Source organism: Ambystoma mexicanum, chromosome 11 (assembly GCF_040938575.1).
Source record: "Ambystoma mexicanum isolate Mex_15411 chromosome 11, UKY_AmexF1_1, whole genome shotgun sequence".
In the NCBI taxonomy this organism is placed as follows: Eukaryota; Metazoa; Chordata; class Amphibia; order Caudata; family Ambystomatidae; genus Ambystoma; species Ambystoma mexicanum.
The window spans coordinates 435,724,885-435,869,063 of record NC_090934.1 but is presented as its reverse complement, the minus strand read 5'-3'; positions in this window follow the sequence as shown (position 1 = coordinate 435,869,063).

The following is a 144,179-nucleotide window of genomic DNA, read 5'->3' as shown; positions in this document are numbered from 1 at the left end:
TTTTCAGGAGCCAGATCTAGTAGTAAACTCCTGGGACCTGGGGAATAGCCAAATCCTGGCTGCACACTGCCTGAGATTTACTGGACTCGCTAATGTTGGACAGGCTGTGTATCTTGCATTGCATCTGTTCCCCCTTTTGAAATACACAAGGGCTCTCAACAAACACCTGTTCCCCTATTTATTTCCATAGTCACTCTGTTCCTGGCAAAAGTCAACCTGACCTGGCCCCCAGCAGATGACAACTCACTTAGTGTTGGCAGGCCCCATAGGTATGAAACTACCCATCCCTCGATCTCAGGAACTAGTTCTATGCCAATAGGCAACCTTAAGATCACTGAATTCCATGTTACATCTGTAGATACTACAGAGGTTGTTGGGTTCTCTCCCGCAGGAGCAGTCACCTCAGGCATCTTCAAAACTGGACTATGAGCTTCTGGTGAGAACAATCTCTGGTGTGTTCTAGTTGGAAGAACCTCAGAGCCTAGAGTCTTTAACGCTTCTTCCCCTACTGCTCTCTGAGATCTTGCCTTAAGGTCTGTAGTGACTATGTCAGGGTCAGGAAGGTCAATAACCAACAGACATCTGACTGGAATAGAGAGTTTGACATCAAAATGATGCATCAATGTTTTCCCCTTCCAATAAGCTTTAATATTGCCAAGCAACAGTAGCTAAAACCATTAAACCCTTCTGCTACTCTTCTTGCACACATTGTCACTTAACAGCCGTAACACCAACAGCTATGTCATGCATGGCCGGATATTTTTCCCCATTTGTGAAGACATGCCCCAAAAATATCTAAGTTTTGGTGGGAAGTGGGTCTCCCTCTAGAGGACAGGTACTGTTCCCACTCAGATTAAAGAGGGAAAATTCACCCACTCCCGGCATCATCTGTTTAGATGCACACACTGGCTATGGCTTGTTTCATGACACATTCAACCACAAAGGCCTTTATGGGCTTGCTTTTCCAGGCTGGATTTCCCTTCATGTGTTTGGGGAGTGTTTCTTGGATGAAGGGTCAGAACATCTGTCCTTTCCCTCATTGTTTTTACATTTACCGCATGACTCTGCTTCTTCTTTACATGTGTTTGCCTGAGTCTTCCTCTGGACGGCGTTACTCACTGACGATCAGCAGCCCTTTGTGAGAAACCTGAAGTTGTCTCACTTACTAGTCCACGGGGATCTGTCATACAGGTGGCCAGCAAACAGCCATCACTATTGGATCCAGTTCCCGGGGGTAGACCAGTGCAGTAGGATCACCTGGATGAGGGGTCTTCGGGGAGTGGAAGTGGCACACCGAAGGGAGCGGCACGGCATCCCCTTCTTTATGACACCTTTTCCCCATCCTGTCCAGTGGGATACTCAGAAACTCTACTACCGCCCCACCCTTTTCCAACACGAACACTTTCTTACCCTGTGAACGACAACAGACTAATATGAGAGCCGTTTACCTGACATGTCCCAACACAAGGGTCAGGTAGAGTCCGGCAATTGCTGACAACTACACACACGTGACTGCCCTTTCTGCACCCTACTGTGACAAATGACAGAGCACAAGATCACACTCCGAGCAAGGCCGAGTGCATGAGAAAAAATCTATTCCAAAACGACAGTTCAAATGGAGGAGAAAGGCGGCGAGACATGAAAGGATGTCAAGGAGGGAATTGCCCCTGCCCTTTTCAACCAAGACCTGTGAAGCTTCCGACAAAAGAAACATTAGACCGGGAATCACAGCTGGCAAATGGTGTGACAGATAGCAGCTGTACATGGAACCCTCCCACACTGATAGCCAGGGCGGGTAGACACGGTTGCCATTGTGGTACTGTCCCTGACTCTAGTGGCAAAAGAAATGCCACCGAGTTCAGAACAGCCTGTGAGTCGGAAAAAACTAATAGTGCGCCGGACTATGGTGGACTAAAGGTTGCAGTGGAAACATTAAGAGATTAAGAGACAGAGGTCCTTTGTGAGCGAACTTGATACCAAAGATAGAGTGGTTCGGCGCCACATGAGTGCTTGTTCAGAGGTCTCTAACTGGTTCTCCTCTCCTGAACAAAGTGACTATATTGTACTAAAACGGTAAAGAGAATACCAGTACGAAGAGGCCATAGGGAAGGCCGACGTGCAGTGTCAAGGGGGTCATAGACGGGTGTGATGCCGGAAATGCATCTGAGGGACAGGGCCTCTGAATCCTTGTCCTTTTTCTGTTTTTACCGTGTGTTCTGTCATGTTTTCTGCCCAGGAGTCCATGAGGGACTCCTGGCAGTGCAGCTCTCTTTTGGTTTGGTGAACAGACCCATGGGATACCCTTATGGCACCCATGGGTAGGGGTACAACCCTGTGCCCCTAGTGTATGTTTTTGGGCACCTGTGGGTGGCCCACAGAGCAGGGTATGGGCTGGTGGCAGCTCCATGCTGAATTTGACAGGTGCTCTGGGTGTCCTCCATTTTGGGATACCCAGGCCCTGCCATTGGAATCAGTTGATTCCTGATAGGAAACAAGATGGCCCCTGTGGCCTCTTGCTTTCTATTGCCTGTTATCTTGTTTTTCCCAAAGTCCTGGGAAGCCCTGACTCTGTCCCTTCCCCCTGACTGGCTGTTGGGTGGAAGTTCCATATATGGTGTTGTTGTAAAGGCCCAGCTAGACTGACTGGAGCCTTCCCAGTGACTGTATGTTATGGGTACCTCCTGTGGGTGGGACCTGGGTGAATGGAGTGTGTGACCAATATACACTCCTTGTTGTGGTTGTCTGGTTTCTGGCATGAGAGACAAAGACTGAGACAGCCCTGCCCGAAACTGGCCTGAATGCAGTGTGTAGTGTTGAATGGCTGGGTACTTGTCCCAATCCACATTCCTTGTTGTGAGTGTCTGAAAGGGAGGAGTGTGGCCTGAATGCACTGTGTGCCTGATTGGCTGACTGACTGCATGAATGCCCTTCTGTGTGATTGGCTGCTGTGTGTGTGCCAGCAGTGTGGATGAGAGACAGAATAGTATATCTGGGGACCTCTCACCACTGGAAATTGTTCAGAAGCATTCAGAAGCTGAGTCTCCACTCAAGAGTAACTGGATTTGCTGATCCTCGACGTCCAGCTGGAAGAAGAAGACTTGCTGTGGCATTTGCTTCGACGGAACTGAAGGTTGTCGAAATCGTCGAGGACTGACCCGAGAGAGGACCTGGTAAGGCGCCCTCTTCCCGTGCTCCGAGGGACCATCGAGCACCGCTGAATCTTCGCCGAAGCGCCCTGGAAGTCAGACCCTCGAAAGGCTGCCGACCCGAGACGGGACCGCCGAGGAGATCGAAGTGAAGCACCCGGACATCGACGCTGTCGAAGTCCATTGCCGTCGACCAGGGTTCGCAGGTCTGTGTAACCGCTGGAGGCCCGTCGAAGTTGTGTTGCCCAGCCGTGGGAACCACTTGACGCCGTGCCGCCGACGACCGGAGCCGTCCGCTCCTTGCCTAAGAACGTTTCAATCGAAGGACTCCCTCGACCGCATCGTCGACCGCTTATCCTGCCAGAGAAAGTCGAGGACGACCAACGCGCCGAGGAGAAACCTGCCGGTGGGTTTCCCGCCACCCAACGACCTCAAAGACTCGGACGACCCGACGCCCTTGCTGGGCTTCCGTCTCTACAATCTTTGCGGTCCAGAACTATTGTCATCGAGGTGCCCCGCACACCTCCGCCTTGCAGGACGCCGACGCCACGACGCCGACGAGCACCGCTCGGACGAAGCTGCCGCCTCTTCGACATCGTTCTACCTCGTTCGTCGACGGACGTTCGACGCCCCGTGCCTCCCGCTTGAAAGGGAAGGCATTCAAGAAGGGCCGTCGATTCCCCGTCGCCGAACCCCGAGGTCTTCGACGTTTCTCGACGCCTCTCGACGATCCGTGACTCCTGCTTAAAAGGGGGTCATTCAAGAAGGATCTGTCGACGCCTCTTCGAAGAACTCGACTCCACCAGGTACATTGGGGGGGTAAAAACATTGTAGGAGAGAATAAGACTGTTGAACAATATATGGACTGGGCTTGTGTCATATCCCTTTATTTTACAGGTTGCCCAGGTGGGGGGATCTCCACACAGAACTGTGTCCAGTGGTAGGGGCCAGTATTCTGCCTATTGTTTCAACCCTCTGTTATCTCTCCTCTCTCTATTGCTGGTTTCCTTCTTATTGATCTGTGTGCCATTTTAACAGTATTGTGAATGCACTTTAATGAGGTCTAATATTAGTGGTACCACTTTAGAATTGTAGATATTTACCATTGCTGATTTTCCTGAGCACAAAGTGCGTTATTGTGATAAGTGTACATAACCCTTGAATATTAATTATATAAAGACTGTGTTTTCAGTAATACAGTGTGTGGACATTCCTTTGAGGGGGGCTTGGGGATACACTGTACTTAAGAACCAGCCTGCATCACCTCCTGAGAAGCTAGGCCTTGATTGCTCGTCCATTGCTACCGTAATAGAGAATCTTGGCTGGGGTCTTCTGTGCCTCTCCTCTACCATATAGAGAGCAGAAGTACAGACCCCCCCACCAGTCTTGACAAGCTGGTGGCAGCGGTGGGATGCTTATGGTTTTAAGACTCAGTGTATAACCGTGCCACTTACAAAATATCCGCACTTTATTAGATTAAGGTTTGGGTGTGTACCAAATAACTGCATTACAGGCAATGGAGCCCATTGCAAATGGTAAATTGACTCGGATGAGCTTAGAGGCTCTCCAGAGTGCTTGTGAAGCCAGGGAGTTGGACTTTGTGGATAAGTCTAGGGCTGAGCTGATAGCTGCCCTGGTGGACTACCAGACTGATGGTGAAACCCTTGATGAAGGGGGGGATGCAACCAGTGAGGACTCTGCCCCTGGGGTTGTCGCTGAATCTGTTTCTGGGAATGCCACCATTCCTGCTGCCTCTGTTCCAAACCCCAGCAATTCCATGGAACTTGAGTTATTAAGGATGAAATTGGCCTTTGAATATCGCAAGTTGGAAATAGAAGCTGAGCTTAAGAAAGAGGAGCTGGCACAGCAAGTGGAACTCAAGAATAGGGATCTTGCGCTCAAAGACAAGGACACTGAATGTCAGAGAATCCAGCTAGAGAGAGCTAGAGTGGAGACTTCAGCTAGACCAATTGAGAGTGGCAGGTCCCCAGCCACCAAGTTTATGAAAGATTTGGTTGGTGTGTTTGTGGAGGGTTCAGATATCCTCCAATGGATTGAAGCGTTTGAAATGGCTTGTGCAATTCATGATGTAGATAAAAGAGATTGGGCTAAGTGTTTGTTAAGCAGAGTGCCTCAAACTGGATATGACTGTATTCTGAAGCTGAGTGTGGAAGAAAGGGGTCAGTATGAGTGTATGAAGTCTGCTTTGATTGCCAAGTTTGGCAAGACACCTGCCCAATACCTTAAAAGGTTCAGGGAATTTAAGAAAAGAGAGAATGTGTCTTGGGTTGACTGGGTGAGTACTGCGCACATGAACATGATGGGGTGGATTGATGGATACAAGGTGAAAACTTTTGTTGAGTTGTCCCACCTCTTGTTTTTTGAGCATTTTTCTGAAGCCTGTTCACCAGAGCTGCGTCAGTATGTGGCTGACCAGAACATTTTGGACCCCTTTAAGCTGGCTAGGTTGGCTGACAAGTGGGTCTCCCACCGGGTGTCCCCTAAGGACTCCAGTGGGAAGGACAAGGACAAAGAAAAGGGGGCCTCTCAGAAAGCTGAGGAGTCCCAAAAGCAGTCACAGTCGGGTAAACCAAAACCTTCCTCTCCTAAGACCCAAAAATCTAGTGGGGATAAGTCCTCTGTGGGTGGGAATAAGAGTAGTGGTCCACCTGCTGCAAAGCAGGCTCCCAGTGGTTCCAGTACCGTACCCCGCACTCCTGGCACTTGTTGGGATTGTGGGGCTCTGGATCACAAAAGGGGTGACCCCAAGTGTAAAGGTAAGGCACTTGGAGTACAGGCTGTCAGCCTGACCTACCCTTACCCCGTGTCTGAGGTGGAGGCCACTGTCCTCCCCTCCTCTACAGGAATCACATTTGGTGCTCCAGTAGAGATTTCCTTAGTGTCCCTTGGGGCCTGGGACCAGTACGCAGAAGTACTGGCGACTATCCCACAGAACACCCGTAGATTTTTGAGAAGTGTCCTCTTGAATGGCCAGCCTTCTACTGGTTTGAGAGACACTGGGGCAAGCATGACAGTGGTGGACAGGACCCTGCTCAAGCCAGAGGACTATGAAGGTGCTCCTCTGCAAACCACCAGGTTAGCTGGTGGGCCTCCCAAATTATCGCCTGTAGCCCTAGTCACACTCATGATTGGAGACAAGACAGCAAAGCTTCCTGTCCTGGTTCAGGACAATGTCCCTGCTAACATTCTGTTAGGAAATGATCTAGTAGAGTTGGGGTTGATCTCGGATGGTCTTCCCATGACTGCTGCTGCAGTCACTAGGTCACAGGTGACACCGGGTCTGGCTGTGAGTCAGGTATCCGAGCCAAAGGCGAGGCCTAAGGCAAGAAGAAGGAAGACCAAGAAGGCCACCTCTGTGGAGGGAACACCTTCTCTTCCTGCTGTTCCGACAGCACCCAATGGGATCCATGCTCCGGACGGGCTGGGTCCAGCGGAAAACCCAAACTCAACTCCTGTGGGAGAAGAGACAGAAGACTCTCCTGTGGGAGAGGTTCTCAACCCGGAGGATCATCCCGACCTTCAATGCTTGTTAGCTGAAGGGGGACCCTCCCGGGCAGACTTCTGTAAGGGACAGAGAGAGTGCCACTCTCTCGAGGGCCTGAGGAAACAGGCCCTGTCCCCGGCACAAGGTGAAGTGCCTAGGACATTCAAGATTTATTGGGAGGGTGAGCTCCTTGTTAGTGAGCCCACTAAGCCCGAACCTGGTGCCCGCAAGAGGTTGGTGGTACCCCAGGTTTACAGGCCCTTCCTACTGCAGTTGGCGCATGAGGTGCCCTTGGCTGGTCATCTTGGGACCAAGAAGACTAAGCAGAGGCTCTCTGCCCATTTCTACTGGCCACGGATGGGAGTAGAGGTGGAGTCCCACTGCAGGACCTGCCCAACTTGTCAGTTGTCTGGCAAGACTGGAGGCAGGGTCATTGCCCCACTGCAGCCATTACCAGTGGTTGGCACACCATTTGAGAGGGTGGGCATCGACATCGTCGGTCCCCTTGACCCTCCCACTTCAGGTGGACATCGGTTCATCCTGGTCTTGGTAGATCATGCCACCAGGTACCCTGAGGCAATACCCCTTCGGACTGTTACTGCCAAGGTGGTTGCCAGGGCTCTCCTGGGCATTTTCACCCGTGTTGGATTCCCCAAGGAGGTTGTCTCTGACCGAGGATCCAACTTCATGTCTAGTTACATGAAAACCATGTGGAAAGAGTGCGGGGTAACCTACAAGTTCTCCACCTCTTACCACCCCCAGACCAATGGTCTGGTTGAGAGATTTAACAAAACTCTCAAGGGCATGCTAGGTGCTTTGGAAGAGCCCCTAAGGAGGAAATGGGATCTCCTCCTGCCATGCCTGCTGTTTGCTTACAGAGAGGTACCTCAAGAGGGTGTTGGTTTCAGCCCCTTTGAGTTACTCTTTGGACATCCCGTGAGGGGGCCCCTCGCCTTGATCCGAGAAGGCTTGGAAGCCACCCCTCCAGGTCCCGCCAAGCGAGTGGGGGACTATGTGTTAGGCCTCAGGCGGAGGATGACACAAATGATGGGTCAGGCAACAGCAAATCTCAAGGCCAGCCAGGAATTGAATAAGTACTGGCATGACCTGAAAGCTTCGCAAGTGGATTGGACTCCGGGACAGGAAATCCTTGTGATGGAGCCTACCAAGCCTAGAGCTTTGGCAGACAAGTGGACTGGACCCTTCAGGATCATCTCCAAGATGGGCGAAGTCAATTATCTGGTGGACATGGGAGCCTCTGGGGTAGCCCCCCAGGTATTCCATGTCAACAGGCTCAAGCCTTTCCACAGGCGAGCAGAGGTCTCATGTCTCTTGCTAGCTTCAGGGCAAGAAGAGGATGAGAGTGAGCCCCTTCCTGATTTGCTGCATAGCAACCCTCAGGATGGCTCAGTGGAGGGAGTACAACTCTCTCCCGATTTGACAACAGAGCAGCAGAGGGCCTGCCGGGCTTTGCTCCAGCAGTATGCCCCTCTGTTTTCACTGACACCGGGCCTTACACCGTGGTGTAAGCACGAAATTGACACTGGTGACAGTGTGCCTGTCAAAAGCAGGAGCTATCGTATGTCAGATACCGTCAAAAACCACATCCAGGCTGAGGTCGCCAAGATGTTGGATCTGGGTGTTATTGAACCCTCCACCAGTCCCTGGTCCAGTCCAGTGGTCCTTGTCCCCAAGGCAAGTTCCCCGGCGGGTACCAAGGATTGGAGGTTCTGTGTGGACTACCGAGGAGTCAATGCCGTCACCAAAACTGACGCGCACCCATTGCCCAGGGCTGATGAGCTCGTGGACACTATAGGTGCTGCCAAATTTGTGAGCACCTTTGACCTTACCTCAGGCTATTGGCAAATAGCTCTGACGGACCATGCCAAGGAAAAGACGGCATTCTCCACACCTGAGGGACTCTACCAGTTCAGGGTCATGCCCTTTGGGTTGAAGAATGCCCCTGCCACCTTCCAGAGATTGGTCAACCATGCGCTCAGTGGGCTGGAAGCCTTTTGTGTGGCTTACTTAGACGACATTGCCGTCTACAGTTCCACCTGGGAAGAGCATTTGACACATCTGGATAAGGTGTTGCAGGCCTTGAAAAGGGCTAACCTCACTATCAAGGCCACCAAGTGCCAGATAGCTCAGGGGAAAGTTACCTATCTTGGTCATGAGGTAGGAGGGGGTCAAATCCAACCTCTCCCCAGTAAAGTACAGGACGTACAGAACTGGGAGACTCCCACTACTCAAACCCAGGTGAGAGCCTTTTTGGGCCTCACTGGGTACTATCGCAATTTCATGGCAGACTATGGAACCATAGCTGCACCCCTGACAGCTCTAACTTCACCCAAACAGCCTAGGAAGGTTAATTGGACTGAAGACTGTCAGAGGGCCTTTGATGGCTTGAAAGAAAGTCTGTGTAGGGCACCTGTGTTGAGTGCGCCTGACTACAGCCGACCCTTTATCGTCCAGACGGATGCCTGCGACACCGGAATTGGAGCTGTCTTGTCCCAGTTAGATGACAAAGGGAGAGAACATCCTATCATATTCATCAGTAGACAACTCAAGGGTAGAGAACTTAGGTGGGCTACTGTTGAAAAGGAATGTTTTAGTATAGTTTGGAGCCTTAGGCGTTTTAGGCCCTACCTTACGGGGTCCACCTTCAAGGTCCAAACAGATCATAAGCCCCTGAAGTGGCTTATGCAGATGAAGGGTGAGAATCCGAAATTGCTCAGGTGGTCGATTAGCCTACAAGGGCTAGACTTCACCATAGAGCACAGACCAGGGAAGAGTCACGATAATGCAGATGGCCTTTCCAGAAGGTATGTTGACCGTCTGGATGAGGGTGTCTATCCCGTGGGAGATTAGGCACCCTCCACCTCAGTCTGGGGGGGGCGACTGTGATGCCGGAAATGCATCTGAGGGACAGGGCCTCTGAATCCTTGTCCTTTTTCTGTTTTTACCGTGTGTTCTGTCATGTTTTCTGCCCAGGAGTCCATGAGGGACTCCTGGCAGTGCAGCTCTCTTTTGGTTTGGTGAACAGACCCATGGGATACCCTTATGGCACCCATGGGTAGGGGTACAACCCTGTGCCCCTAGTGTATGTTTTTGGGCACCTGTGGGTGGCCCACAGAGCAGGGTATGGGCTGGTGGCAGCTCCATGCTGAATTTGACAGGTGCTCTGGGTGTCCTCCATTTTGGGATACCCAGGCCCTGCCATTGGAATCAGTTGATTCCTGATAGGAAACAAGATGGCCCCTGTGGCCTCTTGCTTTCTATTGCCTGTTATCTTGTTTTTCCCAAAGTCCTGGGAAGCCCTGACTCTGTCCCTTCCCCCTGACTGGCTGTTGGGTGGAAGTTCCATATATGGTGTTGTTGTAAAGGCCCAGCTAGACTGACTGGAGCCTTCCCAGTGACTGTATGTTATGGGTACCTCCTGTGGGTGGGACCTGGGTGAATGGAGTGTGTGACCAATATACACTCCTTGTTGTGGTTGTCTGGTTTCTGGCATGAGAGACAAAGACTGAGACAGCCCTGCCCGAAACTGGCCTGAATGCAGTGTGTAGTGTTGAATGGCTGGGTACTTGTCCCAATCCACATTCCTTGTTGTGAGTGTCTGAAAGGGAGGAGTGTGGCCTGAATGCACTGTGTGCCTGATTGGCTGACTGACTGCATGAATGCCCTTCTGTGTGATTGGCTGCTGTGTGTGTGCCAGCAGTGTGGATGAGAGACAGAATAGTATATCTGGGGACCTCTCACCACTGGAAATTGTTCAGAAGCATTCAGAAGCTGAGTCTCCACTCAAGAGTAACTGGATTTGCTGATCCTCGACGTCCAGCTGGAAGAAGAAGACTTGCTGTGGCATTTGCTTCGACGGAACTGAAGGTTGTCGAAATCGTCGAGGACTGACCCGAGAGAGGACCTGGTAAGGCGCCCTCTTCCCGTGCTCCGAGGGACCATCGAGCACCGCTGAATCTTCGCCGAAGCGCCCTGGAAGTCAGACCCTCGAAAGGCTGCCGACCCGAGACGGGACCGCCGAGGAGATCGAAGTGAAGCACCCGGACATCGACGCTGTCGAAGTCCATTGCCGTCGACCAGGGTTCGCAGGTCTGTGTAACCGCTGGAGGCCCGTCGAAGTTGTGTTGCCCAGCCGTGGGAACCACTTGACGCCGTGCCGCCGACGACCGGAGCCGTCCGCTCCTTGCCTAAGAACGTTTCAATCGAAGGACTCCCTCGACCGCATCGTCGACCGCTTATCCTGCCAGAGAAAGTCGAGGACGACCAACGCGCCGAGGAGAAACCTGCCGGTGGGTTTCCCGCCACCCAACGACCTCAAAGACTCGGACGACCCGACGCCCTTGCTGGGCTTCCGTCTCTACAATCTTTGCGGTCCAGAACTATTGTCATCGAGGTGCCCCGCACACCTCCGCCTTGCAGGACGCCGACGCCACGACGCCGACGAGCACCGCTCGGACGAAGCTGCCGCCTCTTCGACATCGTTCTACCTCGTTCGTCGACGGACGTTCGACGCCCCGTGCCTCCCGCTTGAAAGGGAAGGCATTCAAGAAGGGCCGTCGATTCCCCGTCGCCGAACCCCGAGGTCTTCGACGTTTCTCGACGCCTCTCGACGATCCGTGACTCCTGCTTAAAAGGGGGTCATTCAAGAAGGATCTGTCGACGCCTCTTCGAAGAACTCGACTCCACCAGGTACATTGGGGGGGTAAAAACATTGTAGGAGAGAATAAGACTGTTGAACAATATATGGACTGGGCTTGTGTCATATCCCTTTATTTTACAGGTTGCCCAGGTGGGGGGATCTCCACACAGAACTGTGTCCAGTGGTAGGGGCCAGTATTCTGCCTATTGTTTCAACCCTCTGTTATCTCTCCTCTCTCTATTGCTGGTTTCCTTCTTATTGATCTGTGTGCCATTTTAACAGTATTGTGAATGCACTTTAATGAGGTCTAATATTAGTGGTACCACTTTAGAATTGTAGATATTTACCATTGCTGATTTTCCTGAGCACAAAGTGCGTTATTGTGATAAGTGTACATAACCCTTGAATATTAATTATATAAAGACTGTGTTTTCAGTAATACAGTGTGTGGACATTCCTTTGAGGGGGGCTTGGGGATACACTGTACTTAAGAACCAGCCTGCATCACCTCCTGAGAAGCTAGGCCTTGATTGCTCGTCCATTGCTACCGTAATAGAGAATCTTGGCTGGGGTCTTCTGTGCCTCTCCTCTACCATATAGAGAGCAGAAGTACAGACCCCCCCACCAGTCTTTACAACGGGTCAAGAAAAACCCCTTGTACAATTTAAAATCCTTGACACGTTGTAAAGGTTTTGATGATTGTAGGATCGTGAACCCAACTGAGGGCATCGTGAGACAGGCTTTTGTGCCAGACGGAGGGAAACACTGTGTGAACTGGTTATTGTGAATAAACACGCCCTTGCCATAGGCTAATAAAGTGACACAGTGAGACGTGGATGCCCTTCTGAAGTCTTTGTTTAAAGTTGGCAAGTGCTGTGGAAGGACTGAGCCCGGATGAGGGGGACCAAACTAAAAGGTGGTTGTTTGAAAAGAAATTGGGACTTTTGAATATTACAAATAAGGAACAAATAAGGAACTGAGGGACGTCAAGAGAAAAGTGTGAAGAAGCTAACTGAACAACATTGTGACATGTATGAACCAGACTGAGGGATGTCCACAATGAATGGTTGGTCTGAGACCAGCTGCGGGAGGCTATGCAAGGGGAGGGTGATCCAAGGGTGAAGAGTAACCATCTGACGTGAAGATTATAAGAAGAAACTGTTTGTTTTGGTATATCAGGACCTCTAAAACAAGAGACTTTGCATGCAAAGAGACTTGAACGCAAAAGACCCTGATATAGAAAAGAGAAACTTTGAGCATGTGCCGGAGAGGCCCAGGAGTGTGCTGTGCTCAAGTGTCCCACCTTGTTCTGTGCTGAAAATGTGGGCAATGGAGACCCCGGTCATAACATCCTGACTTATCATTTTGGTGGACAAGTCTTTCTTTTTTTGTGGGAGACATTATCCCACACTATTTTGTAGCATAGTATTAAGGATTGGCAATAGTCTTTTTAGTATAAGCCCCTTTTATTTGACTAGACACTACTAGGACTGTATTATTATTATTTGATGGTCGTAGCTTGCTCTCATCTTAGATTTAGGTTTAGATTAGGCGTTTATCTCACCCATTTCAGAGTTTAATAAACACTCTTGAACTGTGATCACTTGTGTCTGTCTTGCTTTGATACCATGCCTTCCTTTCATACGGCGTTAAAGTGGGATCTGATTCAACTGATAAAATTGAAACCCAAGCTGATAAATATTGTACCACCAGAAAGGTAAAATAGAATCATTGAACTCGTTGACTCTGAGAGTGATCCACCCTAAAAGAGGTGTTGTTCTCCCAACTTTGGGTCCCGACTGGTCAACAAGTTCTGTTCTTTAAGACTCAAGTATTATTGCACACCCTTCCTCTCTCACATTATAATATACAAAGGTGGGATCGATTGATACTGAACATTCGACCCATCTTTACTTTTATTAGACCTAGTGCTCTTAACCCCACCCCCCCACCTCTACCCCTCCTTCAAAACATGTTTTTTTGGTACCCAATTGTCATCCATCGCGGGGCCATCAGTGGTAGAGATTAACTTACCAAGACCCATACCTTTGGCGGATTCAAAATCAGAGAAATCAGAGGACTTCGAGAACTCATCAAGGGAGTCGAGAGTTCTTTCTTTTCTGATTTGGAACCCTCTACTGAGGGATCCCTTACATCCCTGGAAGAAATGGCTGAGTTAGCCAATGTCATTGCCCAGTTAGAGGCTCATCAGATACAGGCCGAAGCTAGACTCCAAGAAAATGTAACAAAATTAATTGAATTACAAGCGAGACCCCTACTATCACAAGGGCTACTTCGGCCATATCTTAAAGGTGAAGATTTAGGGATTTGTTTCTTGAACTTCGGACGCATAGCTGACCAACTAGCATGTTAAAAGAACCTGAAACAATGCTATTTGGGCCCTTTGTTGAAAGGTTAACTACAAACTTCCTATCAACTACTTAATCTTGCACAGGTTGCCACATTTCTATCCATTAAAGAAGGGTTGTTAAAAAGAGTGGGGCAAACCTGCAATTTTTATCGGCAGAAGTTAAGAGCCATTAGAATAAACCCAAGAGAAACCCCCTTAGAAATGTGTGAACGTGTCAAAAGCACTGCAGCCCTGTGAATCAATAACAAATCCTTAGAAGAACTGACAGAGATGTTAACCCTAGAACAATTCACTAATTTGTTTACCCCTTTTTTGCAGAAAGCCGTTCTACAGTTAGATCCACTGACCTTAGCCACGGCCGTTGAGACTGCACAAAACCACTCAGATGCAGCTAAACAATTCCACTCAGACAATCTTTGGGAGGAATGGAAGGATTATAAACATATCTGCTGACCTCCACCCTCAGGGATTAAATAAACAAGGGGGTTGTATAGAACTAAAGAAGGGATGCAACGAGACAATGTAGAAATCAGAAGAACTGACCCTACGACCGAAGATGAAAGCAAAGGGATGAAAGAAAAGGAAGCAGACCACCTCCTCCTGTCTGTTTTTGTTGTAGAGAAATGGAACATGTAGCTAGACACTGTCCAAAGAATCTAAGGGACAAACTCATGGAAACAGGCTGTCTAAAGGACGAAGAAAGGGAAGAACCCAAAGAAGAGCTAGAGACCTTTAGTATCTATTTATGTCAATCTTCTACTGACTTTACATACAAAAAGGCCTGGCATAATTGAAGGCAAGTAATGGCCTTGATTGAATCAGGTAGTAAGCAAACTGCTATATGGGCTGATTTAGTTACAACAAATGACCTGGAAAATGCGGTCGTAGTTAGAGTTAGCAGTCTACACAGGGACAAGGACATGTACCCCACAATACCTGTACACATTAATATCCAGGGCGAATCCTATGAAATATTGTCAACCATAATTCCTGGACTCCCCGAAGAAGTTATTCTGGGGTGGGATTTCCCTACCTTCTCTACTCTCTTACAGGAAATTCCACCTCAATTTGGAGATTTTCTACACAAGAGTTGTTGGCAAGCAGACTACTAGTGTAGAGAGACCACCAAAATCACTTCACCTCCACCAACACCAGGCACGACAATCCAATGGACAATGGAGTTCTTGGACATCTCTCGCAGTGGTTCTCTTTCCGGTCCTAACAAAATAGAACATGGACAGAAAACAGGCATATCCACCTCGCATAGGGTAAGGGTATGTGAGAAAGCTGAAGGTGTATCACTTACTAGTCCTTGGGGATCTCTCATCCAGGTCTCCAGGACACGGCCATCGCTATTGAATCCAGTTCCTGGGGGTGGACCACCGTGGGAGGATCACCTGAATGAGGGGTCTTCAGGGAGTGGAAGTGGGACACCGAAGGGAGAGACGTGGTATCTCCTTCCTTATGACACCTTTTTCCCATCCTGTCCAGTAGGATATTCAGAAACTCTATCCCCTCCCCTTTTCCCACAAGAGTCAGGCAATTGCCTACAATTACACAGAGCTGACTGCCCTTTCCCTTCCCCACTGGGATAAAAGGTGGATCACAAGAGCACACTCGAGCAAGTCCGAATGCACAAGGAAACAGCTATTCCATGACGACAGTTCAAACAAAGGAGAAAGGCGACAACACCTGAAAGGACGTCAAGGAGGGAATTGCCCTTGCCCCTTTCAACCTAGACCTGCGAAGCTTCTGACAAAAGAAACATAGAACTGGGAATTGAAGCTGGCGAATGGTGTGACGGTGTCAGCCGTACATGGAACCCGCCTGCACTGATAGCCAGGGCAGGGTGATGCGGTTGCAATCGTGGTACCATCCTTGACTCCAGTGGCAAAAGAAACATCATCAAGTTCAACACAGCTGGTGAGTGGGAAGAACCTGATAGTGGGCCGGACTGTGGTGAACTCAAGGTTGCAGTGGCAACATTAAGAAGATTAAGAGACAGATGTGCTTTGTGTGCAAACTTGGTACCAGAGATAGAGTGGGCCTGCGCTATGTGGGCGCTTGTTCAGAGGTCTCTAACTGGTACCCCTCTCCTGAACAAAGAACTATATTGAACTAAAAGGGTAACGAATATACCAGTACGAAGAGGCCATAGAGAAGTCCGACGTGAGGTGTCAAGGTTGTCATACACGGGTCAAGTAAAACCCTTGTACAATCAAAAGTCCATGCAACGTTGCAAAGGTTTTGATGATTGTATCAACCCTAAGAGGAGGATGGGAGCCGGCTGAGGGGTATCCAAGGGTGAAGAGTAATCATCCGACGTAAAGGTTATAAGAATAATCTGTTTGTTTTGTTGTTTTGGCAGATCCTCTAAAGAAAGAGACTTTCCATGAGAAGAGACTTGAACGCAGAAGGACCTGATATAGCGAAAAGGAACTCTGAGCTTGTGCCAGAGAGGCCCAGGAGTGTGCTGTGCCGGAGAGTCCAGCCTTGTCATGTTCTGAAAACCTGGGGAAGGAAGACCCTGGCCATAACATCCTGACGTATCATTTTGGTGAACTGCTTCTTTCTCTTTTTTTGTGAACATCATCCCATGCTATTTTGTAGCATAGCAGTAAGGATTGTCAATATGTTTTTAGTATAGGCCATTTTTATTTGACTAGACACTACTAGGACTCTATTATTATTATTTGATGGTTGTAGCTTGCTCCCATCTTAGATTTAGGTTTGGATTAGGCATTTATCTCACCCATTTTACAGTTTAATAAACACTCTTGAACTGTGATCACTTGTGCCTGTCTTGATATGATACGATGCCTTCCTAACACCTTCCAATCTCTGTAGGGTCTGCAATGGGTATTGTCCACCAGATACTGTAGTAAACCTGCCTCACAAACATTAAGTATGTGCTCCGATACAGTTCCCTTGCCTTGTCAGGAGGGGGTGAGAGCCCCGCTCAAATGAGGGTGGGACATATGCAGAGAACCACTGAGCCCATTCTAACTTTAATAGAAAGGTAGACTCAGCTACCTGATTCCCCCATCTTGTGCCAGTATGTTTGTTTGAAGTCCTTTATCTCCAGCCTTGCTTGTTCTTAAATGCTGCCAGTTTGTCTCTGTTTCTTTCAGAGCCAGTTAATCAGAAAGCTGATAGAACACAAGAACCAAGCCAGCGTCCCACAAGCACTTCAGAGAAATGAGAGAGACTGAGATCCCTGTGAGCAATAGCAAACATCCAGGACATCAGAACACTGACATCCTGCAACAGCTAGGGAGAGAGAACATGGAGTAGCATGACTCAAGCGACCGCTTAACAGGCAGTGAGTCAATCCACCATGTTGGTGTTTGTGCCATTAATAACACATAACCATTGCTAGAACAGCGGAGACATGGAAAAGGGGCAAGGACCCCATTAAGAACTATAATTACTGGGGGAGAACACTGCCACAGAACCCCTAATACAGACTGGAATGTTGTACATTCCAAGCTGCCATTGTGGAACAACTGCAGCCCCATACAGAGAAAGGGGTCAGGGCCTAACCCACTCTATATGCCTTTAACACATTGTAACACATCCCGGGTGTGGAAAGGACAGCAGCATTGATTAGGGCCAGCGGACCAATCAATGAGGAAGGGGGAATATAAGAAAGAGGAAAGTAAACAGGAAGAGATAGGTTTTTCGGGTGAGATCAGAAGTGGAAAATCACCCAGAGACCAGCAGAAGGAAGGAAGGAGCAGTGGCTTGTGGAAAAGATTTGTGGACCAGATGAGGTATTGGCTTAGGAGTGGTAGTGGTTCTGCAGTGTGAGTGGGTGCATTTGTGCAACAAATGAACAGAGAGAGTAGTGTAACAGTAAATGTGAAGGAAATAGCCAGGAGTGGCAGGTGGATGCTTGAGAAGTAGTGGGAGCAGAATACTAGTAGTGGGGTGAGCAGTGGTGAGATGAGAGTAGAAGTGGTAGGAGGAGAGTAGCATTGGGTGGAGGAGAACAGTAGTGGGAGGAGAGTAGTAGGGGGAAGGAGGAGTGACAAAGTGGTGCAGTAGTAGAAGTAAGAGCAAAGGGTGGAGGTGAGCTAGGTGGAATGAAACAGTGGAGGGACAGCAGAGTGGTGGGAGAAGTGAGAGGAGAGGTGTAGTATTGAGGATAGAAATGAAGAGCCATGTGTGAGAATGAGTTAAAGTGACTGCATCTAACCCAGTAAGTGCAAGGCACTATCCCAATCCCCATTAAAATACTAACTCACGGATAGAGTAGTGAGAGTTAGGAAGACCCTAAGATAGTTTAGATAGTCAACAATTAGGGAAACCATCAGCAGGGAATGCTTGTATTTAGACACTATGGTTCAACATTTTGGTAGAACTAACCAAGGTTTACAGATGCATGGGTTAGGAAGAGCGTTGTTTCAAAACAATAGGGAATGTGATGGCCCCAGGTCCTGAAATTAAAACAATAAAGACCCTTGAAATGTCTCTAATGACTCAGCAATATTTCTCTGACTTCTGTGATACCACCCATTCAGATAATTTAGATACAAATGTGTATATTTGGGTAATATTTTATTCATCTTTTGTGAGCTCTCATTAGTGCCTTAGGTATTGTTTGGCTTCATTGCAGAACTTCCTGAGAATGATAATCCTTATTTTTGGAATAAATTAGGTTTTCCTTAGGAGCCAACTACATTATTTTATCAGTCCCAACCATCGATAAATGGCTCATAAGGGCTGCTACACACACTTCCTAATCCACCTCCTAGAGTTAGAAGGCTAGATTCAGTGCTTCTAATCATTGAAGATGTCATTCCCCATCTCATATGGTTTGACCCTTAGGGATGTGCTCACTACACCTTCCTTGCATGGCACCACTGAAAGTACTTCCCTCCTCACTTGAGGTCTGTTTACATGCTTCCCTATGTTCGTCAAGTTCTAACTGGGTCTCTCTGCTTCGTCTAAGCTAGGGCCACTTTCATTTCCTCTAAAAGGTGTTTAATCTTAGCAAGCTCTGCACCAAGGAGACTACCCTGGGAAGTGGCTGCAACCGGGGACCTAACCGAAGATAGTAATTTGACTGAGACTCAGAACCTTTGGGAAACCATACTATCCACTCTCTGGAATGAATGGCAGGAACAACTGTCACTATCACTGCCCCCTTTAATTCCTAAGTCCCCAAGTGGAATGGGTACATGGATGGGTGCTCCAGATCACTACTGGCCTCTTGGGTCCCCTCCTCCACCCTAGCCTCCTTAACAGTTTGGAGGCTCTGATGTATTTCCTGCTTCCTAACCTTACTGCCGTGTGGCATTGAACTTTATTCCCCTCGCTGTGCTAATGTCTTGCTCCATTGTGCAGAATCAAAAATATGCCTGTCAGTGTTTCTAACATTAAACACACAGGCCCTGATTTGTAGAATTAGGTGCATGTATAACAGAGGTTTGCGTGCCATTCTGCCCGCAAATCTCCATTCGTCATAATCTTTTCATTTTGGATGACTAAGCAATAGGCAATGTATGTTTCATATCCAACCACTGCCCATCAGTGTGACACAATTACTACTGCTCCACAGGAGTACAGGGATGATTAGTGGCTGAAGAGCCTTCTCAGACCCACACTACTACTGAACCAGCAGTGATCTCAATCATAAAGGTGAATGAGGCACAGCCTGACAGGTGTACCTCCTTCACCTCTTTTGGTAAGGCATGCTGAGGTTTTTTACATGTTCAATTGGGGTGTGAGTTGATAACAATAGCAACCCAATCAAATTAAGTACAACAGTCCAAAATAAAAGAATGTCAATCAAGTTTTGATGACAAATATAGTCATTTTTAATTAAACAATAAAATGTAAACACTCAACTTGAAAAAACTGGCTAAAGACAACCCTGTAAAGAAAACACAGCAAATGCAGACATTTGTAGAAGGGACTCTGGGCAAATATGCTGGAGTGTTTAGGCACTTAATTGTCTTAATGGCAATGTTCAGAAATGTGTCTTTAAAGGAAAAGGTAGAGAAGTGGAGCCTAGAAATCACTATGGTCCCGAAGATGGACCTGGTGGACATGTACTCTTCCCAGTATCATCACTCTTTGTTATGGGTGCTCAACAGCATTGAGCCAGACTTTGGACCTGGAGTCTGATTTCAAGATCTTGAACCGCATTGATCGTGACCAACTGTCTCTGAGGCAACGCACACATTCAGTCAGTGCAGAGATCACCTCCTTACTTCTGCGGTTGATGACATCTTAGTATGGGGCTACAAGACAAGGTAAGTCTTCTATTCTGCACTACCACTCCAGGGAATTGGCTGGCAACTACAGGTGGTGTTTTTTCTCCAGTGAACAATGTCCTGGTTCCAGTGCAGCCAGCAATATGGCTTTGGTCCAGCTTCATGGGAATGGTTAGATGAGAGCCTGTCTCTACCTTGGTTGTCTTCTGTCTTCATCTCCCTTTCATGAGACTTTGGGATAGACTGTGTTCCCATTAGAGATGCAGAGGAATTTGCTGTGTTCTTTTTAGAGTCCAGCGATGAATCTTAGACTGAGGGGGTGCCACATGTCACTTAAGAGAACATGCCACATGGGATTTGCCAAATCAAGCCTAATAAAGGAGTCCAATGTCTTTTGTTGCAAGAAGTGCCCTTTGCCTTATGGCATCAGACCCAGTATACTTTGACTGTAGTAACTAGAGGGATGGAAAACGGAAGAGCACCCTTTGCTACTATAACTCTGACCTGTTCCCATGCCTGCTGATATCAAAGGGACTGTGGTTCACAGTCTTGTGTGAGAGTGGCTTTGTTACGTCGGTGTTGCCTTTCAATCACCAGTTCAAAGGGTGACATAGGGGTGAGGAGCCTAGGGAAGGTTTTATCCTTCCTGCAGAAAAATCAAACACCCAATATATTTGCTATTGTGCCACATAGCAACTGTGAGGACAGTCAGAACAGAAACCAATTTACATTAGTTCTGTCATAGCTGGTTCCTGCTCACAGAGCTGACACTAGTGTGATATAAAATAGATGTGTCTTTATAAATGTGTGCTCTTAATAGTCACATGTCACAGCCAGGCATTGCTTATGTTTGATCTTGTATGTGCCACCAGACTGACAAAGGCATAGTTATTATAATTTACATAAGAAGTGCAGAAGATCAAAAAGTCAGACAGGCGCCTACAGAATTCTATCAGCGGTCAGAATATTTGACATTTGAACTAACTCAGTGCCTCTACTCTGTTGGGGCTGTAATTGTCAGGAGACTTTTTACAACAGAAGCCCATTTGATACTATCATTTTGCCATGGGGCATTTATGAAAGTGGGGCCTGATTTGCAGACCTCACTTTCAGAAACAGAATTACTGGTATATTTTTTTTTTGTTAAATTCAAAAACGCCTGCGCTATTTCAGTCTCACGAGATGGCAATCTGACATGCCTCCTACCTCCCCCCTCTCTCTCTCTCTCTCTCTCTCTCTCTCTCTCTCTCTCTCTCTCTCTCTGTCTGCTTTGCTTCAAAGAGGCTCAGGTGATTACACTAGTGGTGTTGTCTACTTATTGTGCCTCTGAAGCAATGGTTCAAATCTGGCCCCCTCTTGGCACATCATGTTCTTCTGGGAGGTGCGCATTCCTTCCCAAGAGAGACCAAAGGAAGTCTCTAGGATACGGCGTAATATCTAGTTGTTAAGGGAACCCATATCAATACAGTGATCTACAAATCTCTGACAGTTGCAGAGGTCTCTGGAGAAATAGTTGAACAAGAGACATAAATGGGACGACATACAGTGTTTCTCCCAAAAGCCTTGATTTTCGAACTAGATATATCTTATGTTTACATTTAATGAAACTGCCACCAGGCCTTGGGGATACACAGTTAAACATGTAAACATGCTTGTTTACTCTCAAAGGGATTCTGTTGGGTTCATCTCCTCTCCCTGTCCTCATTCATGCCTGTGACGCCATACCTATCCTCTTCTCCCTGTTCTCTCCTACATTTGTTATTCCATGTCGTGTCCCTCAACTCTCCCTGCCCTTCTTGTACTCTTGCAACATTTTCCTCCCTTCCTCTCTGTTCTTGGTTCATTTTCTCTGTGTTCATATGTTTTCCAGTGACCCTGGTAACAATCCCCTGAGACACCTTGTCATGTTATGTTATAGGTGCTCTGATGGCAGGTTATTTCTAAAGATAAGTGTGTGATCCAATGAGGCAGCTGGTGACATCCATCCTGATGTCTGGCAGCAGTAGGTATGCAGGGGGGGGGGGGCTCATATATGGTTGTTGGTGAGTTTAGTTATACCCCCACTGACTGATGGGCCCATCTGGGATCAAGCCCACCAAGGCCAGTTTGAAAAACACAGAATACTGTCTGAAAAGTAAGACTGTTCAACAGGTTTGACATTCATGGTAGACTCCATTTTCTAGACCTTTTAAATAAAAAATAAAATCAGTGAGATTCCTCCTATCAGATAGCAATCTGCCACGATCAGTGTTGGTGTCTGCGGTCCTCCCTGTTCAATGTCCAGCTCACTTAAAATGATTTCCTATGTATTTGTGGAGATTGAGGTCCGGGAACTGTGGCTGGGCAGAAGAAGGAGACTCACGTTGGACATTATTAACTAATTTATTTAAATAATAAGAAAAATGCCTACCTCACCCTATTACTATGGGATTGTTCCCTAACCAAATTAATTAAAGGTGTTTGTCTGTCATCATAACATCCAAAGAAAAATATCTTCAGTCCAAAACCTACTTCTATCTGAACCTACCACTAAATCTAATAACTAAAGATTGCCAGAATCTACATCTTCTGGCACCTTCCTTTTAGCCATATGTCTTGGAGCTTTACTTCAAGGTTTTTCAATGTTTTGCCACTAATTGGAAACAAGTTAGTAGAAACTATTGATCCTGGTGCACAGTGTCTCTTTCATGAGCTTTTGTAGTTTGTGCTGTATCTCAACCGACGAATGGTTGGCTTCCAAACCTTGCACTTTTTTATCTAAACCATCAAGCCTCTTCCTGCACGTATTCCCATGACCTCTTCTAGGAATGCTTCCAGGAACACTGCTTTATCATTCTTAGTAGCCATCTGCTCACCCATTTCCTTCGTTACCTCCAACTCTGCTGCACCAAACAATAGTTCCGAAACTTTCGTATTTTTGAATTTTTGTAGAGACTCCATCCAACCCATATGGGCGCTATAACCTTGTGGGAGACTATCCTATCTGTTACACCTTATGTCTCACTGGGAGTTTGGTGGCACCCCCCGGCCGGCCCCTATTAATAACTGTGGGGACCAGTGTCTCCTCACCTATGTAAATTCCTTCACTGGATCGGAAGGCCCAATGTCCCACTTCAGTGTTCACAACTTCAGATGGTATATATTACGTCTTCCTTTGCTTGTGTGGAGTATGACCCAAGTCTAGACTCCTCTTGCTCTGCTGGCCAGGACTCTGCCCAGTACCAGACTTCATTCAGGCTCCTTCCAACAGGTCTCACCTCTCAAGTTTCTACCTGAGTTTGCAGCCCTTCCGATCCCCGGTGCCCTGTGCCCCCTTCCTGGGGATAATTCTCCTCCTGTAGGTTGATTTCTCCACAATCTCAGGATAGTCTCCCCATACGCCTTCTCCTCCGGAAGTCTTTGTCTCAACTCATCTTCAGGGCCTGTTGCCCCTGGAGCACCTTGCACACCCTTGTACACTACAGCTCCATAGATCTGTGTTGTGGGAGCAATTCTGGCCCCCACCTCAAAGCAAAGGGCAGCCCCTCAGCAGGGTATGGTGGAGGATCCAGCAACACTATATTACTGCTTCCCGAATGATTTCCACTTCAAATGGGATGGCCCCTCGAGGTCCATCTACCCTGTGGTATGGGTGCTGTGCCAGCCCAGTTCTGAGGAGGAAACCATCCCACCTTTCCTTTTTGTACTGTAACACCTTTCCAAGTCGATTGTTGGTGGGCTGACGGGCCCGGGTATATCCAGACCAGGCCGTTCACAGCAGATGCCTCAACCAACCTAAGTCACCAGGATTTAGGAGCAAGCATTTCTTAGGCCCCTCCTGATTCCTTCATCGTTAGGGGCTCCTTCCCACTGTGCAGCCCATCTCCTGGGCCGATCCAGCTCTGCAAGGCAAAGTCTCACTGTATGCCCCCCTCCATCTCTATACCGCTCCTACTGAGTGATGGAGCCCATCACCGGTGAGCCGAGGTGGACCCCACTTAATACTCAGGATGACTGACTGTCCAGGGGATCCAGCCGGATAGCCTTCAAAGCTCGGTTCACCCCTCCACAGGGGAACAAGGCTCAGCATGATGGTCGACCCCCTGCGATTGACCCCCGTTACATCCTGTGGCAGCCAGAAGACTCCACATTTGAGGAGCGCATCAATTAAGCTGCCATCTTTCACGTGCCCCCCTAGTGGCCTCATTCGGCTTTGTTAAGAAAAGTAACTGCCATTGTGTGACAAATGTGAGATACGTTTGTGGGTCCCCCATGTACCACACTGGAGGGGCCAGTGTCACCAGGGACTCAGGCATAACCTGCACCCGCACAGGGGCCGGTGGTGGCGGTAAGAGAAAGGAAGTTAATGGGGTAGTGTGAGCTGCCAATGTCTGGACCTGCACCGCCAGTGCAGCATAATCATGTCACGTGGCCATGAGCTACACGCATAAGCCCTGCAATGCCTTAACCATATCCTCCATGATGGCGGGTCGTGGTACATGGACGCCCTAAATCCTTGGCCTTGCGCTGCTGACACGAACCGGCAGGCCGCCGTAATCTCCAGATTCGGAGATAGCACAAATAACAATATCTCCTGAAAGGTTTGGGCGTATATGTCTTTAATGCACAAAGAACGCTGCAACCCCAGCAGGGAAAGAGGATTAGAGTACGTTGTTTAGATAGGTAGTTTTTTCAGGCTAACCGGGTGAAGGGTATGGACAAGTTTTTGAATAGGTAAGGCAATGTAGGGAAGAATGCTCCTTCGCTTTATATCATGGCCATCACAACAGACCACATCTACATACCAACACCCACATTTCCTACATATACATATGCATCATTCATGCATGCAAAATAGTCTGTTTAACGTTTGCCACATTCACTCGAGTAGTATACTCATGTGTTGACAGCACACGCGGCATCAGCTAGTTTGAACAAAGAAAGTGCACGTAGTTTATGGTCCTGGGTGTGGCACTTGGTTGGTTGCTGCTTAGGTAACCTTGGGAGGCATGACTGGAGTTGTTATTCTGGTAACTGGAAAGAAACACACAGTCAGTGTAATGTTCTTGTATTCTAATAGGATACAGGGGCACTGAACCGCCTCAATCGCGTAATGCAACAGTGTGGGTCGGGCTACTTATCAACACGAACTCGGCAGTCCTCAGTCCCACCTTGTAGTCCTTATAAATGCATTGAATTTGCCTTCCCATATATGCTCTCCCCACTCTGAGGGACTTATCTGTGTGCTGCAGTGCTGGGCCCCTAGTGGATCTGGCAGGGCAAGGCCCCGCTAGCAAGCCCGTTCGGTAAGGAGCTCTGCTGACGTGCGACTAGAAAATATTGAACGCAAGCAAAATTCTTATGCCGGCACACCTGTGCACCCAATATGGCCGCCGTTCTGTAGTTTTCTGGCATGGCATGCCTGGGGATTGTAGTCCATTTTGGGGTTATCTTAAGTCCTTTGATTGCCCACCCTGGACTCCTGCACATGGCGCACATTAAACTCCTGGTGTATGGGAGGCGTGTTTTTGGGGGGCCTCCTTTTGGGTGGCCACTGTTCTCTGCCTTGACATGGCAACAGTTGCTGTGTGTTTCTTATGCCCCTTGGTGGCCTCCTTTTGGGTGGCCACTGTTCTCTGCTTTGACCATGGCAACAGTCTTTCCAGTGTGTTTCTTCTGTCCCTGGCCCCTGCAGTTCCGCCCCACATTCTGCCCCTATCCCCTGACACCTGTACCCTTTACAGCAGGACGTCCTTACACAGTCCTATCAAAGTTCTGGGTTCCAGACTCAAGGAGTTTGACTCTATTGTCTATCATCCCGAAACCAGGTAGGAATCACTTGGACTGATCGAATTTCAGTCCAATTCCCTAGTTGAAATCTGATGTGAAACTCCTTTTCCCGTCTCATGGATAGCGTGATGCCTACTCTTGTTCAAAATAAGGTGTATTTCATGAAAAATAAAAAGGGTAGCGACAAATTAAGAGAGCTCAAATGGATGACTCCTTGAACAGAAATGATGTCACATCATGCAAAATGTTTTAAATTTAAAATTTAAACAGAGAAAGCCTTTGATCGGGTGGGTTGGGGATATCTGTCCTATGTTTTGGTTAGATTTGGTTTCGACCCAAACTTCTTAAACTTGATCAAGGCTCTCTACATAAATCCCACGAGAGACATTGCAGTGAATGGGCTGGTATCAAATGAGTTCTGATTGAGCCTGGCACCAGGCAAGGATGCCCTCTGTCACCCTACTCAATATCGGCATTCATACACTTGTGATTGCCATGCAGGCAGATTAAGGTATTGATGGCATGGGATCCTCAACCAGTTCCTTTTTTGACCTTTTACAAACATTCTGTTATCTCCCAAATTTTAAAGTATATAGAATTAAGACAGAACTATTTCGACTTAACACAACTTGTCATAGACGTAAGTTTTCCAATCTGGAACCAAAATGGCAAAGGACTATTTTATCGACGTGGGGATTAAGATAAGTGAATCTACTGCACATGTGATGAGGTTAAAATGTGAGTCCATAAATGTGTCGCAGAGTGTAAACTCTGGTGTAAACTGAATATAATATTGTGGAGTAGATGGGCCTTCTACCCACATTCTTGTACGTCTTTAGTATGTTGCTTTTCCTCATCCACCTTAAGGACTCTAAAATGTATTTTTTTTTAAAGGGCTTCACTTTCCGTTTTGTGGAGTGAGCAGGGGCAAGCAAAAATACCTCTCTCTATGCTGAAAGAAAATGTTGGCTTGGGGGTTTTGGTCCCCTGGTGTCTGCAGGTATCATTGCTCCCTCAAACTGTGCTATCTCTGTGTACGGCTTGGCTCCAGTTCTGATGCAGATGTCACCTAAACTGGTTTAGTATTGGCAATAAAGCTACAATCGTGTTTTCTTTCTCGTGCCTTCTTTTGTCAGGCAGCAACGTGTCACCCGAAATATACCTTCCCAAGGTGTTTCATGGTCTGAGAGAAAGAGCCAGTCTGCGAGTTTATAAATGGGGGAAAAAAAAAACTGCAACACTCAAGGATCCCCCATCCCGATTGGACAACACAGCTTTTAAAGTTATTATAAGAAAAATGTGTTGGAGACTCTGGTCAATTTGGGCATAATGCACGTGAATAATGTCTGGGCAGTTGACATGTGTTGGCCTTCGAATTCCTGAAATGTAAGTATATGCTTCTTGTCAGGGATAAGCAGCATTATAACATCTTGGCCACATCATTGGGAATCTACTTTCCATTCACAGCCTTGCTTTGGGTGTGTCTCCCTTCCTCCTTGTCCTGTCCAGCAGTGTGTGCTCACTTTCTGCATCGATATTGTACAAAGTCTTAGGTAGGGAAAGGGATGGGCGTAAACTAGACAATGCATGAAAACAATTGTCCATGGAATTAGGTATTCATATGTATGTGATATTCTGGAACTGGAAATGCTCAGCTTCTCAGGAGATGAAAGTGAGCATAGTCCTTAGTCCTATTCAACAGAAGATCGTGGTCTGCCTTTACTGGTCTCCAGTTAAATTTTACCCGTGGCAGGTATCAACCTCAAATTAGTGCTGCAATGGTATACAAAGGGAGGGTGCCTCATTCGTATGTTCTAGTCCTCAAGACTTAAGTAGAGCCAGAAAAAACAAAGATGCCATATTCTACTAGTCTCTAAATACCCAGGGCACAAAGGTGCACAGCTTGATGTTGGTTTTGAATATAAACAGGGAATCTTGTTAATCTCAGTTATCATCCACATATAAATATCTATCTACTGTAGACCTGTGCCTGGTGAGGGTGAAGGCAGATGACCCTGTCCCTAGGACAGCCACCCAGGGATTCCTTATTCTGCCCTTTACCTTGCAGGGAGACTTAAGTGGACTAATGTCCCAGAAAGTCTGATTGTATACCCATTGATATATTCAGAACTGAAACATCCATATTGATGCCAGCCATATTTTCAAATTTTAATTCAGTCATTAGATGATAGCAATATCACAAAGTCATGGAAAACAGTTGAAATTGTTCCCATCTATAGGAAAATGGGTTGGAGTCTCCCTGCAAAGTGCTGCCCACTTTAAAGCCGTGTGGCATTGGTAAGATTGTATGCAAAGTGTCTGGCATTCAAGAATAGGACAGAAGGATCACATCTTCTGGATCATCCAGGAAGGATTTCGACAGGTGTGTGGAACGCTCAAGTAAGGCCTATGTTTCCTGTTACTGGCCATGAAGTATGCACATTTGGAAAAAGGTATTATTGTACATCTGGGTGTTATGGATCGCAAGACCATGCCCCATTCTTTTGACTGGTCTCAATTTTAAGAATCCTTAAAGGGGGAAGGATTATATCACTCTCTTTTGGATCGACACATGAGCATTTTAGATGCACAGTCTGATTCAAAACCTGTGGGGAAGTCACTGAGGATGCTCCCATTAAGGAAGGTGTAAGGCAATGGTGGATATTGTTGCCCACCCTCTTCAACCTCTTCATCAGTGATGTCTGGAGATTGATTGCAGAGGGTGGGGCTGATGCATCCAAGATGGTGGACATTTATGCACGATTGTTCACTTTGCTAACTAAGTAACAATGTTGGCACACATAGAACATGAGACTTGTACACTTTCTGAAGAATTTTGAAAGCCATTGCCATTTGAATGACATGTAGATAAATTGCCTCAAAGGAAAGATCATGAACTTGGGCAGCCGAAGGGCTGCACAAATCAGATTGCATTAGCGGAACCAGCTCGAAGCTGTGCCCAGAACGATTAACTGGGGATTCAACTTTCATCTACTGGTTCATGGCCCCCCAGGTTGATAAGAATAATCCTCTCCTCAAACAGTTTGCAGGGGGAATAGAAACATGTAATCATAGATTTGGTGGCCAATTAGAATCATCCACATTAGAGGGATACATGCCAGTGCTATTTCAGGAGGTTTGTAAGCTGGGAAGGTATGGCATAGGACCATGTCAATTTTGCAATTGTTGTGATCTTTCAGAATATATTTTTGCAATCTCCCTTAGGCATACCCTCGGGCACTTCCCATATGTTGGTGAAGGAGGCATTGAAATCAGGAACTCTAGTACCTAGGCTGCTATGAAACCTTTATATTTCTGTCTAGAATTTGGGCAGCCCATGAGACACAATAATATGTTTGTCTAGAAACTGTGCAGCTTCATGTTTTATACAATCCATCACATAGAGATTGTGTCTCTGACTGTAGATAGGGCCTGTCTTGGTTATGCCACTTAAATAAAGGGTTTGAAATACTCTGGCTGGATCATGTGGGGGATGACCTTGACTCCTTCGTGTCAATGAATTTCAGAGTCAATTATGTATTGTAACATGCATACTTGTTTGGGGCTATAGACTTTTATGTAAAAAAGAAAGCAAGAGTAAACCTATACGTCTGTATTCCTAAGAGGGGGTTCCCTGACTAAGGAGACTGACAGGATGTCGGTCAATGCAAATGTGTCCACGGTCTGTGTCAAGAAAACATTACTTCTGTCCATACACTGGAAACCAAAGATTACAGCAGTTCTGTTCTGGTCCCAAGAGAATGAGTCCCTTTTTCTGGGTTCTGGTTCCTGTTCTTTTGAAACAGTTCCAAATCTTAATATATTCTCATCTCACATGTGTTAAGGGGGATTGGCTCCCTTCCCCTGATAGTAAAGCACCACACAATACTCTCTTGGTGGGCCAGGAGAATGCCTCCATTCTCCTGGCGTCCAGTCTCAGACAGCCCCGGGAATAACTTCCTTCCTCAGGCCAATAAAGGTTTCACACAATACATCTAGATGGGCCAGGAAAATATCTACCTTCTCCTAATGTCCAGTCTCAGATAGTCTGGGGGAATGACTCCCTACCCCATGCCAGGAAAAGTTCCACACAACACTTACTTGGCAGGCCAGAAGAATGTTTCCCTTCTGCTAATGTCTATTCTCAGATAGCCCGGGTGAATGACTCCCTTCCCCAGGTCAGTTGGACATTTCTGCAAGTCCATGTTACCAGGTCCACATCCAGCTAACCAGGAGAAGGGTTCCTGGTATGTCTTTTCCTTAGGTTGCACAGCTTCCAATTATTTGTGTTAGGAGGGTCTGCAACACTGGCCTCTCTTCTTCCTTCATCTGGCCCACTTGGTTCACTTCTCTGCCAAGCACTGCCACAAGGAAGATAACTCATATCACTTTCTTAGACTTCACAACACCCACCTCTGAGAGTTAAGAGGGACTGTGACCCTGGCTTCTCTTCTTCTTTGAGTTGGCCCACCTGGTTAACATACCTGCCCAGTATTGCCACGAGGAAGATGACTCGTATCACTTTCTTAGACTTCATAACACCCACCTCTGAGTGTTAAGAGGGTCTGCAACCCTGACTTCTCTTCTTCTTTGACCTAGCCGAATTGGTTCACTTTTCTGCCAAATACATCCACGGAGAGGATGAATCAAACCTTGTTTAGGGTCCCTTACCATCCTTTGACTGTTATTGGGTTTATCCCCACCACTGTTGAGAACTCTCCCTCTTGAGTTCTCATTAAGGTACATAGGGTCTTCGAATCTTCACTGGTGATCAACATGCTTCGTTTCACCACCGCAATGAGGAGGAAAGGGTTTGAAGGCTGTCTGCCACCGCCGTGCCACCTAAGCATTACAGTTGCAAAGGGGCCTATGTACAATTGCATGCACCCTCTAAGTAAGCCTCACCTCATTGCCTATGGATCTCCCCTGCCATCCTTTACCTTGTAGAGGGTTTCTGCATGTCGCTGTGGCTTCCTGGGATGGCAGGCATTCTGTTTGACTTCTCTGGCATCTTGCCTTCTCCGACTATATGGCTGCATTCCCGCTGCCTTCTGCTTTCCTTCCTCCTCTTCTTGACACTGCTGAGCTTCATCAGATGCTTCAGACTACCGACATCCTTGGAGTACTCTCACTCCGGATCAGCAACACAGGTTTGTATCTCCCACATTGGGTGCATTGCAAACCTGCCATCTTCTGCGGCTGCTGTAAGGATATTTGGCGTGTTACAGCACAGAGTACAGCACTACTGCACAGGTAGCATTTTTATGCAGCACCACTGCATGGGTGTGGTGCATTGCTATATGTGTTGCCAGAGTAACATGGACATATAAGTAAAGACAGGCTATTCAGTCAAAAACGATTTTTACATATAAGATGCAAATCCATTTTACAGTTAAAAGCACACATCTGCACATTCAAAATGCACACTATTTTTCACCTGAAATGCCTATGTTGCAAGAGACACATTTGAAAATTAATAACTAACCTTATTAACAACTAACCTGACTAATAAAACTTCATTTAACATAACACACTAATAAAAATGTGTCTCCACTGCAGAATTAGGCCTACTCTGAAAGTGAACTTTAAAACGCATATTCATTTTTTTCTCTGCTGCTCTGTCCACGTAACTACAGGAAGCAAAGAGATCGAAGGTACAGGAAATCAGTTTGTTACAATTGCCACTGTAGAAGTGAGCCATTGTGTAGTGAGGGAGGAGATGACATGATTGATTCTGATTGGAGCAGCGTCATAGCAAGTATCATGCTAGAGGCTGTGATTAGAACTTTGCTGGAGAAGCTTGAGGGGAGGGGGAGTACAATCGACATCTGGCAGAGCTGGGAGAAGGATCTCTTTCTGGCTGGGGCATTCCTGCTGCAAAAGCTGAGAGTTCCAGGCAATAACCCCGGTTTGAGAACGGCAGACGCTTGTTCTCACTGGGGTTGATCTTCAAGGGAGCCAAATTCAGAAAGAGAATAGCCGGAGAAAACTCATGCTGAACAGATAAGGTAATTACAGAAGCGAGTGGGAGCTGTGCGAAAGTGCGCGAAGCTGTTCAGTCAGTGTATAAGAGGGAGTCTCAGTCTCTTATCAGCATATTTAATGTTACCAATTGAATATATTCTCGCAGCTCTCTGTTCATTTTATCACAATTAATGTTGTACCATTTCATTTATTTCTGTAAAAAAAGTTAAACTGTGTTTAAAAGAAATTTCTATAATACAAAAACATTTGAAAACAGATAGCTAGTGTGTATTATTTCTCTCTTTCATTTTGCATGGGGAAAGGTTTAAACGTGGGTAGATTTTTAAACAGTGTAATTGTCATTTTAAAGCAGATGTGTGCATGATTCTATTCAGTATGGACAGTTGTGAGTGACTGTAGCATAGCCTGCTGGAGGTACATGAGTCAACGGGAAGAGAGACTCTCTGGACATAGTTCCCTACCGTATATAAGGTAGTGGAAATTACCACAAAAATACCACAATAGCCCATGGTGGCACACAACACTAACACTGAAAATGTGGTATCCCTAAAATGTAGGCCTGAGGTCTCTCTAGTGATCAAGAACAATCTAGATAAAAAACAAGGGATGTTGGATATTGGGGCCACAAATAAACCAACCACTATACCAACCAACCACGCAAACTACCGCGCATACCATCTAAATAGGTCTGAATTCTGAAATAATGCAATGTATTATTGTCATGTGTGACCCAATATGAATACAGTGAGTGATTATTGCTAAAGGTATTTTGGCGGTAAGAAAATACTGCAAAGCCCCAAATATCCACAAAATACCCAACATATTTATGGTGCGTTGCAGGCCGGGAAAGTGATCATAGAGTACCTACTGGGCGTGGCAAGCGTGTCTCACATTGCCATTTGCACATTAAAGGGAACCCATTTTATAATAGCAGTGTGCCACTAAAAACGAATTTCAGAATGTCACAAAGGGAAACCACATTTTCAGACCTAGTGCAATATTTAGAGGCAAAGTTGTTTGCACTTGGGACGTGGTCGTCGAACAGCACCTTAGAATGGCGTGACCGCATTCAGGGTGAGGTGCAGAAAGAAAAACTAGACAATATTTTTGCAGAAGGCGGCATAATTCAGGTCTGCCTTACAAGATTATTGAATGCAGCCGATAAAAGTGCAGAGAAAGACTGTTTAATACGGTTATGCTGCAAAATATGGTTTATTTTGAATAAGTCCCTGCGAATGCAGGAAAATGATACCCAGCTAATTAACAGGTTAAAGACTGAATTAGATGGGGCAAGTAAAAATCAGGAAATGTTAAGAGCAGAATTGGATGTATGGCAAAAAGACATGCAATTAAAATGCAGAGACTTTGATGCTCAGCTATCCAAAAGCAAGAAACATTTTGAGGATAGTGAGCAAGAATTGGTACACTTAAAAGCCTTAGTGGACCACATTAGACAGGATAAAGATGAGGTTGTTTTAGAAATGCAGATTTTACAAAAAGAACATTGTGAAAAAGAATGTGATCTCCAGAGTGCAGAACAAGAAATGATTAAAGTGACTCAAGAAAGAGACAAGAGAAATAAAGAGTTCAATGAATGCCAAATGGAAATGTGCGACATGCAGGAGGTGATTAATAAGATGAGTGATGAAAACAACTATTTGCAAAATGAAGCAAACAGACTCCTTAAAAAGTGTAAAGACTTAGAACAGCAAATGTGCATTCCCAGGTCCCAGGAGAGGCGGCAGGGTACCACATTCAATGGAGTGGAGGTGAATTCTAGTTCTGACCAAAGAGCTAGTGCTCCAGTTACTGGGCCGGTGACTGAACTTGGTTGCAGCGCCCTTGGGGGATTTGATACTCCCATTGGGGGCAGCCACCAATCTCATACACCTGAAAACAGGATTGAATCACAAAATAGTGCAATTCCATGCATTGCAACAAGTAGCCCCATAAAAATAATGAAATCCATTAAAGCCCTGATCAAACCATTTAAAAAGGGAGGTGAATGCTGCATTGAAGATCACTTAGAAGCGGTGCATGACATTTTTAAAGCACTCCAGATACCTAAGGAACAGTACAGACAATATTTTCATTTAACTTTAGATGCCCCGACGGCCAGCATCATAAGGGGATTAAATGAACAGCAGAATATGACCTGGGTGGAGTTTGAAAAAGAAATTAGGCGTCATTTTTCTCCTTTTCAGTCATTGCAGGAGGCAAAGAAAGTCGCTTACACAATCACTGCTGGACCTAATACATCCCTTCGCCAATTTTTACAAGACTTAAAAAGAGCATTTTCTCGCTTTGATGTATCTTTTGACCCAAATTCCAATGAGTTTAAAACTGCATACTTCTATGGGCTACAGAAAGACATCATATCACAATTGGTATGTGAATTTGACCGTGACAAGTCCCTTGAATGGATTGTACATCAAAGCACAAAACTATATGAGGTACTCTATTGTCAGGGTAGAGAAAGTGATAAAATGAAAGATACTAGACCTAAATCTAAAGAACCCTCAGCCACAGTAATGGAAATCAGGTCAGCCAAAATGTCCCTTGAGTCTGCTCAAAGCCAAGGTAAAAATAATGTGACACCTGAACAAAGGGGTAATCAACAAAGATCGCCATTTCCTGTACCAATGTTCCAATCACATGATCCTAGTAATAGGGAGAGCTACATCAGCCCTAGGTATTTAGGGGACAGACCCCGGGTAGGATATCGGCCTGATATGGCAGGTATGAACAATAACCAGAGACAAAATCAAGATCAAAGAAATGATGGTCCCTACCAGTCATTGGGGACACAGAGCAGATTTGATCCCAACACCATGATATATGGTAATCAGTATAGACCCCGATATGTGGATCGATTTACTGATAATGGAAATCAACATAGGGGCCAGTACCCACAATCTGAGAGATAGGACATGAGGCAAAACATGAACTACAATCCACGTCAGTACAATGATTCCCCACCAGGGGACTATAATCAAAGGATGGGTGCACCCCGCTCCCCTCCACAAATGAATCAAGAGTTCAGAAACCATCCCAACCGACATCAATCACCTGAGAGGTATCAGAATAGATCCAATCAGGGGGAAAACAACCCATATCGACCTAGGCCACAGAAAGAGGATTCTAGAGAGATGGAAAGGTTCCAGTGCCTTGAGGCCCAAGTGAAAATGTTAGCTGAGCAAATAGGAAAGCTCTATACAGCGCAAAAACAACCTTCCAAAGAGGGGGCTGATGGCCATAGCAATGACCGGGGGGCTTCCGAAAAGTGACTAAGTACTCATGATAACTGCAGTGCCAAAATGACAGATTGCTCTGATATAATTTTGCATAACGACTCTGAGATGCCTAATGAATTAAAAATGAAAGTGCCAGTAAATGAACATGTGACAGAAAGTGCAAATACTTCTAAAAAAGAGGTACGGTTTAACCTAGAGCTAAATAAAACAGTAAAGATTTGCACAAATGAAAAAGAAACATTAGGAATTCCAAAAGAACAAAGGGACAGATTTAAGAAAAATGACTCATGCATGGGGAATACCAGTGAACAGGGAGTAAGTGGGGATGCTATAGCTCCTTCCCTGAGCAAGCAAAACAATGACCAAACACAGGCAGAAAAAGGAAATACTCAAAAGGAGGGTACAAGTCAATCACCTGAAGAATTCTTTGAGCCACATATTTTTGAAGAGGCTGAAAGGGCTTGTATCACACTAAATGATCACAAATGCACAGAATTAAAAAATGACAAATTGCTGAATGATGTTGTTACACATGTTCAGTTGGAAGGTTGTAATGTGGTCTCTGATGTTACCCAGATGGATGGGCGAACAGTGGCCACACTCCAAAAAACCTCTGATCATGGAGAAATGAATAAAGTCTCTCGCGCAGAAATGGGTAAAAAGGAGGGAAAAATGTTTTTCCATTTACCAATGTGCTTAGCCAAAAGTGAAAAAGGCCTGAGAAAGTTGAGCCCTGAAATCAGTAAGAATTCACACTTCTTATGTGTATTAGAGGAAGTTGAGGACAGATATTATGCACCCATCACTGTAGAATAAAAATGCCACGCCTTTGCTATGATTGACACTGGCGCACAGGCCACAATTATGTCCAAGGAGCTGGTAAAGAGTATCAATGAAGAGAGACCCCCACAGAGTCAGATCACAGTGAAGGAAAATCAAGGTCCAGTGCATAACTTTAATGGGGAGGAGGTGCCCATCATAGGTGTAAATGAGGTTGACATAAAAATAGGAAAGCACAGAATGAAACAAGAGGTATTGATCACATCTATTTGTGAAATTCCATTTCTGATGGGGACAGATTGCCTGAAAAGATTGTCTCCTCTCATAGATGGGGTGAATAGAGTGCTGTGGTCCTTAACCAAAAAACCATTGAGGCCTAAGAAACTAACATCACAAAACAGGAACATAAAGGAATGTCACACCGTTGCCAAAACAAATGATGCTGTGGAGGTATATCTCCAGAATAGTTGCATACCTAGTGTCACTGTTATATTAATGTGTCAAGACAAAATGCAGAGCGACAATGAAAAACTACCTGTACAAATATACTTGGACCCAAGGAAAAATTGGCAGACTGCCATAGATGAGCACACATTACGTTTTTATTTAAAAGAGAAAACATGCAAAAAGAATATTGCTCCTAAAACAGATTCAGAAAAACACATTACCACTCTGGCAGAAATACACATGGAAGATGAGCAACCATGGGTTCATGTTGGTATAAATGACTATTTTAAAACAATAAAAGCCAGTTTAGCGCTTGGACATGAAAGGAGTTTCATTAATGAGAAATTGTTGCAAAAAATAATGGAGAGGGTAGAAATCCCGAAATTTAGGATTAAAAACCAATATGTTTCTGGGTTGGACAGTCCAGACTTTGAAAACCGAATTGCAGGCAGATGCATGCTTAAAATTAGCATTGGGCAGAAAACAATTTACCATAATGTATGGATAGTGAGTGGAGCACAAAATGAATTTTACATGGGCAATGACATCATGCACAGAATGTTTACGGTGTTAGATTTCCTTAATCAAAAAATATGGTCACGCCTAGGTGGTCCGGCACCTGAATTTGAAGACAAAAGAAGGGCTTATCATTGTGCACAACTGGTTCCTTATGCAATCGAATTACAAATGAGGAAAGATACTATTATTCTTGCATTTACAAAACAGTTTGCAATAACACTGAAATGCAAAAATGGACAGCAGATGAAAGACTCTGATGCATTTGTATGCCTGAATGAATCCATAAAACAGCAAGGCCTGTATTATGAATACATTCCATTGGTAGATATTGGTGAAGGATCTGTAAAAATTACGGTAAATAATAAAGGTTGTCAGGATATTCATTTAGAGGAAAACTCCCCATTAGGAATGGCCATACAAAAATCACATTATACGGCAGATTTAAATAACATGGTGATTGGAAATATCCTTGAAAAGTATGTAGATGCCATGGGTGAGTTGCCAGAACACCTGGACTCTCAGCCCAAAGGAATATTTAAAATTAATTCTGTGTATCCTTATGATCAAATGAGACAGTGTGCTGCCATCAAGAGGATTGCATAATATTTAATTTATATGAAAATGAAACAGAAAATCAGCCCATTGAAGTGGAAGCTGATATGCCAAAATATTTAAAAGTGGCAGCTTTACAAAAAGACACAGCCACACAGTTAGAGGAAAGCGCCGAGATTCCCTTACCAGAAGATTTTCCAGAATTTTCCAAAATGGTAGAAGAGCAGATCTCCTTAGCGGATGCGTGTGACAGCAATGAGGATAGGAACAATCTGAGGGAGATATTTATGGAGTTTAAGGATGTATTTGCAAAAGATGCTTATGATTGTGGTTTAACTGATTTACATGTGGCCACACTACCAGAAGGGTGTAGCAGAAGTCCAGTGTTTGTACGCCAGTATAGACTACCGCTGGCATGTTTAGAATCATTGGCAGAGATTATTAAAAATTTGGAATTGCGGGGAATCATCAGGCCCATTCATAGCACATCCAATACACCTATTTTAGGTGTGTTAAAACCAAATGGTCAATGGCGGCTATGTGCAGACTTGAGAGAGTTAAATAAAAGAGTACCAGTATCTAGATGGCCACTGCCATTCATTGATCAGGGCCTAGCTCAGGTACATGGTTCAAAAGTATTTACCACATTAGATCTCACCTCTGGATATTGGTGCGTGCCATTGGCAGAGGAGATACAGAATTTATTTTCATTTACATTTGACAGGACTCAATATGCCTGGCTTAGAGCTCCATTCGGGTACATCAATAGTGGGAGTGAATTTGGCATATTTTTGAGAAAGGCCATGCCGGATGCAGCGGAAAGAGGAACAATAGTTTACGTGGACGATGTCCTGATAAAAAGTGAGGGCCTGAAAAGCCATTTTGATGAAATAAGACATGTGCTAGGCCAATTGCAGAAAGCAGGCGCCAAAGTATCTTTACAAAAAGCACAATGGTGCAAGAAAAAAGTGAACTTTCTAGGGCATGAAGTGACTGAACATGGGCTAAATCCACAAAAGAAGAAAATAGAGGCCATGCAAAGATTAAAAGATCCTAAAAATGTGAAAGGAGTAAAAAGTTTATTAGGGATGACAGGCTATAACAGAAAGTTCATTGAAAATTATGCAGAAATCACTCAACCATTGACTAAACTGCTTAAACTGAATACTCCCTGGAAATGGGAAAAAGAGCAGTCTGATGCAGTGGCTAAATTAAAGGAATGTCTTGTAAAGGCACCATGCTTAGCATATCCCATAAAGGACAGGGATTTCTTTATAGAAATTGTTTTTTCTGAACATTGTATGTCAGCAGTGTTATCACAAAAACACTGTTTGAATCACAAAACCATTGCCTATGCAAGTAAGGCATTTTCACAAGTTGAAATGAAATTTAATGAATGTGAAAAGGCCCTATTAACCACTGTGTGGGCACTACAACATTTCCGCACCATTGTTCAGGGAGAAAAGATGATTATTGAAACAAATCATCAACCTTTGCAATTTTTAGAGAGTAAAAGAATTAGATCAGGTAATCTAGCGCAGTCCAGAATCACTTCATGGATTTTGGCATTACAAGGTTTTCCTGTAGAAGTGAGATATGGACAAAATAAAAAGAACCCAATTGCTCAAGGGTTAGCTGACTTACATGACTGCGCAGCTGAACAAATACCAAATGAAATGGAAGTGGAAACTAGTTTGCAGGAATTTGAACAATCACCACACAAAGCTTTTGATGAAAAAACATGCAAGGATTTGCCAACTGTATATGTGGATGGTTGTGCTTTTCACATTGAAAATGACAGTAATAAACAATTAGTGGCAGGAATAGGAAATGTCTGGTTGAAATGTGAAGGCGTCCCCAGTATAGGGATGAGGATCGGAGCTAGGAGCAGTCAGGTGGCGGAATAGGCAGCCATTTATAAAGCAATTGCTACTGCAGTTGATAAAAAGTTCAGTGAAATTGTCCTGGTGACTGATTCTGACTATGCACGGAATAGCTTTGTGGAGTATGTGCCTGGTTGGAAAGCAAGAGGCATGGTTACATACAACAAAAAGCCACTTAAACATGGAAAAATGATACAAGCCATAGACAAATTGGTGTCAGAGAATAATTTAACAATATACTGGAGAAAGATTTGTGGGCATTTAAAAACACCAGGAGAGGATAAGGAGGGAAATGATAAGGCAGACCACTTGGCTAAGATTGGGGCTGTGATGGGAGAATTGCTACCTATTGATTATTTATTGGGTGAAATACAAATTGATGCAGTAACACGTTCTAAAGCACCAAAGGAGGTAGATCAACCAGTGGTACAGTGGAGTCATGACACGCCAGACCAAGATTTGATTGAGGCACAAAAGAATGATCGAATTTTGGGAATCTATTATAATCATTGATTAGAGAGTCCATAACAGGACAAATACAGTGGGTGGTACCCCTTTCATTCAGAGGGCTAATGCTACACCATGCACATGATGCCATAACTGCAGGCCATAGAGGTTCACAAAAAACATTGGAAATACTAAAAGATTATGCTTACTGGCCACATATGTCCCAAGATGTGGAATTATATACTAGAGGATGTCTAGTATGCGCCCAATTTAAACCTGCTTCACCAATGCATAGAGCACCATTGATGAAAAGAGGCCTAACTCTTCCATGGTCAGATTTGCAAATAGACTATGTAGGGCCTTTAAAAAGGTCGAGCAGAGGAAACCGTTATATTTTAAGTGTGGTATGTTTGATGTCAAAGTGTTTTGAATGCATTCCAAGTTTTGGGTTGCCACAAGGAATTGAGTCAGACAGAGGAAGTCATTTCACAAGTACTCTAATGAGTAAGGTATGGCAAATACTGGGTGTGAAAAGAAAACTACATATTGCATATCGGGCGGCCTCTTCAGGTGGAGTTGAACGGAGCAATAGGTCTGTTGTGGATATTTTAAAGAAATTCGTGGCAGAAGCAGGTTCCAGCTGGGATTTACGTTTACCGTTGGTTTTGATGGCAATCAGATCAACTCCTGCCAAAGCAACAGGTGTTAGCCCCCATGAGGTCTTGACAGGTAGGAAAATGGTGTTACCACAACACCTGCTATACAGAACACATGAGCAAACACTTGTGAGTGCATCCACAGTTCATGAATATATTGATGAACTGAGGAGGCATTTGCAACATGCATTTGCTTTTGTGCAGAGAAATCTGGAAAGAGCTGCTGACAGTGCAAAGTCTTACTATGATAACAAGACATTAGTAAAGGAATACAGTGTAGGGGATCAGGTGTATAAATTTCATTTTGGAAAAAGTAAACAGAAAAATTCTAAATTTCTAGCAGCATGGCAGGGGCCATTTCGAATTATAGATAAGGTCTCTCCTGTGGTTTATAAAATTTTGAAAAATGAAGGTGAAACGGCGATAGAGCAGTTTGTCCATGTAAATCAGATCAAGCCATGCCATCCCAGACACGAGGTCAGACGGCTTGAGCATGTAGAAACAGAAAGCCCTGGGGCTACTACCCACTGATGCACACAATACAACAGAAAGTCCATTGAACACGAAAAGATAAAATAATTGGGTACAGTCAGGAGGCAGTGACAGAGAAGTTAAAAAGTTGATTGTTATAATGGCACATAAACACTGTAATATATGTAAATATATATAATATACAATAAGTAAATAAATAAATGAATAAAAATATATAATGGAAGCTCATGGTTGGTGTGCAGAGAGAAAATGTATTAAATATTGAATGCTGTTTTATATATGTTTGTTTTCTTCTTAACTTGTGATTAATTTCAGAAAAAAAAAAACGAAATGTTTTTACCAAGCATCTTTTATTTTTGGCAAAAGGGTGAAGTTAGTATTGTGCTATGTACTTAATTTGTTTCTTTTCTATTTGATTTAGAACATTAACTATTTATACCGGAGGTCACGGGAGACAATGGAGTCCTGGAGTCCCCTGGATGAAGACCAAAAGATGCCTGCCTCCAGGTGGAGGTGAAGACAAGATAACCAGAATGCCAAAAAAGATGACTCCTATGGATCCAAGATTGCCAAGATGAAAGAGTACTCGAATGAACCAAATGATGTGACATCGCTGGTCGGGACATATCAGAGGCAGACAAGAGTCCTGACATATGGAGTTCCACGTATTTATTATTTTAATTATTTATTTTAATCTGTTATGTTAATTATTTGTTTTAGTTAGTTGTTTTATTTTATTGTTTTTAATTGACTTGTAAAATCGAAACGTTGGATCACTTCCATTGGGAAGGCAAATGTAGAACATTTTGTAAACTAATGAACTCAGATGAATACTGTGTTGATTGCAACTTTTTCATTGATGCACATGAATATTCATTTTGTTGGATTGCTACATTGTGAAAAGAAGAAAAAGAACAAGTTGTTTTTAGGAATTGGCTTGGATTGTAGCCAAGTTCTAAAAACAAAAGGAGGGTATGTAAGGATATTTGGCGTGTTACAGCACCGAGTACAGCACTACTGCACAGGTAGCATTTTTATGCAGCACCACTACATGGGTGTGGTGCATTGCTATATGTGTTGCCAGAGTAACATGGACATATAAGTAAAGACAGGCTATTCAGTCAAAAACGATTTTTACATATAAGATGCAAATCCATTTTACAGTTAAAAGCACACATCTGCACATTCAAAATGCACAATATTTTTCACCTGAAATGCCTATGTTGCAAGAGACACATTTGAAAATTAATAACTAACCTTATTAACAACTAACCTGACTAATAAAACTTCATTTAACAAAACCCACTAATAAAAATGTGTCTCCACTGCAGAATTAGGCCTACTCTGAAAGTGAACTTTTAAACGCACATTCATTTTTTTCTCTGCTGCTCTGTCCACATAACTACAGGAAGCAAAGAGCTCGAAGGAACAGGAAATCAGTTTGTTACAATTGCCACTGTAGAAGTGAGCCATTGTGTAGTGAGGGAGGAGATGACATGATTGATTCTGATTGGAGCAGCCTCATAGCAAGTATCATGCTAGAGGCTGTGATTAGAACTTTGCTGGAGAAGCTTGAGGGGAGGGGGAGGACAATCAACATCTGGCAGAGCTGGGAGAAGGATCTCTTTCCTGGCTGGGGCATTCCTGCTGCAAAAGCTGAGAGTTCCAGGCAATAACCCCGGTTTGAGAACGGCAGACGCTTGTTCTCACTGGGGTTGATCTTCAAGGGAGCCAAATTCAGAAAAAAGAATAGCCGGAGAAAACTCATGCTGAACCGATAAGGTAATTACAGAAGCGAGTGGGAGCTGTGCGAAAGTGCGCGAAGCTGTTCAGTCAGTGTATAAGAGGGAGTCTCAGTCTCTTATCAGCATATTTAATGTTACCAATTGAATATATTCTCACAGCTCTCTGTTCATTTTATCACAAATAATGTTGTACCATTTCATTTATTTCTGTAAAAAAAAGTTAAACTGTGTTTAAAAGAAATTTCTATAATACAAAAACATTTGAAAACAGATAGCTAGTGTGTATTATTTCTCTCTTTCATTTTGCATGGGGAAAGGTTTAAACGTGGGTAGATTTTTAAACAGTGTAATTGTCATTTTAAAGCAGATGTGTGCATGATTCTATTCAGTATGGACAGTTGTGAGTGACTGTTTGTAGCATAGCCTGTTGGAGGTACATGAGTCAACGGGAAGAGAGACTCTCTGGACATAGTTCCCTACTGTATATAAGGTAGTGGAAATTACCACAAAAATACCACAATAGCCCATGGTGGCACACAACACTAACACTGAACATGTGGTATCCCTAAAATGTAGGCCTGAGGTCTCTCTAGTGATCAAGAACAATCTATATAAAAAACAAGGGATGTTGGATATTGGGTCCACAAATAAACCAACCACTATACCAACCAACCACACAAACTTCCGCGCATACCATCTAAATAGGTCTGATGTATTATTGTCATGTGTGACCCAATATGAATACAGAGAGTGATTATTGCTAAAGGTATTTTGGCGGTAAGAAAATACTGCAAAGCCCCAAATATCCACAAAATACCCAACACTGCCCGAGACCAGGTGTTTAGGCCATTGTCGATTTGTATAAAATATTTCCAGCAATGTCTGGGCCCAATGTATAAGTCCTTCATCTCTTTCACAGGTTTCATCTTAATTGCTCTGCATGGCCAACTCGTTTTAGCACTTGGATCCTGCTAGGTTCCTGATGTTCTTCTTTGACACAGTACTTTCCAGAACCTTGAGGTATACTGTCTACAAAGAGGATACCAGAGGAAAGAAAAGTCAGAGTAGGTGGAGGTGTGATGTTCTCATAAGGGCCATACCCTAGATGATTGTCATTATCTCTAGAGGGGGAATCCCTCCCCATGAGATCCTCCCACATTATACCACCCCAGAGAGACTATCGGGTAGCGTTCTCAACTCCCAGGCATCAAGGGAAGTGATCCCCTACTGGGAGAAGTGATGACATCTAGTGATTCATCACATTACCACTTTCATGCACAATTCTTTGGTATGAATACTACCTAGCATAGACTGGCCTCTTTGGATGGGATCTTTATCCCAGATATGTATTAAATGTGTTATAATTTCCGAACAAGTGTCCTCCTCCCCGGCCCCCCTGACGGTCAAGTTGGCCTGTAGAAGCAAACTTCATTGTGGCCAGGATCAAGAAAGATATGTTCATTTGTTGTCCTTTAGTTCACCTAAAAAATTGAATCATGCTAAGTCTCCTGCAGGAGGGAGGAAATCTTGCATCTATTGTATGCACTAATCTGTGGCAAAAGTAAAGCATTTCCCTTGGTGGTGTTTGGTCTAGTCAACTACCTGAGAGCTACTTGGAAAACCAGTGGAAGATTGAGCATTCGATTACCGACCCCCGTGAAACTGCAGGACTGAAAGGCTTTGAGTGTGTCACCACTGCATTCTCTTCCAGTCGAGTTAATAATGTTCCCATAGGGTTTATTGTATCAACCTTTAAGTTTTTGGTTGTGCATTTACCACAAGAGTGCTTATTTTATTTTTTGTCGTATGAATTTAGATTACATTATTTAATGATTTTGTTCTATTTTATTTTGAATTGTTTTACTGTATTGTTGAAATAGCTGATGAATATCATAAAATGGCTAATTGATTGATCGACTTATTGATTGATTAACTGATTAAATGGAAGTGGTTCGAGGAAATCTAGAGGATACATTACTATGAGACAGAAAAAGCTACTTACTACTGACAACTTCAGATCTACATGGCAGAGGTGCTAAAGGACACAATGTCCCACCATAACAGTGCCCGGAATATGCACATTGCCCTGTGTAGCAAAAGCTCAATATCATCAAAGTGTTCTAGAGCCCATCAGCATGACACATTCACAACAATTTTGTGACTCGGTATTTGACCACTTCTCAGACAAAATCTTACAAATTCAAGAACATCCTAACGAAAAGGACAACAAATCAATGCTAAATTGTGAGACAGGACTAGCATTTAATAAAACACAAAAGCGATGCTGGGACCCCTCCACCATTCTCCATGTAGGAATTATGGAGCACAGTCAACCCTATTAACTCACCACAAGTCCCTAAAGATCTTTGCTTGCCCAACATTTGTAAAGCTCTAATCCAAGAAATAGGTCTTGCCCACCTCTTCAATAATTTGTCAATTCATCAATAGCGCAATATACCATTCGGCAATCCATCAAACTGCTATTGAAGAATGTGTTTGGCAAACCTTGGTACTACCACAAGCTTCTGCTCCATCGCCAACATTCCAAGAGTAAAAATCCTAGAGAAGTTAATCTACTGACAACTTCAGGCAGCAAGGAGATCACCAGCATCATGCACCAGTCACACCAATGATGCAGAATAATGAGGTGTACTGAATCAACTCTCTCACCCATCTAGTCAACCGAATATCTTACAATGTCGACTTTTAGGCACAACTCTGGACTGTAAGTTCACCACATCTTGGCATGATACCAAGTCAGAACCCTGTGCTAGTACTTCAGACTGAACCTAGACTGCTATCAAGTTTCTAAGTCTCCAGCTCCACTAAAGCCTTTCGCAGACCATCAAAGTTTTCTTGTGATGACATGTTTAATGGCTATTGCTTGAGAAATGCTGGATTGAGATACCCTTGTAAACATTGTTGTAGTATTGTTCCGAGAACGAATATATCTTAACTATTCAATTTTCTTTAATGGCTTATTGTTTTGCTAAAGTATAGCTGTGTGATATGCTTCTGTTACAGAGTGGTTACAGTTATGTGAATGCCTACCTTAAACTCAATTCAATTATTGAGATTGCCTCTGAGTGCTATGCTTGAATCTGAGCCTAAACATCTGACTTGTGCTGAGTATAGATTGAGCATTCAGCCTTACTACCTAAATTATAACCAGGTGTTATATAAACCCATGTATTTGACCTTAGGCTAAGGATTGGTGTGCTCATACAACAGCATCTTGAGGGGGCTAAGAGGTGAACATCTCCACATCGCCCAGGGCTTTCAGAGCCACTCACAATCTCTTCTTATCTGCTCTCTTTCACACCAGCTCCGTCCTTCAACCAGAGAGAATATGCTTCTCCTTCTCAACGTGTTCAACCATGTCCTTAAAGTCTTCCTCTTTTTTTTGTAATCTCTCACTCTTAATTCACCACATGTTCTTTGTCTCTCCTTCTCTACCTTCTCCTTCATTCAACACAGGCTCATTGTTGTTCCTTCTCACTGTGCTCTTCCTTTCATCACATTCTTCCTTTTTTTTTTCCTTGTATCTCCATTCATCATAGGGAAGCTGTCTCTACATCTCACCCTGCAGCTCCATTCATTGCAGCCTGTTCCTATTTCTTTCATGCTTATTGTTACATGCTATCTATTTCCCCCTACTTTCTCTTCACTCCATTTGTGACATCACCTCCGACACCACCAGCTTCCTTACCCACTGTCTCCTTTCAGCATATAAACTGTTTCTCACCTTCTCACCCTGCCTCCCATTCAATAGATATTATTTTTCAATACACTTTGCCACTCCTTCTTTCAGAAGATTTCCGTCTTTACTCTCATGTCCCATCATTTATCAGGGGCTCTGTTAACTTTTAAACCTGGTCTCTGCAGTGATCACAGGCTGCCTGTCTTCCCTTCTCACCCTGTGACATGCTCGCTATCTTTTCTTTCCACTATGTCACTCCATTTCTTACATGTTCTCTCTCCTCTCTTCGACCTTCTATTTTTTGGAGGATCTATGTGTCTCCACTGCGCTCTCTGTGTTGAATGTTAAGGGGTATATATCTATTTTCTTCATCTCCCAGTCGGCCCGCTCATCATGTTCTCTGTCTCTCCTTAGCTCAATCCCTCCATCTTTTCAGGGGTCTTCCTCTTACTATTGTATGTTGCTGCATTTTTCAAAGTCTCTCCTTTACTTCTTCTCACTCTTCCCCTTGATGTATCACCGGTTGTGTAAATCTCGTTCTCAAGCTGTCCGTCCATTCTTCACATTTTCTCTAATCCCAAAATTCCACATCAGAAAAGAACAAAGTTGTTGTCTTCATTTTTGCAAAAATGTTGCTGCGGTAATTAAAATAAGGAACGCATTAATACAGATATTTCTAATCATAAGGGGTGAAAATAAAGTATTATTAAATGAAAAAAAGTAAAAGCGCACATAAACTGAACCTATGGATTACTTCAGAATACTTCTGCTTTCCGAGATCACACACAATATCGCGTGAGTTCTGGTTTTCAGGAAGTTGAAAGCTCTGAGTAAGAAAAAGACTGTTCAACAGTCGTTTTAGTGGAAGAGAGTGACTGTTACTGGCTTTGGGCTGAAATACGAAGGTGAGTGTGGCTATTCGTGCCTGTGGTCATGAAACGGAAGAGAATTAAATGCGGCAAGTGGTTAAAAGTAATATATAGCAATGCTGCAAACCGAAATCGAGCGCTAAGGCACAATAAAAAAAATCATGCAGCATACACAGGGAAAGTGATATTAAATGCATGAACAATCAAAATAAAAATAAGGACTGTTAAACGCAAATGTGACCGTAACATCCCTCAGGGTCAGTCGTTTCTCAAAGAAACGAGCTGGGGGTAGATCTCTCTCCTCAGCTGAGGCCTTCCTCTGGAACAGTCTCCTTCCACTCTAAAACTTGAGGAGAACCATCTCTGGTTCCGGAAGCACCTCAAGACCTTCCTCTTTGCCTCTGCCTGTGCCCCCCTCCCCTGCTGATTCTCTTCTCCCTTGGCACCATGCACCCGGCCACCCTCTGACCTCCGAACCCAGGTACCTGCTCACCCTGCCACCCTCATGCACTGCCTCCGGGCCACCCCTTGCACTAGGGTCTATATCTGTACCCATACAGTCCCCCCACTTTTTTCTTGCTGCACTTATCAGACCTAACCAGCTTGCTGCCTTAAACTCAGCACTTGCCACTTGCTGGCTGCATTACCATTGTTTGTTGCCTTCTTATTTATTAATGTATTATTTATTTGTTTTTTTTTTGTCTCCTTGCTGCTCACTCTCCTTTTCTCTCCCCTTCCAGGCACTTCTCCCCCTTACCCTCTCCCATTCACTTGCACGTTCTCAGTGTCACTGGGCCTAACAAGATCATTGTTTTTGTTCTCCCCTGTTCCCCCTCCCTTGCTTTGTCGCGCTCTGAAATACTTGTGTATGAGTGCGATAGAAATACAATATCAATATCAATATCAATGTCAACATCCAGGAGGCAAAATGAATGTGCAAATGCACAATGGCAAACTTATGGAGTGTTATAATGTTACATGTGAGGGGTGATGAAAATTCTGATTTATACGTTCCAGAAAGTCATAATTCTATTAAAGACACGTAGGCAAATGATTATGCTTTTCTCTCTGCTGTTCGAGCAACATCATCAAAACAATAACAATAACATACCCATGCAAAAGCTACAATCCCCATAAGATTAGAGTCTTTTGTAGTTTGTAATGCTATTGGTGTTTTCAACATGTGACCCTAAACCACCAAAAGTCACCCTGCATCCCTATAAATCCTGTCCACAATTGTATGTAATCCTCTTTCTTTGTCTGATCCTTTCTGAACTGTAGCATCCCAACCGGTTTGCACATTTCTCATCTATTGACAATATCTCACTAGGAACTTGTTGCTTATAAAGCTATCCTTCTTGTCTGTTACCTGTAATATGGCAGCTTTTTGTGCTAGTTCTCCTATTTCTGTGTCTAACAACTCCTCGTCTGCTGTGCTGAGCACTAGAGTCTTTGACCATTTCTCTTGCCATGGCGTACTCTGCCAGTCTATGTGAAAACCCTGTATGATGTCTAAAACCCAACCATCTGCAGAGATCATTCGCCATTTTTCTTCAAATATTGCTCCTCTCCACACTACTGTGGGAGCTTGTGTCTATGACTTTTGTGCCTGCGCATTCATTCTCACCTGAGTTAGGTTGATGTTGATTTCCTGCATGTTTCCACCCTCTCCCTCTCCCTCTTCCTCTTCCTCTCGAAGGGAAGAAGGGGATGGGATTCCTTTCATCTTGCTTCCAATGGAATCTTTTGGTATGGAAACTTTTGCTTGAATAGCGGCTGGCGGAGTGTCCCCTGCCTCTTCCATCCAGGCCAAAAACTCTCTGCCAAATACTGGAATCCTGGGCTTTATCAATTGGCATGTATGAATTTGCAAATTTGGTTAGTTCTTTTATGAACATGTCTCTGAAGAGTCTCCTTTTGGCTGAAGCGGCCATGTCTGACATGGCCAGTTCGCTGAGCTTGTGATCAATCGTAAATAAAATTGATCTCCTTCTCTCTGCCATGATGGCATTAATGGCATTGCCCAGTAATCATATCGATCTCTGGGCCCATCCAGACAGTATAGCTTGGTCTATTGCCTCATTGTTTCTTTTGCTTCGTCCACCAGCTCCATGATTTTCATCAGAGGCCCAATCACAGCAAGCATTTTGTTGTGGCCTGAGTGCCAGGACCTGTCCAGACCTTTTTTAATGTCCTTAACGTACCTCCCCATAAATGTGACCATGCAGTCGTCAATACCTGGGGTCACTGCTATGCCTTCAGGCAGATGTGGTCTTGGGCACTCCACCCTCAACATATTTCTGGCTTCTTTTGCCAGTGGGCTTCTGAGTCTTCTCTTTATGTATGCTGCTATCCTCGTCAGCGGTTCCCATTCTGAGGAATGTGGATGAATCAGGGTATCCAGGTCAAACTCGTCCCCGGCTTCTTCTTCCTTTTCTTCCACTTTCTTTTTTCTTGGAACCTTTATTACTTTCCTCTTCTTCTGAGGATATCATCTCAACTTCTTCTTCTGATGATAGATTCCCCCAAACATCCTCATCGTAACCCTTTGAACTGTCAGAGATTGCATCTCGCCATTTACGCTCTTTTATTCTTTTGGCTTACTGCCTTTCTCTTGCCCTTTCCTTTCAGTGGCGAGCGGGGGTCTTGGCCTTTTTGGCTTTGCCCGCTTTCTTTCTTCCCCCTTTTTCCATTCCTTGACCATTTGTCCCTCTATGTTCCTCCATACTTTTGGAGACCTTTAGCCAACCCTCCATGATTGCCAGCTGTTGTGAGCTGTGCCCCAGACTATGTCCCATGGCTTGGTGTAATATTTGGTCCATAATGGGTTGTATTCTTGTCTGGCTTAATTGGGCCTCTTCACTGGAGCTGGACATTACTGGACTTAACTGGGGACAGATGTGCCACTGCTTGACAAACCAACAGTTATCTTGGGTCTGCACCCGTCCAAATTATGTATTATTAGGGCAGATTATAATCAATTAGCCCTCTTGAGGCTGTACAATTCTCTATTAACCTGTTTTACACTGAGTTGCATTCTTTGGCCACTAGGTTGAACTGTTCTTCCGATCTGCGTTATGTAACGCTGTCCTTATCCCTCACACTCGCTCATGCCATGTTTCCAAGGTGACATTTATCGATCGCTGCAAACAAACAGCTTCAGAACACAGAATGCTCTGTTGCAAGATATCAACCGATTATGTAAACAGACCGCTCTGTTTTCTTCCAGTGTCTATCTCTCTGGGGTTCTCACTACGCAAATGTCATGGAAGTGATAGTCAGGAGTGCCGGACCCTGATAAGTCACTGTCATGCTCCTCGCACTTCTGTGACTGTAGTGTCCCCTTTCCTGACAATGAGGTGTAGAGGCTGTTGGATCAGCTTGTCCCATCGTGATCCGCTCTTATTAAAAAATAAACATCACTAAACCCTGCGGATATGGTCCGCCATGTTTTCTAACACTGTGCGCTGTTCCTCGCCTTAAAAATGTCTAAAACTGCTTCATGCAATTGTAGAGGAGCAGCTGCATGCCTCTGCAGTAAATTCTGTGCCCTACCTTTTGTATGTTGGAAGCCTGAGATTGTGCCATGCTTGACACGGCAGTTGTGACCATACTACGGCTAATATTCGAAAGAAGGTACCCTCCGAGAAAACCTTGTCAAATGTATTCTCGAAGAGACGACTATCTGAGGGAGGAGCTCCCCGAAGGAATATGAGAAAGAGCAAAAGTGGAGCTAGTGACGTCACAAGAGATGAGTGTGACACCCTAAGAAGTCTGATTGAAGAGAATGCATGGACCGTATAGAAACGGATGCCGAAGTTAAGAATCGAGTAAACTTTCATATGTGAGAAGAACAGTGCACGTGTGTGACGCACTGCAGAAAATGTAAGCCGTTCAATTACTGTACATATGCAGAAACGCAAGTAGATTAAGTAATCTTAGAAGCTGGCTATATGTAGTGAGTAGACTGCAGGTGGAGCCCCCTTCTATAGAAGCTGGACGTCAGTGGCCCTCATTACGATACTGGCGCTAAACCATGGCGCTATTAGCACCATGGTTGGTGCCGGTATCGTAACGAGTCCGCCAATGTTCAATGGGGAATTACCACCCCATTCCAAGGTTGGCGGGGCGGTAATTCCCCATTGAACATTGGTCCTTCCCCATTCCCATTTTTGCCCCATAGGGCTCAATGGGCCTGGGGAAGGTGCTAAGTACGGTACCGCAAATTGCGGTACCGTACTTAGCACCAAGGTCCCTTTACGGGTCCCTACTTTAACGGCTGGTCTAGACCAGCCGTTCAGGTCTGGTCCCGCAAAGGGACCTCGTAGTAAGGCGCTAATGGGTTAACGGCGCCCCAGCCTTTTACAGCGCCGTTAACCCATTAGCGCCAGGGTCGTAATGAGGCCCAGTGTCATGAATTTAGTAAGCCCAGACCCATGGAGAAGAAAGGCAGAGAACTGTGTCACATCAAGAATTAGCTGAGATTGTGGATAAGAATGGCGAGGCAGTCTGGGCTGCTGCCAAAGGTGAAGTAAACCAAGGCCGGTTATCTAAACTCAAAGGCAGTGAATGTGAGAAGTTGAATCATCCCATTTCAAGGTGCAAAGAAAGAACAAGATGCATGTCAAGTTTTATTCATTTAAGACATTTCCATGCTGCAAAATTGTTCACATCATGGTCTTCTGTAGTCAAGGATGGAAATATGATATGATATGATAGGTTATTTATAAGCGCTTAATACCCAGAGGTTTCTAAGCACGGACCTGGGGATCGAACATGTGCGGCTCCGTGTTGTCTTGCTTCCAAGGCGAGCATGTTGCCCCTGAGCTATCCTCCCGAGAATAAAGTTGAGCTTAGAGTTCTAGAACGATAGTGCATGCTCGCACTCCCTTATATTCCCAGAGACAATAATACTCTGTAAGGCCAATTTCTAAGACAATCATCATGGCAGAAGGCATGACTGATGAGAGACGTTAAGCTAATTGGGTGGGGAGGTAAAGTCAAGTCCATCTCCTGGCACCTGGGTTTGAGATTACGTGCTGCTAAATGAACTGAATGTTCCAGACATGGCACAAGCCTGCCAACTGATTATAGAGGGCCGTATAATGAAGGGCCTTATAGTTTGAGAGTCAATGATATATCGTGAACTTAATAGTAATGAAGATTAAGGGAGTTATACGTAGAACTTAGCGCACAAGTGGCGCACGCGACTGGCGCACAGATGGAGCGTGCACCGGTCTGCGCCAGCCGCATACGCCAAAACCCATTTTGACGCACACCGTATTCATAGATACTAACATCCATAATCAGCCCTGGGGCAGAGTGGCGCAGCGACACTGCAGCAGTGCCAGTTACACCCCCAATCCCGCCTCATGCGCCAAAAACATTGCACAAATCCAGTACATGGCACAATTGCCAGTGGACCATCATACAGCCCCCCAACTACAAAAACATGTGGAAAACTCCCTGCTCACCCCTCTGAATACCCGTACCCCACTTGCGCCAGCGATATCGCATGGAAAACAACCCGCGCACCCCTCGGAATACATGCACCACACTTGCGCCAGCGAAATCGCATGGAAAACTCCCCGTGCACCCCTCGGAATACGTGTACCCTGATCACTCCAGCGAAATTGCATGGAAATCTCCCCATGCACCCCTAGGAATACGCGTACCCCGCTCGCACCAGCAAAATCGCGTGGAAAACTCCCCGTGCACCCCTCGGAATAAGTGTACTCCGCTTGCGCCAGCGAAAATGCATGGAAAACTCCATGCGCACCCCTCAGAATACCCATACCCCACTCGCACCAGCGAAATCACGTGTAAAACACCCCACGCATCCCTCGAAATACGTGTACACTGCTCATGCCAGCGAAATCGCATGAGAAACTCCCTGCGCACCCCTCAGAATACGCTTACCCCGCTCGTGCCAGCGAAATCCCATGGAAAAAGTCCCCCCTGTGGTGTGGGCTGCCTGCGGAGCATGCCCAGGGGTGAAGGGCTGCCCACGGGGCATGCCCAGGAGTGATGGGCTGCCTGTGGGGCATGCCCAGGGGTGAAGGGCTGCCTGTGGGGCATGGTCAGGGTGGATGGGCTGCCTGTGGGGCATGCCCAGGGGTGATGGGCTGCCTATGGGGCATGCCCCTACTGCTGCCAAGGAGTCCACCTCCAAACGCCGCCTCTTGGACCTACCCTCAGCAACTGCGGCCATGGACACGGCACCAGACTCCTCACTCCCCGAAGAGATGACTACATGGGAGGGGAGCTGGGCCCTGGGTCTCTGGCTGGCGGTGGGATCCCTGCCGCTGTGCTCCACAGCACCGCCTCCGTCCTCTTCATCAGTAGACACTGCAGACAGGGAGAGACAGAACACAGGTATCAGGGCACTGTACAATGGTCATATATGCACATGATATTTGTACATGATTTGTACATGAGTGACAATGTCAAACTACATAGACGGCATCACAATCCCCAACAAACATATCATTTGAACCCACACACATGCACAAATTGAAACGGATGGTGCATCAGACAGCAGCATCCATATACACACAACAGCATGAAAATCCAAAGGTCAGCGTGACATCACAAGCAACATGGGAAGTGCCAAACACATGCATACATGCCACCAGACAGACATGCATCTGTACATCTCCACCACCTGTCACAGTGCAATTACCGGCAACTATGTCACATCTGCCAATCGGCTCACTACATATCTGTGTCACATGCGTCCATGGCATATCACAGTTGCACACATGTCAAACACACACACACACGCACATGTACAATGTGCACGTACATGAAGGTGGAACCAGCATCCATGTGTCACATCCCAACCATGGCATAGTATATACACAGAAATGCTAACATGTGTGCCTCCCACATGCATTTGTGTATCATGCTTTGGAACACATACACCATTGATGTGCATCACACATGACTGGACTCACATGCGGCAGGCTCATGTCCCTGCACATAAACATCCATACATGGGCCTTTCCAGACACATGTCCATGCTGCACACTCCTGGCACACCTCAACATGCACTGCGTCCAATCAGTACACATGGACACTTACCGCTCGACTCCAGGCGGGTCTGCCCCTCAATGACCTGGAGGTGAAGCGCTGGGCGTATGCGTTTCAGGACCCTCATCTGGTCGTTGGTAAGGCGGACCCAGCATCCCCCTTCATCCGCTGCGCCCAAGAGGCACCTGGCCTTCCTGAGGGTCCTGGACCTAAAGTCCTCCCAGCGCTTGTGGACGTGTGATAGGTCAGGGCTTGCCACCCCTCTACGTTGATGGCAACCACGATGTCCATCCAGATCCTCCTCCATCCATCCTTGTCGGCGCGTGTTCTTCCGAAGAGGGCATCATAATGCACCAGGACTTGCTCCACCAGGATGTCAACCTCTCCTGCTGCAAAGCTGGCAGCCCTCTGCCTCTCTAGCTGGGGGTTGCCACTGGTCTCAGATGGTGTTTCCCCCGACATGGCAACCCCCGAGGCAGGTGTGGGCGGGTAACTGGGTCCTGGTGCTGGGCTGTGGAGCGATGGAACTGCAGTCAGGAGGCTTCTGTTCCAGCAGGGGTGGTCACAGCAACTGGACCCCTGCAGATGGCTGACGTGCAGGCACCAAATAGCAGGGCATGTGGCCAGCAGGCAGGCAGGCAGCAGCAGATGGCTGGTGGGAGTCGGCTCGGGGTTCTGGGGGGCAGGAAAATGGCCTTCTGGGCAGGAGCATGGTCTTCCGTGTGTTGTCGCGTGGCCAGCTTGATACGGAGTGATTTTGCAAATGCAAAAACAGCATATCAGCATGTAATTCTAGGAAAGGCCCTTAGCACGTAAGCGTGTATGTGACGTAATGCGCGCAGGCGTTTCCCTCCAATGGGTGTATCGCCTACCCGTTTTCGAGTTCATAGTAGCCTGTGTGTCCCATGCGTACATGTTTTTCGTGTCCCTGGGTGCCACCGCATACTGTGGGAGGTTAATTCCACGCACGTGGGCTACCGGGGGTTGCGTGCACGGTTTTACTGCAGTTTTGGGGTGCCTGAGCATTGCTTTACCCGTCACTTCATCACCGGGGTCACATACAGCCTTGCAGGTGCACAGGGGTGCTGTTAACATTTAGTACCTCACACCCTTTACCCCAATTGCCCAGGGCAATTGTCGTATACACCTCCCATTGGCACTACTACTAAATCTGTGCGGGCACTACTACATCTGTGCCATGGTTGGGAGGCCACGAAAGGTGAGGGGTGCCTCAGCTGAGCATCCTCCACGTGGCGGGCATGGTCAGGGACCTGGCTGGGGTAACCAGGGAGCAGGGGGACTCCAGAGTGTCCAGGGTGGCTGCAGAGGGAGAAGAGGCAGGGCTGCGCCACTTCGACAGGATGTTCTGCCACGTGTTGGTGCAATCATGCCACCACCCCTTGTGGTTCCGGGAGATGCAGCTATTGCATCTGGCACTGGCAATCATGTGACCTGGCAGTCCGTTTCATCACCACTGCCCAAGGGTAGTGGTAGCTGCAGGTGCAGCTGTGGCCACCACCACCCAGGCTCATGGTCGGCCAGCGCATGTTGCGTTGGCACCTGAAGAGTCCCAGGAGGTCAGGAGGCACGTGGTAAGTGCACGCAGACCTGCCCTGACCAAGGCACATGTCCCTGGGGAGTATTGTTATCTGCTGCCCTGAGCAGCCGGGTGTTGACAAGTGCATGGGCAGATGCAGCCGACACAACCCTGGCTGTGAGTCTACCATCCAGTACAGTCCCGGTCAATGACCTTGGCACAGCGGATATTGCTGTGCAGGGTCCAGCCAAGGGCACCCAGCAGCCACTGACGCAAGTCAGGGCTTCCTTCCTAGTTCTACTAGCCACTCCCTCGGTTCAATCCACCAACACCACGGCCCCTACTGATCAGGACGGCATTTGCCAGACTGGGTCCAGATCACTGCCCAAGATGAGGAAGGTTGAACCTGCACAAGAGGCTGGGACTCCAGACATGCTCTAGCTGCCTGCACGTAGAGGAAGAAGCCTTTCGGCAAGCAGGAACTGGACTTCCTTGTGGGCTACGTGTCGGAACACAAACGTGATATGCTAGTGGGCCCAAATTCTCACACTACGGCTGCTCAGCGTTGGGACCACTTGAAGTGTGTTGCGGAGAGTGTTAGTGCATTCAAACATGATGTGCGCACAGCTCAGGGCTGCAAAAAGCGTTGGGATGGCCTCAGACGCTGTGTTAAGCTAAAGCGTGCCTCCAATTATTCCATGACTGGGGTGACTGGCGATGAGCCACCACCTCAGGAGGACAAACTCATTTCGCACTAGTTGATTGCTGCAGAGTTCATACTGGCAGAATTGGTCGGAGTGGGAGAGATGCTGGATTTTGACGCCCCGTCCAGTGAGTGTTTTTGCGTGTTTGTCCAGGCCACGTGTGGTTTGCTTGTGTGATGTTTTGTGCTTGACTGCCAATACATGCTATGTGTACATGGTTCTCATGTGCGAGTCATGCAATGCTTCACTAATGCATGCCTGCTGTGCAGCATGCTGGACATGTAGTGCAGACAGGGACTGTCCTCATCACCACACTTGCACCCTACTCGCATGCTAGACACCGGGCTGCCCCGCCGGTCCATGTTCCAGCTCACTGGGCCTTCTGCATGTAGCCTGGCGTGTCTTTCCACTCAGCACTCAGACTATGTCATCGCATGACTGACAAGCATGTGTCTTTGTGTCTGCTGCCTGCATGTTGGTACTCCACATAGGCATGCTGCCTTGCCCCTCCACTCCCCTGCACCACTATTACACCATTGCACTGGTGGGTAACATGTTGGACTACTGCAATGGCCTGTTCAACGCTCCTGTGTACATGCACACTTCCCCCTGCCAACCTGCCAGACACATACTGTGGGGTACATCCTATGTCCTTAATGCGGGTTCTCACTCGGACTGTGCAGATGGCAGATGCTCCGCAGGGACATGAGTGCCTATTCATGCTCCATGTGCATTCCATGCATGCCCCTATGTGTCCTTTGCAGGATGATCATTGTAGTACGTGTCCAGGATGACATACATTTAATGGCATTTCATCATCCATTCCATGCTTACTGTGGCTTAGTCCGGCATCACGCACATGTTTATGGTGTCATAGGGCCTCATTACACGGATGCCGCTAAGGGATTACCGGCACCGGTAAGGGCACCGGTGCTGGTAATCCCTTAACGCCATACTACGAGGTCCCTCAGCGGGTCCCGTCCTTAACGTGTGGCCAGACCACACGTTAAGGAAGGGACCCGCTGAGGGGCTTCAGGGCAAATAACGGTACCGCTAATAGCGGTACCGTTATTTGCTCCTTCACCATTCCCATTGAGCCCTATGGGGGCTCAAATGGGAATGGAGAAGGGCCTTGGTGAATGGGGAATTACCGCCCCGCCAACCTTGGAATGGGGTGGTAATTCCCCCATTCACCAAGGCAGAATTGGTAAAATACCGGCGGGAACCATGGCGCTAATAGCGCCATGGTTACTGCCGTCCGTGTAATGAGACCCATAGTCTGTGTGGGGCACAGGCCTCCCCTGTCTCAAGCCCCATGACTCTGTCAAACTGGTGTAGTGCCTTCTGCACAAATGGGTGTACTACAGAGGGTTCATCATCTGTCCTGCTCACTGTCCCATTCTCATCGGCTGTGTTGTCAGTTGACTCAGATGATGCAATTGACGCTACTCAACACTGTCTGCCAATACACAGTTATCTGGTCAACCTTTCACTGCCATGCAATGCCTCCCTGCATTTTCACTAAGGGGTGAGAGGTGTCTGTATCCATGCAACACATTGCATGCACATTGCACGTGATGCCTGACCTTGCACTTACACTGCCTTCTTGTTTATTGATTGACATCATAATGTACTTGTTGATGTAGATAGTCAGTAACGTGCAAATGCCATGCACTGCGCAAACCACTTCTGAGCCATGTTACACCGTTCTACATGAATACTCACTGATGCAATGTAAAAGTGACCTGGCATGTATGGTCGGATTGTCATCCTTCACTGTCATGAAAGGCACAGGCACAGGTGCATCCTGTGACACATGTACTCAGTATTGAAACACCTTAGTGGGTGTTTAGCAAAGTTGATAGGTCAATCTGCGGCCTATACTAACTGGTATAGGCCGCAGATTGACTGTAGCCTGCCAATTGGGTTGTAATGGCTCTGGAGCTGCCTGCACGTGTGTTTTTGTACACTTTCACATACATCAAAGCAAGCAGTGTTGTAGCTGCTTGCTTTGCTGTATTGGTTGCTGTTCATGATCACAATACGGGTGTATAGGGACACAGGTGTTTTTGAACACTTTCACATGTACATATGCAAGCAGCTTCAATGCTGTGTAGTGCAACATTGCGGCTACTCACTTATGTGTGTGTGAAAGTGCTCATTTACACATGTGTCTTCTGCAGCTTTTTTGTTGACTGACTGATATGTAGTTGATTGACGTTAATGCTGGTGAGATTTCAGCATTGCGCCCGTTATGTTCAACTGGCACACTCCTGAAGGTGCACTGTTGTGCAATATGTGTACGCCCAGGTCCACTTAGCTAATCTGGTGGGGCCTGGCCGTGATGATTTGACACACTGAATAATGGTTTAGGGCACATTCATAGCACAATGTGCTGAATCAGGCCCTGAGGGGTGTTCTGGAGGCTTCATAGCCGGCAGTTCGGACCGTACTGGGCGTTATGGTCCCTCATGCCTGTTTGCAGGCCCTCGCTTTGCTCGGCACATTCACTATGTCTACATGGCCCATGAGACCCGGTACGGGCCGAGCTGCAGATGGATGAAGCAATATTGGTGATGATGATTTAGTGATGCATATGTGCATGCATATTACGTGAGTCATGGTGTGTTTGGATTCACTTGCAGCTGTGGCCATTTGGCAGTTTAGACATGATTATAGTATGTGTCATCTCTTTGTTGCCATCTGTCATTTCTGCCTGTGACATGTGCCTAACAGGGGTGGTGTGTGATGGAGGTGATGTACCACAAGCAGTACATGTGTAGGCTTTGTTGTTTACACACATCTGTTTCTGCTTTTGAGATGTGTTTTCATATCGATGCCACTGGATGCATGCCGGAATTTCATTTGTGTGTGACATTTCTGCTTCATGTGTTGGCTGTCGATGTGATGTCTTTGCGTGTGTGCATTATGTGCATCTGACATGTGTACTCATGTTTGTTTTTTCTAAATTACAGATGATGATGCAATGGAGCCAGAGGATGGTGATGTCAATCCTGACACGGGGTTGATATTACGTCGGCAACCCGGCACAAGTGGGGGTCGTGGGGTGGTAGGCCACGAAAACCCACTTGTGCTGCAGACCATTGTGTCCAGGGCTGGCAATGGGTTTAGCTCGGAAGATCACTCTGACAACAATGTTGATTTGGATGCACGTCATGTATATTCGTCGATGGTAAGTGATTCTGATGTGGATGATGCTCTGTCCGCGACACCTGCACTGAGGGGCCAGACGGTGTTGGAACCTCCGCCTGTGGTGGATCGGGATGCACAGTCACACTTCACATCAGTTGCTGATGTACCTGGGGCATCACATCAACAGAGGGATGTAGTCCTGCAGCCGCGGGCGGTGCCAACCCAGAGGACCACGGCTCCTTGGGCCCCGCGGGTGTCAAGCCCAGCAACGCAGTGGCCGTGTGCCACCGGGGTATACTGAGTGGGAGCAAGCCATGTGTGCCAATTCCGAACAACAGGGGGCAGCAATTGATAAGATCGCTCAGAGCATGGAATGTGTTGCCCAATCCGTGCTCACCCCTGCTAGGCAGGTGGATCTCCAGCAGCGGGCAGCACAGTCCACGGCCCACTCCCTCAGGCTGGGCCTGGCAGCCTCAGACAGGGCATGCCAGGCTGAGTGTCTGCTGTCTCTGCGTCAAGCACTTGCTGCTGACACAGAGGTACACAGGGAGGCCCTGAGGGATGACCATCAATCCCTCAGATCTACTCTGGGTGTGCACATGTCCCAGAGGCAGCAGACAGAGTAGAGGTTGGAGCAGCTTGAGAATATCATCTCGGCTGAGCTACGTGCATACCGGGAGGTGCTCCGGATGTCATGTGAGGCCATGCAGGAACAACTCTGTGTTACACGTGCTACCTTGCAAGAGGAAGCACGCGTATCACGTGAGGTGCTGCATGCTGACCTACGTGTCATTGCCGCACAGGACCAGGCTTACCAGTCACGCAGACTGGCTGCCGACAAGGGGCAAGCTGCGCATAGGCGTGGTCAGGGTACTGTGCCACGTACACCTTCTGCTTTCCATCAAGAGGGTGACTCAGACGACGACTTATCTCCCACACAGGTCGGGCCGTGCAGGCGTTAGCCCATGGAGGTTTTTGTTTATCTCAACATCATCGCATATGGGTGTTGAGGTGCAACCTATACCTCCCCCCTCCTAGGAGCCCGCCCCCCAGGTCATATATGGCCATTTTTTATTTTATAGTTAGTTTAATTAGTTAATATAGTTTAAAAGTGTTTGTCTATTTGTGCATTAATGTGACAGTGTGGTGCTTTGTGGCTTTTGAAAGCATCCACTGTCTGTTCCAGCTGGGCCCATTCAAGCTTGTCTTGTGTATGTGTTTGTGGCTTGGGGTCCTGACACATATGCCACTCCTGCTTCCCCGATCCATGGGCTCGCAGGGATGGTTCAGTGTGACAACCATTTACACAAGGGCATTGGACTGTCATCATATCTGTGGCCTGTCTGCTGCTGTACTACTTGTGTTAACACCCCTAGTGGGGATTATGGATGTTTTCTCCATGGCCGGTCTGCAATCAATTTTGGTGAGTACATTATTGAACTGTCCATTTATCGATGTTATTTGTGATGCATGTTCTTTTCTTGCCTGTATACGTGCTTGACGGTAGCCTGCACCCTTTGACTATCAAAGTCACACTGATGGTGGGAGGGGGACGGTTGTTGACTATGTCAAGTTGGTACCTGTTGAGTTCAGCCCCTGGGGATTGTGGCAAAGGAGGATGCATTAGGAATGTGACCCAAGAGGCACGACTCACGGTCCAGTCCTCACCTGAGATGTCCGCCTATGCTACTACTACTACGCCCGCTTTCGTTTGCACGGCAGGTTGTATCTGGCTTCCCTCTTGGACTTTGAGGCTGCCTGTTGGCGCAATTTTCCTGCTGGACTACTGCTCTTTTACTTGTTTTTCACACTCTGGTGCCTTTAGTCCATGTTCTTCTTCCTGCTACTGTCCTTGTTGCAGATCTGTCCACCCGCCTCTCGGGCTGTTATTTCCACGTTCTGTTACACTGCCTCGGTTTGCCTCAGTACACTTCTGTTCTACAGCATCTTTCTGTCACTACTCCGTCTTTCATCTATTATATCCATGCCTTTATGTTGCCTGTTGTCTTTTACCAATGCTATTCAACTGTTGTGGCTCTTAACTTGCTGTCAGCTGTTTCCGGCTAGCATTCTCTGTGCCTTTCCAGACTTGTGCTGTCTCTGCCTTTCTTTGTTCACGCTATCAAAGATTGATTGGTTTCCAGCTCAACCATCCAGTTGTGCCGGCCTCCTTGGTTATTTTTGACTCAAGTTCCAGCTCTACCTGTCAGGGTACAGAACCTGGGGTTGTGTGGGAGGAGGTCAGATGTAGGTCTTAGACATGGCCCAGTGACAAGCAGCATATAGATACACACACAGGATACTTGCCAGCCTTATTAAAAGCTTGTATGCTCTCTCTGAAGGAAAAGGAGCCTCCAGACTACCTTTCCCAGCAAACACCAGGCCAAGAACTATAACACCCTGGCCACTTTGGGTGGTGCACATGTGCGCATGCATGCACAAGCAGACGCACAGGGCTTATGCTCAGACGTCCGACTGCAGCAGACATGTTTCCAGGAGCTCCGAGCAACGTGAGCAGCACGAGGGGCCACGCCCCAGTTGACTTTCCTCCAGGCCCCTCGCACATGCAAGCTAAGTAGTGCCAGTGCTGGGGAGCTTAGCCAGGGGTTGGGGAGGATGTGCACAGTACAGCCAAGTTGTGCTGAGGAGCAAATGCCAAGAAGCTTTCCAAGTTGTCAGGGGAAAACGCAGGGGGCGTCGCCCATATCCTAGAGTACCCCCTGCTCCGTAGAAGCTAAGTTATTAGCGCAGTAGTGTTCCTAGCCACAAACTAACACAGCGCAAGGGGGGCACCCATCGACGCACAAACTGTAGTGCAGTGCATATCATTAGCATATACAATTAGCCACGTGCGCTGCCTATAGAAAGCTGCGGCTGGCGGAACGCAACTTGTACTGAAGTTGCACCTCGCAACACGTGTCTAGCAGCACATCCAAGGCACATTATATCATGTTTGATTCTTAACCCATAGTCTTCTGTTTAACTCAGGGCCACGTCCGGCTACCTTACCGCATTAACAGTGTATAAACCATCATGAGGGCAAGCTAAACTATGCGAGCAAAGCAACAGACAAGAGTGCCTGTTTGGGGAGGAGTCACTAAGTTGGAGGCATGAATGGTGTTATGTGTGTGTGGGGAAAACACACACAGAATAGTAACTCATGCTCTCTTTGCAGCATTGAACTGCTCCTGAGAGTGTGCAGGCAGGAGGCCAGCACTCACCCCAGAGATGAGTCTCTCTTGTGATCACCTTGGAGCCAGTTTGCACAATGTGCATGAAGTACATGGTTTCTCTGATTGAGTATGTGCAATTGTCAATAGTTGTATTTTGTATTTTCACTACTTTCCCTTGCCCATTCACCTTCCCTCTCCTGACCCTCTATACGGTTATCCTAAATACCGATGCCTATCCAACCAATGGATACCTAACCCTCTTTCCCTGCTGGGGTCTCGGAGGCCTGTGTAAGTTTTACCTTGCAGGCACCCAGACCGCAGAGGGGGTGGTTGGTTCGTGCCACTCCTGCACCTGGAGACCGGAGCTATGACACTACCCATCAGCTGTTGGCATCCTCATTGATTGTTGTGTACTGAAATTGATCCACATCCTGTTGAACCATTATTCAATTGTGCTACCTTGGTAGTTATTCTATCATTCTGCCTGGAAATGTGCTTGGCCATATTCAGCTCCTTCAAGTTATCTACTGGAGACTCTTCCAGGTTTTTTTTGTGGCTACAGGCTTTTCCCCAGGTTTGGGGGTTTGGCTCCTTGGGGTTCTCTGCGATTTGGTATTTTTACCAGTCAAAGTGGCCTCTTAGGGGGCTGGACCCTATATACACAAAACGTGGAACAAGGAAACCAAGGGGTAGAGGGATCCTGAAGCCAGGTAGACTAGAAGGAAGAAGCCAATGGACCCCAGACACAGTTCTTCTGAAGGTCATGGTGATGAGTAAATGAGGGAGGGCCTTTTGTTGTCGTACAGTACGTTTGGGCTACAGTGTTTGGGCACTCCCTGACATTGTCATTGTGGGGTACTAAGTACATGATGTGTTCTGCTGGTCAATGGCTGTTCCTGTGTTGTGTTTACTTTTCAGGTGTCAGGGGATTGTTGTGGTTTGACATACTGGGGTGTACACATGGCCACTGTTCACATGTGATGTGTACAGGACACTGAGTGTCACTAGATTTCACATGCATATATTGAGTGCATGTCCCTACTGACACACACACTTACACAATGCTCCACCACATATACACCACCCTTCAGTGCCCACACGTGCACACAGATTGCCTTCTCTGGCATGCTGTGTCCCTGCAGCGATTGATCACTTACCATTTGGGGATTGTGTACATGCATCAATAGGTTATTTTTGTTGCTTGTCCTTTTTATTTGATGCTCAAGGTGTATCCCCAACACAATGGCTGCTCACTGTGCTTTGTGCTGAACAGTGTGTTGCAGGAGACACACAAAGCACACATGTTTGGGATTTGTGGATTTGGTTTGGCCAATGTGCATGCCAACAGGCATTCTGTCTTTTGTTGATGGTGCCTGTGGTGGCATGCATTTGTGTATGACTTTTTATGTGTGGGAGGTTGTTGGTCAGTCATTACATCTGATTCCATGTCAGGTGTGATTGTGTCAGGCCTCTTTCCATTTATCACGTGTCAGTTTGTATCTAATTGGTCATGTGTTGTGCTTTTGGTTTGCTCTTTTGCTGTTGCATGCCATGTCATGGTGTGGCAGACAAGGGAGATGTGGGTTGGGAGTGTTTGGGTGACATACCAATGATTGTCATGGCCTGTTTTGCAGGGGGGTGGTGTGATATACACCTTGCATGTGTTCCTTTTGGTCACACATTATTGGTTATGTTTAAGTAGCTAGGGAAGCACACATTGTATCACTTTCGTAGCAACATTTTCAGGGTGGTAAAGTTATGACAGTTGACTGTCTCTTTGTCATCATCGATTGTCACCTGGTATGTGCCAGGCCTGTACGCAGGGTTGGGAGTTTAGGTGAAAAATGGTTCCACATGCTGGGTCCGGGCTGCCTCGCCAAGTGCCCTTTCCCCTCCCATGGGCAGCGCCTGTGCCTGTGGTTGGGGATGTGGGGGCACCGCCATGTCCACCGGTACGCTCTGCAGTGTTGCAACATTGTGCAGGACACATGCTGCCACAATGATCCTGCACGCTACTGGGGGTGCATATAGTAGCTGCCCACCAGAGTGGTCAAGGGAGCGGAAGCGTGACTTGAGCACTCTGAATATGCGCTCCACTATGCCCCTGGTTGCAATATGGGCAGCGTTGTATCTTACCTGTGGTAGTGTGGTGGGGTTCCGTATTGGTGTCATCATGTGGTTTCTCAGAGGGTAGGTACTGTCCCCTGAGGAGGTGAGGGTGGTTTTCATTAGTTGGGTTTGTGTATTTGTCTGTGTGTGACATGCATGCGTGTGCAGAGACATTTGTTCTCCCCAATGGGCCATGTGTCTCCATGCTTCCCAGCTTCCAGGTACCGGCTCAGGGCGGACATTCTGTATATAAAACTGTCATGGGTAGACCCAGGATAGTTTGCATAGACAGAGGTGATGATTCCATGGGCATTGCATGCAACCTGTACGTTGATGGAATGCCAGTCCTTGCGGTTTCTATAGATGTGCTCAGTGGCCCTAGGTGGACGTAGGGCCACATGGGTACAATCTATGGCACCAAGCACTTTGGGGAAATGTGCCACCCTGTAAAAGTCTTGGACCACGGCCTGCCTTTCTACGGGTGTTCTGGGCATGTATATGTGCCTGCGGACTGAGGGTCGTGCAGTCATGATTGCCAACACCTGGAGTAGGCAGCGTGACTCTGTGGCCTGTGAGACAGCCCCAACTATGGCAGTTGTCTGCTGAAATGACACAGTGGCCAAAATATTCAGGACATTGAGCACCTTTTCCAAGGGGCTCGCTCATTGCTTGGGAGCACAAGGTGGTTGATGTGAGGTCATCATCCCACTCAGTGAGCAGGTCTAGGATGATATTTTGTATTTGTATTTGTATTTGTTTTATTTCTAAAGCGCAGCCAGGCCCGTGGGCAACCAGGCGCATTCATTTACATAAAGTTACAGGTCGTTACAGTTACATGAAGTAGATCAGGTACGTACAGTTTGAACAAGGCAGGAGACACAAACTCTCCTCATTTACAAGACCTGGTTACAGGACGTTATAGTTGCATAGAGTAGATCAGGAAGATGCAGTTGAGCAAGGCAGGAGACTCTAGCTCTCCCCATTTACAAGAGGACAATGCTGGTAACGTACATAAATAAGTAGGGAATACAATAAATACAGTAAAGCAGGAAATAAAACTAGAGATCTAAAGAGGTTAGGCTGTCATTGTGTCCATGTCCTGAAGCCAACATTTAGTGTTGCACTTGAATAAGTGGAAGGATGGTTCAGATCTAAGAGAAGCAGGGAGTGTATTCCATAACTTTGATGCCAGTACAGGGAAGCTGGCACCTCCCGAGTTATGGAGTTTGAATCTTGGTTTGGACATTGTATGTACTTGGGCCGCTCTAAGTGGTCTTGAGGACGTGTGTGAGGTGAGTTGGTTAGCAAGGTAGGCTGGAGCGAGGTTGGCCTTAGCTTAGTGTGTTAGAGCAAGAGTTTTGAGCGATATTCTGTGCTCTACCAGAAGCCAGCGTAAGTTGCGTCTAGTCTCAGAGATATGCGACTTCTTAGGGATGTTGAGGGCTGCCCTAATGGCTTTATTCTGAATTACTTGTAACTTGTTGAAGTTTTTGTGGCTAGTACCAAAGTATAGGGCATTACAATAATTAATTTTGGACAGAACTAGAGTTCTAGCAAGAGTAATGCAGTTAGGTGTGGTAATGATGTTGCAACCACGTTAGTTTGTTTGGAGAAGGATAGTGTGCCGTCAAGGTAGATGTCAAGTGTTTTAGTGTTGTTGGAGACGGTGATGGAGTTACCATCTATAGTGAATGTTTTGAAGGCCGTGTTTAGTTTCTTCAGTTTAGCGTGTGTGCCAATTTTTTCGTCGTTTAGACAAAGACCATGTTGTGCCATCCATGCTTGTATCACCAAGTAGATTTCGTTAAGGGTTTTGCTGTCATTTGCATAGTCACCGGAGATAGGAATGAGTATCTGGGTGTCGTCCACATAGTTAGTATACGTAACACCCAGATAGTCAAGTGTGTCGAATAGGGGCTTCGTAAAGACATTGTATAGCGTAGGGAACACACAAGAACCTTGCGGAACCCCGCAGGGTAACGGGGAGGGTTCAGCAGAGTCAGTAGAAGAGAAGACCCTCATAGTTCTGTTAGCCAAGAAGGAGCTGATTCACGAAGTGGCAGAGTCGGAGAAGTGTGCTGCAGGTTTGAAAAGGTGGCAGAGCGTTTGGTGATTTTGACCAAATCAAAAGCTGCTGACAGATCAAGCAGTAGGAGGAGTGCTAGTTTACCATTGTCTTTTAGTACTTGAATTTGTGTGGTGAGATCTATCAGGGCAGTTTCCGTGCCGTGTCTAGTTCGGAAACCAGATAGCCTTAGTCCCAGTAAGTTGTTAGATTCTAAGTAAGCCTGTATTTGCAGGTAAACTGCTCTGTCCAATATTTTTAATAAAAAAGGGTACCATTGTTATGGGCCTGTAGTTGGACGGGTTGGCAGGGTCAAGAGTCAGTTTTTTGATTAAAGGAATGACCCAAGCGTCTTTTAAGTTTCAGGCACTACTCCAGTTTTGAAGAAGGCATTGATAAGGTTGGTGATAAATGGCGCAAGGTCATGTGCAGCTGCTTTGATGATCGGGGAAGGGAAGGCATCACCTTGACAATTAGATGGTTTGAGTTTCCTAATGATATTTTCCACTTCCCAGATTGACAAGGGTGAGCAACTGAAAGGTTTGCAGGTGGGCTCAAAAGTGGAGGTCTTACTAGGATATTGTTTGTAATCAGGGTCAGAGAGTAGCATGCATTTTTTTCACGTTAATTTTTGATTGTAGCAAAGCTATTTTATCTAGGAGAGCCTTCTGCATGTTAGTACACCATAATGCATCAGTGATACATTTGTCAACAGGGGCGATAGGAGATTCCAGTTCTTTTAGAATCTTGAAAAGTTATTTTGTATTTGATTCGGCTTTTATGATCCTTTTGTTATAGGTGTCTTTTTTAGCAAGTATATGAGGTGGACACCTATACCTGCCATGGACCTGGTCATCAAGCATCCCAAAAAGGCTTGTCCTGGGCAATAAAATGTGGGGCCTGGCTATTCACCTCCTCCTGCGGTGTCCCACGATTAGTGCTGCAAGAAATGGGTCATCAGAGATTTATATACGTGTTTGTTGTTTGCGAGCACTTTTATACTGCGCGGGGACGCTTCCGCCTGCCTTCGTGTGGCGGACGTGTTTACGCCTGTGCGTGTCTTTTGGCGTGCGTGGGTTTCCCATATTTGATTCCATGAATACATGTTGTTTGCATGCGTTGGGCATTCCGTGTATTTCCCAGTAGTACTTCCCTAGTTACGCCTTCATTTTCACGCGTTGTTCCCCATTCCGCGTGTCCCGCCCCCTTTTTGGTGTGTACGCTACACGTTGTGCTGTTTCACTGTGCGCGTCCTGTTCGGCATCCGGAATGTTGAAGTGACGTGTGCGCCCATGTGCGCCATCCACGGATTTGGCGCACATCATGGGGAAAACACGTGCAGGGCCTTCCATGAATCGCACGTGCATTTTTCACGCTTGCGCCAGCTTGCGCCATAAATTTCGGCACACATTTGTTACATGAATTGGCCACCTGACAGCAGATATCGAATCACAATCCCGCCCCTTACAGAAAGTATACTTAGATGTTCCCCTTTAGCCTATCACAACCTGGTTTGTCGCATAGTATCATGTAACTTATGATGAATTTTTAGTATATAAATGTGTTTTTATGATAAGATCACAGAGAGAACTTGAGCAAACGTCTGGTGATGTCTGTTGTAACTCGTTGTTTTAGACAATTGATATTAAAACAGTAAACTTTGCCATCTTCCTGAGTTGGTTCAATTATTTGGTGTCAGAGTTATTCTCCATTCCCATCCATTGCATGTGTGTTATCGTAAGGGCTCTTAGTTCACATGGTAGCAGAGGATGGTTCGATATGCAAACTAGTTTGTCTCAAGTCTTTCTGGCGATCGAGTACCCTCTGCCATTAGTCAGATGGTCGCTGCGTTTCCTGTGGAGAGTGGCCGAATAGAAATAAACTTGCAAGAAGAACCGAGATGGTCGTCTGGTCCCCTTTGATAAAATCCCTGCCCGGTTTTCACGGGTGTCTGCGGATGAAAGGCAAAGTGGTCAGATTGGAGGAGGAGTCGTTACTGAAGGCCTCAAGTTGATTAACGAACGAATGGTGACTATACTAAGGAGAATGGAAAATGAGGGGATGGGGTTGTGATAATTTGTGAGTTACTGGAAATATTGTGTGAAGAAAAAGATAGTGCCTAGAGTCCTAGCTCAAGGGATCTCAGAAGGAGACATCTCAAACACCAATGGGAGTAGAGTGAAATATGTAACGCAATATATAACGCATGAACAGGTTCATGTAATGTGACATCTCAAACCCAGCACAGAGTATAAGTAAAGGCGAATGAGAAAAAAGTGATCAGTGTGTTTATTAAAGTGTAAAGTCGACTAGTCTATATGTTGTTTGTTGAGTAAAAATATTGAAGAGCGATAGTAGTTGTGAAGTCATTGAAAAAAATTGTGAAGCTATAGTAATTACCCCAGCGAAGTGGTTGGTACCAATCAAAAGGTACAGATACCTAATTAAGGAATTAAAGGTTTGAGTGCGATTGATGGTGCACGCTCATATTTATTGTTTTAAAGGCATTGCAAAAGTGGCTATTTAAAGCAAAAGTATAAAGGTTATTTCATAAGTCTGGTAAGTAGAGACAGTCAATTGAGACTTGTAATTATGGGAGATACTCCTCTAATGCACCTATACAAAACCCTGCCAAAGCACATGCCCAAGCTCAAACAGTATAGTGCGGAAGAGGAGTTGAAAGCTGCGACAGGTGATACTAATCCAATATACGAACCACCCGCTTATAGTAGCGATGATAGTTCAGACGAGAGAAAAAGAAAAAAAGAGACCTGTAAGATCATGTAAGACAAAGAAGAAAAGATTGAGCGATCAAATATGTTGACGGAAATAGACAAGGAAATTAAGAGATGGAAAGGAGAGAAGGACAAAGCTGAGGAGATAGCGCTAGTGCAGAACGAGTGGATGGGACAACAGATATTACTTACAATTGATGGGAAAAGCATCAAGGAAGTTAGGCAAAGAGAAGATACTGACGAGCAAGAAAATAGAGATAAAGAACGCGAGAAGAGATTGAAAGAAGATGAGCAGAAAAGGAAGAACATGGAGCAACAAGGTGTATCAGGAGGAGCAAGATAATAAAGAAGAACGGGCAGAAGAGCAAAGAAAGTATGACAATAGAAAGAGAGCAATAGAAGACAGAGATAGGAGAGAAAGGACGAGAGAAGCAGAGGAAGCGTAAAAATTAAGGGACAAAAGAATACAGAGAGAAAGGGAAGAAGAGGAAAGAAGGGAAAAAGTAAGGAGAGAAGAACGAAGGCAAGAGGAAGAAAGAATTAGAAGGGAGGCAAGAAAGCAAAGATAACTAGATGAGGAAATAGAACAGAAATGAAGACAGCAGGGTCTTGATACAAGTATTATTTGTAAGGAATCAGTAGGGCCAAGCCCAGAAATATGATGGGATAGAACAGAAGAATTCCTTCCGATAAAGGAAGCAACACCAGGGGCATCTAGGGTTGCATTGACAAGGAAATATTTGATGCGGGAAGCATCGGAGAGAGGATCGATGAGGCCTATCAACAGTTGAGGTGAAATATGAAATAGCGGACATGAAAGTCGAGGGTACGATGATCAAGCCCTAATTCTTTGATCACAAAGAGAGGAGGCAAGCCTATTCAGTGATGAACGTAGGTCATTGTCCTTAAGCAGATTGAACTTAGACAAAGGTGAATGGGATGATAGTCACACTAGTTGGGGACAAGACATATCAGATGAGGAAAGATAATCCAGTCTTGGGTAGTTGGGGGAGTGCATGTGCTCTTGAAAGATTCCTGGAAATGGAGAAAAAAGTAAGATGGTCGGATCTGGAACAGCCTAATGACAGGACGCCAGATCCCATAGCACATCCAGGGGGTCCCTGAGGACGATCGTATGGTGAGAAGTGAGAATCGTTGCCATATGTGAGCAGGTTAAGATGGCTACTGATCAGGAGACAGGCAGGGACGATTATCATTGCAATGGATAGACTAACAATGGGAACTGACTGAGGGTTGGGGTTTAAGCCATTTCCCTTATTGGAAAGAGGGGGAGCAAGGCCACTGTATATTCCATGGCCGCAAATGGATAAGGATAATTTAAGGTGTAAGCTCCCGAGTTTGACTTCGGGTGCTGGGAAATGGATACAAGAATTAGTAAATGACAGGAGGAACTACACTGGCCATAGGGCACATTAAGGGTCTCCTGGCAGCTATGTTTAGGGAAAGAGCTGATGAAATATGGAGGAGAGCAGGGTATTCAAGTGTGACAGCACAAAACACAGCACATGACGGAGCACTGTTCAATAAATGCAGAGCAGACATATGGAGGTCTCTCACAGTAAAATACCCTGATACATCAGATATGGGTACAATTATGGCACATAAAATGAAGGACGATGAAGACCCTATTGCTACATTCAGGACATTCAGGAGAAATTGCAGTTTGAAACTTCCGAGCCATGGGAAAAAATGGTGGCATTATTTTACCACATTTTATATCAGGGGTAGCCTGAGCCAGTACAGAGTTAAATGAAGAAAAACATAGGGATGGAAGCGAAGCTATGGGCTGCGATACATTTGAGGATAGTGCATCACTGTCGACTATTACAAGAGAAGAATAGGAAGAAAGATGAGACTCGGGAAATCGAGACAGCCAAGATAGTTCAGAAAAAATGGTGAACATTTGCCATAGAAGGGACGGTATTGACAAGCAGAGAAGGATTGGGAATGCAAGAAGTAATGGGTGCATCACAGGCAAATAATCAACGCCCTGTGGACAAAGGTGGATATGGGTTTGTGCCACGATGCAGAGGTATGGGCTATCGAGGAAGAGGAGGAGGATTCCAAATAATCAAGATGTGTTTCAGAATACACACAATGAGAATCAGAGTACCCAGGGAGGATTTAACCAAGGGGGAATTGTCAGATGACCACCTCTAGTATTTTGGACTTGCGGGATGACAGGGCAAATTGCACGCATATGTGGAAGCCAAGGGAATGTGCAGAATGGCCAACTCTGAAGAGGCTGGACATCTTACCCTCCACCATATAGCACCCAAAACTACAGAAGGGTTTGACTGTGATGCTGGAAATGCATTGGAGGGACAGGGCCTCCCTGTCCGTGTCCTGTAGTCCCTTTTCATTGTGTTCTGTATTGTTTTCTGCCCAGGAGTCCATGTGAGACTCCTGGCAGTGCAGATCTTCCTGTTTTTGGTTTGGTGTACAGACCCATGGGATACCCTTATGGCACCCATGGGTGGGGGTACAACCCTGTGCCCCTAGTGTATGTTTTTGGGGACCTGTGGGTGGCCCACAGAGCAGGGTATGGGCTGGTGGCAGCTCCATGCTGAATTTGACAGGTGCTCTGAGTATCCTCCATTTTGAGATACCCAGGCCCTGCCATTGGAATCAGTTGATTCCTGATAGAGAACAAGATGGCCCCTGTGGCCTCTTGCTTTCTATTGTCTGTTACCTTGTTTTCCCAAAGTCCTGGGAAGCCCTGACTCTGTCCCTTCCCCCGTGACTGGCTGTTGGGTGGAAGTTCCATATATGGTGCTGTTGTGAAGTCCAGTCCAGACTGGCTGGAGCCTTCCCAATGACTGTATGTTGTGGGTACACCCTGTGGGTGGGACCTGGGTGAATGGAGTGTGTGAACAATATGCACTTCTTGTTGTGGTTGTCTGGTTTCTGGTATGAGAGACAAAGACTGAGACAGCCCTGCCTGAAACTGGCCTGAATGCAGTGTGTAGTGTTGAATGGTTGGGTACTTGTCCCAATCCACATTCCTTGTTGTGAGTGTCTGAGAGGGAGGAGGATGGCATGAATGCACTGTGTGCCTGATTGGCTGACTGACTGCATGAATGCTCTTCTGTATGATTGGCTGCTGAGTGTGACCCAGCAGTGTGGATGAGAGGCAGGATAGTATATCTGGGGTCATCTCACCACTGGAAATTGTTCAGAAGCTGTGTCTACACTTGAAGAGTAACTGGAAGTGCTGATCCTCGACGCCCAGCTGGAAGAAGAAGACTTGCTGTTGCATTTGCTTCGACCTGATCTGAAAGCTGCCGAATTCGTCGAAGACTGATCCGAGAGAGGACCTGGTAAGGCGCCCTCTTCCCGTGCTCCGAGGGACCTTCGAGCACTGCTGACCTTTGCCGAAGTTTCCTGGAAGTCAGACCCTCGAAAGGCTGCCAACCGGAGACGGCACCGCCGAGGAGATGAAGTGAAGCACCCGGACTTCGCCGCCATCGAAGTCCATTGCCGTCGACCAGGGTTCGCAGGTTTGTGTAACCGCTGGAGGCCCGTCGAAGTCGTGTTGCCCCAGAAGAGGGGGCCGCTTGACACCGTGCCGCCGACGACCGGAGCCGCCTGCTCCTTTGCCTAAGAACATTTGAATTGAAGGACTCCCTTGCCCGCACCAACGAACGCTTTATCCTGCCGGAGACAGTCAAGGCCGCCAATGCGCCGAGGAGAATCTGCCAGTGGGTTTCCCGCCACCTGAAGGCCACAAAGACTTTGACAACTCGACGCCCTTCCTGGGCCACAGTTCTTCTTAAACTCTTTGCGGTCCAGAACTATCAATCGCCGAGGTGCCCCGCACACCTCATTCTCATCGATGCTATATATGCCAAGTTCACCTTCTTCAACGCCTCTCGACGATCTGTGACTCCTGCTTCAAAGGGAGTCACTCCAGAAGAATCCGTCGATGTTTCTTCGAAGAACTCTACTCCACCAGGTACATTGGGGGGGTAAAAACATTATAGGAGAGAATAAGACTATTGATCAATATATGGACTGGGCTTGTGCTATATCTTTATTTTACAGGTTGCCCAGGTGGGGGGATCTCCACACAGAACTGTGTCCAGGGGTAGGGACCAGTATTCTGCCAATTGTGTCAACCATCTTGCTTTCCTTCCTATCTCTATTGCTGGTTTCCTTGTTATTGATCTGTGTGAAATTCTAACAGTATAGTTGATGCACTTTAATGAGATCTGATAATATTGATGGTACCACTTTAGAATTGTATATATTTACCAGTGTTGATTTCTGAGTACAAAGTGCGTTATTGTAATAGTGTACATACCTTTGAATATTAATTATATAAAGACTGTGTTTTCAGTAATACAGTGTGTGGACATTCCTTTGTGGGGGCCTGGGGACTACACTGTACTTAAGAACCAGCCTGCATCACCTCCTGAGAAGCTAGGCCTTGATTGCTTGTCCATTGCTACCACAATAGAGAATCTTGGCTGGGGTCCTCTGTGCCTCTCCTCTACCATACAGAGAGCAGAAGTACAGACACCCCTGGGGTCAAGGGTGGGATGCTTATGATTTTAAGAATTAGTGTATAACCATGCCACTTACAAAATATCTCCACTTTATTAAATTAAGGTTTGGTTGTGTACAAAATAACTGCTTTACAAACAATGGAGTCTATTGCAAATGGTAAATTGACTAGGATGAGCTTAGAGGCTCTCCAGAGTGCTTGTGAAGCCAGGGCGTTAGACCTTGTGGATAAGTCTAGGGCTGAGCTGATACCTGCCCTGGTGGACTACCAGACTGATGGTGAAACTCTTGATGAGGGGGGGAATGCAACCAATGAGGACTCTGCCCCTGGGGGTTCTACTGAATCTGTTTCTGGGAATTCCACCATTCCTGCTGCCTCTGTTCCAAACCCCAGCACTGCTCTTCAGGGGGAAGCCCTGAAGATTGAACTTTTAAAATTGGAGCTACAACGGGAACAGTTAGCCTTTCAATACAAACGGTTGGCAAAAGAAGCTGAGTTGAAGGAAGAGGAGTTGGCACAGCAAGTGATACTCAAAGATAGGGACACTGAGCACCAAAGGATCCAGCTAGAGAAAGCTAGAGTGGAGACTTCAGCTAAACCAGTTTAGAGTGGCAGGTCCCCAGCCACCAAGTTTATGAAAGATTTGGTTGGTGTGTTTGTGGAGGGTTCTGACATCCTCCAATGGATTGAAGCGTTTGAAATGGCTTGTGCAATTCATGATGTTGACAAAAGAGATTGGGCTAAGTGTTTTTTAAGCAAAGTGCCTCAGACTGGGTATGACTGTATTCTGAAGCTGAGTGTGGAAGACAGGGGTCAGTATGAGTGTATGAAATCTGCTTTGATTGCCAAGTTTGGCAAGACACCTACCCAATACCTTAAAAGGTTCAGGGATTTTAAGAAAAGAGAGAATGTGTCTTGGGTTGACTGTGTGAGTGCTGCACACATGAACATGATGGGGTGGATTGATGGTTACAAGGTGAAAACATTTGTTGAATTGTCCCACCTGTTGTTTGTTGAGTTTTTTTCTGAAGCCTGTTCACCAGATCTGCATCAGTATGTTGCTGACCAGAACATTTTGGATCCCTTTAAGCTGGCTAGGTTGGCTGACAAGTGCGTCTCCCACTGGGTGTCCCCTAACAACTCCAGTGGGAAGGACAAGGACAAAGAAAAGCGGGCTTCTCAGAAAGCTGAGGAGTTCCAAAAGCAGTCACAGTCGGGTAAACCTAGACCCTCCTCTCCTAAGACCCAAAAATCTAGTGGGGATAAGTCATCTGTGGGTAGGAATAAGAGTAGTGGTCCACCTGCTGCAAAGCAGGCTCCCAGTGGTTCCAGTACCGTACCCCGCACTCCTGGCACTTGTTGGGATTGTGAGGCTCTGGATCACAAGAGGGGTGACTCCAAGTGTAAAGGTAAGGCACTTGGGGTACAGGCTGTCAGCCTGTACTACCCTTACCCCATGTCTGAGGTGGAGGCCACTGTCCTCCCCTCCTCTACAGGGATCACATTTCGTGCTCCTGAAGAGATTTCCTTAGTGTCCCTTGGGGCCTGGGACCAGTATGCGGAAGTACTGACGACTATCCCACAGAACACCCATAGATTTTTGAGAAGTGTCCTCTTGAATGGCCAGCCTTCTACTGGCTTGAGAGACACTGGGGCAAGCATGACAGTGGTGGACAGGACCCTGCTCAAGCCAGAAGACTATGTAGGTGCTCCTCTGAGAACCACCAGGTTAGCTGGTGGGCCTCCCAAATTATCGCCTGTAGCCTTAGTCACACTCATAAATGGAGACAAGTCAGCAAAGCTTCCTGTCCTGGTTCAGGACAATGTCCCTGCTAACATTCTGTTAGGTAATGATCTAGTAGAGTTGTGGTTGATCTCGGATGGTCTTCCCATGACTGCTGCTGTAGTCACTAGGTCACAGGTGACACAGGGTCTGGCTGTGAGTCAGGTACCCGAGCCAAAGGCGAGGCCTAAGGCAAGACGAAGGAAGAAGAAGAAGGCCAACCTCTGTGCAGGGGGCTCCTTCTCTTCCTGCTGTTCCTACAGCACCTATTTGGATCCATGCTCCGGACAGGCTGGATCCAGTGGTAAACCCTGTCTCAACTCCTGTGGGAGAAGAGCCAGAAGACTCTCCTGTGGGAGAGGTTCTCAAACCGGAGGATCATCCTAACCTTCAATACTTATTAGCTGAAGGGGGACCCTCCCGGGCAGACTTCTGTAAGGGACTGAGAGAGTGCCACTCTCTCGAGGGTCTGAGGAAACAGGCCCTGTCCCAGGCACAAGGAGAAGTGCCTAGGACCTTCTGGATTTATTGGGAGGGTGAGCTCCTTGTTAGTGAGCCCACTAAGCCTGAACGTGGTGCCCTCAAGAGGTTGGTGGTACCCCAGGTTTACAGGCCCTTCCTGCTGCAGTTGGCGCATGAGGTGCACTTGGCGGTCATCTTGGTACCAAGAAGACTAAGCAGAGGCTCTCTGCCCATTTCTACTGGCCTTGGAAGGGAGTAAAAGTGGAGTCCCACTGCAGGACCTGCCCAACTTGTCAGTTGTCTGGCAAGACTTGAGGCAGTGCCATTGCCCCACTGCAGCCATTGCCTGTGGTCAGCACACCATTTGAGAGGGTGGGCATCAACCTTGTCGGTCCCCTTGCCCCTCCCACTTCAGGTGGACATCGATTCATCCTGACCTTGGTTGATCATGCCACCAGGTACCCTGAGGCTATACCCCTTCGGTATGTTACTGCTAAGATGGTTGCCAGGGCTATCTTCAGCTTTTTTACCCATGTTGGATTCCCTAAGGAGGTTGTCTCTGACAGAGGATCCAACTTCATGCCTAGTTACATGAAAAGCATGTGGAAAGAGTGCGTGGTAACCTACAAGTTCTCCACCTCTGACCATCTCCAGACCAATGGTCTGAGAGAGATTTAATAAAACACTCAAGGGCATGGTAGGTGCTTTGGAAGAGCCCCTAAGGAGGAAATGGGATCTCCTCCTGCCATTCCTGCTGTTTGCCTACTGTTTTGCCTGTTGGTTTCAGCCCATTTGAGTTACTCTTTGGACATCCTGTGAGGGGGCCCCTTGCCTTGATCAGAGAAGGTTTGGAAACCACCCCTCCAGGTCCCGCCAAGCAAGTGGGGGACTATGTGCTAGGCCTCAGACGGAGGATGACACTGATGATGGGTCAAGTAATAGCAAATCTTAAGGCCAGCCAAGAATTAAATAAATACTGGCATGACCTTAAATCCTTGCAAGTGGATTGGACTCTGGGACAGGAAAAACTTGTGATGGAGCCTACCAAGCCTAGAGCTTTGGCAGACAAGTGGACTAGACCCTGCAGGATCATCTCCAAGATGGGCGAAGTCAATTATCTGGTTGACATGGGAATCCCAGGGTTAGCCCCTCAGGTATTCCATGTTAACAGGCTCAAGCCTTTCCACAGACGAGCAGAAGTCTCATGTCTCTTGCTAGCTTCCAAGCAAAAAGAGGATGAGAGTGAGCCCCTTCCTGATTTGCTGCATAGCAACCCTCAGGATGGCTCAGTGGAGGGAGTACATCTCTCGCCCGATCTGACGACAGAGCAGCAGAAGGCCTGCAGGGCTTTGCTCCAGCAGTATGCCTCTCTGTTTTCCCTGACACCAGGCCTTACACTGTGGTGTAGGCACGAAATTGACACTGGTGAAAGTGTGCCTGTCAAAGTCAGGTGCTACCGTATGTCAGATACAGTTAAGAACCACATCCAGGCTGAGGTCGCCAAGATGTTGGATCTGGATGATATTGAACCCTCAACCAGTCCCTGGTCCAGTCCAATGATCCTTGTCCCCAAGGCAAGTTCCCAGGCGGGTACCAAGGATTGGAGGTTCTGTGTGGACTACAGAGGAGTCAATGCCGTCACCAAAACTGACAAGCACCCATTGCCCAAGGCTGATGAGCTCGTGGACACCATAGATGCTGCCAAATTTGTGAGAACCTTTGACCTCACCTCAGGCTATTGGCAAATATCTCTGACGGACCATGCCAAGGAAAAGACGGTGTTCTCAACACCAAAGGGACTATACCCATTTAGGGTCATGCCTTTTGGGATGAAGAATGCCCCTGCCACCTTCCAGAGATTGGTTAACCATGCGCTCAGTGGGCTGGAAGCCTTTTGTGTGGCTTACTTAGACGACATTGCCGTCTACAGTTACACCTGGGAAGAGCATTTGACACATCTGGATAAGGTGTTGCAGGCCTTGAAAAGGGCTAACCTCACTATCAAGGCCACCAAGTGCCAGATAGCTCAGGGGAAAGTCACATATCTTGGTCATGAGGTAGGAGGGCATCAAATCCAACCTCTCCCCAGTAAGGTACAGGATGTACAGGACTGGGAGACTCCCACTACTCAAACCCAGGTGAGAGCCTTTTTGGGCCTCACTGGGTATTTTCGCAATTTCATGGCAGATATGGAACCATAGCTGCATGCCTGACAGCTCTGACTTCACCCAAACAACCTAGGAAGGATAATTGGACTGAAGACTGTCAGAGGGCCTTTGATGGCTTGAAAGAAAGTCTGTGTAGGGCACCTGCGTTGTGTGCGCCTTACTACAGCCGACCCTTTATATTCCAGACGGATGCCTGCGACACTGGAATTGGAGCTTTCTTGTCCCAGTTAGATGACAAAGGGAGGGAACATCCTATCATCTTCAACAGTAGACAACTCAAGGGTAGAGAACTTAGGTGGGCTACTGTTGAGAAGGAATGTTTCATTATAGTTTGGAGCCTTAGGTGTTTTAGGCCCTACTTTACGGGGTCTACCTTCAAGGTCCAAACAGATCATAAGCCCCTAAAGTGGCTTATGCAGATGAAGGGTGAAAACCCGAAACTGCTCAGGTGGTCTATTAGCCTGCAAGGGCTAGACTTCACCATAGAGCACAGACCAGGGAAGAGTCACGATAATGCAGATGGCCTTTCCAGAAGGTATGTTGACCGTCTGGATGAGGGTGTCTATCCCGTGGGAGATTAGGTACCCTAAACTCAGTCTGCGGGGGCGACTGTGATGCTGGACATGCATTGAACGGACAGGGCCTCCCTGTCCTTGTCCTGTAGTCCTTTTTCATTGTGTTCTGTATTGTTTTCTGCCCAGGAGTCCATGTAGGACTCCTGGCAGTGCAGCTCTTCCTGTTTTTGGTTTGGTGTATAGACCCATGGGATACCCTATGGCACCCATGGGTGGGGGTACAACCCTGTGCCCCTAGTGTATGTTTTTGGGCACCTGTGGGTGGCCCACAGAGCAGGGTATGGGCTGGTGGCAGCTCCATACTGAATTTGACAGGTGCTCTGAGTATCCTCCATTTTGGGATACCCAGGCCCTGCCATTGGAATCAGTTGATTCCTGATAGAACACGAGATGGCCCCTGGTGCACCTACCTGGCCGCCAAGGGGAAAGCCTAAAACACAAGTAACCCCAAGTCTGTTTTCACACCGGAAATGTCACACTCTCACATCATACAGATATGGGCCTCGGGTGTCCAAGCCACCGAGGAAAACAGGGAACCCCATGCATTTCCGAAAAGAGGACACCCGTGGGAATCCGCAGAGGTATGATATGCCCAAATTGCCCCAGATTTTATTACCCAGACACCCCCGCAAAGTCCGAAATGTGGGAAAAAATATGCAATTTCCGCACATTTTGCTCGGCTCACCCATCGAAACACGCCCCCAACAACACATGGCCTACCGTCACGCGTTCCCACAGGTGTCCCGATGAAAACGGTACCTCACATGTGTGGGTGCACCTACCTGGCCGCCAAGGGGAAAGCCTAAAACACAAGTAACCCCAAGTCTGTTTTCAGAGGGAAATCTCAGACATTCTGCCAACCGGCACAACGTACAGATATGGGCCTCGGGTGTCCAAGCCACCGAGGAAAACAGGGAACCCCATGCATTTCCAAAAAGAGGACACCCGTGGGAATCCGCAGAGGTATGATATGCCCAAATTGCCCCAGAATGTATTACCCAGACACCCCTGCAAAATCCGAAATGTGGGAAAAATAAAGCAATTTCTGCACATTTCGCTTGGCTCACCCATCGAAACACGCCCCCAACAACACATGGCCTACCGTCACGCGTTCCCAAAGGTGTCCCGATGACAACGGTACCTCACATGTGTGGGTGCACCTACCTGGCCGCCAAGGGGAAAGCCTAAAACACAAGTAACCCCAAGTCTGTTTTCAGAGGGAAATCTTAGACATTCTGCCGACCGGCACAATGTACAGATATGGGCCTCGGGTGTCCAAGCCACCAAGGAAAACAGGGAACCCCATGCATTTCCGAAAAGAGGACACCCGTGGGAATCCGCAGAGGTGTGATTTGCGCACATCGCCCCAGATTTTTTTACCCAGACACTCCTGCAAAGTCCGAAATGTGGGGAAAAAAACGCTTTTTCCGCACATTTTGCTTGACGCACCCATCGAAACACGCCCCCAACAACACATGGCCTACCGTCACGCATTCCCACAGGTGTCCCGATGAAAACGGTACCTCACATGTGTGGGTGCACCTACCTGGCCGCCAAGGGGAAAGCCTAAAACACAAGTAACCCCAAGTCTGTTTTCAAACCTGAAATGTCACACTCTCACATCATACAGATATGGGCCTCGGGTGTCCAAGCCACCAAGGAAAACAGGGAACCACATGCATTTCCGAAAAGATGACACCCCTGGGAATCCGCAGAGGTATGATATGCCAAAATCGCCCCAGAATTTATTACCCAGACACCCCCGCAAAGTCCGAAATGTCGGAAAAAATACGCATTTTCCTCACATTTCGCTCGACTCACCATTAGAAACACGCCCCCAACAACACATGGCCTACTGTCCCGCGTTCCCACAGGTGTCCCGATGAAAACGGTACCTCACATGTGTGGCGGCACCTACCTGGCCGCCAAGGGGAAAGCCTAAAACACAAGTAACCCCAAGTCTGTTTTCACACCGGAAATGTCACACTCTCACATCATACAGATATGGGCCTCGGGTGTCCAAGCCACCGAGGAAAACAGGGAACCCCAGGCATTTCCGAAAAGAGGACACCTGTGGGAATCAGCAGAGGTATGATATGCCCAAATTGCCCCAGATTTTATTACCCAGACACCCCCGCAAATTCCGAAATGTGGGAAAAAATGCGCAATTTCCGCACATTTCGCTCGGCTCACCCATCGAAACACGCCCCCAACAAAACATGGCCTACCGTCACGCTTTCCGACAGGTGTCCCGATGAAAATGGTACCTCACATTTGTGGGTGCACCTACCTGGCCGCCAAGGGGAAAGTCTAAAACACAAGTAACCCCAAGTCTGTTTTCAGAGGGAAATCTCAGACATTCTGCCAACCGGCACAACGTACAGATATGGGCCTCGAGTGTCCAAGACACCGAGGAAAACAGGGAACCCCAAGCATTTCCAAAAAGAGGACACCCGTGGGAATCCGCAGAGGTATGATATGCCCAAATTGCCCCAGAATTTATTACCCAGACACCCCTGCAAAGTCCAAAATGTGAGAAAAAATACGCAATTTCCGCACATTTGGCTCGGCTTACCCATCGAAACACGCCCCCAACAACACATGGCCTACCGTCACGCGTTCCCACAGGTGTCCCGATGGAAATGGTACCTCATATTTGTGGGTGCACCTACCTGGCCGCCAAGGGGAAAGCCTAAAACACAAGTAACCCCAAGTCTGTTTTCAGAGGGAAATCTCAGACATTCTGCCAACCGGCACAACGTACAGATATGGGCCTCGAGTGTCCAAGACACCGAGGAAAAAAGGGAACCCCAAGCATTTCCAAAAAGAGGACACCCGTGGGAATCTGCAGAGGTATGATATGCCCAAATCGCCCGAGAATTTATTACCCAGACACCCCTGCAAAGTCGGAAAAGTGGGAAAAATAAAGCAATTTCTGCACATTTCGCTTGGCTCACCCATCGAAACACGCCCCCAACAACACATGGCCTACCGTCACGCGTTCCCACAGGTGTCCCGATGACAACGGTACCTCACATGTGTGGGTGCACCTACCTGGCCGCCAAGGGGAAAGCCTAAAACACAAGTAACCCCAAGTCTGTTTTCAGAGGGAAATCTCAGACATTCTGCCGACCGGCACAATGTACAGATATGGGCCTCGGGTGTCCAAGCCACCGAGGAAAACAGGGAACCCCATGCATTTCCGAAAAGAGGACACCCGTGGGAATCCGCAAAGGTGTGATTTGCGCACATCACCCCAGATTTTTTTACCCAGACACCCCTGCAAAGTCCGAAATGTGGGGAAAAAAACGTTTTTTTCCACACATTTTGCTCGACGCACCCATCGAAACACGCCCCCAACATCACATGGCCTACTGTCCCGCGTTCCCACAGGTGTCCCGATGAAAACGGTACCTCACATGCGTGGGTGCACCTACCTGGCCGCCAAGGGGAAAGCCGAAAACACAAGTAACCCCTAGTCTGTTTTCAGAGGGAAATCTCAGACATTCTGCCGACCGGCACAACGTACAGATATGGTCCTCGGGTGTCCAAGCCACCGAGGAAAACAGGGAACCCCATGCATTTCCGAAAAGCGGACACCCGTGGGAATCCGCAGAGGTATGATATGCCCAAATCGCCCCAGAATTTATTACCCAGACACTCCTACAAAGTCCGAAATGTGGGGAAAAAAACGCTTTTTCCGCACATTTTGCTCGACGCTCCCATCGAAAAACACCCCCAACAACACATGGCCTACCGTCACGCATTCCCACAGGAGTCCCGATGAAAACGGTACCTCACATGTGTGGGTGCACCTACCTGGCCGCCAAGGGGAAAGCCTAAAACACAAGTAACCCCAAGTCTGTTTTCACACCAGAAATGTCACACTCTCACATCATACAGATATGGGCCTCGGGTGTCCAAGCCACCGAGGAAAACAGGGAACCCCATGCATTTCCGAAAAGAGGACACCCGTGGGAATCCGCAGAGGTATGATATGCCCAAATTGCCCCAGATTTTATTACCCAGACACCCCCGCAAAGTCCGAAATGTGGGAAAAAATACGCAATTTCCGCACATTTCGCTCGGCTCACCCATCGAAACATGCCTCCAACAACACATGGCCTACCGTCACGCGTTCCCACAGGTGTCCCGATGAAAACGGTACCTCACATGTGGGGGTGCACCTACCTGGCCGCCAAGGGGAAAGCCTAAAACACAAGTAACCCCAAGTCTGTTTTCAGAGGGAAATCTCAGACATTCTGCCAACCGGCACAACGTACAGATATGGGCCTTTGGTGTCCAAGCCACCGAGGAAAACAGGGAACCCCATGCATTTCCAAAAAGAGGACACCCGTGAGAATCCTCAGAGGTATGATATGCCCAAATTGCCCCAGAATTTATTACCCAGACACCCCTGCAAAGTCCGAAATGTGGGAAAAATAAAGCAATTTCTGCACATTTCGCTTGGCTCACCCATCGAAACACGCCCCCAACAACACATGGCCTACCGTCACGCGTTCCCACAGGTGTCCCGATGACAACGGTACCTCACATGTGTGGGTGCACCTACCTGGCCGCCAAGGGGAAAGCCTAAAACACAAGTAACCCCAAGTCTGTTTTCAGAGGGAAATCTCAGACATTCTGCCGACCGGCACAATGTACAGATATGGGCCTCGGGTGTCCAAGCCACCGAGGAAAACAGGGAACCCCATGCATTTCCGCAAAGAGGACTCCCGTGGGAATCCGCAGAGGTGTGATTTGCGCACATCGCCCCAGATTTTTTTACCCAGACACCCCTGCAAAGTCCGAAATGTGGGGGAAAAAACGCTTTTTCCGCACATTTCGCTCGACGCACCCATCGAAAAACACCCCCAACAACACATGGCCTACCGTCCCGCGTTCCCACAGGTGTCCCGATGAAAACGGTACCTCACATGCGTGGGTGCACCTACCTGGCCGCCAAGGGGAAAGCCGAAAACACAAGTAACCCCAAGTCTGTTTTCAGAGGGAAATCTCAGACATTCTGCCGACCGGCACAACGTACAGATATGGGCCTCGGGTGTCCAAGCCACCAAGGAAAACAGGGAACCCCATGCATTTCCGAAAAGAGGACACCCGTGGGAATCCGCAGAGGTATGATATGCCCAAATCGCCCCAGAATTTATTACCCAGACACTCCTGCAAAGTCCGAAATGTGGGGAAAAAAACGCTTTTTCCGCACATTTGGCTCGATGCACCCATCGAAACACGCCCCCAACAACACATGGCCTACCGTCACGCATTCCCACAGGTGTCCCGATGAAAACGGTACCTCACATGTGTGGGTGCACCTACCTGGCCGCCAAGGGGAAAGCCTAAAACACAAGTAACCCCAAGTCTGTTTTCACACCGGAAATTTCACACTCTCACATCATACAGATATGGGCCTCGGGTGTCCAAGCCACCGAGGAAAACAGGGAACCCCATGCATTTAAGAAAAGAGGACACCTGTGGGAATCAGCAGAGGTATGATATGCCCAAATTGCCCCAGATTTTATTACCCAGACACCCCCGCAAATTCCGAAATGTGGGAAAAAATACGGAATTTCCGCACATTTCGCTCGGCTCACCCATCGAAACACGCCCCCAACAAAACATGGATATACCGTCACGCGTTCCGACAGGTGTCCCGATGAAAACGGTACCTCACATTTGTGGGTGCACCTACCTGGCCGCCAAGGGGAAAGCCTAAAACACAAGTAACCCCAAGCCTGTATTCAGAGGGAAATCTCAGACATTCTGCCAACCGGCACAACGTACAGATATGGGCCTCGGGTGTCCAAGCCACCGAGGAAAACAGGGAACCCATGCATTTCCAAAAAGAGGACACCCGTGGGAATCCGCAGAGGTATGATATGCCCAAATTGCCCCAGAATTTATTACCCAGACACCCCCGCAAAGTCCAAAATGTGGGAAAAAATACGCATTTTCCTCACATTTTGCTCGACTCACCCATCGAAACACGCCCCCAACAACACATGGCCTACTGTCCCGCGTTCCCACGGGTGTCCCGATGAAAACAGTACCTCACATGTGTGGGTGCACCTACCTGGCCGCCAAGGGGAAAGCCTAAAACACAAGTAACCCCAAGTCTGTTTTCACACCTTAAATGTCACACTCTCACATCATACAGATATGGGCCTCGGGTGTCCAAGCCAACGAGGAAAACAGGGAACCCCATGCATTTCCGAAAAGAGGACACCTGTGGGAATCAGCAGAGGTATGATATGCCCAAATTGCTCCAGATTTTATTACCCAGACACCCCTGCAAATTCCGAAATGTGGGAAAAAATACGCAATTTCCGCACATTTCGCTCGGCCCACCCATCGAAACACGCCCCCAACAACACATGGACTACCGTCACGCGTTCCCACAGGTGTCCCGATGAAAACGGTACCTCACATGTGTGGGTGCACCTACCTGGCCGCCAAGGGGAAAGCCTAAAACACAAGTAACCCCAAGTCTGTTTTCAGAGGGAAATCTCAGACATTCTGCCAACCGGCACAACGTACAGATATGGGCCTCGGGTGTCCAAGCCACCGAGGAAAACAGGGAACCCCATGCATTTCCAAAAAGAGGACAGCCGTGGGAATCCGCAGAGGTATGATAATGCCAAATTGCCCCAGAATTTATTACCCAGACACCCCTGCAAAGTTCGAAATGTGGGAAAAAATACACAATTTCTGCACATTTCACTCGGCTCACCCATCGAAACACGCCCCCAACAACACATGGCCTACCGTCACGCGTTCCGACAGGTGTCCCGATGAAAACGGTACCTCACATTTGTGGGTGCACCTACCTGGCCGCCAAGGGGAAAGCCTAAAACACAAGTAACCCCAAGTCTGTTTTCAGAGGGAAATCTCAGACATTCTGCCAACCGGCACAACGTACAGATATGGGCCTCGGGTGTCCAAGCCACCGAGGAAAACAGGGAACCCCATGCATTTCCAAAAAGAGGACACCCGTGGGAATCCGCAGAGGTATGATATGCCCAAATTGCCCCAGAATTTATTACCCAGACACCCCTGCAAAGTCCGAAATGTGGGAAAAAATATGCAATTTCCGCACGTTTCGCTCGGCTCACCCATCGAAACACGCCCCCAACAACACATGGCCTACCGTCACGCGTTCCCACAGGTGTCCCGATGAAAACGGTACCTCACATGTGTGGGTGCACGTACCTGGCCGCCAAGGGGAAAGCCTAAAACACAAGTAACCCCAAGTCTGTTTTCAGAGGGAAATCTCAGACATTCTGCCGACCGGCACAATGTACAGATATGGGCCTCGGGTGTCCAAGCCACCGAGGAAAACAGGGAACCCCATGCATTTCCGAAAAGAGGACACCCGTGGGAATCCGCAGAGATGTGATTTGCGCACATCGCCCCAGATTTTTTTAACCAGACACCCCTGCAAAGTCCGAAATGTGGGGAAAAAAACGCAATTTCCGCATATTTTGCTCGGCCCACCCATCGAAACACGCCCCCAACAACACATGGACTACCGTCACGCGTTCCCACAGGTGTCCCGATGAAAACGGTACCTCACATGTGTGGGTGCACCTACCTGGCCGCCAAGGGGAAAGCCTAAAACACAAGTAACCCCAAGTCTGTTTTCAGAGGGAAATCTCAGACATTCTGCCAACCGGCACAACGTACAAATATGGGCCTCGGGTGTCCAAGCCACTGAGGAAAACAGGGAACCGCATGCATTTCCAAAAAGAGGACACCCGTGGGAATCCGCAGAGGTATGATAATGCCAAATTGCCCCAGAATCTATTACCCAGACACCCCTGCAAAGTTCGAAATGTGGGAAAAAATACGCAATTTCTGCACATTTCGCTCGGCTCACCCATCGAAACACGCCCCCAACAACACATGGCCTACCGTCACACGTTCCCACAGGTGTCCCGATGAAAACGGTACCTCACATGTGTGGGTGCACCTACCTGGCCGCCAAGGGGAAAGCCTAAAACACAAGTAACCCCAAGTCTGTTTTCAGAGGGAAATCTCAGACATTCTGCCGACCGGCACAATGTACAGATATGGGCCTCGGGTGTCCAAGCCACCGAGGAAAACAGGGAACCCCATGCATTTCCGAAAAGAGGACACCCGTGGGAATCCGCAGAGGTGTGATTTGCGCACATCGCCCCAGATTTTTTTACCCAGACACCCCTGCAAAGTCCGAAATGTGGGGAACAAAACGCTTTTTCCGCACATTTTCACTCGACGCACCCATCGAAACACACCCCCAACAACACATGGCCTACTGTCACGCATTCCCACAGGTGTCCTGATGAAAACGGTACCTCACATGCGTGGGTGCACCTACCTGGCCGCCAAGGGGAAAGCCTAAAACACAAGTAACCCCAAGTCTGTTTTCAGAGCGAAATCTCAGACATTCTGCCGACCGGCACAACGTACAGATATGGGCCTCGGGTGTCCAAGCCACCGAGGAAAACAGGGAGCCCCATGCATTTCCGAAAAGAGGACACCCGTGGGAATCCGCAGAGGTGTGATTTGCGCACATCGCCCCAGATTTTTTTACCCAGACACCCCTGCAAAGTCCGAAATGTGGGGAAAAAAACGCTTTTTCCGCACATTTCGCTCGACGCACCCATTGAAACACGCCCCCAACAACACATGGCCTACCGTCCCGCGTTCCCACAGGTGTCCCAATGAAAACGGTACCTCACATGTGTGGGTGCACCTACCTGGCCGCCAAGGGGAAAGCCTAAAACACAAGTAACCCCAAGTCTGTTTTCACACCGGAAATGTCACACTCTCACATCATACAGATATGGGCCTCGGGTGTCCAAGCCACCGAGGAAAACAGGGAACCCCATGCATTTCCGAAAAGAGGACACCCGTGGGAATCCGCAGAGGTATGATATGCCCAAATTGCCCCAGATTTTATTACCCAGACACCCCCGCAAAGTCCGAAATGTGGGAAAAAATATGCAATTTCCGCACATTTTGCTCGGCTCACCCATCGAAACACGCCCCCAACAACACATGGCCTACCGTCACGCGTTCCCACAGGTGTCCCGATGAAAACGGTACCTCACATGTGTGGGTGCACCTACCTGGCCGCCAAGGGGAATGCCTAAAACACAAGTAACCCCAAGTCTGTTTTCAGAGGGAAATCTCAGACATTCTGCCAACCGGCACAACGTACAGATATGGGCCTCGGGTGTCCAAGCCACCGAGGAAAACAGGGAACCCCATGCATTTCCAAAAAGAGGACACCCGTGGGAATCCGCAGAGGTATGATATGCCCAAATTGCCCCAGAATGTATTACCCAGACACCCCTGCAAAATCCGAAATGTGGGAAAAATAAAGCAATTTCTGCACATTTCGCTTGGCTCACCCATCGAAACACGCCCCCAACAACACATGGCCTACCGTCACGCGTTCCCAAAGGTGTCCCGATGACAACGGCACCTCACATGTGTGGGTGCACCTACCTGGCCGCCAAGGGGAAAGCCTAAAACACAAGTAACCCCAAGTCTGTTTTCAGAGGGAAATCTTAGACATTCTGCCGACCGGCACAATGTACAGATATGGGCCTCGGGTGTCCAAGCCACCAAGGAAAACAGGGAACCCCATGCATTTCCGAAAAGAGGACACCCGTGGGAATCCGCAGAGGTGTGATTTGCGCACATCGCCCCAGATTTTTTTACCCAGGCACTCCTGCAAAGTCCGAAATGTGGGGAAAAAAACGCTTTTTCCGCACATTTTGCTTGACGCACCCATCGAAACACGCCCCCAACAACACATGGCCTACCGTCACGCATTCCCACAGGTGTCCCGATGAAAACGGTACCTCACATGTGTGGGTGCACCTACCTGGCCGCCAAGGGGAAAGCCTAAAACACAAGTAACCCCAAGTCTGTTTTCAAACCTGAAATGTCACACTCTCACATCATACAGATATGGGCCTCGGGTGTCCAAGCCACCAAGGAAAACAGGGAACCACATGCATTTCCGAAAAGATGACACCCCTGGGAATCCGCAGAGGTATGATATGCCCAAATCGCCCCACAATTTATTACCCAGACACCCCCGCAAAGTCCGAAATGTCGGAAAAAATACGCATTTTCCTCACATTTCGCTCGACTCACCATTAGAAACACGCCCCCAACAACACATGGCCTACTGTCCCGCGTTCCCACAGGTGTCCCGATGAAAACGGTACCTCACATGTGTGGCGGCACCTACCTGGCCGCCAAGGGGAAAGCCTAAAACACAAGTAACCCCAAGTCTGTTTTCACACCGGAAATGTCACACTCTCACATCATACAGATATGGGCCTCGGGTGTCCAAGCCACCGAGGAAAACAGGGAACCCCATGCATTTCCGAAAAGAGGACTCCTGTGGGAATCAGCAGAGGTATGATATGCCAAAATTGCCCCAGATTTTATTACCCAGACACCCCCGCAAATTCCGAAATGTGGGAAAAAATGCGCAATTTCCGCACATTTCGCTCGGCTCACCCATCGAAACACGCCCCCAACAAAACATGGCCTACCGTCACGCTTTCCGACAGGTGTCCCGATGAAAATGGTACCTCACATTTGTGGGTGCACCTACCTGGCCGCCAAGGGGAAAGTCTAAAACACAAGTAACCCCAAGTCTGTTTTCAGAGGGAAATCTCAGACATTCTGCCAACCGGCACAACGTACAGATATGGGCCTCGAGTGTCCAAGACACCAAGGAAAACAGGGAACCCCAAGCATTTCCAAAAAGAGGACACCCGTGGGAATCCGCAGAGGTATGATATGCCCAAATTGCCCCAGAATTTATTACCCAGACACCCCTGCAAAGTCCAAAATGTGAGAAAAAATACGCAATTTCCGCACATTTGGCTCGGCTTACCCATCGAAACACGCCCCCAACAACACATGGCCTACCGTCACGCGTTCCCACAGGTGTCCCGATGGAAATGGTACCTCATATTTGTGGGTGCACCTACCTGGCCGCCAAGGGGAAAGCCTAAAACACAAGTAACCCCAAGTCTGTTTTCAGAGGGAAATCTCAGACATTCTGCCAACCGGCACAACGTACAGATATGGGCCTCGAGTGTCCAAGACACCGAGGAAAAAAGGGAACCCCAAGCATTTCCAAAAAGAGGACACCCGTGGGAATCTGCAGAGGTATGATATGCCCAAATCGCCCGAGAATTTATTACCCAGACACCCCTGCAAAGTCGGAAAAGTGGGAAAAATAAAGCAATTTCTGCACATTTCGCTTGGCTCACCCATCGAAACACGCCCCCAACAACACATGGCCTACCGTCACGCGTTCCCACAGGTGTCCCGATGACAACGGTACCTCACATGTGTGGGTGCACCTACCTGGACGCCAAGGGGAAAGCCTAAAACACAAGTAACCCCAAGTCTGTTTTCAGAGGGAAATCTTAGACATTCTGCCGACCGGCACAATGTACAGATATGGGCCTCGGGTGTCCAAGCCACCGAGGAAAACAGGGAACCCCATGCATTTCCGAAAAGAGGACACCCGTGGGAATCCGCAAAGGTGTGATTTGCGCACATCACCCCAGATTTTTTTACCCAGACACCCCTGCAAAGTCCGAAATGTGGGGAAAAAAACGTTTTTTTCCACACATTTTGCTCGACGCACCCATCGAAACACGCCCCCAACATCACATGGCCTACTGTCCCGCGTTCCCACAGGTGTCCCGATGAAAACGGTACCTCACATGCGTGGGTGCACCTACCTGGCCGCCAAGGGGAAAGCCGAAAACACAAGTAACCCCTAGTCTGTTTTCAGAGGGAAATCTCAGACATTCTGCCGACCGGCACAACGTACAGATATGGTCCTCGGGTGTCCAAGCCACCGAGGAAAACAGGGAACCCCATGCATTTCCGAAAAGCGGACACCCGTGGGAATCCGCAGAGGTATGATATGCCCAAATCGCCCCAGAATTTATTACCCAGACACTCCTACAAAGTCCGAAATGTGGGGAAAAAAACGCTTTTTCCGCACATTTTGCTCGACGCTCCCATCGAAAAACACCCCCAACAACACATGGCCTACCGTCACGCATTCCCACAGGAGTCCCGATGAAAACGGTACCTCACATGTGTGGGTGCACCTACCTGGCCGCCAAGGGGAAAGCCTAAAACACAAGTAACCCCAAGTCTGTTTTCACACCGGAAATGTCACACTCTCACATCATACAGATATGGGCCTCGGGTGTCCAAGCCACCGAGGAAAACAGGGAACCCCATGCATTTCCGAAAAGAGGACACCCCTGGGAATCCGCAGAGGTATGATATGCCCAAATTGCCCCAGATTGTATTACCCAGACACCCCCGCAAAGTCCGAAATGTGGGAAAAAATATGCAATTTCCGCACATTTCACTCGGCTCACCCATCGAAACACGCCCCCAACAACACATGGCCTACCGTCACGCGTTCCCACAGGTGTCCCGATGAAAACGGTACCTCACATGTGTGGGTGCACCTACCTGGCCGCCAAGGAGAAAGCCTAAAACACAAGTAACCCCAAGTCTGTTTTCAGAGGGAAATCTCAGACATTCTGCCAACCGGCACAACGTACAGATATGGGCCTCGAGTGTCCAAGCCACCAAGGAAAACAGGGAACCCCATGCATTTCCAAAAAGAGGACACCCGTGGGAATCCGCAGAGGTATGATATGCCCAAATTGCCCCAGAATGTATTACCCAGACACCCCTGCAAAGTCCGAAATGTGGGAAAAATAAAGCAATTTCTGCACATTTCGCTTGGCTCACCCATCGAAACACGCCCCCAACAACACATGGCCTACCGTCACGCGTTCCCAAAGGTGTCCCGATGACAACGGTACCTCACATGTGTGGGTGCACCTACCTGGCCGCCAAGGGGAAAGCCGAAAACACAAGTAACCCCTATTCTGTTTTCAGAGGGAAATCTCAGACATTCTGCCGACCGGCACAACGTACAGATATGGTCCTCGGGTGTCCAAGCCACCGAGGAAAACAGGGAACCCCATGCATTTCCGAAAAGCGGACACCCGTGGGAATCCGCAGAGGTATGATATGTCCAAATCGCCCCAGAATTTATTACCCAGACACTACTACAAAGTCCGAAATGTGGGGAAAAAAACGCTTTTTCCGCACATTTTGCTCGACGCTCCCATCGAAAAACACCCCCAACAACACATGGCCTACCGTCACGCATTCCCACAGGAGTCCCGATGAAAACGGTACCTCACATGTGTGGGTGCACCTACCTGGCCGCCAAGGGGAAAGCCTAAAACACAAGTAACCCCAAGTGTGTTTTCACACCGGAAATGTCACACTCTCACATCATACAGATATGGGCCTCGGGTGTCCAAGCCACCGAGGAAAACAGGGAACCCCATGCATTTCCAAAAAGAGGACACCTGTGGGAATCAGCAGAGGTATGATATTCCCAAATTGCCCCACATTTTATTACCCAGACACCCCCGCAAATTCCGAAATGTGGGAAAAAATACGCATTTTCCTCACATTTCGCTCGACGCACCCATCGAAACACGCCCCCAACAACACATGGCCTACCGTCATGCGTTCCCACAGGTGTCCCGATGAAAACGGTACCTCACATGTGTGGGTGCACCTACCTGGCCGCCAAGGGGAAAGCCTAAAAAACAAGTAACCCCAAGTCTGTTTTCACACCGGAAATGTCACACTCTCACATCATACAGATATGGGCCTCGGGTGTCCAAGCCACCAAGGAAAACAGGGAACCCCATGCATTTCCGAAAAGAGGACACCCGTGGGAATCCGCAGAGGTATGATATGCCCAAATCGCCCCAGAATTTATTACCCAGACACCCCCGCAAAGTCCGAAATGTGTGAAAAAATACGCATTTTCCTCACTTTCGCTAGACTCACCCATCGAAACACGCCCCCAACAACACAGGGCCTACTGTCCCTGGTTCCCACAGGTGTCCCAATGAAAATGGTACCTCACATGTGTGGGTGCACCTACCTGGCCGCCAAGGGGAAAGCCTAAAACACAAGTAACCCCAAGTCTGTTTTCACACCGGAAATGTCACACTCTCACATCATATAGATATGGGCCTCGGGTGTCCAAGCCACCGAGGAAAACAGGGAACCCCATGCATTTCCGAAAAGAGGACACCCGTAGGAATCCGCAGAGGTATGATATGCCCAAATTGCCCCAGATTTTATTACCCAGACACCCCCGCAAAGTCCGAAATGTGGGAAAAAATATGCAATTTCCGCACATTTCACTCGGCTCACCCATCGAAACACGCCCCCAACAACACATGGCCTACCGTCACGCGTTCCCACAGGTGTCCCGATGAAAACGGTACCTCACATGTGTGGGTGCATCTACCTGGCCGCCAAGGAGAAAGCCTAAAACACAAGTAACCCCAAGTCTGTTTTCAGAGGGAAATCTCAGACATTCTGCCAACCGGCACAACGTACAGATATGGGCCTCGGGTGTCCAAGCCACCGAGGAAAACAGGGAACCCCATGCATTTCCAAAAATAGGACACCCGTGGGAATCCGCAGAGGTATGATATGCCCAAATTGCCCCAGAATTTATTACCCAGACACCCCTGCAAAGTCCGAAATGTGGGAAAAATAAAGCAATTTCTGCACATTTCGCTTGGCTCACCCATCGAAACACGCCCCCAACAACACATGGCCTACCGTCACGCGTTCCCAAAGGTGTCCCGATGACAACGGTACCTCACATGTGTGGGTGCACCTACCTGGCCGCCAAGGGGAAAGCCTAAAACACAAGTAACCCCAAGTCTGTTTTCAGAGGGAAATCTCAGACATTCTGCCGACCGGCACAATGTACAGATATGGGCCTCGGGTGTCCAAGCCACCGAGGAAAACAGGGAACCCCATGCATTTCCGAAAAGAGGACGCCCGTGGGAATCCGCAAAGGTGTGATTTGCGCACATCGCCCCAGATTTTTTTACCCAGACACCCCTGCAAAGTCCGAAATGTGGGGAAAAAAATGCTTTTTCCGCACATTTTGCTCGACGCACCCATCGAAACACGCCCCCAACAACACATGGCCTACCGTCCCGCGTTCCCACAGGTGTCCCGATGAAAACGGTACCTCACATGCGTGGGTGCACCTACCTGGCCGCCAAGGGGAAAGCCGAAAACACAAGTAACCCCTAGTCTGTTTTCAGAGGGAAATCTCAGACATTCTGCCGACCGGCACAACGTACAGATATGGTCCTCGGGTGTCCAAGCCACCGAGGAAAACAGGGAACCCCATGCATTTCCGAAAAGCGGACCCCCGTGGGAATCCGCAGAGGTATGATATGCCAAAATCGCCCCAGAATTTATTACCCAGACACTCCTACAAAGTCCGAAATGTGGGGAAAAAAACGCTTTTTCCGAACATTTTGCTCGACGCACCCATCGAAACACGCCCCCAACAACACATGGCCTACTGTCACGCATTCCCACAGGAGTCCCGATGAAAACGGTACCTCACATGTGTGGGTGCACCTACCTGGCCGCCAAGGGGAAAGCCTAAAACACAAGTAACCCCAAGTCTGTTTTCACACCGGAAATGTCACACTCTCACATCATACAGATATGGGCCTCGGGTGTCCAAGCCACCAAGGAAAACAGGGAACCCAATGCATTTCCGAAAAGAGGACACCCGTGGGAATCCGCAGAGGTATGATATGCCCAAATCGCCCCAGAATTTATTACCCAGACACCCCCGCAAAGTCCAAAATGTAGGAAAAAATACGCATTTTCCTCACATTTCGCTCGACTCACCCATCGAAACACGCCCCCAAAACACATGGCCTACTGTCCCACGTTCCCACAGGTGTCCCGATGAAAACGGTACCTCACATGTGTGGGTGCACCTACCTGTCCGCCAAGGGGAAAGCCTAAAACACAAGTAACCCCAAGTGTGTTTTCACACCGGAAATGTCACACTCTCACATCATACAGATATGGGCCTCGGGTGTCCAAGCCACCGAGGAAAACAGGGAACCCCATGCATTTCCAAAAAGAGGACACCTGTGGGAATCAGCAGAGGTATGATATGCCCAAATTGCCCCAGATTTTATTACCCAGACACCCCCGCAAATTCCGAAATGTGGGAAAAAATACGCATTTTCCTCACATTTCGCTCGACGCACCCATCGAAACACGCCCCCAACAACACATGGCCTACCGTCACGCGTTCCCACAGGTGTCCCGATGAAAACGGTACCTCACATGTGTGGGTGCACCTACCTGGCCGCCAAGGGGAAAGCCTAAAAAACAAGTAACCCCAAGTCTGTTTTCACACCGGAAATGTCACACTCTCACATCATACAGATATGGGCCTCGGGTGTCCAAGCCACCAAGGAAAACAGGGAACCCCATGCATTTCCGAAAAGAGGACACCCGTGGGAATCCGCAGAGGTATGATATGCCCAAATTGCCCCAGATTTTATTACCCAGACACCCCCGCAAAGTCCGAAATGTGGGAAAAAATATGCAATTTCCGCACATTTCGCTCAGCTCACCCATCGAAACACGCCCCCAACAACACATGGCCTACCATCACGCGTTCCCACAGGTGTCCCGATGAAAACGGTACCTCACATGTGTGGGTGCACCTACCTGGCCGCCAAGGGGAAAGCCTAAAACACAAGTAACCCCAAGTCTGTTTTCAGAGGGAAATCTCAGACATTCTGCCAACCGGCACAACGTACAGATATGGGCCTCGGGTGTCCAAGCCACCGAGGAAAACAGGGAACCCCATGCATTTCCAAAAAGAGGACACCCGTGGGAATCCGCAGAGGTATGATATGCCCAAATTGCCCCAGAATTTATTACCCAGACACCCCTGCAAAGTCCGAAATGTGGGAAAAATAAAGCAATTTCTGCACATTTCGCTTGGCTCACCCATCGAAACACGCCCCCAACAACACATGGCCTACCGTCACGCGTTCCCAAAGGTGTCCCGATGACAACGGTACCTCATATGTGTGGGTGCACCTACCTGGCCGCCAAGGGGAAAGCCTAAAACACAAGTAACCCCAAGTCTGTTTTCAGAGGGAAATCTCAGACATTCTGCCGACCGGCACAATGTATAGATATGGGCCTCGGGTGTCCAAGCCACCGAGGAAAACAGGGAACCCCATGCATTTCCGAAAAGAGGACACCCGTGGGAATCCGCAGAGGTGTGATTTGCGCACATCGCCCCATATTTTTTTACCCAGACATCCCTGCAAAGTCCGAAATGTGGGGAAAAAAACGCTTTTTCCGCACATTTCGCTCGACGCACCCATCGAAACACGCCCCCAACAACACATGGCCTACCGTCCCGCGTTCCCACAGGTGTCCCGATGACAACAGTACCTCACATGTGTGGGTGCACCTACCTGGCCGCCAAGGGGAAAGCCTAAAACACAAGTAACCCCAAGTCTGTTTTCAGAGGGAAATCTCAGACATTCTGCCGACCGGCACAACGTACAGATATGGGCCTCGGGTGTGCAAGCCACCGAGGAAAACAGGGAACCCCATGCATTTCCGAAAAGAGGACACCCGTGGGAATCCGCAGAGGGATGATATGCCCAAATCGCCCCAGAATTTATTACCCAGACACTCCTGCAAAGTCCGAAATGTGGGGAAAAAAACGCTTTTTCCGCACATTTTGCTTGACGCACCCATTGAAACACGCCCCCAACAACACATGGCCTACCGTCACGCATTCCCACAGGTGTCCCGATGAAAACGGTACCTCAAATGTGTGGGTGCACCTACCTGGCCGCCAAGGGGAAAGCCTAAAACACAAGTAACCCCAAGTCTGTTTTCAAACCGGAAATGTCACACTCTCACATCATACAGATATGGGCCTCGGGTGTCCAAGCCACCAAGGAAAACAGGGAACCGCATGCATTTCCGAAAAGAGGACACCTGTGGGAATCAGCAGAGGTATGATATGCCCAAATCGCCCCAGAATTTATTACCCAGACACCCCCGCAAAGTCCGAAATGTGGGAAAAAATACGCATTTTCCTCACATTTCGCTCGACTCACCCATAGAAACACGCCCCCAACAACACATGGCCTACCGTCACGCGTTCCGACAGGTGTCCCGATGAAAATGGTACCTCACATTTGTGGGTGCACCTACCTGGCCGCCAAGGGGAAAGCCTAAAACACAAGTAACCCCAAGTCTGTTTTCAGAGGGAAATCTCAGACATTCTGCCAACCGGCACAACGTACAGATATGGGCCTCGGGTGTCCAAGCCACCGAGGAAAACAGGGAACCCCATGCATTTCCAAAAAGAGGACACCCGTGGGAATCTGCAGAGGTATGATATGCCCAAATTGCCCCAGAATTTATTACCCAGACACCCCTGCAAAGTCCGAAATGTGGGAAAAAATACGCAATTTCCGCACATTTGGCTCGGCTTACCCATCGAAACACACCCCCAACAACACATGGCCTACCGTCACGCGTTCCCACAGGTGTCCCGATGAAAATGGTACCTCACATTTGTGGGTGCACCTACCTGGCCGCCAAGGGGAAAGCCTAAAACACAAGTAACCCCAAGTCTGTTTTCAGAGGGAAATCTCAGACATTCTGCCAACCGGCACAACGTACAGATATGGGCCTCGGGTGTCCAAGCCACCGAGGAAAACAGGGAACCCCATGCATTTCCAAAAAGAGGACACCCGTGGGAATCCGCAGAGGTATGATATGCCCAAATTGCCCCAGAATTTATTACCCAGACACCCCTGCAAAGTCCGAAATGTGGGAAAAAATACGCAATTTCCGCACATTTGACTCGGCTTACCCATCGAAACACACCCCCAACAACACATGGCCTACCGTCACGCGTTCCCACAGGTGTCCCGATGAAAATGGTACCTCACATTTGTGGGTGCACCTACCTGGCCGCCAAGGGGAAAGCCTAAAACACAAGTAACCCCAAGTCTGTTTTCAGAGGGAAATCTCAGACATTCTGCCAACCGGCACAACGTACAGATATGGGCCTCGAGTGTCCAAGCCACCGAGGAAAACAGGCAACCCCAAGCATTTCCAAAAAGAGGACACCCGTGGGAATCCGCAGAGGTATGATATGCCCAAATTGCCCCAGAATTTATTACCCAGACACCCCTGCAAAGTCCGAAAAGTGGGAAAAATAAAGCAATTTCTGCACATTTCGCTTGGCTCACCCATCGAAACACGCCCCCAACAACACATGGCCTACCGTCACGTGTTCCCACAGGTGTCCCGATGACAATGGTACCTCACATGTGTGGGTGCACCTACCTGGCTGCCAAGGGGAAAGCCTAAAACACAAGTAACCCCAAGTCTGTATTCAGAGGGAAATCTCAGACATTCTGCCGACCGGCACAATGTACAGATATGGGCCTCGGGTGTCCAAGCCACCGAGGAAAACAGGGAACCCCATGCATTTCCGAAAAGAGGACACCCGTGGGAATCCGCAAAGGTGTGATTTGCGCACATCGCCCCAGATTTTTTTACCCAGACACCCCTGCAAAGTCCGAAATGTGGGGAAAAAAACGCTTTTCCCGCACATTTCGCTCGACGCACCCATCGAAACACGCCCCCAACGACACATGGCCTACCGTCCCGCGTTCCCACAGGTGTCCTGATGAAAACGGTACCTCACATGCGTGGGTGCACCTACCTGGCCGCCAAGGGGAAATCCGAAAACACAAGTAACCCCTAGACTGTTTTCAGAGGGAAATCTCAGACATTCTGAAGACCGGCACAACGTACAGATATGGTCCTCGGGTGTCCAAGCCACCGAGGAAAACAGGGAACCCCATGCATTTCCGAAAAGCGGACACCCGTGGGAATCCGCAGAGGTATGATATGCCCAAATCGCCCCAGAATTTATTACCCAGACACTCCTGCAAAGTCCGAAATGTGGGGAAAAAAACGCTTTTTCCGTACATTTTGCTCGACGCACCCATCGAAACACGCCCCCAACAACACATGGCCTACCGTCACGCATTCCCACAGGAGTCCCGATGAAAACGGTACCTCACATGTGTGGGTGCACCTACCTGGCCGCCAAGGGGAAAGCCTAAAACACAAGTAACCCAAGTCTGTTTTCACACCGGAAATGTCACACTCTCACATCATACAGATATGGGCCTCGGGTGTCCAAGCCACCAAGGAAAACAGGGAACCCCATGCATTTCCGAAAAGAGGACACCCGTGGGAATCCGCAGAGGTATGATATGCCCAAATCGGCCCAGATGTTATTACCCAGACACCCCCGCAAAGTCCGAAATGTGGGAAAAAATAAGCATTTTCATCACATTTCGCTCGACTCACCCATCGAAACACGCCCCCAACAACACATGGCCTACTGTCCCACGTTCCCACAGGTGTCCCGATGAAAACGGTACCTCACATGTGTGGGTGCACCTACCTGTCCGCCAAGGGGAAAGCCTAAAACACAAGTAACCCCAAGTGTGTTTTCACACCGGAAATGTCACACTCTCACATCATACAGATATGGGCCTCGGGTGTCCAAGCCACCGAGGAAAACAGGGAACCCCATGCATTTCAAAAAAGAGGACACCTGTGGGAATCAGCAGAGGTATGATATGGCCAAATTGCCCCAGATTTTATTACCCAGACACCCCCGCAAATTCCGAAATGTGGGAAAAAATACGCAATTTTCGCACATTTCGCTCGGCTCACCCATCGAAACACACCCCCAACAACACATGGCCTACCGTCACGCGTTCCCACAGGTTTCCCGATGAAAACGGTACCTCACATGCGTGGGTGCACCTACCTGGCCGCCAAGGGGAAAGCCTAAAACACAAGTAACCCCAAGTCTGTTTTCAGAGGGAAATCTCAGACATTCTGCCGACCGGCACAACGTACAGATATGGGCCTCGGGTGTCAAAGCCACCGAGGAAAACAGGGAACCCCATGCATTTCCAAGAAGAGGACAACCGTGGGAATCCGCAGAGGTATGATATGCCCAAATTGCCCCAGAATTTATTACCCAGACACCCCTGCAAAGTCCGAAATGTGGGAAAAAATACACAATTTCCGCACATTTGGCTCGGCTTACCCATCGAAACACACCCCCAACAACACATGGCCTACCGTCACGCGTTCCCACAGGTGTCCCGATGAAAATGGTACCTCACATTTGTGGGTGCACCTACCTGGCCGCCAAGGGGAAAGCCTAAAACACAAGTAACCCCAAGTCTGTTTTCAGAGGGAAATCTCAGACATTCTGCCAACCGGCACAACGTACAGATATGGGCCTCGGGTGTCCAAGCCACCGAGGAAAACAGGGAACCCCATGCATTTCCAAAAAGAGGACACCCGTGGGAATCCGCAGAGGTATGATATGCCCAAATTGCCCCAGAATTTATTACCCAGACACCCCTGCAAAGTCCGAAATGTGGGAAAAAATACGCAATTTCCGCACATTTGGCTCGGCTTACCCATCGAAACACACCCCCAACAACACATGGCCTACCGTCACGCGTTCCCACAGGTGTCCCGATGAAAATGGTACCTCACATTTGTGGGTGCACCTACCTGGCCGCCAAGGGGAAAGCCTAAAACACAAGTAACCCCAAGTCTGTTTTCAGAGGGAAATCTCAGACATTCTGCCAACCGGCACAACGTACAGATATGGGCCTCGAGTGTCCAAGCCACCGAGGAAAACAGGGAACCCCAAGCATTTCCAAAAAGAGGACACCCGTGGGAATCCGCAGAGGTATGATATGCCCAAATTGCCCCAGAATTTATTACCCAGACACCCCTGCAAAGTCCGAAAAGTGGGAAAAATAAAGCAATTTCTGCACATTTCGCTTGGCTCACCCATCGAAACACGCCCCCAACAACACATGGCCTACCGTCACGTGTTCCCACAGGTGTCCCGATGACAACAGTACCTCACATGTGTGGGTGCACCTACCTGGCTGCCAAGGGGAAATCCTAAAACACAAGTAACCCCAAGTCTGTTTTCAGAGGGAAATCTCAGACATTCTGCCAACCGGCACAACGTACAGATATGGGCCTCGGGTGTCCAAGCCACCGAGGAAAACAGGGAACCCCATGCATTTCCAAAAAGAGGACACCCGTGGGAATCCGCAGAGGTATGATATGCCCAAATTGCCCCAGAATTTATTACCCAGACACCCCTGCAAAGTCCGAAAAGTGGGAAAAATAAAGCAATTTCTGCACATTTCGCTTGGCTCACCCATCGAAACACGCCCCCAACAACACATGGCCTACCGTCACGTGTTCCCACAGGTGTCCCGATGACAATGGTACCTCACATGTGTGGGTGCACCTACCTGGCTGCCAAGGGGAAAGCCTAAAACACAAGTAACCCCAAGTCTGTTTTCAGAGGGAAATCTCAGACATTCTGCCGACCGGCACAATGTACAGATATGGGCCTCGGGTGTCCAAGCCACCGAGGAAAACAGGGAACCCCATGCATTTCCGAAAAGAGGACACCCGTGGGAATCCGCAAAGGTGTGATTTGCGCACATCGCCCCAGATTTTTTTACCCAGACACCCCTGCAAAGTCCGAAATGTGGGGAAAAAAACGCTTTTTCCGCACATTTCGCTCGACGCACCCATCGAAACACGCCCCCAACAACACATGGCCTACCGTCCCGCGTTCCCACAGGTGTCCTGATGAAAACGGTACCTCACATGCGTGGGTGCACCTACCTGGCCGCCAAGGGGAAAGCCTAAAACACAAGTAACCCAAGTCTGTTTTCACACCGGAAATGTCACACTCTCACATCATACAGATATGGGCCTCGGGTGTCCAAGCCACCAAGGAAAACAGGGAACCCCATGCATTTCCGAAAAGAGGACACCCGTGGGAATCCGCAGAGGTATGATATGCCCAAATCGCCCCAGAATTTATTACCCAGACACCCCCGCAAAGTCCGAAATGTGGGAAAAAATATGCATTTTCCTCACATTTCGCTCGACTCACCCATCGAAACACGCCCCCAACAACACATGGCCTACTGTCCCACGTTCCCACAGGTGTCCCGATGAAAACGGTACCTCACATGTGTGGGTGCACCTACCTGTCCGCCAAGGGGAAAGCCTAAAACACAAGTAACCCCAAGTGTGTTTTCACACCGGAAATGTCACACTCTCACATCATACAGATATGGGCCTCGGGTGTCCAAGCCACCGAGGAAAACAGGGAACCCCATGCATTTCAAAAAAGAGGACACCTGTGGGAATCAGCAGAGGTATGATATGGCCAAATTGCCCCAGATTTTATTACCCAGACACCCCCGCAAATTCCGAAATGTGGGAAAAAATACGCAATTTTCGCACATTTCGCTCGGCTCACCCATCGAAACACACCCCCAACAACACATGGCCTACCGTCACGCGTTCCCACAGGTGTCCCGATGAAAACGGTACCTCACATGCGTGGGTGCACCTACCTGGCCGCCAAGGGGAAAGCCTAAAACACAAGTAACCCCAAGTCTGTTTTCAGAGGGAAATCTCAGACATTCTGCCGACTGGCACAACGTACAGATATGGGCCTCGGGTGTCCAAGCCACCGAGGAAAACAGGGAACCCCATGCATTTCCAAGAAGAGGACAACCGTGGGAATCCGCAGAGGTATGATATGCCCAAATTGCCCCAGAATGTATTACCCAGACACCCCTGCAAAGTCCGAAATGTGGGAAAAAATACGCAATTTCCGCACATTTGGCTCGGCTTACCCATCGAAACACACCCCCAACAACACATGGCCTACCGTCACGCGTTCCCACTGGTGTCCCGATGAAAATGGTACCTCACATTTGTGGGTGCACCTACCTGGCCGCCAAGGGGAAAGCCTAAAACACAAGTAACCCCAAGTCTGTTTTCAGAGGGAAATCTCAGACATTCTGCCAACCGGCACAACGTACAGATATGGGCCTCGAGTGTCCAAGCCACCGAGGAAAACAGGGAACCCCAAGCATTTCCAAAAAGAGGACACCCGTGGGAATCCGCAGAGGTATGATATGCCCAAATTGCCCCAGAATTTATTACCCAGACACCCCTGCAAAGTCCGAAAAGTGGGAAAAATAAAGCAATTTCTGCACATTTCGCTTGGCTCACCCATCGAAACACGCCCCCAACAACACATGGCCTACCGTCACGTGTTCCCACAGGTGTCCCGATGACAACAGTACCTCACATGTGTGGGTGCACCTACCTGGCTGCCAAGGGGAAAGCCTAAAACACAAGTAACCCCAAGTCTGTTTTCAGAGGGAAATCTCAGACATTCTGCCGACCGGCACAATGTACAGATATGGGCCTCGGGTGTCCAAGCCACCGAGGAAAACAGGGAACCCCATGCACTTCCGAAAAGAGGACACCCGTGGGAATCCGCAAAGGTGTGATTTGCGCACATCGCCCCAGATTTTTTTACCCAGACACCCCTGCAAAGTCCGAAATGTGGGGAAAAAAACGCTTTTTCTGCACATTTCGCTCGACGCACCCATCGAAACACGCCCCCAACAACACATGGCCTACTGTCCCGCGTTCCCACAGGTGTCCCGATGAAAACGGTACCTCACATGCGTGGGTGCACCTACCTGGCCGCCAAGGGGAAAGCCGAAAACACAAGTAACCCCTAGACTGTTTTCAGAGGGAAATCTCAGACATTCTGCCGACCGGCACAACGTACAGATATGGTCCTCGGGTGTCCAAGCCACCGAGGAAAACAGGGAACCCCATGCATTTCCGAAAAGCGGACACCCGTGGGAATCCGCAGAGGTATGATATGCCCAAATCGCCCCAGAATTTATTACCCAGACACTCCTGCAAAGTCCGAAATGTGGGGAAAAAAACGCTTTTTCCGTACATTTTGCTCGACGCACCCATCGAAACACGCCCCCAACAACACATGGCCTACCGTCACGCATTCCCACAGGAGTCCCGATGAAAACGGTACCTCACATGTGTGGGTGCACCTACCTGGCCGCCAAGGGGAAAGCCTAAAACACAAGTAACCCAAGTCTGTTTTCACACCGGAAATGTCACACTCTCACATCATACAGATATGGGCCTCGGGTGTCCAAGCCACCAAGGAAAACAGGGAACCCCATGCATTTCCGAAAAGAGGACACCCGTGGGAATCCGCAGAGGTATGATATGCCCAAATCGCCCAAGAATTTATTACCCAGACACCCCCGCAAAGTCCGAAATGTGGGAAAAAATACGCATTTTCCTCACATTTCGCTCGACTCACCCATCGAAACACGCCCCCAACAACACATGGCCTACTGTCCCACGTTCCCACAGGTGTCCCAATGAAAACGGTACCTCACATGTGTGGGTGCACCTACCTGTCCGCCAAGGGGAAAGCCTAAAACACAAGTAACCCCAAGTGTGTTTTCACACCGGAAATGTCACACTCTCACATCATACAGATATGGGCCTCGGGTGTCCAAGCCACCGAGGAAAACAGGGAACCCCATGCATTTCCAAAAAGAGGACACCTGTGGGAATCAGCAGAGGTATGATATGGCCAAATTGCCCCAGATTTTATTACCCAGACACCCCCGCAAATTCCGAAATGTGGGAAAAAATACGCAATTTTTGCACATTTCGCTCGGCTCACCCATCGAAACACACCCCCAACAACACATGGCCTACCGTCACGCGTTCCCACAGGTGTCCCGATGAAAACGGTACCTCACATGCGTGGGTGCACCTACCTGGCCGCCAAGGGGAAAGCCTAAAACACAAGTAACCCCAAGTCTGTTTTCAGAGGGAAATCTCAGACATTCTGCCGAACGGCACAACGTACAGATATGGGCCTCGGGTGTCCAAGCCACCGAGGAAAACAGGGAACCCCATGCATTTCCAAGAAGAGGACAACCGTGGGAATCCGCAGAGGTATGATATGCCCAAATTGCCCCAGAATTTATTACCCAGACACCCCTGCAAAGTCCGAAATGTGGGAAAAAATACGCAATTTCCGCACATTTCGCTCGGCTCACCCATCGAAACACGCCCCCAACAACACATGGCCTACTGTCACGCGTTCCCACAGTGTCCCGATGAAAACGGTACCTCACATGTGTGGGTGCACGTACCTGGCCGCCAAGGGGAAAGCCTAAAACACAAGTAACCCCAAGTCTGTTTTCAGAGGGAAATCTCAGACATTCTGCCGACCGGCACAATGTACAGATATGGGCCTCGGGTGTCCAAGCCACCGAGGAAAACAGGGAACCCCAAGCATTTCCAAAAAGAGGACACCCGTGGGAATCCGCAGAGGTATGATATGCCCAAATTGCCCCAGAATTTATTACCCAGACACCCCTGCAAAGTCCGAAAAGTGGGAAAAATAAAGCAATTTCTGCACATTTCGCTTGGCTCACCCATCGAAACACGCCCCCAACAACACATGGCCTACCGTCACGTGTTCCCACAGGTGTCCCGATGACAACGGTACCTCACATGTGTGGGTGCACCTACCTGGCTGCCAAGGGGAAAGCCTAAAACACAAGTAACCCCAAGTCTGTTTTCAGAGGGAAATCTCAGACATTCTGCCGACCGGCACAATGTACAGATATGGGCCTCGGGTGTCCAAGCCACCGAGGAAAACAGGGAACACCATGCATTTCCGAAAAGAGGACACCCGTGGGAATCCGCAAAGGTGTGATTTGCGCACATCGCCCCAGATTTTTTTACCCAGACACCCCTGCAAAGTCCGAAATGTGGGGAAAAAAACGCTTTTTCCGCACATTTCGCTCGACGCACCCATCGAAACACGCCCCCAACAACACATGGCCTACTGTCCCACGTTCCCACAGGTGTCCCGATGAAAACGGTACCTCACATGTGTGGGTGCACCTACCTGTCCGCCAAGGGGAAAGCCTAAAACACAAGTAACCCCAAGTGTGTTTTCACACCGGAAATGTCACACTCTCACATCATACAGATATGGGCCTCGGGTGTCCAAGCCACCGAGGATAACAGGGAACCCCATGCATTTCAAAAAAGAGGACACCTGTGGGAATCAGCAGAGGTATGATATGGCCAAATTGCCCCAGATTTTATTACCCAGACACCCCCGCAAATTCCGAAATGTGGGAAAAAATACGCAATTTTCGCACATTTCGCTCGGCTCACCCATCGAAACACACCCCCAACAACACATGGCCTACCGTCACGCCTTCCCACAGGTGTCCCGATGAAAACGGTACCTCACATGCGTGGGTGCACCTACCTGGCCGCCAAGGGGAAAGCCTAAAACACAAGTAACCCCAAGTCTGTTTTCAGAGGGAAATCTCAGACATTCTGCCGACCGGCACAACGTACAGATATGGGCCTCGGGTGTCCAAGTCACCGAGGAAAACAGGGAACCCCATGCATTTCCAAGAAGAGGACAACCGTGGGAATCCGCAGAGGTATGATATGCCCAAATTGCCCCAGAATTTATTACCCAGACACCCCTGCAAAGTCCGAAATGTGGGAAAAAATACACAATTTCCGCACATTTGGCTCGGCTTACCCATCGAAACACACCCCCAACAACACATGGCCTACCGTCACGCGTTCCCACAGGTGTCCCGATGAAAATGGTACCTCACATTTGTGGGTGCACCTACCTGGCCGCCAAGGGGAAAGCCTAAAACACAAGTAACCCCAAGTCTGTTTTCAGAGGGAAATCTCAGACATTCTGCCAACCGGCACAACGTACAGATATGGGCCTCGGGTGTCCAAGCCACCGAGGAAAACAGGGAACCCCATGCATTTCCAAAAAGAGGACACCCGTGGGAATCCGCAGAGGTATGATATGCCCAAATTGCCCCAGAATTTATTACCCAGACACCCCTGCAAAGTCCGAAATGTGGGAAAAAATACGCAATTTCCGCACATTTGGCTCGGCTTACCCATCGAAACACACCCCCAACAACACATGGCCTACCGTCACGCGTTCCCACAGGTGTCCCGATGAAAATGGGACCTCACATTTGTGGGTGCACCTACCTGGCCGCCAAGGGGAAAGCCTAAAACACAAGTAACCCCAAGTCTGTTTTCAGAGGGAAATCTCAGACATTCTGCCAACCGGCACAACGTACAGATATGGGCCTCGAGTGTCCAAGCCACCGAGGAAAACAGGGAACCCCAAGCATTTCCAAAAAGAGGACACCCGTGGGAATCCGCAGAGGTATGATATGCCCAAATTGCCCCAGAATGTATTACCCAGACACCCCTGCAAAGTCCGAAAAGTGGGAAAAATAAAGCAATTTCTGCACATTTCGCTTGGCTCACCCATCGAAACACGCCCCCAACAACACATGGCCTACCGTCACGTGTTCCCACAGGTGTCCCGATGACAACAGTACCTCACATGTGTGGGTGCACCTACCTGGCTGCCAAGGGGAAAGCCTAAAACACAAGTAACCCCAAGTCTGTTTTCAGAGGGAAATCTCAGACATTCTGCCGACCGGCACAATGTACAGATATGGGCCTCGGGTGTCCAAGCCACCGAGGAAAACAGGGAACCCCATGCATTTCCGAAAAGAGGACACCCGTGGGAATCCGCAAAGGTGTGATTTGCGCACATCGCCCCAGATTTTTTTACCCAGACACCCCTGCAAAGTCCGAAATGTGGGGAAAAAAACGCTTTTTCCGCACATTTCGCTCGACGCACCCATCGAAACACGCCCCCAACAACACATGGCCTACTGTCCCACGTTCCCACAGGTGTCCCGATGAAAACGGTACCTCACATGTGTGGGTGCACCTACCTGTCCGCCAAGGGGAAAGCCTAAAACACAAGTAACCCCAAGTGTGTTTTCACACCGGAAATGTCACACTCTCACATCATACAGATATGGGCCTCGGGTGTCCAAGCCACCGAGGATAACAGGGAACCCCATGCATTTCAAAAAAGAGGACACCTGTGGGAATCAGCAGAGGTATGATATGGCCAAATTGCCCCAGATTTTATTACCCAGACACCCCCGCAAATTCCGAAATGTGGGAAAAAATACGCAATTTTCGCACATTTCGCTCGGCTCACCCATCGAAACACACCCCCAACAACACATGGCCTACCGTCACTCGTTCCCACAGGTGTCCCGATGAAAACGGTACCTCACATGCGTGGGTGCACCTACCTGGCCGCCAAGGGGAAAGCCTAAAACACAAGTAACCCCAAGTCTGTTTTCAGAGGGAAATCTCAGACATTCTGCCGACCGGCACAACGTACAGATATGGGCCTCGGGTGTCCAAGCCACCGAGGAAAACAGGGAACCCCATGCATTTCCAAGAAGAGGACAACCGTGGGAATCCGCAGAGGTATGATATGCCCAAATTGCCCCAGAATTTATTACCCAGACACCCCTGCAAAGTCCGAAATGTGGGAAAAAATACACAATTTCCGCACATTTGGCTCGGCTTACCCATCGAAACACACCCCCAACAACACATGGCCTACGGTCACGCGTTCCCACAGGTGTCCCGATGAAAATGGTACCTCACATTTGTGGGTGCACCTACCTGGCCGCCAAGGGGAAAGCCTAAAACACAAGTAACCCCAAGTCTGTTTTCAGAGGGAAATCTCAGACATTCTGCCAACCGGCACAACGTACAGATATGGGCCTCGGGTGTCCAAGCCACCGAGGAAAACAGGGAACCCCATGCATTTCCAAAAAGAGGACACCCGTGGGAATCCGCAGAGGTATGATATGCCCAAATTGCCCCAGAATTTATTACCCAGACACCCCTGCAAAGTCCGAAATGTGGGAAAAAATACGCAATTTCCGCACATTTGGCTCGGCTTACCCATCGAAACACACCCCCAACAACACATGGCCTACCGTCACGCGTTCCCACAGGTGTCCCGATGAAAATGGTACCTCACATTTGTGGGTGCACCTACCTGGCCGCCAAGGGGAAAGCCTAAAACACAAGTAACCCCAAGTCTGTTTTCAGAGGGAAATCTCAGACATTCTGCCAACCGGCACAACGTACAGATATGGGCCTTGAGTGTCCAAGCCACCGAGGAAAACAGGGAACCCCAAGCATTTCCAAAAAGAGGACACCCGTGGGAATCCGCAGAGGTATGATATGCCCAAATTGCCCCAGAATGTATTACCCAGACACCCCTGCAAAGTCCGAAAAGTGGGAAAAATAAAGCAATTTCTGCACATTTCGCTTGGCTCACCCATCGAAACACGCCCCCAACAACACATGGCCTACCGTCACGTGTTCCCACAGGTGTCCCGATGACAACAGTACCTCACATGTGTGGGTGCACCTACCTGGCTGCCAAGGGGAAAGCCTAAAACACAAGTAACCCCAAGTCTGTTTTCAGAGGGAAATCTCAGACATTCTGCCGACCGGCACAATGTACAGATATGGGCCTCGGGTGTCCAAGCCACCGAGGAAAACAGGGAACCCCATGCATTTCCGAAAAGAGGACACCCGTGGGAATCCGCAAAGGTGTGATTTGCGCACATCGCCCCAGATTTTTTTACCCAGACACCCCTGCAAAGTCCGAAATGTGGGGAAAAAAACGCTTTTTCCGCACATTTCGCTCGACGCACCCATCGAAACACGCCCCCAACAACACATGGCCTACCGTCCCGCGTTCCCACAGGTGTCCCGATGAAAACGGTACCTCACATGCGTGGGTGCACCTACCTGGCCGCCAAGGGGAAAGCCGAAAACACAAGTAACCCCTAGACTGTTTTCAGAGGGAAATCTCAGACATTCTGCCGACCGGCACAACGTACAGATATGGTCCTCGGGTGTCCAAGCCACCGAGGAAAACAGGGAACCCCATGCATTTCCGAAAAGCGGACACCCGTGGGAATCCGCAGAGGTATGATATGCCCAAATCGCCCCAGAATTTATTACCCAGACACTCCTGCAAAGTCCGAAATGTGGGGAAAAAAACGCTTTTTCCGTACATTTTGCTCGACGCACCCATCGAAACACACCCCCAACAACACATGGCCTACCGTCACGCATTCCCACAGGAGTCCCGATGAAAACGGTACCTCACATGTGTGGGTGGACCTACCTGGCCGCCAAGGGGAAAGCCTAAAACACAAGTAACCCAAGTCTGTTTTCACACCGGAAATGTCACACTCTCACATCATACAGATATGGGCCTCGGGTGTCCAAGCCACCAAGGAAAACAGGGAACCCCATGCATTTCCGAAAAGAGGACACCCGTGGGAATCCGCAGAGGTATGATATGCCCAAATCGCCCCAGAATTTATTACCCAGACACCCCCGCAAAGTCCGAAATGTGGGAAAAAATACGCATTTTCCTCACATTTCGCTCGACTCACCCATCGAAACACGCCCCCAACAACACATGGTCTACTGTCCCACGTTCCCACAGGTGTCCCGATGAAAACGGTACCTCACATGTGTGGGTGCACCTACCTGTCCGCCAAGGGGAAAGCCTAAAACACAAGTAACCCCAAGTGTGTTTTCACACCGGAAATGTCACACTCTCACATCATACAGATATGGGCCTCGGGTGTCCAAGCCACCGAGGAAAACAGGGAACCCCATGCATTTCCAAAAAGAGGACACCTGTGGGAATCAGCAGAGGTATGATATGGCCAAATTGCCCCAGATTTTATTACCCAGACACCCCCGCAAATTCCGAAATGTGGGAAAAAATACGCAATTTTTGCACATTTCGCTCGGCTCACCCATCGAAACACACCCCCAACAACACATGGCCTACCGTCACGCGTTCCCACAGGTGTCCCGATGAAAACGGTACCTCACATGCGTGGGTGCACCTACCTAGCCGCCAAGGGGAAAGCCTAAAACACAAGTAACCCCAAGTCTGTTTTCAGAGGGAAATCTCAGACATTCTGCCGACCGGCACAACGTACAGATATGGGCCTCGGGTGTCCAAGCCACCGAGGAAAACAGGGAACCCCATGCATTTCCAAGAAGAGGACAACCGTGGGAATCCGCAGAGGTATGATATGCCCAAATTGCCCCAGAATTTATTACCCAGACACCCCTGCAAAGTCCGAAATGTGGGAAAAAATACGCAATTTCCGCACATTTCGCTCGGCTCACCCATCGAAACACGCCCCCAACAACACATGGCCTACCGTCACGCGTTCCCACAGTGTCCCGATGAAAACGGTACCTCACATGTGTGGGTGCACGTACATGGCCGCCAAGGGGAAAGCCTAAAACACAAGTAACCCCAAGTCTGTTTTCAGAGGGAAATCTCAGACATTCTGCCGACCGGCACAATGTACAGATATGGGCCTCGGGTGTCCAAGCCCCCGAGGAAAACAGGGAACCCCATGCATTTCTGAAAAGAGGACACCCGTGGGAATCCGCAGAGGTGTGATTTGCGCACATCGCCCCAGATTTTTTTACCCAGACACCCCTGCAAAGTCCGAAATGTGGGGAAAAAAACGCTTTTTCCGCACATTTCGCTCGACGCACCCATCGAAACACGCCCCCAACAACACATGGCCTACCGTCCCGCGTTCCCACAGGTGTCCCGATGAAAACAGTACCTCACATGCGTGGGTGCACCTACCTGGCCGCCAAGGGGAAAGCCGAAAACACAAGTAACCCCAAGTCTGTTTTCAGAGGGAAATCTCAGACATTCTGTCGACCCGCACAACATACAGATATGGGCCTCGGGTGTCCAAGCCACCGAGGAAAACAGGGAACCCCATGCATTTCCGAAAAGAGGACACCCGTGGGAATCCCCAGAGGTATGATATGCCTAAATCGCCCCAGAATGTATTACCCAGACACCCCTGCAAAGTCCAAAATGTGGGGAAAAAAACGCTTTTTCCGCACATTTCGCTCGACGCACCCATCGAAACACGCCCCCAACAACACATGGCCTACCGTCCCGCGTTCCCACAGGTGTCCCGATGAAAACAGTACCTCACATGCGTGGGTGCACCTACCTGGCCGCCAAGGGGAAAGCCTAAAACACAAGTAACCCCAAGTCTGTTTTCACACCGGAAATGTCACACTCTCACATCATACAGATATGGGCCTCGGGTGTCCAAGCCACCAAGGAAAACAGGGAACCCCATGCATTTCCAAAAGGAGGACACCGGTGGGAATCCGCAGAGGTATGATATGCCCAAATCGCCCCAGAATGTATTACCCAGACACCCCAGCAAAGTCCGAAATGTGTGAAAAAATATGCATTTTCCTCACATTTCGCTCGACTCACCCATCGAAACACGCCCCCAACAACACATGGCCTACTGTCCCGCGTTCCCACAGGTGTCCCAATGAAAATGGTACCTCACATGTGTGGGTGCACCTACCTGGCCGCCAAGGGGAAAGCCTAAAACACAAGTAACCCCAAGTCTGTTTTCACACCGGAAATGTCACACTCTCACATCATACAGATATGGGCCTCGGGTGTCCAAGCCACCAAGGAAAACAGGGAACCCCATGCATTTCCGAAAAGAGTAAACCCGTGGGAATCCGCAGAGGTATGATATGCCCAAATCGCCCCAGAATTTATTACCCAGACACCCCCGCAAATTCCAAAATGTAGGAAAAAATACGCATTTTCCTCACATTTCGCTCGACTCACCCATCGAAACACGCCCCCAACAACACATGGCCTACTGTCCCACGTTCCCACAGGTGTCCTGATGAAAACGGTACCTCACATGTGTGGGTGCACCTACCTGTCCGCCAAGGGGAAAGCCTAAAACACAAGTAACCCCAAGTGTGTTTTCACACCGGAAATGTCACACTCTCACATCATACAGATATGGGCCTCGGGTGTCCAAGCCACCGAGGAAAACAGGGAACCCCATGCATTTCCAAAAAGAGGACACCTGTGGGAATCAGCAGAGGTATGATATGCTCAAATTGCCCCAGATTTTATTACCCAGACACCCCCGCAAATTCCGAAATGTGGGAAAAAATACGCATTTTCCTCACATTTCGCTCGACGCACCCATCGAAACACGCCCCCAACAACACATGGCCTACCGTCACGCGTTCCCACAGGTGTCCCGATGAAAACGGTACCTCACATGTGTGGGTGCACCTACCTGGCCGCCAAGGGGAATGCCTAAAAAACAAGTAACCCCAAGTCTGTTTTCACACCGGAAATGTCACACTCTCACATCATACAGATATGGGCCTCGGGTGTCCAAGCCACCAAGGAAAACAGGGAACCCCATGCATTTCCGAAAAGAGGACACCCGTGGGAATCCGCAGAGGTATGATATGCCCAAATTGCCCCAGAATTTATTACCCAGACACCCCTGCAAAGTCCGAAATGTGGGAAAAATAATGCAATTTCAGCACATTTCGCTTGGCTCACCCATCGAAACACGCCCCCAACAACACATGGCCTACCGTCACGCGTTCCCAAAGGTGTCCCGATGACAACGGTACCTCACATGTGTGGGTGCACCTACCTGGCCGCCAAGGGGAAAGCCTAAAACACAAGTAACCCCAAGTCTGTTTTCAGAGGGAAATCTCAGACATTCTGCCGACCGGCACAATGTACAGATATGGGCCTCGGGTGTCCAAGCCACCGAGGAAAACAGGGAACCCCATGCATTTCCAAGAAGAGGACAACCGTGGGAATCCGCAGAGGTATGATATGCCCAAATTGCCCCAGAATGTATTACCCAGACACCCCTGCAAAGTCCGAAATGTGGGAAAAAATACGCAATTTCCGCACATTTCGCTCGGCGCACCCATCGAAACACGCCCCCAACAACACATGGCCTACCGTCACGCGTTCCCACAGTGTCCCGATGAAAACGGTACCTCACATGTGTGGGTGCACGTACCTGGCCGCCAAGGGGAAAGCCTAAAACACAAGTAACCCCAAGTCTGTTTTCAGAGGGAAATCTCAGACATTCTGCCGACCGGCACAATGTACAGATATGGGCCTCGGGTGTCCAAGCCACCGAGGAAAACAGGGAACCCCATGCATTTCTGAAAAGAGGACACCCGTGGGAATCCGCAGAGGTGTGATTTGCGCACATCGCCCCTGATTTTTTTACCCAGACACCCCTGCAAAGTCCGAAATGTGGGGAAAAAAACGCTTTTTCCGCACATTTCGCTCGACGCACCCATCGAAACACGCCCCCAACAACACATGGCCTACCGTCCCGCGTTCCCACAGGTGTCCCGATGAAAACGGTACCTCACATGCGTGGGTGCACCTACCTGGCCGCCAAGGGGAAAGCCGAAAACACAAGTAACCCCAAGTCTGTTTTCAGAGGGAAATCTCAGACATTCTGTCGACCCGCACAACATACAGATATGGGCCTCGGGTGTCCAAGCCACCGAGGAAAACAGGGAACCCCATGCATTTCCGAAAAGAGGACACCCGTGGGAATCCCCAGAGGTATGATATGCCTAAATCGCCCCAGAATGTATTACCCAGACACCCCTGCAAAGTCCGAAATGTGGGGAAAAAAACGCTTTTTCCGCACATTTCGCTCAACGCACCCATCGAAACACGCCCCCAACAACACATGGCCTACTGTCACGCGTTCCCACAGGTGTCCTGATGAAAACGCTACCTCACATGTGTGGGTGCACCTACCTGACCGCCAAGTGGAAAGCCTAAAACACAAGTAACCCCAAGTCTGTTTTCACACCGGAAATGTCACACTCTCACATCATACAGATATGGGCCTCGGGTGTCCAAGCCACCAAGGAAAACAGGGAACCCCATGCATTTCCAAAAGGAGGACACCGGTGGGAATCAGCAGAGGTATGATATGCCCAAATCGCCCCAGAATTTATTACCCAGACACCCCAGCAAAGTCCGAAATGTGGGAAAAAATACGCATTTTCCTCACATTTCGCTCGACTCACCCATCGAAACACGCCCCCAACAACACATGGCCTACTGTCCCGCGTTCCCACAGGTGTCCCAATGAAAATGGTACCTCACATGTGTGGGTGCACCTACCTGGCCGCCAAGGGGAAAGCCTAAAACACAAGTAACCCCAAGTCTGTTTTCACACCGGAAATGTCACACTCTCACATCATACAGATATGGGCCTCGGGTGTCCAAGCCACCAAGGAAAACAGGGAACCCCATGCATTTCCGAAAAGAGGACACCCGTGGAAATCCGCAGAGGTATGATATGCCCAAATCGCCCCAGAATTTATTACCCAGACACCCCCGCAAAGTCCAAAATGTAGGAAAAAATACGCATTTTCCTCACATTTTGCTCGACTCACCCATCGAAACACGCCCCCAACAACACATGGCCTACTGTCCCACGTTCCCACAGGTGTCCCGATGAAAACGGTACCTCACATGTGTGGGTGCACCTACCTGTCCGCCAAGGGGAAAGCCTAAAACACAAGTAACCCCAAGTGTGTTTTAACACCGGAAATGTCACACTCTCACATCATACAGATATGGGCCTCGGGTGTCCAAGCCACCGAGGAAAACAGGGAACCCCAGGCATTTCCAAAAAGAGGACACCTGTGGGAATCAGCAGAGGTATGATATGCCCAAATTGCCCCAGATTTTATTACCCAGACACCCCCGCAAATTCCGAAATGTGGGAAAAAATACGCATTTTCCTAACATTTCGCTCGACGCACCCATCGAAACACGCCCCCAACAACACATGGCCTACCGTCACGCGTTCCCACAGGTGTCCCGATGAAAACGGTACCTCACATGTGTGGGTGCACCTACCTGGCCGCCAAGGGGAAAGCCTAAAAAACAAGTAACCCCAAGTCTGTTTTCACACTGGAAATGTCACACTCTCACATCATACAGATATGGGCCTCGGGTGTCCAAGCCACCAAGGAAAACAGGGAACCCCATGCATTTCCGAAAAGAGGACACCCGTGGGAATCCGCAGAGGTATGATATGCCCAAATTGCCCCAGATTTTATTACCCAGACACCCCCGCAAAGTCCGAAATGTTGGAAAAAATATGCAATTTCCGCACATTTCGCTCGGCTCACCCATTGAAACATGCCCCCAACAACACATGGCCTACTGTCCCACGTTCCCACAGGTGTCCCCATGAAAACGGTACCTCACATGTGTGGGTGCACCTACCTGTCCGCCAAGGGGAAAGCCTAAAACACAAGTAACCCCAAGTGTGTTTTCAGAGGGAAATCTCAGACATTCTGCCAACCGGCACAACTTACAGATATGGGCCTCGGGTGTCCAAGCCACGGAGGAAAACAGGGAACCCCATGCATTTCCAAAAAGAGGACACCCGTGGGAATCCGCAGAGGTATGATATGCCCAAATTGCCCCAGAATTTATTACCCAGACACCCCTGCAAAGTCCGAAATGTGGGAAAAATAAAGCAATTTCTGCACATTTCGCTTGGCTCACCCATCGAAACACGCCCCCAACAACACATGGCCTACCGTCACGCGTTCCCAAAGGTGTCCCGATGACAACGGTACCTCACATGTGTGGGTGCACCTACCTGGCCGCCAAGGGGAAAGCCTAAAACACAAGTAACCCCAAGTCTGTTTTCAGAGGGAAATCTCAGACATTCTGCCGACCGGCACAACGTACAGATATGGGCCTCGGGTGTGCAAGCCACCGAGGAAAACAGGGAACCCCATGCATTTCCGAAAAGAGGACACCCGTGGGAATCCGCAGAGGTGTGATTTGCGCACATCGCCCCAGATTTTTTTACCCAGACATCCCTGCAAAGTCCGAAATGTGGGGAAAAAAACGCTTTTTCCGCACATTTTGCTCGACGCACCCATCGAAACACGCCCCCAACAACACATGGCCTACCGTCCCGCGTTCCCACAGGTGTCCCGATGACAACAGTACCTCACATGTGTGGGTGCACCTACCTGGCCGCCAAGGGGAAAGCCTAAAACACAAGTAACCCCAAGTCTGTTTTCAGAGGGAAATCTCAGACATTCTGCCGACCGGCACAACGTACAGATATGGGCCTCGGGTGTGCAAGCCACCGAGGAAAACAGGGAACCCCATGCATTTCCGAAAAGAGGACACCCGTGGGAATCCGCAGAGGTATGATATGCCCAAATCGCCCCAGAATTTATTACCCAGACACTCCTGCAAAGTCCGAAATGTGGGGAAAAAAAACGCTTTTTCCGCACATTTTGCTTGACGCACCCATCGAAACACGCCCCCAACAACACATGGCCTACCGTCACGCATTCCCACAGGTGTCCCGATGAAAACGGTACCTCACATGTGTGGGTGCACCTACCTGGCCGCCAAGGGGAAAGCCTAAAACACAAGTAACCCCAAGTCTGTTTTCACACCGGAAATGTCACACTCTCACATCATACAGATATGGGCCTCGGGTGTGCAAGCCACCGAGGAAAACAGGGAACCCCATGCATTTCCGAAAAGAGGACACCCGTGGGAATCCGCAGAGGTATGATATGCCCAAATCGCCCCAGAATTTATTACCCAGACACCCCCGCAAAGTCCGAAATGTGGGAAAAAATACGCATTTTCCTCACATTTTGCTCGACTCACCCATCGAAACACGCCCCCAACAACACATGGCCTACTGTCCCACGTTCCCACAGGTGTCCCGATGAAAACAGTACCTCACATGTGTGGGTGCACCTACCTGTCCGCCAAGGGGAAAGCCTAAAACACAAGTAACCCCAAGTGTGTTTTCACACCGGAAATGTCACACTCTCACATCATACAGATATGGGCCTCGGGTGTCCAAGCCACCGAGGAAAACAGGGAACCCCATGCATTTCCAAGAAGAGGACAACCGTGGGAATCCGCAGAGGTATGATATGCCCAAATTGCCCCAGAATTTATTACCCAGACACCCCTGCAAAGTCCGAAATGTGGGAAAAAATACGCAATTTCCGCACATTTCGCTCGGCTCACCCATCGAAACACGCCCCCAACAACACATGGCCTACCGTCACGCGTTCCCACAGTGTCCCGATGAAAACGGTACCTCACATGTGTGGGTGCACGTACATGGCCGCCAAGGGGAAAGCCTAAAACACAAGTAACCCCAAGTCTGTTTTCAGAGGGAAATCTCAGACATTCTGCCAACCGGCACAACTTACAGATATGGGCCTCGGGTGTCCAAGCCACGGAGGAAAACAGGGAACCCCATGCATTTCCAAAAAGAGGACACCCGTGGGAATCCGCAGAGGTATGATATGCCCAAATTGCCCCAGAATTTATTACCCAGACACCCCTGCAAAGTCCGAAATGTGGGAAAAATAAAGCAATTTCTGCACATTTCGCTTGGCTCACCCATCGAAACACGCCCCCAACAACACATGGCCTACCGTCACGCATTCCCAAAGGTGTCCCGATGACAACGGTACCTCACATGTGTGGGTGCACCTACCTGGCCGCCAAGGGGAAAGCCTAAAACACAAGTAACCCCAAGTCTGTTTTCAGAGGGAAATCTCAGACATTCTGCCGACCGGCACAACGTACAGATATGGGCCTCGGGTGTGCAAGCCACCGAGGAAAACAGGGAACCCCATGCATTTCCGAAAAGAGGACACCCGTGGGAATCCGCAGAGGTGTGATTTGCGCACATCGCCCCAGATTTTTTTACCCAGACATCCCTGCAAAGTCCGAAATGTGGGGAAAAAAACGCTTTTTCCGCACATTTTGCTCGACGCACCCATCGAAACACGCCCCCAACAACACATGGCCTACCGTCCCGCGTTCCCACAGGTGTCCCGATGACAACAGTACCTCACATGTGTGGGTGCACCTACCTGGCCGCCAAGGGGAAAGCCTAAAACACAAGTAACCCCAAGTCTGTTTTCAGAGGGAAATCTCAGACATTCTGCCGACCGGCACAACGTACAGATATGGGCCTCGGGTGTGCAAGCCACCGAGGAAAACAGGGAACCCCATGCATTTCCGAAAAGAGGACACCCGTGGGAATCCGCAGAGGTATGATATGCCCAAATCGCCCCAGAATTTATTACCCAGACACTCCTGCAAAGTCCGAAATGTGGGGAAAAAAAACGCTTTTTCCGCACATTTTGCTTGACGCACCCATCGAAACACGCCCCCAACAACACATGGCCTACCGTCACGCATTCCCACAGGTGTCCCGATGAAAACGGTACCTCACATGTGTGGGTGCACCTACCTGGCCGCCAAGGGGAAAGCCTAAAACACAAGTAACCCCAAGTCTGTTTTCACACCGGAAATGTCACACTCTCACATCATACAGATATGGGCCTCGGGTGTGCAAGCCACCGAGGAAAACAGGGAACCCCATGCATTTCCGAAAAGAGGACACCCGTGGGAATCCGCAGAGGTATGATATTCCCAAATCGCCCCAGAATTTATTACCCAGACACCCCCGCAAAGTCCGAAATGTGGGAAAAAATACGCATTTTCCTCACATTTTGCTCGACTCACCCATCGAAACACGCCCCCAACAACACATGGCCTACTGTCCCACGTTCCCACAGGTGTCCCGATGAAAACAGTACCTCACATGTGTGGGTGCACCTACCTGTCCGCCAAGGGGAAAGCCTAAAACACAAGTAACCCCAAGTGTGTTTTCACACCGGAAATGTCACACTCTCACATCATACAGATATGGGCCTCGGGTGTCCAAGCCACCGAGGAAAACAGGGAACCCCATGCATTTCCAAGAAGAGGACAACCGTGGGAATCCGCAGAGGTATGATATGCCCAAATTGCCCCAGAATTTATTACCCAGACACCCCTGCAAAGTCCGAAATGTGGGAAAAAATACGCAATTTCCGCACATTTCGCTCGGCTCACCCATCGAAACACGCCCCCAACAACACATGGCCTACCGTCACGCGTTCCCACAGTGTCCCGATGAAAACGGTACCTCACATGTGTGGGTGCACGTACATGGCCGCCAAGGGGAAAGCCTAAAACACAAGTAACCCCAAGTCTGTTTTCAGAGGGAAATCTCAGCCATTCTGCCGTCCGGCACAATGTACAGATATGGGCCTCGGGTGTCCAAGCCACCGAGGAAAACAGGGAACCCCATGCATTTCTGAAAAGAGGACACCCGTGGGAATCCGCAGAGGTGTGATTTGCGCACATCGCCCCAGATTTTTTTACCCAGACACCCCTGCAAAGTCCGAAATGTGGGGAAAAAAATGCTTTTTCCGCACATTTCGCTCGACGCACCCATCGAAACACGCCCCCAACAACACATGGCCTACCGTCCCGCGTTCCCACAGGTGTCCCGATGAAAACAGTACCTCACATGCGTGGGTGCACCTACCTGGCCGCCAAGGGGAAAGCCGAAAACACAAGTAACCCCAAGTCTGTTTTCAGAGGGAAATCTCAGACATTCTGTCGACCCGCACAACATACAGATATGGGCCTCGGGTGTCCAAGCCACCGAGGAAAACAGGGAACCCCATGCATTTCCGAAAAGAGGACACCCGTGGGAATCCCCAGAGGTATGATATGCCTAAATCGCCCCAGAATGTATTACCCAGACACCCCTGCAAAGTCCGAAATGTGGGGAAAAAAACGCTTTTTCCGCACATTTCGCTCGACGCACCCATCGAAACACGCCCCCAACAACACATGGCCTACTGTCACGCGTTCCCACAGGTGTCCCGATGAAAACGCTACCTCACATGTGTGGGTGCACCTACCTGGCCGCCAAGGGGAAAGCCTAAAACACAAGTAACCCCAAGTCTGTTTTCACACCGGAAATGTCACACTCTCACATCATACAGATATGGGCCTCGGGTGTCCAAGCCACCAAGGAAAACAGGGAACCCCATGCATTTCCAAAAGGAGGACACCGGTGGGAATCCGCAGAGGTATGATATGCCCAAATCGCCCCAGAATGTATTACCCAGACACCCCAGCAAAGTCCGAAATGTGTGAAAAAATACGCATTTTCCTCACATTTCGCTCGACTCACCCATCGAAACACGCCCCCAACAACACATGGCCTACTGTCCCGCGTTCCCACAGGTGTCCCAATGAAAATGGTACCTCACATGTGTGGGTGCACCTACCTGGCCGCCAAGGGGAAAGCCTAAAACACAAGTAACCCCAAGTCTGTTTTCACACCGGAAATGTCACACTCTCACATCATACAGATATGGGCCTCGGGTGTCCAAGCCACCAAGGAAAACAGGGAACCCCATGCATTTCCGAAAAGAGGAAACCCGTGGGAATCCGCAGAGGTATGATATGCCCAAATCACCCCAGAATTTATTACCCAGACACCCCCGCAAATTCCAAAATGTAGGAAAAAATACGCATTTTCCTCACATTTCGCTCGACTCACCCATCGAAACACGCCCCCAACAACACATGGCCTACTGTCCCACGTTCCCACAGGTGTCCTGATGAAAACGGTACCTCACATGTGTGGGTGCACCTACCTGTCCGCCAAGGGGAAAGCCTAAAACACAAGTAACCCCAAGTGTGTTTTCACACCGGAAATGTCACACTCTCACATCATACAGATATGGGCCTCGGGTGTCCAAGCCACCGAGGAAAACAGGGAACCCCATGCATTTCCAAAAAGAGGACACCTGTGGGAATCAGCAGAGGTATGATATGCTCAAATTGCCCCAGATTTTATTACCCAGACACCCCCGCAAATTCCGAAATGTGGGAAAAAATACGCATTTTCCTCACATTTCGCTCGACGCACCCATCGAAACACGCCCCCAACAACACATGGCCTACCGTCACGCGTTCCCACAGGTGTCCCGATGAAAACGGTACCTCACATGTGTGGGTGCACCTACCTGGCCGCCAAGGGGAAAGCCTAAAAAACAAGTAACCCCAAGTCTGTTTTCACACCGGAAATGTCACACTCTCACATCATACAGATATGGGCCTCGGGTGTCCAAGCCACCAAGGAAAACAGGGAACCCCATGCATTTCCGAAAAGTGGACACCCGTGGGAATCCACAGAGGTATGATATGCCCAAATTGCCCAAGATTTTATTACCCAGACACCCCCGCAAAGTCCGAAATGTGGGAAAAAATATGCAATTTCCGCACATTTCCCTCGGCTCACCCATCGAAACACGCCCCCAACAACACATGGCCTACCGTCACGCGTTCCCACAGGTGTCCCGATGAAAACGGTACCTCACATGTGTGGGTGCACCTAGCTGGCCGCCAAGGGGAAAGCCTAAAACACAAGTAACCCCAAGTCTGTTTTCAGAGGGAAATCTCAGACATTCGGCCAACCGGCACAACGTACAGATATGGGCCTCGGGTGTCCAAGCCACCGAGGAAAACAGGGAACCCCATGCATTTCCAAAAAGAGGACACCCGTGGGAATCCGCAGAGGTATGATATGCCCAAATTGCCCCAGAATTTATTACCCAGACACCCCTGCAAAGTCCGAAATGTGGGAAAAATAAAGCAATTTCAGCACATTTCGCTTGGCTCACCCATCGAAACACGCCCCCAACAACACATGGCCTACCGTCACGCGTTCCCAAAGGTGTCCCGATGACAACGGTACCTCACATGTGTGGGTGCACCTACCTGGCCGCCAAGGGGAAAGCCTAAAACACAAGTAACCCCAAGTCTGTTTTCAGAGGGAAATCTCAGACATTCTGCCGACCGGCACAACGTACAGATATGGGCCTCGGGTGTGCAAGCCACCGAGGAAAACAGGGAACCCCATGCATTTACGAAAAGAGGACACCCGTGGGAATCCGCAGAGGTATGATATGCCCAAATCGCCCCAGAATTTATTACCCAGACACTCCTGCAAAGTCCGAAATGTGGGGAAAAAAACGCTTTTTCCGCACATTTTGCTTGACGCACCCATCGAAACACGCCCCCAACAACACATGGCCTACCGTCACGCATTCCCACAGGTGTCCCGATGAAAACGGTACCTCACATGTGTGGGTGCACCTACCTGGCGCCAAGGGGAAAGCCTAAAACACAAGTAACCCCAAGTCTGTTTTCAAACCGGAAATGTCACACTCTCACATCATACAGATATGGGCCTCGGGTGTCCAAGCCACCAAGGAAAACAGGGAACCGCATGCATTTCCGAAAAGAGGACACCTGTGGGAATCAGCAGAGGTATGATATGCCCAAATCGCCCCAGAATTTATTACCCAGACACCCCCGCAAAGACCGAAATGTGGGAAAAAATACGCATTTTCCTCACATTTCGCTCGACTCACCCATAGAAACACGCCCCCAACAACACATGGCCTACCATCACACGTTCCGACAGGTGTCCCGATGAAAATGGTACCTCACATTTGTGGGTGCACCTACCTGGCTGCCAAGGGGAAAGCCTAAAACACAAGTAACCCCAAGTCTGTTTTCAGAGGGAAATCTCAGACATTCTGCCAACCGGCACAACGTACAGATATGGGCCTCGGGTGTCCAAGCCACCAAGGAAAACAGGGAACCCCATGCATTTCCAAAAAGAGGACACCCGTGGGAATCCGCAGAGGTATGATATGCCCAAATTGCCCCAGAATTTATTACCCAGACACCCCTGCAAAGTCCGAAATGTGGGAAAAAATACGCAATTTCCGCACATTTGGCTCGGCTTACCCATCGAAACACACCCCCAACAACACATGGCCTACCGTCACGCGTTCCCACAGGTGTCCCGATGAAAATGGTACCTCACATTTGTGGGTGCACCTACCTGGCCGCCAAGGGGAAAGCCTAAAACACAAGTAACCCCAAGTCTGTTTTCAGAGGGAAATCTCAGACATTCTGCCAACCGGCACAACGTACAGATATGGGCCTCGAGTGTCCAAGCCACCGAGGAAAACAGGGAACCCCATGCATTTCTGAAAAGAGGACACCCGTGGGAATCCGCAAAGGTGTGATTTGCGCACATCGCCCCAGATTTTTTTACCCTGACACCCCTGCAAAATCCGAAATGTGGGGAAAAAAACGCTTTTTCCGCACATTTCGCTCGACGCACCCATCGAAACACGCCCCCAACAACACATGGCCTACCGTCCCGCGTTCCCACAGGTGTCCCGATGAAAACGGTACCTCACATGCGTGGGTGCACCTACCTGGCCGCCAAGGGGAAAGCCGAAAACACAAGTAACCCCTAGTCTGTTTTCAGAGGGAAATCTCAGACATTCTGCCGACCGGCACAACGTACAGATATGGTCCCCGGGTGTCCAAGCCACCGAGGAAAACAGGGAACCCCATGCATTTCCGAAAAGCGGACAGCCGTGGGAATCCGCAGAGGTATGATATGCCCAAATCGCCCCAGAATTTATTACCCAGACACTCCTGCAAAGTCCGAAATGTGGGGAAAAAAACGCTTTTTCCGTACATTTTGCTCGACGCACCCATCGAAACACGCCCCCAACAACACATGGCCTACCGTCACGCATTCCCACAGGAGTCCCGATGAAAACGGTACCTCACATGTGTGGGTGCACCTACCTGGCCGCCAAGGGGAAAGCCTAAAACACAAGTAACCCCAAGTCTGTTTTCACACCGGAAATGTCACACTCTCACATCATACAGATATGGGCCTCGGGTGTCCAAGCCACCAAGGAAAACAGGGAACCCCATGCATTTCCGAAAAGAGGACACCCGTGGGAATCCGCAGAGGTATGATATGCCCAAATCGCCCCAGAATTTATTACCCAGACACCCCCGCAAAGTCCGAAATGTGGGAAAAAATACGCATTTTCCTCACATTTCGCTCGACTCACCCATCGAAACACGCCCCCAACAACACATGGCCTACTGTCCCACGTTCCCACAGGTGTCCCTATGAAAACGGTACCTCACATGTGTGGGTGCACCTACCTGTCCGCCAAGTGGAAAGCCTAAAACACAAGTAACCCCAAGTGTGTTTTCACACCGGAAATGTCACACTCTCACATCATACAGATATGGGCCTCGGGTGTCCAAGCCACCGAGGAAAACAGGGAACCCCATGCATTTCCAAAAAGAGGACACCTGTGGGAATCAGCAGAGGTATGATATGCCCAAATTGCCCCAGATTTTATTGCCCAGACACCCCCGCAAATTCCGAAATGTGGGAAAAAATACGCAATTTTTGCACATTTCGCTCGGCTCACCCATCGAAACACACCCCCAACAACACATGGCCTACCGTCACGCGTTCCCACAGGTGTCCCGATGAAAACGGTACCTCACATGCGTGGGTGCACCTACCTGGCCGCCAAGGGGAAAGCCTAAAACACAAGTAACCCCAAGTCTGTTTTCAGAGGGAAATCTCAGACATTCTGCCGACCGGCACAACGTACAGATATGGGCCTCGGGTGTCCAAGCCACCGAGGAAAACAGGGAACCCCATGCATTTCCAAGAAGAGGACAACCGTGGGAATCCGCAGAGGTATGATATGCCCAAATTGCCCCAGAATGTATTACCCAGACACCCCTGCAAAGTCCGAAATGTGGGAAAAAATACGCAATTTCCGCACATTTCGCTCGGCTCACCCATCGAAACACGCCCCCAACAACACATGGCCTACCGTCACGCGTTCCCACAGTGTCCCGATGAAAACGGTACCTCACATGTGTGGGTGCACGTACCTGGCCGCCAAGGGGAAAGCCTAAAACACAAGTAACCCCAAGTCTGTTTTCAGAGGGAAATCTCAGACATTCTGCCGACCGGCACAATGTACAGATATGGGCCTCGGGTGTCCAAGCCACCGAGGAAAACAGGGAACCCCATGCATTTCTGAAAAGAGGACACCCGTGGGAATCCGCAGAGGTGTGATTTGCGCACATCGCCCCAGATTTTTTTACCCAGACACCCCTGCAAAGTCCGAAATGTGGGGAAAAAAACGCTTTTTCCGCACATTTCGCTCGACGCACCCATCGAAACACGCCCCCAACAACACATGGCCTACCGTCCCGCGTTCCCACAGGTGTCCCGATGAAAACGGTACCTCACATGCGTGGGTGCACCTACCTGGCCGCCAAGGGGAAAGCCGAAAACACAAGTAACCCCAAGTCTGTTTTCAGAGGGAAATCTCAGACATTCTGTCGACCCGCACAACATACAGATATGGGCCTCGGGTGTCCAAGCCACCGAGGAAAACAGGGAACCCCATGCATTTCCGAAAAGAGGACACCCGTGGGAATCCCCAGAGGTATGATATGCCTAAATCGCCCCAGAATGTATTACCCAGACACCCCTGCAAAGTCCGAAATGTGGGGAAAAAAACGCTTTTTCCGCACATTTCGCTCAACGCACCCATCGAAACACGCCCCCAACAACACATGGCCTACTGTCACGCGTTCCCACAGGTGTCCCGATGAAAACGCTACCTCACATGTGTGGGTGCACCTACCTGGCCGCCAAGGGGAAAGCCTAAAACACAAGTAACCCCAAGTCTGTTTTCACACCGGAAATGTCACACTCTCACATCATACAGATATGGGCCTCGGGTGTCCAAGCCACCAAGGAAAACAGGGAACCCCATGCATTTCCAAAAGGAGGACACCGGTGGGAATCCGCAGAGGTATGATATGCCCAAATCGCCCCAGAATTTATTACCCAGACACCCCCGCAAAGTCCAAAATGTAGGAAAAAATACGCATTTTCCTCACATTTCGCTCGACTCACCCATCGAAACACGCCCCCAACAACACATGGCCTACTGTCACGCGTTCCCACAGGTGTCCCGATGAAAACGCTACCTCACATGTGTGGGTGCACCTACCTGGCCGCCAAGGGGAAAGCCTAAAACACAAGTAACCCCAAGTCTGTTTTCACACCGGAAATGTCACACTCTCACATCATACAGATATGGGCCTCGGGTGTCCAAGCCACCGAGGAAAACAGGGAACCCCAGGCATTTCCAAAAAGAGGACACCTGTGGGAATCAGCAGAGGTATGATATGCCCGAATTGCCCCAGATTTTATTACCCAGACACCCCCGCAAATTCCGAAATGTGGGAAAAAATACGCATTTTCCTCACATTTCGCTCGACGCACCCATCGAAACACGCCCCCAACAACACATGGCCTACCGTCACGCGTTCCCACAGGTGTCCCGATGAAAACGGTACCTCACATGTGTGGGTGCACCTACCTGGCCGCCAAGGGGAAAGCCTAAAAAACAAGTAACCCCAAGTCTGTTTTCACACCGGAAATGTCACACTCTCACATCATACAGATATGGGCCTCGGGTGTCCAAGCCACCAAGGAAAACAGGGAACCCCATGCATTTCCGAAAAGAGGACACCCGTGGGAATCCGCAGAGGTATGATATGCCCAAATTGCCCCAGATTTTATTACCCAGACACCCCCGCAAAGTCCGAAATGTGGGAAAAAATATGCAATTTCCGCACATTTCGCTCGGCTCACCCATTGAAACATGCCCCCAACAACACATGGCCTACTGTCCCACGTTCCCACAGGTGTCCCGATGAAAACGGTACCTCACATGTGTGGGTGCACCTACCTGTCCGCCAAGGGGAAAGCCTAAAACACAAGTAACCCCAAGTGTGTTTTCACACCGGAAATGTCACACTCTCACATCATACAGATATGGGCCTCGGGTGTCCAAGCCACCGAGGAAAACAGGGAACCCCATGCATTTCCAAAAAGAGGACACCTGTGGGAATCAGCAGAGGTATGATATGCCCAAATTGCCCCAGATTTTATTACCCAGACACCCCCGCAAATTCCGAAATGTGTGAAAAAATACGCATTTTCCTCACATTTCGCTCGACGCACCCATCGAAACACACCCCCAACAACACATGGCCTACCGTCACGCGTTCCCACAGGTGTCCCGATGAAAACGGTACCTCACATGTGTGGGTGCACCTACCTGGCCGCCAAGGGGTAAGCCTAAAAAACAAGTAACCCCAAGTCTGTTTTCACACCGGAAATGTCACACTCTCACATCATACAGATATGGGCCTCGGGTGTCCAAGCCACCAAGGAAAACAGGGAACCCCATGCATTTCCGAAAAGAGGACACCCGTGGGAATCCGCAGAGGTATGATATGCCCATATTGCCCCAGATTTTATTACCCAGACACCCCCGCAAAGTCCGAAATGTGGGAAAAAATATGCAATTTCCGCACATTTCGCTCGGCTCACCCATCGAAACACGCCCCCAACAACACATGGCCTACCGTCACGCGTTCCCACAGGTGTCCCGATGAAAACGGTACCTCACATGTGTGGGTGCACCTACCTGGCCGCCAAGGGGAAAGCCTAAAACACAAGTAACCCCAAGTCTGTTTTCAGAGGGAAATCTCAGACATTCTGCCAACCGGCACAACGTACAGATATGGGCCTCGGGTGTCCAAGCCACGGAGGAAAACAGGGAACCCCATGCATTTCCAAAAAGAGGACACCCGTGGGAATCCGCAGAGGTATGATATGACCAAATTGCCGCAGAATTTATTACCCAGACACCCCTGCAAAGTCCGAAATGTGGGAAAAATAAAGCAATTTCTGCACATTTCGCTTGGCTCACCCATCGAAACACGCCCCCAACAACACATGGCCTACCGTCACGCGTTTCCAAAGGTGTCCCGATGACAACGGTACCTCATGTGTGGGTGCACCTACCTGGCCGCCAAGGGGAAAGCCTAAAACACAAGTAACCCCAAGTCTGTTTTCAGAGGGAAATCTCAGACATTCTGCCGACCGGCACAACGTACAGATATGGGCCTCGGGTGTGCAAGCCACCGAGGAAAACAGGGAACCCCATGCATTTCCGAAAAGAGGACACCCGTGGGAATCCGCAGAGGTGTGATTTGCGCACATCGCCCCAGATTTTTTTACCCAGACATCCCTGCAAAGTCCGAAATGTGGGGAAAAAAACGCTTTTTCCGCACATTTTGCTCGACGCACCCATCGAAACACGACCCCAACAACACATGGCCTACCGTCCCGCGTTCCCACAGGTGTCCCGATGACAACAATACCTCACATGTGTGGGTGCACCTACCTGGCCGCCAAGGGGAAAGCCTAAAACACAAGTAACCCCAAGTCTGTTTTCAAACCGGAAATGTCACACTCTCACATCATACAGATATGGGCCTCGGGTGTCCAAGCCACCAAGGAAAACAGGGAACCGCATGCATTTCCGAAAAGAGGACACCTGTGGGAATCAGCAGAGGTATGATATGCCCAAATCGCCCCAGAATTTATTACCCAGACACCCCCGCAAAGTCCGAAATGTGGGAAAAAATACGCATTTTCCTCGCATTTCGCTCGACTCACCCATAGAAACACGCCCCCAACAACACATGGCCTACCGTCACGCGTTCCGACAGGTGTCCCGATGAAAATGGTACCTCACATTTGTGGGTGCACCTACCTGGCCGCCAAGGGGAAAGCCTAAAACACAAGTAACCCCAAGTCTGTTTTCAGAGGGAAATCTCAGACATTCTGCCAACCGGCACAATGTAGAGATATGGGCCTCGGGTGTCCAAGCCACCAAGGAAAACAGGGAACCCCATGCATTTCCAAAAAGAGGACACCCGTGGGAATCCGCAGAGGTATGATATGCCCAAATTGCCCCAGAATTTATTACCCAGACACCCCTGCAAAGTCCGAAATGTGGGAAAGAATACGCAATTTCCGCACATTTGGCTCGGCTTACCCATCGAAACACGCCCCCAACAACACATGGCCTACCGTCACGCGTTCCCACAGGTGTCCCGATGACAACAGTACCTCACATGTGTGGGTGTACCTACCTGGCTGCCAAGGGGAAAGCCTAAAACACAAGTAACCCCAAGTCTGTTTTCAGAGGGAAATCTCAGACATTCTGCCGACCGGCACAATGTACAGATATGGGCCTCGGGTGTCCAAGCCACCGAGGAAAACAGGGAACCCCATGCATTTCCGAAAAGAGGACACCCGTGGGAATCCGCAAAGGTGTGATTTGCGCACATCGCCCCAGATTTTTTTACCCAGACACCCCTGCAAAGTCCGAAATGTGGGGAAAAAAACGCTTTTTCCGCACATTTTGCTCGACGCACCCATCGAAACACGCCCCCAACAACACATGGACTACCGTCCCGCGTTCCCACAGGTGTCCCGATGAAAACGGTACCTCACATGCGTGGGTGCACCTACCTGGCCGCCAAGGGGAAAGCCGAAAACACAAGTAACCCCTAGTCTGTTTTCAGATGGAAATCTCAGACATTCTGCCGACCGGCACAACGTACAGATATGGTCCTCGGGTGTCCAAGCCACTGAGGAAAACAGGGAACCCCATGCATTTCCGAAAAGCGGACACCCGTGGGAATCCGCAGAGGTATGATATGCCCAAATCGCCCCAGAATTTATTACCCAGACACTCCTGCAAAGTCCGAAATGTGGGGAAAAAAACGCTTTTTCCGTACATTTTGCTCGACGCACCCATCGAAACACGCCCCCAACAACACATGGCCTACCGTCACGCATTCCCACAGGAGTCCCGATGAAAACGGTACCTCACATGTGTGGGTGCACCTACCTGGCCGCCAAGGGGAAAGCCTAAAACACAAGTAACCCCAAGTCTGTTTTCACACCGGAAATGTCACACTCTCACATCATACAGATATGGGCCTCGGGTGTCCAAGCCACCAAGGAAAACAGGGAACCCCATGCATTTCCGAAAAGAGGACACCCGTGGGAATCCGCAGAGGTATGATATGCCCAAATCGCCCCAGAATTTATTACCCAGACACCCCCGCAAAGTCCGAAATGTGGGAAAAAATACGCATTTTCCTCACATTTTGCTCGACTCACCCATCGAAACACGCCCCCAACAACACATGGCCTACTGTCCCACGTTCCCACAGGTGTCCCGATGAAAACAGTACCTCACATGTGTGGGTGCACCTACCTGTCCGCCAAGGGGAAAGCCTAAAACACAAGTAACCCCAAGTGTGTTTTCACACCGGAAATGTCACACTCTCACATCATACAGATATGGGCCTCGGGTGTCCAAGCCACCGAGGAAAACAGGGAACCCCATGCATTTCCAAAAAGAGGACACCTGTGGGAATCAGCAGAGGTATGATATGGCCAAATTTCCCCAGATTTTATTACCCAGACACCCCCGCAAATTCCGAAATGTGGGAAAAAATAGGCAATTTTCGCACATTTCGATCGGCTCACCCATCGAAACACACCCCCAACAACACATGGCCTTCCGTCACGCGTTCCCACAGGTGTCCCGATGAAAACGGTACCTCACATGCGTGGGTGCACCTACCTGGCCGCCAAGGGGAAAGCCTAAAACACAAGTAACCCCAAGTCTGTTTTCAGAGGGAAATCTCAGACATTCTGCCGACCGGCACAACGTACAGATATGGGCCTCGGGTGTCCAAGCCACCGAGGAAAACAGGGAACCCCATGCATTTCCAAGAAGAGGACAACCGTGGGAATCCGCAGAGGTATGATATGCCCAAATTGCCCCAGAATTTATTACCCAGACACCCCTGCAAAATCCGAAATGTGGGAAAAAATATGCAATTTCCGCACATTTCGCTCGGCTCACCCATCGAAACACGCCCCCAACAACACATGGCCTACCGTCACGCGTTCCCACAGTGTCCCGATGAAAACGGTACCTCACATGTGTGGGTGCACGTACCTGGCCGCCAAGGGGAAAGCCTAAAACACAAGTAACCCCAAGTCTGTTTTCAGAGGGAAATCTCAGACATTCTGCCGACCGGCACAATGTACAGATATGGGCCTCGGGTGTCCAAGCCACCGAGGAAAACAGGGAACCCCATGCATTTCTGAAAAGAGGACACCCGTGGGAATCCGCAGAGGTGTGATTTGCGCACATCGCCCCAGATTTTTTTACCCAGACACCCCTGCAAAGTCCGAAATGTGGGGAAAAAAACGCTTTTTCCGCACATTTCGCTCGACGCACCCATCGAAACACGCCCCCAACAACACATGGCCTACCGTCCCGCGTTCCCACAGGTGTCCCGATGAAAACGGTACCTCACATGCGTGGGTGCACCTACCTGGCCGTCAAGGGGAAAGCCTAAAACACAAGTAACCCCAAGTCTGTTTTCACACCGGAAATGTCACACTCTCACATCATACAGATATGGGCCTCGGGTGTCCAAGCCACCAAGGAAAACAGGGAACCCCATGCATTTTCAAAAGGAGGACACCGGTGGGAATCCGCAGAGGTATGATATGCCCAAATCGCCCCAGAATGTTTTACCCAGACACCGCTGCAAAGTCCGAAATGTGTGAAAAAATACGCATTTTCCTCATATTTCGCTCGACTCACCCATCGAAACACGCCCCCAACAACACATGGCCTACTGTCCCGCGTTCCCACAGGTGTCCCAATGAAAATGGTACCTCACATGTGTGGGTGCACCTACCTGGCCGCCAAGGGGAAAGCCTAAAACATAAGTAACCCCAAGTCTGTTTTCACACCGGAAATGTCACACTCTCACATCATACAGATATGGGTCTCGGGTGTCCAAGCCACCAAGGAAAACAGGGAACCCCATGCATTTCCGAAAAGAGGACACCCGTGGGAATCCGCAGAGGTATGATATGCCCAAATCGCCCCAGAATTTATTACCCAGACACCCCCGCAAAGTCCAAAATGTAGGAAAAAATACGCATTTTCCTCACATTTCGCTCGACTCACCCATCGAAACACGCCCCCAACAACACATGGCCTACTGTCCCACGTTCCCACAGGTGTCCCGATGAAAACGGTACCTCACATGTGTGGGTGCACCTACCTGTCCGCCAAGGGGAAAGCCTAAAACACAAGTAACCCCAAGTGTGTTTTCACACCGGAAATGTCACACTCTCACATCATACAGATATGGGCCTCGGGTGTCCAAGCCACCGAGGAAAACAGGGAACCCCATGCATTTCCAAAAAGAGGACACCTGTGGGAATCAGCAGAGGTATGATATGGCCAAATTTCCCCAGATTTTATTACCCAGACACCCCCGCAAATTCCGAAATGTGGGAAAAAATAGGCAATTTTCGCACATTTCGATCGGCTCACCCATCGAAACACGCCCCCAACAACACATGGCCTACTGTCACGCGTTCCCACAGGTGTCCCGATGAAAACGCTACCTCACATGTGTGGGTGCACCTACCTGGCCGCCAAGGGGAAAGCCTAAAACACAAGTAACCCCAAGTCTGTTTTCACACCGGAAATGTCACACTCTCACATCATACAGATATGGGCCTCGGGTGTCCAAGCCACCAAGGAAAACAGGGAACCCCATGCATTTCCAAAAGGAGGACACCGGTGGGAATCCGCAGAGGTATGATATGCCCAAATCGCCCCAGAATTTATTACCCAGACACCCCAGCAAAGTCCGAAATGTGGGAAAAAATACGCATTTTCCTCACATTTCGCTCGACTCACCCATCGAAACACGCCCCCAACAACACATGGCCTACTGTCCCGCGTTCCCACAGGTGTCCCAATGAAAATGGTACCTCACATGTGTGGGTGCACCTACCTGGCCGCCAAGGGGAAAGCCTAAAACACAAGTAACCCCAAGTCTGTTTTCACACCGGAAATGTCACACTCTCACATCATACAGATATGGGCCTCGGGTGTCCAAGCCACAAAGGAAAACAGGGAACCCCATGCATTTCCGAAAAGAGGACACCCGTGGGAATCCGCAGAGGTATGATATGCCCAAATCGCCCCAGAATTTATTACCCAGACACCCCCGCAAAGTCCAAAATGTAGGAAAAAATACGCATTTTCCTCACATTTCGCTCGACTCACCCATCGAAACACGCCCCCAACAACACATGGCCTACGGTCCCACGTTCCCACAGGTGTCCCGATGAAAACGGTACCTCACATGTGTGGGTGCACCTACCTGTCCGCCAAGGGGAAAGCCTAAAACACAAGTAACCCCAAGTGTGTTTTCACACCGGAAATGTCACACTCTCACATCATACAGATATGGGCCTCGGGTGTCCAAGCCACCGAGGAAAACAGGGAACCCCAGGCATTTCCAAAAAGAGGACACCTGTGGGAATCAGCAGAGGTATGATATGCCCAAATTGCCCCAGATTTTATTACCCAGACACCCCCGCAAATTCCGAAATGTGGGAAAAAATACGTATTTTCCTCACATTTCGCTCGACGCACCCATCGAAACACGCCCCCAACAACACATGGCCTACCGTCACGCGTTCCCACAGGTGTCCCGATGAAAACGGTACCTCACATGTGTGGGTGCACCTACCTGGCCGCCAAGGGGAAAGCCTAAAAAACAAGTAACCCCAAGTCTGTTTTCACACCGGAAATGTCACACTCTCACATCATACAGATATGGGCCTCGGGTGTCCAAGCCACCAAGGAAAACAGGGAACCCCATGCATTTCCGAAAAGAGGACACCCGTGGGAATCCGCAGAGGTATGATATGCCCAAATTGCCCCAGATTTTATTACCCAGACACCCCCGCAAAGTCCGAAATGTGGGAAAAAATATGCAATTTCCGCACATTTCGCTCGGCTCACCCATTGAAACATGCCCCCAACAACACATGGCCTACTGTCCCACGTTCCCACAGGTGTCCCGATGAAAACGGTACCTCACATGTGTGGGTGCACCTACCTGTCCGCCAAGGGGAAAGCCTAAAACACAAGTAACCCCAAGTGTGTTTTCACACCGGAAATGTCACACTCTCACATCATACAGATATGGGCCTCGGGTGTCCAAGCCACCGAGGAAAACAGGGAACCCCATGCATTTCCAAAAAGAGGACACCTGTGGGAATCAGCAGAGGTATGATATGCCCAAATTGCCCCAGATTTTATTACCCAGACACCCCCGCAAATTCCGAAATGTGTGAAAAAATACGCATTTTCCTCACATTTCGCTCGACGCACCCATCGAAACACACCCCCAACAACACATGGCCTACCGTCACGCGTTCCCACAGGTGTCCCGATGAAAACGGTACCTCACATGTGTGGGTGCACCTACCTGGCCGCCAAGGGGTAAGCCTAAAAAACAAGTAACCCCAAGTCTGTTTTCACACCGGAAATGTCACACTCTCACATCATACAGATATGGGCCTCGGGTGTCCAAGCCACCAAGGAAAACAGGGAACCCCATGCATTTCCGAAAAGAGGACACCCGTGGGAATCCGCAGAGGTATGATATGCCCAAATTGCCCCAGATTTTATTACCCAGACACCCCCGCAAAGTCCGAAATGTGGGAAAAAATATGCAATTTCCGCACATTTCGCTCGGCTCACCCATCGAAACACGCCCCCAACAACACATGGCCTACCATCACGCGTTCCCACAGGTGTCCCGATGAAAACGGTACCTCACATGTGTGGGTGCACCTACCTGGCCGCCAAGGGGAAAGCCTAAAACACAAGTAACCCCAAGTCTGTTTTCAGAGGGAAATCTCAGACATTCTGCCAACCGGCACAACGTACAGATATGGGCCTCGGGTGTCCAAGCCACGGAGGAAAACAGGGAACCCCATGCATTTCCAAAAAGAGGACACCCGTGGGAATCCGCAGAGGTATGATATGACCAAATTGCCCCAGAATTTATTACCCAGACACCCCTGCAAAGTCCGAAATGTGGGAAAAATAAAGCAATTTCTGCACATTTCGCTTGGCTCACCCATCGAAACACGCCCCCAACAACACATGGCCTACCGTCACGCGTTTCCAAAGGTGTCCCGATGACAACGGTACCTCACATGTGTGGGTGCACCTACCTGGCCGCCAAGGGGAAAGCCTAAAACACAAGTAACCCCAAGTCTGTTTTCAGAGGGAAATCTCAGACATTCTGCCGACCGGCACAACGTACAGATATGGGCCTCGGGTGTGCAAGCCACCGAGGAAAACAGGGAACCCCATGCATTTCCGAAAAGAGGACACCCGTGGGAATCCGCAGAGGTGTGATTTGCGCACATCGCCCCAGATTTTTTTACCCAGACATCCCTGCAAAGTCCGAAATGTGGGGAAAAAAACGCTTTTTCCGCACATTTTGCTCGACGCACCCATCGAAACACGCCCCCAACAACACATGGCCTACCGTCCCGTGTTCCCACAGGTGTCCCGATGACAACAGTACCTCACATGTGTGGGTGCACCTACCTGGCCGCCAAGGGGAAAGCCTAAAACACAAGTAACCCCAAGTCTGTTTTCAAACCGGAAATGTCACACTCTCACATCATACAGATATGGGCCTCGGGTGTCCAAGCCACCAAGGAAAACAGGGAACCGCATGCATTTCCGAAAAGAGGACACCTGTGGGAATCAGCAGAGGTATGATATGCCCAAATCGCCCCAGAATTTATTACCCAGACACCCCCGCAAAGTCCGAAATGTGGGAAAAAATACGCATTTTCCTCGCATTTCGCTCGACTCACCCATAGAAACACGCCCCCAACAACACATGGCCTACCGTCACGCGTTCCGACAGGTGTCCCGATGAAAATGGTACCTCACATTTGTGGGTGCACCTACCTGGCCGCCAAGGGGAAAGCCTAAAACACAAGTAACCCCAAGTCTGTTTTCAGAGGGAAATCTCAGACATTCTGCCAACCGGCACAATGTAGAGATATGGGCCTCGGGTGTCCAAGCCACCAAGGAAAACAGGGAACCCCATGCATTTCCAAAAAGAGGACACCCGTGGGAATCCGCAGAGGTATGATATGCCCAAATTGCCCCAGAATTTATTACCCAGACACCCCTGCAAAGTCCGAAATGTGGGAAAGAATACGCAATTTCCGCACATTTGGCTCGGCTTACCCATCGAAACACCCCCCCAACAACACATGGCCTACCGTCACGCGTTCCCACAGGTGTCCCGATGACAACAGTACCTCACATGTGTGGGTGCACCTACCTGGCTGCCAAGGGGAAAGCCTAAAACACAAGTAACCCCAAGTCTGTTTTCAGAGGGAAATCTCAGACATTCTGCCGACCGGCACAATGTACAGATATGGGCCTCGGGTGTCCAAGCCACCGAGGAAAACAGGGAACCCCATGCATTTCCGAAAAGAGGACACCCGTGGGAATCCGCAAAGGTGTGATTTGCGCACATCGCCCCAGATTTTTTTACCCAGACACCCCTGCAAAGTCCAAAATGTGGGGAAAAAAACGCTTTTTCCGCACATTTCGCTCGACGCACCCATCGAAACACGCCCCCAACAACACATGGCCTACTGTCCCGCGTTCCCACAGGTGTCCCGATGAAAACGGTACCTCACATGCGTGGGTGCACCTACCTGGCCGCCAAGGGGAAAGCCGAAAACACAAGTAACCCCTAGTCTGTTTTCAGATGGAAATCTCAGACATTCTGCCGACCGGCACAACGTACAGATATGGTCCTCGGGTGTCCAAGCCACCGAGGAAAACAGGGAACCCCATGCATTTCCGAAAAGCGGACACCCGTGGGAATCCGCAGAGGTATGATATGCCCAAATCGCCCCAGAATTTATTACCCAGACACTCCTGCAAAGTCCGAAATGTGGGGAAAAAAACGCTTTATCCGTACATTTTGCTCGACGCACCCATCGAAACACGCCCCCAACAACACATGGCCTACCGTCACGCATTCCCACAGGAGTCCCGATGAAAACGGTACCTCACATGTGTGGGTGCACCTACCTGGCCGCCAAGGGGAAAGCCTAAAACACAAGTAACCCCAAGTCTGTTTTCACACCGGAAATGTCACACTCTCACATCATACAGATATGGGCCTCGGGTGTCCAAGCCACCAAGGAAAACAGGGAACCCCATGCATTTCCGAAAAGAGGACACCCGTGGGAATCCGCAGAGGTATGATATGCCCAAATCGCCCCAGAATTTATTACCCAGACACCCCCGCAAAGTCCGAAATGTGGGAAAAAATACACATTTTCCTCACATTTTGCTCGACTCACCCATCGAAACACGCCCCCAACAACACATGGCCTACTGTCCCACGTTCCCACAGGTGTCCCGATGAAAACAGTACCTCACATGTGTGGGTGCACCTACCTGTCCGCCAAGGGGAAAGCCTAAAACACAAGTAACCCCAAGTGTGTTTTCACACCGGAAATGTCACACTCTCACATCATACAGATATGGGCCTCGGGTGTCCAAGCCACCGAGGAAAACAGGGAACCCCATGCATTTCCAAAAAGAGGACACCTGTGGGAATCAGCAGAGGTATGATATGGCCAAATTTCCCCAGATTTTATTACCCAGACACCCCCGCAAATTCCGAAATGTGGGAAAAAATAGGCAATTTTCGCACATTTCGATCGGCTCACCCATCGAAACACACCCCCAACAACACATGGCCTTCCGTCACGCGTTCCCACAGGTGTCCCGATGAAAACGGTATCTCACATGCGTGGGTGCACCTACCTGGCCGCCAAGGGGAAAGCCTAAAACACAAGTAACCCCAAGTCTGTTTTCAGAGGGAAATCTCAGACATTCTGCCGACCGGCACAACGTACAGATATGGGCCTCGGGTGTCCAAGCCACCGAGGAAAACAGGGAACCCCATGCATTTCCAAGAAGAGGACAACCGTGGGAATCCGCAGAGGTATGATATGCCCAAATTGCCCCAGAATTTATTACCCAGACACCCCTGCAAAATCCGAAATGTGGGAAAAAATACGCAATTTCCGCACATTTCGCTCGGCTCACCCATCGAAACACGCCCCCAACAACACATGGCCTACCGTCACGCGTTCCCACAGTGTCCCGATGAAAACGGTACCTCACATGTGTGGGTGCACGTACCTGGCCGCCAAGGGGAAAGCCTAAAACACAAGTAACCCCAAGTCTGTTTTCAGAGGGAAATCTCAGACATTCTGCCGACCGGCACAATGTACAGATATGGGCCTCGGGTGTCCAAGCCACCGAGGAAAACAGGGAACCCCATGCATTTCTGAAAAGAGGACACCCGTGGGAATCCGCAGAGGTGTGATTTGCGCACATCGCCCCAGATTTTTTTACCCAGACACCCCTGCAAAGTCCGAAATGTGGGGAAAAAAACGCTTTTTCCGCACATTTCGCTCGACGCACCCATCGAAACACGCCCCCAACAACACATGGCCTACCGTCCCGCGTTCCCACAGGTGTCCCGATGAAAACGGTACCTCACATGCGTGGGTGCACCTACCTGGCCGTCAAGGGGAAAGCCTAAAACACAAGTAACCCCAAGTCTGTTTTCACACCGGAAATGTCACACTCTCACATCATACAGATATGGGCCTCGGGTGTCCAAGCCACCAAGGAAAACAGGGAACCCCATGCATTTTCAAAAGGAGGACACCGGTGGGAATCCGCAGAGGTATGATATGCCCAAATCGCCCCAGAATGTTTTACCCAGACACCGCTGCAAAGTCCAAAATGTGTGAAAAAATACGCATTTTCCTCATATTTCGCTCGACTCACCCATCGAAACACGCCCCCAACAACACATGGCCTACTGTCCCGCGTTCCCACAGGTGTCCCAATGAAAATGGTACCTCACATGTGTGGATGCACCTACCTGGCCGCCAAGGGGAAAGCCTAAAACATAAGTAACCCCAAGTCTGTTTTCACACCGGAAATGTCACACTCTCACATCATACAGATATGGGCCTCGGGTGTCCAAGCCACCAAGGAAAACAGGGAACCCCATGCATTTCCGAAAAGAGGACACCCGTGGGAATCCGCAGAGGTATGATATGCCCAAATCGCCCCAGAATTTATTACCCAGACACCCCCGCAAAGTCCAAAATGTAGGAAAAAATACGCATTTTCCTCACATTTCGCTCGACTCACCCATCGAAACACGCCCCCAACAACACATGGCCTACTGTCCCACGTTCCCACAGGTGTCCCGATGAAAACGGTACCTCACATGTGTGGGTGCACCTACCTGTCCGCCAAGGGGAAAGCCTAAAACACAAGTAACCCCAAGTGTGTTTTCACACCGGAAATGTCACACTCTCACATCATACAGATATGGGCCTCGGGTGTCCAAGCCACCGAGGAAAACAGGGAACCCCATGCATTTCCAAAAAGAGGACACCTGTGGGAATCAGCAGAGGTATGATATGGCCAAATTTCCCCAGATTTTATTACCCAGACACCCCCGCAAATTCCGAAATGTGGGAAAAAATAGGCAATTTTCGCACATTTCGATCGGCTCACCCATCGAAACACACCCCCAACAACACATGGCCTTCCGTCACGCGTTCCCACAGGTGTCCCGATGAAAACGGTACCTCACATGCGTGGGTGCACCTACCTGGCCGCCAAGGGGAAAGCCTAAAACACAAGTAACCCCAAGTCTGTTTTCAGAGGGAAATCTCAGACATTCTGCCGACCGGCACAACGTACAGATATGGGCCTCGGGTGTCCAAGCCACCGAGGAAAACAGGGAACCCCATGCATTTCTGAAAAGAGGACACCCGTGGGAATCCGCAGAGGTGTGATTTGCGCACATCGCCCCAGATTTTTTTACCCAGACACCCCTGCAAAGTCCGAAATGTGGGGAAAAAAACGCTTTTTCCGCACATTTCGCTCGACGCACCCATCGAAACACGCCCCCAACAACACATGGCCTACCGTCCCGCGTTCCCACAGGTGTCCCGATGAAAACGGTACCTCACATGCGTGGGTGCACCTACCTGGCCGCCAAGGGGAAAGCCTAAAACACAAGTAACCCCAAGTCTGTTTTCACACCGGAAATGTCACACTCTCACATCATACAGATATGGGCCTCGGGTGTCCAAGCCACCAAGGAAAACAGGGAACCCCATGCATTTTCAAAAGGAGGACACCGGTGGGAATCCGCAGAGGTATGATATGCCCAAATCGCCCCAGAATGTTTTACCCAGACACCCCTGCAAAGTCCGAAATGTGTGAAAAAATACGCATTTTCCTCACATTTCGCTCGACTCACCCATCGAAACACGCCCCCAACAACACATGGCCTACTGTCCCGCGTTCCCACAGGTGTCCCAATGAAAATGGTACCTCACATGTGTGGGTGCACCTACCTGGCCGCCAAGGGGAAAGCCTAAAACATAAGTAACCCCAAGTCTGTTTTCACACCGGAAATGTCACACTCTCACATCATACAGATATGGGCCTCGGGTGTCCAAGCCACCAAGGAAAACAGGGAACCCCATGCATTTCCGAAAAGAGGACACCCGTGGGAATCCGCAGAGGTATGATTTGCGCACATCGCCCCAGATTTTTTTACCCAGACACCCCTGCAAAGTCCGAAATGTGGGGAAAAAAACGCTTTTTCCGCACATTTCGCTCGACGCACCCATCGAAACACGCCCCCAACAACACATGGCCTACCGTCCCGCGTTCCCACAGGTGTCCCGATGAAAACGGTACCTCACATGCGTGGGTGCACCTACCTGGCCGTCAAGGGGAAAGCCTAAAACACAAGTAACCCCAAGTCTGTTTTCACACCGGAAATGTCACACTCTCACATCATACAGATATGGGCCTCGGGTGTCCAAGCCACCAAGGAAAACAGGGAACCCCATGCATTTTCAAAAGGAGGACACCGGTGGGAATCCGCAGAGGTATGATATGCCCAAATCGCCCCAGAATGTTTTACCCAGACACCGCTGCAAAGTCCAAAATGTGTGAAAAAATACGCATTTTCCTCATATTTCGCTCGACTCACCCATCGAAACACGCCCCCAACAACACATGGCCTACTGTCCCGCGTTCCCACAGGTGTCCCAATGAAAATGGTACCTCACATGTGTGGATGCACCTACCTGGCCGCCAAGGGGAAAGCCTAAAACATAAGTAACCCCAAGTCTGTTTTCACACCGGAAATGTCACACTCTCACATCATACAGATATGGGCCTCGGGTGTCCAAGCCACCAAGGAAAACAGGGAACCCCATGCATTTCCGAAAAGAGGACACCCGTGGGAATCCGCAGAGGTATGATATGCCCAAATCGCCCCAGAATTTATTACCCAGACACCCCCGCAAAGTCCAAAATGTAGGAAAAAATACGCATTTTCCTCACATTTCGCTCGACTCACCCATCGAAACACGCCCCCAACAACACATGGCCTACTGTCCCACGTTCCCACAGGTGTCCCGATGAAAACGGTACCTCACATGTGTGGGTGCACCTACCTGTCCGCCAAGGGGAAAGCCTAAAACACAAGTAACCCCAAGTGTGTTTTCACACCGGAAATGTCACACTCTCACATCATACAGATATGGGCCTCGGGTGTCCAAGCCACCGAGGAAAACAGGGAACCCCATGCATTTCCAAAAAGAGGACACCTGTGGGAATCAGCAGAGGTATGATATGGCCAAATTTCCCCAGATTTTATTACCCAGACACCCCCGCAAATTCCGAAATGTGGGAAAAAATAGGCAATTTTCGCACATTTCGATCGGCTCACCCATCGAAACACACCCCCAACAACACATGGCCTTCCGTCACGCGTTCCCACAGGTGTCCCGATGAAAACGGTACCTCACATGCGTGGGTGCACCTACCTGGCCGCCAAGGGGAAAGCCTAAAACACAAGTAACCCCAAGTCTGTTTTCAGAGGGAAATCTCAGACATTCTGCCGACCGGCACAACGTACAGATATGGGCCTCGGGTGTCCAAGCCACCGAGGAAAACAGGGAACCCCATGCATTTCTGAAAAGAGGACACCCGTGGGAATCCGCAGAGGTGTGATTTGCGCACATCGCCCCAGATTTTTTTACCCAGACACCCCTGCAAAGTCCGAAATGTGGGGAAAAAAACGCTTTTTCCGCACATTTCGCTCGACGCACCCATCGAAACACGCCCCCAACAACACATGGCCTACCGTCCCGCGTTCCCACAGGTGTCCCGATGAAAACGGTACCTCACATGCGTGGGTGCACCTACCTGGCCGCCAAGGGGAAAGCCTAAAACACAAGTAACCCCAAGTCTGTTTTCACACCGGAAATGTCACACTCTCACATCATACAGATATGGGCCTCGGGTGTCCAAGCCACCAAGGAAAACAGGGAACCCCATGCATTTTCAAAAGGAGGACACCGGTGGGAATCCGCAGAGGTATGATATGCCCAAATCGCCCCAGAATGTTTTACCCAGACACCCCTGCAAAGTCCGAAATGTGTGAAAAAATACGCATTTTCCTCACATTTCGCTCGACTCACCCATCGAAACACGCCCCCAACAACACATGGCCTACTGTCCCGCGTTCCCACAGGTGTCCCAATGAAAATGGTACCTCACATGTGTGGGTGCACCTACCTGGCCGCCAAGGGGAAAGCCTAAAACATAAGTAACCCCAAGTCTGTTTTCACACCGGAAATGTCACACTCTCACATCATACAGATATGGGCCTCGGGTGTCCAAGCCACCAAGGAAAACAGGGAACCCCATGCATTTCCGAAAAGAGGACACCCGTGGGAATCCGCAGAGGTATGATATGCCCAAATCGCCCCAGAATTTATTACCCAGACACCCCCGCAAAGTCCAAAATGTAGGAAAAAATACGCATTTTCCTCACATTTCGCTCGACTCACCCATCGAAACACGCCCCCAACAACACATGGCCTACTGTCCCACGTTCCCACAGGTGTCCCGATGAAAACGGTACCTCACATGTGTGGGTGCACCTACCTGTCCGCCAAGGGGAAAGCCTAAAACACAAGTAACCCCAAGTGTGTTTTCACACCGGAAATGTCACACTCTCACATCATACAGATATGGGCCTCGGGTGTCCAAGCCACCGAGGAAAACAGGGAACCCCATGCATTTCCAAAAAGAGGACACCTGTGGGAATCAGCAGACGTATGATATGCCCAAATTGCCCAGATTTTATTACCCAGACACCCCCGCAAATTCCGAAATGTGGGAAAAAATACGCATTTTCCTCACATTTCGCTCGACTCACCCATCGAAACACGCCCCCAACAACACATGGCCTACCGTCACGCGTTCCCACAGGTGTCCCGATGAAAACGGTACCTCACATGTGTGGGTGCACCTACCTGGCCGCCAAGGGGAAAGCCTAAAAAACAAGTAACCCCAAGTCTGTTTTCACACCGGAAATGTCACACTCTCACATCATACAGATATGGGCCTCGGGTGTCCAAGCCACCAAGGAAAACAGGGAACCCCATGCATTTCCGAAAAGAGGACACCCGTGGGAATCCGCAGAGGTATGATATGACCAAATTGCCCCAGATTTTATTA